Source organism: Aotus nancymaae, unplaced genomic scaffold, assembly GCF_030222135.1.
Source record: "Aotus nancymaae isolate 86718 unplaced genomic scaffold, 86718_ANA_hifiasm-v0.15.2.pri h1tg000043l, whole genome shotgun sequence".
Classification (NCBI taxonomy): Eukaryota; Metazoa; Chordata; class Mammalia; order Primates; family Aotidae; genus Aotus; species Aotus nancymaae.
Genome location: NW_026988457.1, coordinates 6496943 through 6641121, shown reverse-complemented (window position 1 = coordinate 6641121; position 144179 = coordinate 6496943). Strand labels below are relative to the sequence as shown.

The 144179-nt window shown below is 39.2% G+C and overlaps 1 long non-coding RNA gene and 1 other non-coding gene across 4 annotated transcripts; one reads left to right on the top strand and one right to left on the bottom strand.

Annotated features, from left to right (window-relative positions):
• Positions 1-31341: 31341 nt before the first annotated feature.
• On the top strand, positions 31342-110145 carry LOC105726204 (uncharacterized). 3 transcript variants are annotated; one of them, XR_001109465.2, is made up of 7 exons: positions 31342-35463; positions 35782-35987; positions 43323-43424; positions 43648-43711; positions 48620-48773; positions 95163-95353; positions 108584-110145. It is a non-coding gene; the product is annotated as an uncharacterized LOC105726204 (long non-coding RNA). The 3 variants fall into 3 exon arrangements; XR_001109467.2 differs by lacking the exon at positions 43323-43424; XR_001109466.2 differs by lacking the exons at positions 43323-43424; positions 43648-43711.
• LOC135268815 (U6 spliceosomal RNA) lies at positions 81112-81219 on the bottom strand. Its single transcript, XR_010337152.1, has one exon. It is a non-coding gene; the product is annotated as a U6 spliceosomal RNA (small nuclear RNA).
• Positions 110146-144179: the final 34034 nt, after the last annotated feature.

Genomic DNA, 144179 nt, shown 5'->3' with positions numbered 1-144179 from the left:
TTACTACTTCCCTTCTCTCAGTTCCCTTGCAATAAATGTGCTGTCTTTTTAAACTTCATTAACAAGAGATTACAAATTTTAATGGTGTACAATAATTCTACCTTAATTTTAGAGCAATGTAATGCAGGTATCTGTTCTCTCTGAGTAATTTTCCCTGAATTATTTCCAGTGATTTAGAAAAGTTCTAGGAGGATTGAAATAATATATAGTGTTGGTACCAAATGCATTTTATATTTTAATTTTAGTGTTGGATATTATTAAACCTTTAGTATTGCAAGTGAAACAACAGCTAATTGTGCTCTTGTGCAAAAACTAAATCTTTTTTTTACCAAGTTTTAACATTTTAATAGGAATTAAGGTTTTCTTAGCAACAGTTATGGCTTAGTGGATAATGTACTAAGAAAATCTGGCAACCAGCGCTTAACCAGATCTAAATGCCTATAAACGCACTGGGCTAAAACTCAAGCAAAACCATTTTAACATTTCTTGAAATGTCATGTCGACAATCAGTAGGCCTCAACACTGAAAATGGCAATCGTGCAATTCAGGGAACACTGGGGACATAATCTTGACCCCGCTTTTTATTTTTTTAAGTTTTTCTCACTGGACTGGCATCTAGTCTTTGTAACACTGATTTTTTCCCCCCCGAATGTGCTTCTTATCCGGTGATTTTTCTACCACAAAGAAATGACTAAATTTGAGAAGGGATAATCTACTGAAGCAACTAAATACACAGATTATGAAAATTTGTGGAAAATTAATTTCCAAAGTTCATGAAAGAGCCAAAAAGCTTTCCTGAAATGGTCTTGGGTTTAGAAGAAACTTTTAATTTGAAAACAGAAATTTTCCCCCAAGAGAAATTGTTCTTTAAAACTGTCAAGAATAAACAAACAACAACAATTACTCTCTGGTTCTTGCTTTCTGAAACACTAATGGTTCTTGAGATTGGTCCTGTGGGAGAAAAGAAGCCTTTGCATTTTCTCTAAGTAAGAAGTTTTGGATTTAATGTCACACTTATAATTTTTTCCCTGTCTGATCATGTTATCAATTATGTCCTGAGGCATGTTTTAGCTTCTGTTTTAATTCATTTCCATACTGTTCTGTAGAGACTGTCACTAGTCATCAATTCCTTGAGAGTTTAATTTTTTTTTTCTGGCAAGGGGGAGATAGAAGGACAGGATAGCAATTTACATGTTTCATTATGAGTCCCTGCTTTAATTTTACTTTATATCAAGCTGATCAAGTGTCATATGATATTTCCATTTGTGTGTGTACAAAAAAGCTCAGGGATAGGACACGATTAAGAGAATTTTTTGTTGTTGTTTAAATGAGAAGATCCATTTTTCTCCCTGTCAGCCAATTTTTTGACTCTGAGGGATTTTCTCCGTGGAGACATTATTCGAAAGCAATGTGGTAAATTAAAGCAATGTGGCAAATTGCTTTAGAATAATCCTGCCAGAGTCAGAGGCATCCTGGTTTTCCACCCCTTTCCTCCCATCCAGCCTCTGGTAAACTTGGTCTCATGTGACTTCAGGGGCATCCATTCTCTGAAACCATTTCTCACTTCTGCAAAAAAGTGTAATCTAGAGGGAGCTTCATTGAAAGGACAAGAAACCTGAAGTCAGGTAAATTGGGTTTTCCTTGATTTTCTCATGGTTAAAATGAATGTTGGGGAAGAAAAAACTTTTGTCAACTTGCTTATGCTAAGTGCTTGGGGGCATGCAAATTAAACTAAGGAGAAAAGGCACACAAGTTTTGTTAATAGGTATAGGTGCAGAGTTCACAGAAAATATTAGGTTAGTGCAAAAATAATTGTGGGTTGTGGGTTTTGCCATTATTTTCTTTTTTTCTTTTCTTTTCTTTTTTTTTTTGAGAGGGAGTCTCATTGTGTTTCCCAGGCTGGAGCGCAATGGTGCGATCTCGGCTCACTGCAGACTTTGCCTCCTGGGTTCAAGTGATTCTCCTGTCTCAACCTCCTGAGTAGCTGGGATTACAGGCATGCGCCACCATATCTGGCTAATGTTTGAATTTTTAGTGGAGATGGGGTTTTACCATGTTGGCCAAGCTGGTCTTGAACTCCTGTCCCAGGTAATCAGCCCGCCTCGGCCTCCCAAAGTGCTGTATTACAGGCATGAGCCACCGTGCGCGGTTGGTTTTTGCCATTACTTTCAATGGCAAAAATTTGCAATTACTTTTGCACCAACCTAAGAAGTGAAACAAAGAAATGATTAGATTTAGGAAATAGTATTTGGGCTTACAAGGATCATAAGTTATGGGGGAAGTGACTGGGAAAAATGTGGGGATCCAATGGAAACGAAAGACTGTTGTAGAAGACAGGAGTTCTTTAGACTCTTCATATGTCATGACTTTTTTGCATTTTGCTATTTGACTCAAACTATTAGTGATTCGTCTTGGTCTGAGAGACAAAACCAACTTGCCAATTGGCATTTAAGAATCCTTTAACAAGGACTGCTCAGGCTTCTCTAACCACAGTTTATAAAAATGCCTAGCGGACCCTGGCCTTTGCATCTCATGATGATCCTGCAATCTAAGTTCCAGTCTGTCTTCAATGATGAAGTCAAGGTTTGCTGACCATGCTCTCTGATTGGCCCAGAACATGCACAGTTTATACCTGTTGTCTCAGCATACTTATTGAGTATCCTGTCTCTCATTCAAAAGTATCTCAGCTTGGAAGAGATGATATGTCATCCTGCTTATGAATCTTTCCCGTCCATCCCAAACTGCAATGACTATTTCCTTCTCCTGAAATCCTTAGAGATGTCTGTCTACAGTGCTGCTTTAGCATGTAGCACAGACTGTGATTACAATGTGCCCACCACGTGCCAGGTACCTTAATACACTATCTATATAATCTATTCAACCTATTTTTTCAGATAAGCAATAAAAGACACAAAGAGCAATTTAGAATCACTTTTTGTCCATTGCCTCAGAGACAGTAACAGCAGAACTTTGATTTAAATATAGAGCCATCTGTCTCCAAAGCTATGCTTGCTTCATCACGTTGAATGACCAACTTGTCTCAGTTTTCCTGGGACTGTCTCAGTTCTAACACTGAAAATCTCTCATTCCAGGAACCCCCTGGTCCCCTGCAAATGGGGAGGAAGGGTCGTTCTCCCTACCATGACATCAGCAAGGCCTCAGCTGACTTGAACATAAAATAGATATTCCTATTGTACAGCCTAGTTGTGTCATAAATAAGCTCTTGGCAAGAGGGCTCTAGACCTTTCTTCCATTTAACCCTCAGGATCTAGCACAGTGGCCTACTAAAATGTCACTTTGCTTTCTCTCTCACTTTATTTCATGAGTAGGTTTTGCTTCTACAGTTAACTTGTAATCCTATTTGGGAAATAAATTATGTTTTTTCTCCTTTTCCTCTTGTGCTGCCCAGCCCTGTGTTTGACCTGCAGGGATTCAATCAATGTGTGGTTGCTGAGTAAGCAAGCTGCATCCTCTTTTTCTAAACATATGGTTTTTAATGGTTGCCTGTTAAAGCCTGCTTCAGTGCTGTAAAAAATCCTTTCACTGAACCACTCTTGATCTCTTCAAAAACATCTTTCAGCACAAATGGGGTACCACATTCAGCACAGCTACTGAGGACACATATCCGTCTTTGAGGAGTGCCCCTTTCCGATACACTTCTGGTTTAAATGCCCATAATCATTCTGTTTCCCTCAGCCTTCTGGTATTTCACCCAAGAGAAATCACCTTTTAGGTTTCATTCTAACTTAAACAAACGTGAGAATGTAAAGAGAGACCGAATTACTTTCGAGGCTTAAATTTCAGAATTCATGAAGAGTTTGAGGCTTAAAGAAGTACTTAATTAACATTCATGTTTTCTTTTTTTTTTGCAAGCTGCCACATCCAAAATCCCAAAAACATCTTTTGATGGTACTTGTTTTCTATGCTAAGACTGAAGGCTGCTCTAGAACAAATGCTTTTCTTCTAAAATGATACATACTAGCTAACATAGTTTTTTCCTTTCTCCACAAGTCACATCCAGGGATAAGTACAATCCTTGTCTCTCATAAAGTCTCAGGCCTGGGTGCCAGGGAGCTTCTAATGTACGGTTGTGGAATTACAATAGATGCCTCTATTTTTTACTCTATCTGTTGCAGTCCCCTATTGCATCAGTTACTGCAGGGCAGGAGGTCAAGAGGTAGCCTCGGTCAACATCTGTAGGGTCATTTGCTTTTTGGGAACTTTATTTTTCTTTTTACATTTCACTCCCCAGGGGTTTTGAATTTATAATACAAGCCCATCTACACCTCATCAGAAATTACTGATTTCAGAGATTACTGAAGAACATAACCATATCAATGAAAGAACCTGTATTTTGTAAGCTAATCTTTAAAATATTGCTGAAAGGCGGGGTGTGGTGACTCATGCCTGTAATCCCAGTGTGAGAGGCTGAAGTGGGAGGATCACTTGAGCCTAGAAGTTTGAAACCAGCCTGGGCAATATGGCAAGACCCCATCTCTACAAAAAAATCTTTAAAAGTTATCTGGGCATGGTGCTGCACACCTGTAGTCCCATCTTCTTAGAAGGCTGAGGCGGGAAGATAACTTGAGCCCAGGAGGTCAAGGTTGCAGTGATCTGTGATTGCACCACTGCACTGTAGCCTGGGTGATAGAGAGAGACTTTGTCTGTCAAAAAAAACTGCTGAAAGATGGTGAGATCAGCAATTGTCTAACTATACAAACTCTGCCTATGAGTTGAAATAATCCTCTTGTTCCCTTCAAATGGAGGTGGACAAAACTATTAGCTTTCTCTTGTCCTTATGTCCCTTCACCTATCTTTCTAAAATTTTTATTAGGTGCTTTAATGTGTGGGCTGGAATCAATAGAAGACAAGCTATTAAAAATTATTGGTCGTCTGTGGCTCCTCACTAAATATTAAAGCAGCTTGGCAAATTAGCACATACCTCCAGGCACTAGGCCTGAGAGAAATAATGGTCTAGGCAAATAGACACTGTAATACAAGTAGAAAATACTGCCAGTGTGTTGCTCTGGGTTTCTTTTGGCTGCTGTTGTTCGCCATTAATATTATTCTGCTTTTTGCTTTTGTTAGTGTGAGGAGATGGAGGCCGCGCGTTAACTGTTGGAAGGATTTCTTTTAAGGATGCATTATATCAAGAGCTAGATATCAGAGCCACTTGGGAGAAATAGGAAACAGGTGTAGAAACAGGTGAGTGGAATGTTGCTTACTCACCTCTGGATTAAGTGCCCGGGAGGAGTGGGCAACTTTTCAGGGTGCTGTGTGCCTTGTATTCTTGGAGGATTATAGACAACATGTTCATGCAAATTATATGAAGAAGACTAGCACCTGTAAAACCAAGGCAGAGGTGGGCCACGTAGGCAGAGACTTAATTTTCTCAAGTGAATGAAGAGAAAAGCACTCAGTGAGGTTGATTCTGTGGTTATATATTTGAGCTAGAAGATTCAGGAGGGAAAATCAGTTCTAAGACAGAGATGGAGACATCAGTAAGATCGGGAAATACTCAGACATCAGAAGAATTTGGGTTTGAATCAGAATGCCTTTACATACCATTTCTGCTCTTTCTAAGTTTCAAGTTAAGCAACAAGTCAGTGTTTCAAACCTTATTATTGATAAACAAAAAAATTCAACAATTTATTCCTTATACTCTTCTGATTATGAAAAGTTAAGAATGAAATAGTATCTCTTGGGTTCCCCATGTGTACAATGAGGAGTTTATAGTTTGTCATTCTGTCTGCAATCCAGCAACTCCCAAGTTTTGTTAACCTAATCTGGGGTGCAGAAGCAAAGAATACATTTTGTACCATGTACCGTATTCAAGAAGAATTTTTCACATTTGCATTTGTATAACCTGTAACCATATATATATATATACACACATATATATATACACACACACACATATATATATATATATATATTTTTTTTTTTTTTTTTTTTTTGAGACAGAGTCTCACTTTGTCGCCAGGCGCCAGGCTGGAGTGCACTGGCGCAGTCTCAGCTCACTGCAACCTCCGCCTCCCGTGTTCAAGCAATTCTCCCGCCTCAGCCTCCCGAGTAGCTGGGACTACAGGCGTGCACCACCGTGCCCAGCTAATTTTTTTTGTATTTTTAGTAGAGACGGGGTTTCACTATGTTGGCCAGGATGGTCTTGATCTCTTGACCTTGTGATCCTCCCGTCTCGGACTCCCAAAGTGCTGGGATTACAGGGTGAGCCACCGAGCCCGGCTTTTTTATTTGTTTTTGAGACAGAGTCTCGCTCTTGTTACCCAGGCTGGAGTACAATGGCGCAATCTCAGCTCACCGCAACCTCTGCCTCCTGGGTTCAGGCAATTCTCCTGCCTCAGCCTCCCGAGTAGCTGGGACTACAGGCGTGCACCACCACCCCCAGCTAATTTTTGCATTTTTAGTATAGATGGGGTTTCACCATGTTGACCAGGACGGTCTCGATCTCTTGACCTCGTGATCCACCCGCCTCGGCCGCCCAAAGTGCTGGGATTATAGGCGTGAGCCACCGTGCCCGGCCGCACCTGTAACCATATTTATAAAAACTATGGAGATTAACCCTGTTCAACTCATTCACCATTTAGATACTGTTCCCCACTTGGAGGTTCTAAACTTTGTTCACTTTCATGTCAAATGAATTACGTTAAGTTTTTCTTATGAAGTTGTGTGACAGAGACTGTCTTTATTTACTTTTGCGCATGAACAATAATTTGGCAGAGCAAATCGGCTCATGGCATTTCCTCTCAGCAGCTTCATATGCATTGCTTTGTTATCATCAGGCCTTACATATGGCAGATGAGTGCTCTTAGAACAACCTAACTTTTTCCTGTTCGTATTTTGGGTTCTGTTTTATCTTTGAAGCAAAACTTTCCTATAGAGTATAGATACTTTTCTCTTATAGTATAAGCAACAAACAATGGGTACCAGAATGTCCCAGAAAAGCATACATACTTTATCATGAAAAGGAAGGATGATGAAGACGATGGTCACACATACAACCGGGTAGAAGGAAGTCTAGCGTTTAGTTGCACAATGGTGGACTCACCAAGTATCCCCAAAAGGAAGCTGAGAACCCAGATTAGCCCCCCTATCTCCTGATAGATAAATCTTCTGGATGATTCTGTTGATTATAGTGAGAAGGTAATGATACACAGTGAAAAATAATGATGCACAATAAAGTAATTATAAAACCAAGGTCAGACATCCTGTAACAGGATAATATGGGCATTTGGGCATAAAGGGGAAGTGCTAGGACTGGAGTTTAAGGTGGAAAAGGGGTAGGAGGAAGGAGGAACTGTATTGCTTTTGTTACATTAGCCAGATTCTCTACCTTGACATTATATCTCCCAGATCTATTGAGAGGTAAGAGCTTTCAGCTGGAAGTTCTTCTTCTTCTTCTTTTTTTAATGGACTCTGATATTTTTGCACTGGGGACATATAATAGTCTCAAGATTGGATTTTGTTTTCTTAATAAATTATTCCCAAATGTGTATTGTTTCACTGAGTCTTCTTATTGCTATGTTAATCAGACTAGACGATTGTAACAAATTATAATTATTGTTTCTGCAGTAACAAATGACTCTCAAATCTTAGTGGCTTATAACAAACAAGGTTTGCTTCTTCTGCCTATCACAGTCAAATGGGAGCCCTGCATCTTTTCTCCTTCTCTGTAACGTATGTGGGAAGAGCAATTCCCACGCCTGTACCCGTGGCAGAGGCGAAGAGAGGCTCTGGCAAACCATGCACTGCCTCTTAGAGTCGTCACTCAAAAGTGACTTGAGCCACTCATCCCATTTCATTGTTTGAAGTGAGTCACATGACCCAAACTAATTTTAATTTCAAGGGTGCAGTGTGGTGTGATCCTATTAAGGTGTCTGAAGGGAGCAGAAACAGAAATATTGGTGAACTAAGCAAATGACTACCATTGTGTTGTTTCTTGTTCTTTCTCTTGTTGTTCAAAATATTTTTCAGACTTTACATTTATTTTGTTGTTGTTTGAGACAGAGTCTTGCTCTGTCGCCCAGGATGGAGTGCAGTGATACGACCTCAGCTCACTGCAACCTCCGCTTTCCAGGTTCAAGTGACTCTCCTGCCTCATACTCTTGAGTAGCTAGTATTACAGGTGCACACATCATGCCTGGCTAATTTTTTTTTTTTTTTTGTATTTTTAGTAGAGATAGTTTTTCACCATATTGGCCAGGCTGGTCTCAAACTCCTGGCCTCAAGCAATCCACCTGCCTCAGCCTCCCAAAGTGCTGGGATTACAGGTGTGAGCCACTGTGCCCAGCCTCTATGTCATTTTTTTTTTAATAACTTTTTCTCCCCTAAACACAGAAAGGCTCTAACCAGGCCTAGTTCTAACAATGTCAAGTTATCAGAGTATATTCTTTTATAACACTATTGATCCGTGTCACAAAAATGTTATTGAGCACTGATTCTAGGCACTGGAAAAAAAGACATTAAAATGAATTTAGCAAGGATAAATGTAAATCACTGCATACCTTGTACAAATATAGAAGGGGTTATAGTTTTATGGGTTGTTTTGATGATGAGCTCATTGGGAGCTAATAAAGTGTTAGTGCTGCTAAATTAAAAAAAAAAGTAAATATAATGTCAGGTTGTATTAACAGCAGCATTGTCCAGGTCAAGTGTACAGTGGCACTTCTGCAGAGCCCACAGGTCTGACCACTTGTGGAATATTATGGATTTTTATAGCATGTGAGAATTCTGGGAGATACAATTCAAGTTGAGGTTTGGGTGGGGACACAGCCAAACCATATCAAATAACTAAAGGATACTAGGCATAATCCCTGGGTAATGAAATAATCTATACAACAGACCTCCAAGGCAGACATGAAATATGACTGATCCAGATTGAGGTGTGCAGTAGCTATGAAACGCGCATTGGGTTTTGAGGACTTCCTATGAAAAAAATTGTAAAATATTTTCATAATCAAAACACAATGACATTTTTTATATTTTGCATTCTATTTGTTATTAAAATTAATTTTACCTCTTTTTTTACTTGTAAAAATATGGTTACTAGAACATTTTAAATTATGTGTGCAGCTTGCATTGTATTTCCACTGGACAGTGTTGGTGTAATTTTTCATTATTCATATCTTTCTAGAAGCTTCAAAAATTAAATTTCATATGTGTGCATTTGTTTTAGCTTAAAAGTTAGTTACTAAGAGGGAGTCAATTAAGAATTATTCTTGAATCAGGCACGGTGGCTCACGCCTGTAATCCCAGCACTTTGGGAGGCCAAGGCAGGCAGATCATCTGAGGTCAGGAGTACAAGACCAGCCTGGCCAACATGGTGAAACCCCATCTTTACTAAAAATACAAAAGATTAGCTGGGTGTGGTGGCAGGCACCTGTAATCTCAGCTACTCGGGAGGCTGAGGCAGGAGAATCGCTTGAACCCAGGAGGTGCAGGTTGCAATGAGCCGAGATCACACCAACTCTGTCTAAAAAAAAAAAAAAATGATTAAATACTGGGGTTGACTTCCAAGGAAAATATAGCCCATTTGTGTTGAATTAAAGGAAAAGCAAGCTCTGGAAAACAGGAGGCTGTTCTGCACAACTGGAAAAGGAGTATATGCAGAAACCCAGAGGAGGGTGGGGTAAAAAGCAAGTCTGTTGAAAGGGTGCTTTTATCCCTCAGCATGTTAGAGGAGTATAGTCCTCAACCCTGTGAATGTGCCAGCCAGCCCTGGTCCTGGTAAGGCGGAATGAAGACAAGATCCACCTCTCTTACTTCATCCTTTTCGGTCTCTACTTGGTAAAGTGTCTATACTTCTTGTAATTCTTATGATGATACTATTGAAGCTTTTAGGGGAGCTGTGGAACTGAGAAAAAGCAAATGAATTGTCTGTGAGCGAAAGGAAGTAAAATAAATAAATAAGAGTCTAAGCTGAGACTGCTGAAAAAGGACCGTAACCCTATACATATGTAATTGTTTTCCACGATGAACTCAAGAATTGCTCTCAGGTTTATATACGAACATGTTGTAGTAGTACATCTCCTACAAATACATATGAAAGTGACTCTTTCTCTTTTCATTAGAAGCCCAAACATCTTTCTAGTTGATCTCTTTGTATCTGGTCTCTCTCTCTTCCCAACCAGCCTGAACACCACTCCCATATTAAACGTTCTAACATTTCATGTTTACGCCTTCACGTTCTTGCTCAGTCTTCATTGCTTCCCTTTGCCTAGATTAGAAGAATTTCAAATGTTTCAGCTTGGTACCAAACAGCCTTTCATAACTGAACCTTTTTAACTATCAGCCTTGATATTTCCCCATCTGGCTGACCTTTCTAGTGACCTGTTTTCCTCTCTTACTGCTCCTTCCCACAGGATCCCCGGCTTGTTCCCTTTATTCTTCAGATCCTGTCTCCATTCCTCTCAGTTGCATCTCCATGCATGCAGCTCCATCCCATGAAATCTCTGCCCACTCCAGCCCATGAACAGCAGCTCACATGGATAGCCATGTCTTCCTCCAAGCTGTATGCAAGTGTGGATCACAAGATACCAGTCATAAAGCAATTGAATAAAAATGGTCCTCAGCTGCTGCCAGCTGAAAGATTATCTTTCGCAGGAAGTGTCTAGATGACATTGTTTTATGCAAAGGAAGAAGCTGATTTTATTGCAAGTTCAAACAGAAAGGGAGTCTTCCACTATCAGTGAGTATAAAATGCACTCCCCTCCCCCAGGAGCGTGGGAGGAAAGCATGGATTCAGTTAGATGCTGAAAGCACCAAATGCAGGCTGGAGCACTCAGCTTCCAGAGAAAGGAGCTGCGGTGTTAGATATTTTCATGAACAAGATATCAGGCAGTCAGCATTTCTGAAACACACTCAAGAGGGAAAAGCTCTTCTACAGTTATGTGTACGTATATTTTAATAATCCTATATTTGGCCAAGTCAAAGACAAAAAAGGTACCTTTGATTACTAAGAATCCTAAATGAAGAAATAGATAAACCAAGGTAGAATTATAGAAGTTGAACAGAACATAGAATAAAAGCTCCAGATGGGGCCCTCACATTTTCCTGTGGCTGCACCCAAACAAGATTATCCATGGAAAATTCCTGACTAAGAAGAAACTGGAAATTGGTACCAGAATCTCTGGTAAATCATTTTAATTTTTCCTATTTAAATAGAGGGTAAGTTGCACCTACTTCTAGTAAATGTGTGTTCAGTCTCCTGTCTTTCACATTAAGGGTCAGCAAACAAAGCTGTTTGCCCACAGGTCTAACTTCTGATTTTGTAATTAAAGTTTTATTGGAACTCAGTCACATCCATTTATTTGCATGGTGGCTTTCACACTACAACCGCAAAGTACATTATTTGCAACAGAGACCGTACGGCTCATAAGACCTAAAAAGTATTCACTATCTGGCCCTTTATAGAAAAAGTAGGCAGACAGCTGTTGTACCTAAAGAACCCCTCCTGTCATTGTTTTTCATTAGCCATTATCAAAGTGGGTTCCATGTAATGACATTATTAGGTGTTGCTGGGTAAGAATAGTCTAGGCTTATGCTGCAGTAATGAACAACCTCAGAATCTCAGGGGCTTAACACACAGAGCTTACCTTTCACTCATGCAAAGTTTGCTGCAGACAGTCTCCAGGGTGCTTGTCCTCCATGGGGTGACTCAGTGATCCAGGCTGCTTTCTTCCTGTGGCTCGACTGTGTCAATGTTCTACCTTCACAGCTTCCGCTCGCTAAGGAAAGGGAGGTCCGGCCCATAGACAACACACATCTGTTCTCATGTCACTTCTGCTCACAGCCCCATTGGGCAGAGCCAGTCACGGGCCGCTTCCTACTGCAAGACGCCTGGCAACTGTGCTCTTCCTGTGAGCCTAGGAAGAGAACTGGAGATTGGTGATCATGAATAATGTTTATCACAATGATAACAAAAGGATGACTGTGGTCAAATAAGTTTGAAAACATTGGGTTGACCAAAATTCTATAATTCTCCTCATGTTTTAAATTCTCAGAGGCTTTGCTCCACTTACATTGTTATGAATGACCAAAATACAAATACTATAGGCTATCTGTCTTTCCTGTACTGTATAAATCTTTCTCATGCAGGAATTACAGCTTTGCAGAGCACACTTGGGCGATGCTCTCTCTCTCTCTCTGTGAGGACCAGATGCTCCCTGCCTAGTATGAAGGATTTGGGTACCTTAGTGTGGGCAAAACAAACAGGAATTTCTTTCTAAAGAGGTTTCTGTCTGGGTGCATCTTAGGTTAAATTACTACTGCATAATGCCCAAAACCAGGCTGCGTGGTTATGCACAGCTGGATGGAGAACAGGTGGGTGCTGCACTCAGAATAAAGTACAAGAAAGTTGTCTTAAAAACCCCTAGCCTATCCTTTTTGTATCCTTTGTGACCTCATGGTATCTCTTTCTGTTCAGCTGTCCCAAGTTGTGCTTTATTCTTTCCTTCTCTAGTAAAACCTGCGATAGTTTGACTTCAATTCGATCCTATTGATTTGTTATTTTGACCACGTTTAGCTTCCAAGCAAGGAGTTGCAGTTACCCAGAAGGGTTTGTAGGAGTGGGGTGAGGACAGGTGTGGAGAGGAGTGATGGAAGAAAAGGAAAAGGACCGTATATTTTCTTTGAAATGTAAAACCAAGGCTTGCTTGGAGGTTGCTATGACTGAAGTATATCTTTCAAAATTCAGACATTGAAGCCCTAGCCCTTGACTGTATTTGGAGACAGGGCCTTTAGGGGGTAATTAAAGTTAAATGAGGTCATAAGCATGGGACTTTAATCTGATAGAGACTTTATAAGAAGAGGAAGAGAGAGAGAACTTGCTTTCTCTCTCTCTCTCTCTTTTTGCATGTGCTCAGAGGAGAGCTATATGTGAACTGCAGCAAGAAGGTGGCTCTCTGCAAGCCAGGGAGAGATCCCTCATTGGAACTTAGACCCTGCAGGACCTTGATCTCGAACTCTCCAGCCTCCAGAACTGTTGGGAAAGAAATTTCTGTTGTTTAAGCCACCCAGTCTGTGCAATTTTGTTATAGTATCCTGAGCAGACTAATGCAGAGGTAAAAACCTGTCTTCCCCTCTCTCCAAAGTTGGGGAATTTGGTTCTGTGGAATTGTTGGAGGTGACGCGCTTCAGCTGCTGAAGACTAAATTATTTGGGATCTAGTGACCCTGGCCTTGAAGTTCAGCTGCACGATGGAGCCAACATCACCCAAGCTCAAGTCCACCCTGCTTCTGCTTCCCCAACGCAGTGAGGTTCCTACCACTTCCACAGCAGGGGAAGAGGCAAAGAGGATCTGAGGCTGGGGCTGGAGCTACAGCTGGAGGAAATTCACAGCAAGGTTATGTGAAGAAAGAAGAAGCAAGAAGAAGGGAGTTCCTTAATGTTGGAGAATAACATCCAAACCTTGTTATAAAGCACATGAGGTTTTTGGGGTGCCCGCATAATCGAGCTTATACTTTATCAGGGGAATTGTTGACCCTGATTATAGATGTCGAAAAACTCAATATTTAGAGGAGAAAATTGATAAAAGTTTTATTTGGTTATGTAAAAATAATACTGAGAACAGTCATTTAGGTGGTTAATAGTCATTTATGTGGTTATTTATGCCTTTTGCTGTGCAGCAAAATGAATACTACGCAGCATTTAAAATTTGTGTAGAATCAACTGTGTAAACTGCCTTTGATTAAGCTTCACAGCTAGTGACTCGTGGTTCACAATTAAAAAGATTTCGGTGAACATTGATGTGTCTCACTCCTTTTGTCACTGACTCAGACGATGTTGTCTTACAAACTTTTGCAGGTGCACTGTTTATTTTGTCTTCTCAGGTACACCAGAAGCAAATTAAAGTTATATTTTTACAATTTTCTTAAAATTGTAACACATAGCAGATTCTGAATAGATATCCAAAAAAATAGTATCCGTAACAAAAATTAATTTTATTGTTTGTACTTTCTTTTATACATGAGATTTTTAAACCCTTCTTCAAATGTCAAAATAGAGCTCTTAAAAATAGAAATACTTTTTGAATTAAAGCATTAAAAGGGACTTCAGATGTTATTCGATTCAGTCCCTCCAATTTGGATTGAATTGGACTTTTAAACCAATTGGTTAATTAAGCTAAAAAATAAACAATTTAGAGATATTATTTTCAGGTCTCTTAATTTCTTGCCAGAACAACAGATGTGCAATTCTCAAAGAGATCATTTACCATGGACTTTAAATATTACCACAGTAAATATCTTTTCTTAATGACTTCGTCTATTCTTTTGCAATAAATCACTGTATTCTGATGCTTTCAGGAAACATTTATGCATCTCTGTGGCTGTTGTATCTTGCCTTTAATGGTGTTGGTTTTGTGATACCGTGAACAAAAATGTGAACTCCTTAAGGACAAAGGTGTGTTTACTCTTGTGCCTTCATAAAATATCTGTTGACTTCTGGAATTCCCTAGGCTTTTAAAATAATATATTTTTTGAATAGATGAAAATTGTATCTACTTATGGTATATAACTTGATGTTTTAATTTATGTATACATTGTGGCATGGCTAAATCAAGCTAATTAACATATCTTCACCTCATATACTTATTAGTTTTTCATAAGAATGTGGCACATATATACCATGGAATATTATGCAGCCATAAAATGATGAGTTCGTGTCCTTTGTAGGGACATGGATGAATCTGAAAGCCATCATTCTCAGCAAACTGATACAAGAACAGAAAACCAAATACTGCATGTTCTCACTCAAGGGTGTTGAACAATAAGAACACATGAGCACAGGGAGGGGAGCATCACACACTGGGGTCTGTTTGCGGGGGCTGCTAAGGGAGGGATAGCTGAGAGTGGGGAGGTTGGGGAGGGATAACATTGGGAGAAATGCCAGATATAGGTGACAGGGGGATGGAGGCAGCAAACCACCTTGCCATGTATGTACCTGTGTAACAACCCTGCATGATCTACACATGTACCCCACAACCTAAAGTACAATTAAAAAGGAAAAAAAAAAGAACACTTAAAATACACTCTCGTAGGCAGGGCACGGTGGCTCATGCCTGTAATCCCAGCATTTTGGGAGGCCGAGGCAGGCAGATCATGAGGTCAAGAGATCGAGACCATCCTGGCCAACATGGTGAAACCTCTTCTCTACTAAAAATACAAAAAAAATTAGCTGGGCGTGGTGATGCGTGCCTGTAGTCCCAGCTACTCGGGAGGCTGAGACGGGAGAATTGCTTGAAACTGGAAAACGGAAGTTGCAGTGAGCCGGGATTGCACCACTGCACTCCCATCTGGCGATAGAGCAAGACCCCATCTCGAAACAAACAACAACAACAAATGTATATATATACTTTCGTAGCAATTTTTAAGTATGCAATATATTGTTGTTCACAATAGCCACCAGGATGTCTGCTTGATTGATATCTTGAACTTTTTCCTCCTGCCTAATGGACATTTTGAATCCTTTACCAATATCTCCCCTATTCCCTGGGAGTTTAGTCCTGTAGGCCATATTCTGGCATGAGCAAGGAGATGTTAAGGCTTCTGATTTACTGACAAGTGTCTCTTTATGACATTGTTAAGTAAAAAGGCTAAGGAAAGTGAACTATGGAACAACATTTATTTTATCTGAAAAATGTGTACACATGATATTTTGGTAAAGTGTATTTTCCTCTGATGTACATATATAATATTTTTATGTCTGTATTTTGCTCATATTTTAATTTCAAGTTTTAGTTCCATTTTGGATATTCTGCTTTGTGTAGCCTCCATCATAGCCCTTGCTCCCATATCTGTTGACTTTGATCATTGACATCCAAGTTCAGTGGTCATCTCCTCAGCACTACTGGTTCTAAAAACAAAGCAACTCATCCTTATTCTAGTCAATCTGTGGCATAATTGTGTGTTATTTTCTTTGTTGAAGACAAAAAATAAGAAATTACCTTATAACACTAACCCAGCCAAACTCACTATTACACAGTATACCCATGTAATAAACCTGCACATGTATCCTCTGATTCTGAAATGAAAATAAAAATAAAAATAAGAATAACCTGAGCTCTTAAAAAATTACCTCATTCCTTTTTTTCTTTGTTCATTTTCTATGTCCTTTTCCCACTCTTCCACCACCCGTAACAAACCCACACGCTAGTGCGTAAAGCTCCGTGGGAGACAGGTCCTTGTCTTTCTGGTTTTGAAGCCAAAGCTCAGCATCTGTAATAGTGCCTGTCACATTGTAAGCATCAAAAAGTGTGTGTTAAGTGAAGGGAGGATAAAATCGCACTCCCCTAATATCAGTGAATCTGAAGGGATGTGTTTGTGTTTATGGTGAAGGATGGGTTATCATAAATAATAAACCAACTCAAGACTAAGGCAAGCCACTAAAATCCTATTAAAGTAAATGAAGGCCTGAGGGCTTCCGTGGAATGGCAGCTGCTCTCATTTCAGAATGGGCCTAGTTTCTCATTCAGCCAAAAGTCCTGTGCACAATCTCTCCCCCATAGCTCATTTCTTCCGTGATCCTTTTTGATGGAGTTCCTTGCTTCGGCCCAGTACAATGACATTTCTTTCATGGCTGGGCTGATTGCCAAGGGCCCAGACAAAGCAGAAACTGGAGTGGAATATTCTTTTCTGGAATAGCTGTAACCTTCCAGCTGCTCGGAGTTGTGTTACCTTCCGGGAGAATGACAGTCTGTTTCTGTCTTAGAAATGGAGAGGCTTTTCCACATTCCAATAGCATGTCTCCAAAGGAGCAGGGAACAGATCCTTGAGTACCTTGGGAAGGAACTGGTCTTCCTGGAATTTTGGATACTCTAAAGTTCCCCAGAGAGTGCCATTCATCCTTCAGCTACTCAGTGCAAAGTTATCTTACTCATGCTCAAATTTCTTTTCCTGGCCAGGAAGCGACTTCCAGGATTCTCTGAGAAATCATAATAGAAAGGGAATTTTCTTCCACCTTTTACTTAGGCATCTCAGTAAAGCAATGGTCAGGGGCAACTAATTCCTGACTTCAGCAAAGCTGAAATAAAGGCCATTTGAAGTCACTCTATTGGAAAATAACATTAGGGCTCTAGAGAGGGTACATGAGAATTATGAATGGTGCAATCCTCGGACTGGGATTTTTGCCAGCAGCCAGGTCAATTTAAGGTAGATTCTCTCTGGGGCCCCTTTTTCAGGCACCTGGGCATGGGGCTGGATGAGGCAAGAGAGTGGAGGTGTGGCATGGGGAAGAGGAGGAGAGGAGAGGACCGTACAGGGCATATGGACGTGGTTTCTATTGCCTGAAGAGTATGTTCAATGTTGAGTCCTTTGATTCGATAATTCAGCATCTTTTCATCTTTGTGATATTTTAGAACCAAATATTCGAAAGGAAATATGCTATGAGCATTAAAGGTTCTATTTTGTAGAAACAAAACCAACCACCTCTTTCTCAACCTGATTTTTCTTTTTAGGAGTAAGCATTTTATGATTTCAGATTTTCCTGTGTTCTGTTTCATACATTTACATTTTGGTCAAGCTTTCTGACATTCTCAAACTACTATTCTGGAGGGGATAAAAAGCTAATTTGAGTTTTCTGCTATTCAACGCATTTTCTTTTCCCTTACAAAATTACCTTGTATCTCCTCTTCTCACACAAAATGCTAGCAATCCAGATATTGTTGAGAATATTTTAGAGAATTGACCTTTCAGGTTGTTAAACTCTTTCAGCTCCTGGAAAAATAGATTACTTTAGAGGGGGGCTAAAGGGCTAAAGGAAGTCTTACACCTACTACAATTCCCACTGCTAATGATTTTTATAGACGTGTTTCTCTGGATTCATTGTTGGAATGAATAACGAAGAGGGAGAAGAATAGACTCACTTGGTTGTTTGTCCTCATGCATATTGATTCATAAAACTAAAGACCTCAAGGGAACATTGTGAGCTAAATCCCTTCATCCCCCTGTCTCCAGGGCAGAATTTATTTGGATACCTCAAGACAGGAAGTCGACTGCACTTAACAGCCACCATAAGAAACTCTGCCACTTTCTTTAGCCATGTGCCTCAGCGTCTTATCAATTCTTGCAGACAGGTAATTATTCATAAACTCTAACTTAAATAATTCCAAAACTCGGTAAAAATGTGTTTGTCTGTTTTATTTACTCATGTATCTGCAATTTCTTGAGAGAATGATTGGCATCTAGTAGGCACTAACTAAGTGCCTTTTTGAATAAATGAATAAATAACTGAATGAATAAATAAGAATTAAGTTATATAACAGAGAATGTGGCATAATCATTCAAGTTACCAAGTATTACTGAGAATTATTCGAGGCATACTGCTGTTTCGGCACTGTGTGGAATTTGCAGATATAAAAGGGAAGAGTTTGTTAACCCTGGGTTTTGATTGTTTCTCACAATCTAATAAGGGTGTGTCTCTAAACACAAGTAACCACAATCCAAAGAAGATTATGAAAGGCATAATCTAAAGCATAGAGAGCGTGAAATAAATACATGTGTTTGTGTTAGGATGAATAAAGATGGCATAGAGATAAGATGATGACAGGTTTGGAATTACTGTGGGACTTGGAGGTTGAAGGCCTTTCCAGGTAGAGGTGAGACACACAGTAAAGGAGGGGCAGGAAACCGCAGGGTTGGATCCACAGCCACGTAATCTGGTGAGTCTTGAGGGCCGTGCATGGCTGTGTATGTATGTGATGCTGTTGGTGATGTGATGTATATGATGGAGCAGGTGGAAAAAAGCAGGAAAGGTTTGCTGGGTCTTCTAAAGACAGCTACTAGTAAGTTCAGAGAAAGGAAAGAATTATTCATGTCATGCAATCCCATATTGTAGATTTTTTTTGTCTGTTTTGTTTACAATTGTATCTGTGGCTGTAACAGTGCCCAAAACATGGTTAATGCTGGATAAATATTCAGTGAATATGAAATACTAGTACTTTGAGGATGGCAAACACAGTTCATGCCTTTGTAAAACTGTTCAACTCCTTTTTGGTTTACATTCTCCCTGCCAAAGAACCTGCTTTCAAACTAGAAAAATATCAAATGGTTATCAATAAAGGATATCTGGCTGAGTGTAGTGGCTCATGCCTGCAATCCTAGCACTTTGGGAGGCCAAGGCTAGCCTGCGCAACATGGCAAGACATCTTCTCTACAAAAAATGCAAAAATTAGCCAAGAATGGTGGTGTACACCTTGTAGTCCCACCTACTCTGAAGGCTGAGCAGTGATTGTGCCACTGCCCTCCAGCCTGAGAGAGAGTGAGGACCCATCTTAAAAATAAGTAATTAAATAAATATAGGATATTTAAGGCTAAGACAGTAAAATAACATCTGTATTCTTGGAATAATTTCAATATTTTGGGCTTTGGAGACATAATATATTTGGATACTGAAATAATTTCAGTTATAATTTTACAACTACTATCAATATGTTTTTGAGAACTCATGGAAAATAGCAAAGGTGACAGGAAAATGTATTGGTTAACATTGGCCCAACTTTTGAAAAGCAAATTCTATGGAGCAATATACTAGATATTGCTTGCTGGGTAGATCCTCTATAATTCTAAATTATTATTAATTGGATTATTTATAAGCACTTGATGGGTGTTAGTTTTAGTTGGACTGCACCACTCCTAGCTGGAAGGTGGCTGGGGAAAGCCGCCTTGGAGAAGAGTTGGATCATAGATGTAAGTATGTTCCAGCTATGCATTTTAAGAACAGCATAGCAGCAGTAAAATCAGCATGGTGTGTAGTCATTGGAATGGATTAAGCCTTCTTGACTAATAGTAATAGACCAATCGGTAAGACAGTGGTCAGGTTATAAATGACCTAAGTTCTGCAATCATAGATGATGGCTGTAAAAACAGAGGATAATGTGTAGTTGAAAATTACCTTGGAACTGTAGTCTGGCAGATGGATATATACATAGTAGCAAATAACAGAAGCTCTAGTCAGATTAATTTAAATGAGTTCCTAATATGTCTTCTAATACATAACCCAAGCTTGCCCACAAAAGTCTCCATTGTAGAGGGTTATTGTGAATTTCAAGTCAGTTAATGCTTGGAGAGCTCTGAGAGCAATGCATGATATGAAGTAAGGATTTAATTTTTTTTTCTATTATTATAGTACTATAAACATCTTTAAATAAAATCTTTATAAAAATTCAGTTGTAATTAGAAAACAACAGCCTTCTTACATTTTATGAATAAAAAGTGAGAATGAGCAATAGTGCAAATATATTTGTTGATTTCTATAATCATTTCATACATTCAGGCAACAAACATTTAGTGAATACCTTCTATCTGCTAGCACTACCCTAGATGCTAGAGATGGAAAGATAATTATGGCAATGTATTTATTCTTAAAAAGCTTAGTCTAGGGTAGGATCTGATAATCATAGCATGTATAACACCTAAAAAACTTTAATACGTATGTCTGATTTATAACTATCTCTGTTAGATCATAAGTTTCTGGAGGGACAAACTGCTTCATTTCCATGTTTACATCTCTAATAGCTGGAACACGGAATGTTTCCTAATATATGCTCCGTATATGAATGCTGACATCTGATCACCTCAAAATGGACTCCTTGAAATTCAAAATGTGATACAGCAAACTTTTTTTTTTTTAATGCAAACTAAGCTTGCAAGAGAGACAGAAATGCTCCAGTTGCCAAGATGGAAGATGGACTGAAAACCATAGTTGTGAACTCATGAGTTGATGCTGCAGCTACTCTGACTGATGGTCCCAACCACAGAGGATTTGTGCTTTAATGCCATGAGGCCCAGGAGTGAACTACTAAAGGATGGACTTCATAAAAAAGAAAACTGAATCCAAAGAAATGATTCCTAGACAAGAGACATTTTTGAGCCAAGAAATTGGCAAAGATAGGTAAATAGAAATAAGCATTGACTATATAAAATATTATTTATAAAGATTATTTTAGTGACAGGAAAGCAAAGTGAATTAAAATATGGACACAAAGAATGTGTAAGATTGTAGGAATGGTGTTCCGGAGGGAGAGGGAGATAATCATCAAATTAAGACTTTGTTAGGTCAAGTGTGCAAACTAAAAGTTTAAAGGTAACTTTTACTAAATAGATTATATGATTTCCAAGCCAGTAAAGGGCAAAACAATGATTAAAGAAAATCCAATAATTAATAGAAGGCAGGAAAAAAGAAAAAATATATGGTAAATTGCAAACACTAAATAAGATGATAGAAATAAATCTCAATCACAATTTTTAAATAAAATGAGTACAGATGGCTTACATTTGCAATTAAAAGTAGAGATTTTCAGATTGGATTTCAAAAATCTAGGGTAAGTTTATTTAAAGACACATAATTATTTTAAAAAAACAACTCAGAGAAGTGGGAAAAAATTGGGAAAAGATACACCAAGCAAATACTAAATTAAAAGGAAGTTGATAAATCTATATTAATATCAAAAAACCCTATGTACCAACAACATTTATGTAATTAGGTTGGTGCAAAAGTAATTACTGTTTATGTCATTATCTTCAATGGCAAAGTTGCAATTACTTTTGCACTAACCTATTTATACAATAAACAGATAAATTTTATTGTGAGCCTATGAAAGTTATTGTTAGAATATAAATATATATTCACTATAAAGGAATTACCATTTTTCAGAGCAAAGATTGTGAACTTTATTGGATTTAGAGTCTGAGTATGAATTTTAGTTGATTGTACTAATACTTATAATAATAGTAACCAGACAATAATAATAATTTATATCATCTTTCAGCTACTCTATAAGTACATTTTAAAATTTAACTTTATCTTCTGAGTCACTCGTACTACTCCTATTTGAAAGATGAAGAAATTGAAGCTGATGGAAATTAAGAGATTTGCTCAATGACATGAGCCAACGTGGGACTCAGATCTATGCCTGTGTGACTTCCCAGTAGTGCTTTTAATCATGACGCTCCTGGGGCCTTGGTTTGCATAGAAACTTCTTGATAGATGTGAGAAGAACCTTGGGGACAGTTGAGAGCAACCCAGAGTGGAAGTAAAGATCTCAAGCACTGGGCAGTTTGACTAAGTGTCCACCGACGAGCCACCCAAGTGATGTGGAAGGAATTGGGGAAGAAGGACCTGTCCATCTTAGAGGTCTTTATTACGGTTGGGGAACTCAGATAGCTGGAGCCTTGGAGGCAGTGGGTACTTCCATGAGTTATGGAAATAGACAGTGCCAGCAGTAAATTCAATTTGTTCTGAAACATCCCTGCTATTCCTAGGGCCACCACCCATAATTGCCCTTTATGTAAGGGTGAGTGGACAAGGGACCAAGTGAGTACCTGGACACAGTACTCCAACTTCCCAGGAGAAACAGATGCATTTTTCTGATTCCCCACAGAAGCTGAATGGGTTAGTGGCATTTCTGCTGCTTCTTTCACCCTAGAGGGCTATCTGAGTCCTAGTCTTTCCACACGTTGAGGTTTTAGGGTTCTATAAAGGCCATTTGGAAGATTTTTCTCAGCGGGATGCCTAGAGAAGTCTCCTTCAGTTGTAATATCTTAAAAATGATTGTCTTTTGATTGGCGTAAATTCATTCAGGCCCTTCTGGAATTTCCATTGCAAATGTCTAACATGCTTGAAATTATGGCTGCCTCAGACAGCAGCGAGTGCTGCTGCAAGCATCTTGACCGTCAGTCACTGGACAGTGGGAGGGAGTTTTAAGGGCTTTGTGCATCTGGCCTCCTCCCCTGACCCCATTTTCCAGGCAGGAATCTAACATCAACCACATCACTGACACATGGAGCTCTTTCAGCATTTCAATTGCTAACATTGAGCTTGTCTAGTTTCACACTGAGCCCACACCCAATACCTCTCTGTCATCCCACTTCACTTGGTATAATGCTTGTTTTAATTATATGTAGTTGACTTCATAATTTATTTGACTTGGTGGATGATATGGTTTGGCTGTGTCCCCACTCAAATATCATCTTCAATTGTAGCTTCTATAATTTCCATGTTTTGTGGGAGGGACCCAGTGGGAGACAATTGAATCATGGGGGCTGTTTTCCTCATCCTGTTCTCATGGTGGTGAATAAGTCTCACAAGATCTGATGGTTTTATAAGGGGAAACTCCTTTCACTTGGCTCTCATTCTCTTCTCTTGTCTGCTGCCATGTGAGACGTGCCTTCAACCTTCCACCATGATTGTGAGGCCTCCCCAGCCACAAGGAACTGTGAGTCCATTAAACCTCTCTCTTTTGTAAATTGCCCAGTCTCGGGTATGTCTTTATCTGCAGTGCAAAAGCAGAGTAATACAATGGGGCAGGGAGGATAATTGCATTTATGAATTTAGCAAATATTTCTTGGGCACTTTTTTTTTATGCCTGGCACTCATCAGGGTTCTGGGGATACAATGGCAAGTCCAGCAGTCAAGTTCTCACTGAGCTAACCTTCCAGTGGATAGCTGCAGAAGGCAAATATGTGCTGTATGAGTTAGTGATAAATGCTGTTAGGGAAAAAGGGTAGGGTAAAGCAGACAGGGAACTGCTGGGATGGGGGATGCTATTTCATATTGTCATTCAGGGATGCTCTTCCTGGCATTTGGAGGAGAGAGATAGATATAGGAGATCAAGCCTTGTGGAATCTGGGAAAACAGCATTTCAAGCAGAGACAAAATAAATACCAAGGTGCTAAGACAGGAGCCTGCATGACATTTCTGAAGAAAGACAGGGAGGCTGGCATGGCTGAAAGATGAAGTCTGGAATAGCAGAGACTGAGGTTTAAGAGGAAGTCAAGACATGTAAGTCCTATACGACCACGGGAGGAGACCTGGTGTAACAGAGCCATTTCAGCATGTTGGTTTCCAACTTTGACCTTGTTTTCAAGGTCGGTTTCTATAAATCTTAGTTTCTTCATCTTTGATTTTCATCCTTTAATGAAATTCAAAGCCACCAGAGTATTTGAGAAGCGGGGTAACAAGACTTGACTTCGTTCTAGAAGATACCTCTGGCAAATGTTTCTATCCACCACTGGATGAAGCAGACTGTTTTTCATAGAGGAGGTTGATTAAATAAATACATTAAATTAAATGGGAAGACTAATTTTCTAGGATCATTTCTATGCACGCTTATCCTGGATTTAGCAGAAACATGTGCACTGATATTTCAAATGGCTCCAAATACTTACTATTGACATAAAATAAGTAGTAAACACCTAAACCAAAATAACGCAGTCTGAGCCTTTCAACTTTTGATCTTTCATTCCTTATTTTAATGCGAACTGTCCTGGAAGAGGGTACTATGTATTTCAGCTGCATAAAATGTATGGCATCGTATTATGAGGGCTTATGCTCAGTTATTTTTAGAGGAAGACACTGTTAAAATCTGGGGTAAGTCATACTTAAGTCAAAGACTAAAAGATGAAACTTCAACATATACCTGAAAACAAAATCTTAGCTATGAGTTACCATCAGTTTTAGAAATAGTGATTGTTCATAGTCATATCCAATTTGAAATATAAATAGAAAATGATTTCTTTTCCTATTTGCTTGAATCAGAATGAAATATCTGAACACCATAACATTTCCTGTCTTTTGTTTTTGACTTTTTGATTTTTTTTGTTCCTATATACTTAGGAAGTTTATTGGAATAAAAAGTGAAATATATGTGCCCCCCAAAATTTGTTAGAAAAATTATGATGATGCTTTTGTTGCCTGAAGTTGAAAGGTGTTATCTTTTGGTGGCAGAAAATTTTCCTCCACATGTTCCTATTTTCTGAAAATATTTTCTTTCAATTAATTTAGTTCCACACATTTTGGTTGGCACGTTTGAATATATAACTATATTATGGTATAGATGCAGGTAGAAGACTAATAAAAAGGGGCAGTTGTAGAGATCCAGCTATCTAGTGTTCCTCTGAGAAGTAAATTTTGAAACAAGCAACATTCAATTAGATTTCAAGATTGTCAAAAAACCACGCTGCCAATAAACTGTGGAAGTGCAAACAACAGACTGTTGGAGCAGAGAGGAAAGAGAGAAGGTTGCAAAATTGCTGACTGTGCTAAAAAGAGCCAGAGGGATTTAAAGGCAGAAAAAAAAGTTTTTTCAAATATATTGAAAAAAGAAATCCAGAAAGTACGACTGAAATAAATAGGGAGGGAAAAATCCATGTTACTGACAGTGGCTTAAGACTGAACTGGTTTTAAAAATCTGTGTCTGACAAGGCAAACATATTTTGGGCAACTGGGACATAATAAAGACCTGGTTTATTAGAAAATGATTTCAGCCGCTGATGGCATTTCTGCATACTAATAGGCAACACTTAGAATTTTCGAACATGCCTGCTGCTACCTGTACTAAAATGTCTGTAAAGTAATTTGCCATCTAAGCTACTAACTACCTTTACCCAGGAGTGAAGCCTGATTTTGCCTTCAGCTCCCGATCACTCTCATGAAACTGAAAAATCAGGTAGAATGTGTGAAGTCTCAAAGGACTGATAAAAAGACTGGCAACCAAAGCTGTGAGTTTTAACCCTATTCTTGCCGTTGGCTTCCTCAGTGTCACCATAGCCTTTGCACACTTGTGTTTCTAATGTGTGGTGATTACACTCCCCTAGCAAAAATATGTGGCTCAAGAGAGTTTAGCATGTGCCATAAACATAAAGTGTTTGTGAAATATACAATTAGGAAGAGAATGGGGTGAAGTCAGTAAGAATTAAGTTACTGAGTTCAATCAACCCAGAGGCAATGTGACTAAGTAACTAGGTGCAGTCTATGTAGACGAACTACCTTGATTTCAACCCCTGTCTTATTGTTTTCTAGCTGTGTAATCCAGGGCAAATGACTTAACTGCTCTGGCTCCTCATCCGTAAAACTAGACTTAACTATTGTAAGGGATACATAAGATAAGACACACAGTGCTCCATATGCCAATTATAATTATGAGAGAAAAATCTTCTTAGACTCAAAGAGAAAATGAGAAATCCTGAGACTACATTTGCACATGTGAGAAGAAAGTGAGCTTACAAAAGTTGGGCTCTAAATCATATTTTAAGAATACAGTAACTGTCAATGGAAGTTGAATCAATGTCATATAAATAATGAGTGTTGCACAGCCTGCCATATGTCTACAGCCCTCAAAGGTAAAGATTAAATGCTGAACTCTGCCTTACCATTCAGAAGGACAACTGGAAAGAGTAATGAGACTGAAAAGTTGAAATCCTGTTTGGTGACTACAAGATGGACTGTGAACTCATAAACCTCACAGAGATCTTGAGAAGCGATCTAGTTGAGTTTTAATGTAATCCATATTGAAGGTACTAAAGGCTGTGTATCTCTCTTCTCCACACTTTACACTCAGGAAGATAGTATTGAATGCTTCCACAATGGTCAATTTACTTACTCAAGGGCACCCACAGTTAGAAATGGAGTGAGGGCACTGGGCCCAGGTCCCCAGCTCTCCATTGGTCATGGCTTACATATTCTGTGATTGAGGAATCCCTTAAGAGATGCAAAAAAAAAAAAAAAAAAAGGAGTCCTTGCCACTGAGAACAGAAGCCTTTGGTAGCCCAAGAACTTAAGGGGCTACCCTGAGAGCTCTAGTGACCAGCAAAACTTAAACAACATGCAGTAGACTAATTCACAAAAATCAGACCAAACAATTACTGAGCTTTTAACCAAATGCCAGATGGTGAGAGAGGGTCTAGGGATATGATGAAGAGGGGGTACGAAAATTTCTGCCCCAGGGGAATCTCAAGGTCTGAAATGATATTGTGCCAGAATTGAGACTAGGAATGCTTCCTCATTCATTCAACATGTGTTTATTAAAGTTCTATGTACCAGACACTGCTGTAGGCACCCAGAGATGGAATAAAACAAAATATGGGTCTCTGTCCTTATGAAGTTTGCTTTCCATTGATGGTGGATGGATGGGAAGACATCAGGGGATAAACAATGATGTGATTGCCTCAATTGTACCTGTAGGATTTTATGAAATTTTCATATATGGAGGTGACTGAGTGATGATGTGGAGAGGCTAATGCCATTGAAATAAGAGTTTATGGCCAGGTATGGCTGGCACCTATAATCCTAGCACTTTTGGAGGCCAAGACAGGAGGATTGCTTGAGCCCAGAAGTTTGAGACCGGCCTGGACAAGATCCCCATCTCTACAAAAAAGATTTTAAAAACAAAACAAAAATTTAGTTTGGTAGGATGATGCATGCCTGTAGCTCCAGCACGCAGGAGGCTGAGGCAGGACAATCACTTGAACCCAAGAGGTTGAGGTTACAGTGAGCCGTGATCATACCACTACACTCCAGCTTGGCTGACAGAGGGTGACTCTGTCTCCAAAAAGAAGAAAAATGTATTACTTACATTTTCCAAGAGGAGGGTGCATGTCACACCATGGAGGGCCACATCAGGATTCACTATTGTTGAGCAGGAGTGACTGTTTTATTGTGTGTTTTTTTTTTTTGTTTTTTTTTTTTTTTGAGAAAGGCAAGACATTCTGGAATCTAACATTGCTTTAGGATTGGTTAGTTTGAATAATTCTGATGAGTTTGGGGGCAAAAGATCTTTTCCTTATTGTCTGGTATGTGGCTACAGGTTGATTTAGAGCAAGCAGAATTTTGGATTGGAATGTGAGTTTGATGAAGGAGATAGTTGGGAATTTGGAATGGCTGGTTTGCATATGAAGACGGGATCTGGAGAGCCCTTTGCTATTTTTAAAAATTGATTAGCCCTGGTAGTCACCATCTTTCTCCAATTAGTGAGACCATAAATGCCACAGGATCAAGAATATGAAAAATAAGAAAATATGGTTAATACAATTGGCCCTGTGAATAATGGAAGTCAAATAGACAACTATGGAAACTAAGAAAGCATAGTTAGAACAATGATAAATAAGCAATTCTCTAGTATGAGGTGGGGTAAATGAGAAAAATAGAGTTAGACGTGGGTCTTAGGGAGTGCTGGTGGGTGAGGTATGAAGAGATCGTAGCATTCAAAGTATGGTTAGGGGTAGGTCTCAATGAGAAGATGAATGTTAAGGCAAGACTTGAGCTAAGACTTGCCTCCAAATAGAGATTCTAATACTTTAGAATTCTAGCAAGACACAGAAAATGAACACATCAATGAACAGGATGCTCTCATTCATTCATTCATTCATTCACTCACTCATTCAGTTGGTTGGTTGATCAGTCAGTTAGATATTAAAGAAATATTTATCAGGCACCCACTAGGCCATGGACCAAATAGACTTTGGGGTTACAATGGTGAACATTGTAGAAACAGACTCTACCATCACGTAGCTTATCAGTTGAGGAGACAGATATTGACCTAATGGACACACAAATACATACAAGCACACCTTGTTTTGTTATGCTTCATTTTGTTGTACTTTGCAGATATGAAATCTTTTACAAATTGAAGGTTGGTGGCAATTGGGCATTGAGCAAGTTGATTAGTGGCATTTTTCCACAGCGTGTACCTACTTCATGTCTCTGCGTCACATTTTGGTAATTATCACAATATTTCTAACTTTCTCAATATTATTGTATTTGTTATGGGGATCTGTGTGTAGTGCTCTTTGATGTGATTATTGTAATTGTTTTGGGGAGCCAGAAACTGCACTCATCTAAGATAGTGAACTTAATAAATGTGTATGTTCAGACTAGTCCACTGACCAGCCATTCTCTCATCTCTCTTTCTCACCTCAGACCTCCTATTCCCTGAGACACAATCATATTAAAATTTAGGTCAATTAATAACCTTACAATGATCTCTAAGTCTTCAAGTGAAAGGAAGAGTTTCAAATATCTCACCTTAAATCAAAAGTGAAAACTTATTAATCTTAATGAGAAAGGCATGTTGAACCCAAGACAGACCAGAAGCTAGGACAACTGCACCAAACAGCCAAGTTGTGAACGCAAAGGAAATTAAAAGAGCTACTCTCATGAATATATGGATTACAAAGAAAGTGAAGCAGCTTTATTGCTGACGTGAAGAAAGTTTTAGTGGTCTAGATAGACGATCAAACCAGCCACAACATTCATTTAAGCCAAAGCCTAATCTAGAGCAAAACTTTAGCTCTCTTCAATTCTTTGAAGGCTGATAAAGGTGAGGAGGCTACAAAAGAAAAGTCTGAAACCAGCAGAGGTTGGTTCATGAGGTTTAAGGAAAGAGGCCCTCTTCAAACCACAGAAGTGCAAGGTGGAACAGCAAGTGCTGACGGAGAAGCTGCAGCACATTATCCAGAGCATTTAGCTAAGACAGTTGATGAAGATGGCTACACTACACAACAGATTTTCAGTGTAGATGAAACGGCCTTCTGCTGGAAGAATTATGGAGTAAGTAACTACAGATGTATTGGAAATTGCAAGAGAAATAGAATTAGAAGTGGAACTTGAAGATGTGACTGGATTGCTGCAATCACACAATAAAACTGTAATGGATGAGGAGTTGTCTCTATGGAAGAGCAAAGACAGTGATTTCTTAAAAAGAAATCTACTCCGGGTGATGATGCCATGAACATTGTTGAAATGACAATAAAGGATTTTGAATATGATTATAAATTTAATTGATAAAGCAGCAGCAGGATTGGAAAAGACTGACTCTAACCTTGAAAGAAGTTCTACTGTGGGTAAAATGCTATCAAACAGCATCATATACTTTAAAGAAATGAAAGGAAGAGTCAATTGATGTAGCAAACTTCATTTTTGCCTTTTTCTTTAGAAATAGCCACAGCTATTTCTTAAGGCTGCAGGAAGGCTACAATGCTGCAGTGAAATTTGTGTTTGATAACCCCAAGTGAGATCAGTCTTAAGCTAATCTCTAACAGGGATCACATCCTTGGTTAGCTTTATTTCCCACCCTCATCTTACCTTGTTTCTCTTCATTTTTCCTCCTAGAAAAATTTTCTCAATAAATCATATTTGAGAATCCTTTTCACTGACTCTGTTTCTAGAACCCAATGTAAGATAATAAATGTCTACTGTTGTTGTTGTTGTTTAAAAAAAAAAAGAAAAAAAGAAAGAAATAGCCACAGCTGCCTCAACCTTCGGCACTCACCACCTTGATCCATCAGCAGCCATCAAAATTGAGGCAAGAACCTCTACCAGCAAAAAACAAAACAGAACAAAACAAAAACCCCTCACTAAAGGCTTGGATCATTGTTAGCATTTTTTAAGCAATGAAGGCTTTTAAAATTATACGTATATGATTTTTGTTAGTCATAATGCTATTGCACACTTTGTAGACTACAGAATTGTGTAAACATAACTGTTATATGCACTAGAAAACCAAAAAATGTGTGTGACTCACCTTATTATGATACTTGCTTTATTGCAGTTGTCTGGAACTGGACTGCAATATCCCAGAGGTATTCCTGTATTTAATTGGGACTGGAAAATAGCTACACAGTGTTAGGAAAGCCTGTAATAAGGCTATTTGATTTAGCTAAGGAAGTCAGGAAAGGGGCCGTTGAGATCTGAAGAATAACTAGATATTGACCAGTCAAAAAAGGGGGAGAAGATTATCTTTGTAGAAAAAACAGCTTGTGCAAAATCTCTGAGATAGAAGTTTAAGGGGTAGGAGGCAAATGGAGAGACGAACGTAGTCCATGGTGCAGATGAGGCTGAAGGTGTGTGTTGGGGGAAGGTAGTGACCAAGTAGAGCCTTTCACACCTCATGATGCAGTTATCAATTTTACAGAGAGCAATGGACAGTGGAGGAAGAACTTTAAGCTGAGGTATCACTTGACCTTCCCTGGCTTTGAGAATGGATATAGGTAGAATGTTGAGAAGGCCAGAGTCTAGGTGGGAGATGAAGATTGCTTGGATCAAGAGAGTTGCGGTGCAGACAAAGAAGAAGAAAATGGTCTTGATGATGCATTTGACATGAGTGAGGAAACGTGAGTTACCAGTTATGAATTCTGGGTCTCTGGCTTGTGAGTGTGGGTTGATGTGGTTCCATTCATTGAGATGGGAAGCACTGGAAGGGGATCAGATCTTTGGGGAAGGTCATGGAATTGATTTTGGACATAACCTTATTGAGATTCCTTTGATACACGTGTGTGAAGAGTTCAGGGAGGCAGTTAGTTATATGAGTCAGATCTTCTGAGGAGAGATGTAGCCTCAAGAGGCATGGATCCCCCGAGAGTATCTGTTCTCTGTAGAAATGAATGAAAACTCCTTTTCCAGATCCAGACTCTGAGCCAGCCATGCCAACACAGGAAACCCCACGGAAGCCCTGGCTTTTTGTCTACTACCAGAAATATCCCATTGTTTGTAAGTTGGCCATTGAAAACACCCCTCTCTACCAATGCAGGCAGGGACAAAGGCTGGGGGCCTTCATTACTCTCATCTGAAGGCCATTCTGGAATGAGGAATGTTTTTTCTTCCCCACTATGAAGTCATAATGTGCTCCTTGACCTGTTAGATGCTCATTGTTTGCCTCTCTGCTTCCTACTAGGGGATGATATAGGTTGGATGTTAAAATAACTAAAACATAGGCTTTGTAGGCAGACAATATCTGGTTGAAATCTCAAACTGTGACAAATTTAACTACTTGAAGCTTCAAATTCTTCATTAATAAGATGGAAGTGATCATATTCACCTAATAGTTTTGTTTTGAGGATTAAAGAAGATAATATGGGCAAAATGCTTTAGTACAGTGATACAGTGCTGAAACATGATATGTTTTCTTTTTTGTATCTTTCTTTCTTTTTTGAGGTGAAGTCATGCCCTGTTGCTCAGGCTGGAGTACAGTGGTGTGATCTTGACTTACTGCAGTCTCTGCCTCCTGGGTTCAGGGCTTTCTCCTACCTCAGCCTCCCAAGTAGCTGGAATTACAAGCATGCACCACCTTGTACAGGTAATTTTGGTATTTTTAGTAGAGATGGGGTTTTACCATGTTGGCCAGGCTGGTCTCAATTCCTGACCTCCAGTGATCTACCTACTGCAGCCTCCCAAAGCACTGGAATTTCAGGCATGAGCCACCACGCCTGGCCAAAAACGTGATATGATTTCAATGAATGAAAATCATGGCTTTATTTATTCTTAACCATGCATTCTGATTTTGTGTCATGGTGACTCAATCTGAAAATTGCCATCATTAGAACTGAGGAGATGATATAAAACAAAAAGTCAATATTGTGTCTAACTGTAAATTTTTATGAAAAGGAGAAAGCATATTTTAAAGACTAAATTTTTATTTGTGGAAGATTTATTAATTTCAGAATTTCATCTACAGGCTCACATGCATACAAACCTGCAGGTGCACATACAGGTGTCCTCCTGCACAGGAAGTTGATGGTTACAGGATCCGCCTGAAGATACCAACTCCAACACAGGTCATTGGGCCAAACCTTCAGTGGGAATTTGATAGCAGGACCTCCAAGCCCTAAATGCTTTTGATGTCTCTGTTACAAGACCTAAGAAGCTTACACAAATCTTTCCATTTAACTTTTTTTTTTCATTTTATAGGTGATAATTTTACTAACCAACCTCAGAATCTGTTCAGTCTTGGTTAGCTCTATTAACCAATGCGCAGCCAGTGCTGGGATAAGATTGATCTTTGGGAATCTCCGGAGTCTGGTACAAGATGGTCCTAGTGTTTGTCATCCATTCTTTCCTAGTTAGGTTTCAACTTCAAATATTCGTATATGTTTCTAGGCAGTTTTAGAAAAAGAATTCAATTCTTTTTCCAATCCTTCATGATTGATTATTAATATTGGCACAACTGTTAAATCATTATTCCCTAATCAGTCTAATATTTGGGAACATGCTTTATAAGGGTAATTGTTATTCTTAACTTTATTCTGATGATCACCAGTGATCACTGCAATAATCATTTATGTAAAATTAAATTAAAATGGCCTCCTAACAATTTAGTGTGGACAGCATTCACAGTGGCACATAGTTATTTCTTCTTTAGTCTCTTTTGCAGAAACTCTCACTAATTAGGTATGATCTTTTCAGGTAGTAGGAGACACACATGGTATTGCTCCTTTGATTCAATTATCATTTCAAGCCAAAAAGCCACTCAGCTACTCCTATTGCCTGGTTATAAAATAGCTATTTTATTTCATTTCTTGTATCTGCCCATTCTTCATGAAACAGCCTTCAGGTAAGTGACAGAGTCTTAACTGCAGCCTATAAAAAAGAAGCAAAGCATAGCCTTCTCTAAAATTTCTAGGCCCTGAATTTGGAATCAGAGCCCTCTGGCATTTTACTTTGTACAAATTACCTGACTAGTCCAAGGCTCACCAATAAATAGGAATGAGAACACCTGTTCCCACCTCTGAGCCATGTGGAGAGTATTCATCGGGAAAATGTAAGCTTTGTAACCTGTGAGGTCCTGAATACCTGTAAGCTGTTATTAGTCAACTTCCTTTTAAATAAATATATCAGGAATTTAAATCACACACACACATACACACAAATCAATATAATCACCATACATACTGCATTAGGTTCATCCCTAATTACCTGTATTGTTCTCCCTTTGGTCATTTTCTTCCATCGCCTCTGCTGCAGACAAATGAACTGAAAGAACACGAGGATCTTCTTGGCACATACACACATGGACTCTCTCCAGCCAGAGTTTCCCATGTAGGTTTAAATACAAAGAAATTCAGAGAAGGAAGAGAATCTGAGCTGTAATACCCTGTGGCTAGTCTAGGTTTCTGATTAGCCATTGCCTTATGCTGGTTATTTTCATCCTCATTTCTGGAGGCCTTGAGCTTATTCATTGGAATTTTCTCTAGTTATTCATTTTCTAAATGCAGTCATTTTTCTGGTATGATATTGCCTGTCAATCAAAAGCAAGATAATGTTCACTATTATCAATACATTTTTTATTTCTTTTTTGCCATTCATCTTTTCCCATGGGCTTTTTAAAAAGCCTTTCCTGTAAATAATGCTTTATATTTGGATAATACTTAACACACTCTCTCAGGTACAGCATATTGGTTAATTTGAACCTCAAAACAACAACCTACTTAATGTGGCATGGAAACCAGGAATGGCCATTAGCTACTTTGTTCTGTGAATGAAGAATCTCTAATTTACTTCTTTGCTAGGTACTACTAGCAGAAAAGAGCTTGAGATCCTCTTTGCTGACCTCAAAATAATGTTTTTAACTGGATGTAACACTGGGCAGGATACTTTAACTCTCCTTGTTTCTTTTTCCTCATTTACAACAAATGGGGTAGATTTGATCATCTTCAAAGTCCGTTTATCTTTAAATTGGGGTTCCATGTCATAAAATATTTATTGTGACCCCGTGTGGGGTGCTGCTAATTCTAGAGCTATGAAGAGTCGTAAGGCACCCTCACTGTCTTCTAATAGTTATGATACAGCTGGAGGGTAGCAGATGCCAATGAGAAGATAAATGAAGATCCAAGTTTAATTTTCTAGGTCCTGTATGACTGACATGCAAAAATAAGTGCTATAAGGGAGGAGGGAATGTCATTATTTCTCCAAACTATTGGCAAATGGATTGACAGCTGGATCTTGAAGTTTCAAAGTAAGGGAGAAACCTTCCCCTTAACATTGGCTATAGACTGATGTAAAGAGGATTAAGAATAAAAATTGTGTGTATAGATAAAAGGAGAATGTTTACATTTAAAAAGTCAGTATAAAGGAAAATACATTTGTTGGGTAGGGAGCAATGTTCATCAGTTTAAAAGCTAGTATAAAACTTATCATGGAAATTTTATAATAAAGGACCTCAAGCAATTTTTTCACTTGTTTCAATATTCTGCGTTTCTTGAGCATTGGATGAAAATAAAAATTAAAGCAAGGCTCTAAGCAGAAAAAGATATGCAAGGATAATGGACAATTTGGGGAAATAGCTTTTAGGGCTGAAATTTCTGTGTGCATTTTTCCTGAGTTTAATGCTTTTAAAGATGGCGCCCTGTGAGTTACCATGACAACCTACACGTATCATCTTTAGAAGGCTAAGGCTACAGATCTCAACTCAAAGTATTTTGTCCATACACTTTAGGAAAAAGCCTGTTGATGTACTGTAGAGGGAATGCACAAAACATGGAGCAGTCAATGCTATTATGGCCCATTTCTTTGAAATAGTATTAGTCTGGTTGAAGTTGCTTTTATAGTTTTGAAGGACCTCTTCTTTCCATTTCATCATTGCCTTTAAAGTTTGAAGCATACTTCATTTTCAGCTCCTTATTGAATGTCTCTTAAGACAAGGCAAAAATAAAGGCTAAAGCTCATTTCCTGTGTTCATGATTCTTTTAAAAAGGAAAAAAGATTCAAGTGTTTTTGGTCATACTTTAATTCTGAAGTTGATCTTTGTCCTTGAGCTGTGTTTTCTCAGGATACAATTTTTCGAAATAAATCCAGACAAAGAATTGACAACTAACTTGCAGTTATGAAGAAAAAAACTGGAAGATACAGATGACATAAAAGACCCTCAGAACATAGTTGTTTTCTGTCAAGGTTGTAATGAAGGTAGGTACCTGGGGTGACAATACTTTTGGAAGCTGCTACACAGTCACTCACATAGCCATTCAAGTTTGGCGAATTCCTCAGACAGAGTGGGAAACTGAGATTCTTTGTTGAGTCATTGGAAATAAATATCTTCAACTGGTTCAGGCTAATGAAACCTTTAAAAGACCCTATTTCTAAAGGCACTCGTGATATTAATTGCTTAGCGTGATTTATCATATAAACAATCTAAAACTCGGATTGAGGAATTGGGTATGTGACATCAAGTAGAATGACATGAATTTGATTTTTTTCAAAGTTTTGTTCTATACCCCAACTTAGGCTGGTTGAGACACTTCTTAGCATTTATGAGGACGGATTTGGATTCCGGATTTCACACTGGCAGCTGAACCTAGACAGACCAGCAGCACTGTGCAGCCGTGCTCACGGTTGCTGATGGATCTCGATGCATTACTTGCCTCAGTGGTGTGGCGTTTTGTAGTTTACAGCAGTGATAATCTGATGCCCTGTGGATGTCAAGTTATTTGGTGAGTTTGAAATAATTTGTTCTTGTTTTCAGTCAGGTTTCTGGTCTTCCAGTTTGGTTGTTTTGCAATAAAAACTGAACCATATAAACACGTTTTATTTGTAAGAATCATCTTAAGTATATATTGCATAATAGCGCCACAAGAACTTGATGAGAGTAGGTGAATAGCCATATTATGGCATAATTAATGAAGAGAAAAGGCTTCGCTAGGTTGTTTAACTAATGTGTCTGTTGAAGTAATTGAGCCAACTTTAATGGGCTTTGGTGTTGTCTTAGCATAAAGCGATGTCCATAAAAGTTAATGGTAATGATGTTTTTTACTTATGAGAATTCACTTAACAAGTGGTTTTTCAAGAATAAATTACCTGCATGGGGCAGACTAAGCTTGTACTCATCAAAATCACTCACCCAGATAAGTGAAGGAAGGTTTAAACATTCACATTCCATTTCAAAAGTTCTTACTACTGAAAAATGTACAGACATTGCATAAGTTAGGAGAATATATTTGAAATAATTTCCAAAATTCAACCTGGTAAAAGTTACAATACCAAATTGTCACAGAGCTGAGTAGTATTAGGCAAAATAAAACTAGCAACCTGGAGTCATTCTCCCTCTCTTTTTCTCTCTCTCTCTGTCTCTCTACTGATACTTCATAACAATAATTCGATATAATAGAATCATTTTGTATAAGTGACCTGACCTATCAGTTGAAGAAAAAGAAATGGAATGAGGTATTGACAAAAGCAGTTTTTAATTCAGTCAAAGTTTTACTTTGAATTCCAACATGAAACATGATTTTTACCTTGTCTCTCTTTCTAAATATTCATGAGACATATCACTTGCAATCCTGAAGTGTGTGAGCCATTTCCATTTGCCATTGGAAAACTGAGCAGTTCTATCCATGTAAGGATGTTGACAGATGAACAAATGTCACTGGTGAGAAAGAAGAATGGATTAGGGGTTAATGGGAAAGAGTAGGAGCACTGGTTTTGAAAAGAGTTAAGTTAAATCTATTTCTTTCATTTTATTGTTTGGAATGCAGGGATGCCATGCTAACTCACTGCAGCCTCAAACTCCTGGGTTCAAGGGATCCCCCCACCTTAGCCTCTGAGCCTCAGCCTCAGCTGGGACTACTGGTGTACCTCCATGCCTGGCTAATTGTTTTAATTAATTTATTTTTTGTAGAGGTGGAGTCTATCTTTCTATGTTGCCCAGGCTGGTCTGAAACTCCTGGCCTCAACTCATTCATCTACCTGCCTTACAAAGTGCAGGGAACACAGGTGTGAGCCACCACTCCCGGCCGAAATCGATTTCTTAATTAAAGAAAGTGTGTATTTGTATGGAGCATGTGTGTTTACAGCTCTCCTTGAAAATAGCTTGGATTTCCTGACCAACGTGGAGAAACCCCATCTCTACTAAAAATACAGAATTAGCCGGGTGTGATGGTGCATGCCTGTAATCCCAGCTACTCGGGAGGCTGAGGCAGGAGAATCGTTTGAACCCAGGAGGAGGAGGTTGTGGTGAGCCAAGATCACGCCACTGCACTCCAGCCTGGCAACGAAAGCAAGACTGTCAAAAAAAAAAAAAAAAAAAAAAGAAAGAAAGAAAGAAAGAAAAGAAAATAGCTTAGATTTTTATTTGTAAATCTGTCTCTCCCTAATGTTTATTTGGAAATCTGGTGGAGGTGCACGGGGGAGAGCAGAACGTTTGATGGAAGTCAATGAATGCTTAGCATTTCCCGCCATGCACTTGGTTTATTTTGAGCCCATGATTCAGGGCAGACCCCTCAGAATGTATCTCAGGAAGTTTGCTGTGCATGTGGCCTTGATTCTGGAAATATATAGCCCCTAGAACTGCGACTCCCAATGGAGAGCTTTTGCGAGGAGTCAACACAGGAAGTGGAACTTAGGAGAAGAGAAACAGAATTCTGATAAACATTACTGAGCCTCTGTTTTTAGCCGCTCTTGAGGCAATGCTTATTCCAGAAATTGGGATATAAAAACCAATATAATTTCTTTGTTTTAAAGCTAGTTGAATTGAGCAACAGCCAAATAAATATTAATAGATAACGTTGCTCACTACGGCAAAATTGGAAAACAGAGAAAGGTGCAAAAATGAGTTACGATAACCTTTGATTTAATTTTGATGTATTTATTTCTGATTCTTTTTTGTTTATCTCTACAGAAAGAGGGAACTATGATTACAATTCTAATGTATTTTTCCATTATTTTTCTTATCTCTGCAAATACATAATAATTTTAATTTGTGTTAACCTAGGATTGTATATATATATATATATAGGAATATGTCCTTCTTTTTACAAAATAAGAATCAGATTATATTAATTTTATATCCTTGCTATTCATATCAAATTTCTTTCCAAAAAGTTTGTAATAATTCTACATTCCCAACCACCTTGTCAAAACCAGACATTATCATTTCTTGCCATATCTACTAATCTAAAAGGCAAAAATGCACAAAATGCTATCATATTATTATATTAGAATATATTTATGACTGAGAAGCTGAATGTTTGCTTATATGCTTATTGACCATTTACATTTCTCCTGCTAGTCGTTATTCACATCAGTTTTCCATTTTCTTATTGCCATTTTACTGCTTTTTTTTTTTTTTAATTTGACTTTAGGCTTTTCTTTTTCAAAGTCAGTGATTATACTAAGTAGTGCTGCCCTGGTGGTTATTTTAGCACTTACTGGTACATCACAAACAGGGTCTTGGGACTGCCACCTGTCCTAATTCCCAACTAACCATGTAATAGATTTTTCTTTCTTAAAATTAGCAGCTAGGCCAGGAGCGGTGGCTCATACCTGTAATCCCAGCACTTTGGGAGGTCAATATGGGCGGATCACTTGAGGTCAGGAGTTCAAGACCAGCCTGGCCAACATGGTGAAACCCCATCTCTACTAAAAATACAAAAATTAGCTGGGCATGCTGGCCTGTGCCTGTCATCCTAGCTACTTGGGAGCCTGAGGCAGGAGGATTGCGTGAATCCTGGAGGTGGAAGTTGCAGTGAGCTTACATCGCGCCAGCCATTGCACTCCAGCCTGGGCAAAGAGGCGAGACTCCGTCAAAAAAAAAAAGAAAAAAAAAAAAAGGTAGCAACTGAATTGGCTTCTGAAAACAAAAAACCCAAATCAACTTTTGGTAAAACCAAGGATAAAGCAGAGAGAAGTTTGTCACCAAAGGCTAAATAAAACATACAACTTCAGCATTTCCTATAATTGTTGATTTAACTGCACGGAAAAAAAAAAAAAAAAACTTGTCTATTGTTCATTATGTGACATTGTATCTCACAGATGTGATTTTATTTAAGGCACTTAGTGTAAAATCCTGCTGGAGGGTGTGACATAACCCTTTCTTCCCATAAACTGTCATCTACCAGCCTGCAACTTTATTTACTAGAAAGAATACATTCTGGTTTCTGAGAGCAGTATTTATTTTTTACAGAATCACAGCATAACACCTTGTCAATTCTTACTCAAAATGTTGTTTCCTTATACTTGGATGCTAGATCATTTCCCAGGGATAAGAGTTAGGGAAACAACTTGTAAGTTCAAGTCTACAAAAGCTCTACTTTCAAAACTTGCTTTTTATTGACGAGTAAGTAAAGTTGGCAGTGTATTTTACTGCTGTGTAGTAAAGATAGATCAATATAAAAAAAAGAAGAAGAAAGAGAAAGCTTGCTCAGTTAAAATCTTTATGATAAACCAAAATTATTAGTTGTACTTTTCTTCTGATGATGAAATTTTAATTGCCAACAAAGACTTGGTGATTTCATGATGATAATAAAATATTTCCTAATAATAAACGATTTCTCCTTTGTGACTTTCTTGACCCCACCTAATAATTAGTAATAAAAAGGGTTTAAAACGTGACATAGAGTCATTTTAGTATATATTTAGTGCTGTTTCCCCGTATCTAGATGCATTAATGGGGTTGTAACACTGTTTCTTAGTGTTAATTACTACAAAACCTGAGCCATCCGCATTACACTTTTCTCACTATTTATTTTATGTGTCTGATTTCTTGGTCATATTTATTATAATACTTGCTAAAAGTTGCCTTTGGAAAATTAAAAGGCACTTGTTAGAAGTACAAAATCTTTTCTGTCTCATAGTTTAAGTATAAATTTTGGCCCTGACTGGGTTAGTCTGAATTTGATCATTCTTTGGCATGTAGACACACACACACACACACACACACACACACACACACACACAGCAAATATATAATATGTACATTATATATGAAAATATATATGTGCCATTTAAAGCTTTTTGAGAAATAGATAAGTAAGCCAACAATTACAATAATGTCTGAGAAATGTTTATTAATTCATTGAAGGAGGAGGCATTGAGCTACATGAAGTCAAAGGAAAGAGACCCAAATGCCCATTTTCCCATCTTCTAATTGTGGCCTCAGGCCTGTGGGTTTTCTTCTGCTTTCTCCACTTCTTCGTCTAGAACCACATTAGGGCCTGATTTTCCTTGAACAATCAGCAAAGAGGTAATAATAGGTTGGGAGGGCTATGGGATGGTGATACAGGCAGGGGTATCCAGAAACGGCAGAGCTGTGGCCAGATGAGTACATGAATTCATGACCAGGTAAAGAGAAAGAAGGAAGGGAAAACAGTTGGGAAATCTGCTAGGAATGAAAGGGAGGAAAACTTTAGAATACCAGGGGTAGAAGAAGGGGAAGACTGGAGAGCTCTGACTCGGCGCCACACAGAAGGGGACAAAGTTTGTGCAGAGACAGCACCCCTGCCTGCTGCCTGGAGACCAGCACTGGCACGGCAGAGCCTTCACCTTCCTCCACTTCCCACATTCCCAAGCTTGTGAATCCTGCCCCTCCACACATCCCACCTGCACCCTCTCCTCACCATCCTGACTACCAGTGAGACTCTAGGTTCCTCATGTCCATCTGGGGAACTTCTGAACCACAATCCTTTCTGCACTTCTCTTTCTGAAACACAAATCAGATTATATTGCCCTTATTTAAAATCACTTTGGATGGGCAAAAGACTTGAATAGATATTTCTCCAAAGAAGATGCACAAATGGCAAATAAACACATGAAAAGATGCTCATCACTTACCATTAGGGAAATGCTAATTAAAACTACAATGAGATATCACCTTATACCCGTAAGGGTGGCTCCTATCAAAAAAACAGAAAATAACAAGTATTGACAAGGATATGGAGAATTTGGAACCTTTGTTCATTGGTGTTGGGAATGTGAAATGATGCAGCTGCCGTGGAAAACAGGATGGTATTCCTCAAAAAAATTAACACAATTACCATGTAATTCAGCAATTTTACTTCTGGGTATACATCCAAAAGAATTGAAAGTAGGGACTCAAATTGGTATTTGTACAGCCATGTTCATAGAGGCATCACTCACAGTAGTTAACAGCTGGAAGCAACCCAAGCATCCATTGACAAATGAATGGAGGAAGAAATTGTAGTGTGTACTTGCAACAGAATATTATTCAGCCTTCATGCCTGTAATCCTAGCACTTTGGGAGGCCAAGGTGGATTGATCACTTGAGGTCAGGAGTTTGAGACCAGCCTGGTCAACACGGTAAAACTCTGCCTCTACCAAAAATACAAAAATAAATTAGCAGGGCGTGGTGGTGCATGCTTGTAATCCCAGTTACTCTGGAGGCTGAGGCAGGGAGAATTGCTTGAACCTGGGAGATGGAAGTTACAGTGAGCCAAAAAAGTGCCACTGCATTCCAGCCTGGGTGACACAGTGAGACTCTGTCTGTCTCAAAAAAAAAAAAAAAATATATATATATATATATATATATATACACACACACACACACACACACGAGTCTCACTGTGTCACTCAGGCTGGAGTGCAGTGACACTTTTTTGGCTCACTCAGGTATATATATATATCTCATTCAACCTTAAAAAGGAAGGAAATCCAGACACATGCTGCAATAGGGATGAAGCTTGAGGGCATTATGCTAAGTGAAATAAGCCAGTCACAAAAGGACAAATACTTTATCACTTCAGTTACGTGCGGTACCTAGAGTGGTCAAATTTATAAAGACAGAGAGTAGAATGTTGTTTGTCAGGAGCTGAGAAGCAGGAGAACAGGGAGTTATTTTTTAATGCACAGAGTTTCACTGGGGAAGGTGAAAAAGTTCTGGAGCTGGATAGTGATGTTGGTTGCACAATAATGTGAATGTACTTAATACCACTGAACTGTGTGTTTAAAAGTGGTTAAAATGGTACAGTTTACATTATATATCTTTTAGAATAAAAAATCACTTTGCATCTTACCATTAATATTAGGATAAAACCTCAGTTTCTCAGCATGACAACACCTGTCTCTCATGATGTGGTTCCCAGTGCATCTCTTCAGCTTGTCATTTGTCCCTTGGCCCAGATTCCCAATGCCTGGCTCTTCGCTGTTTTGTAAGACTCAGCTCAGCCTTCGTCACCTTCCCTGAGAAACCATCCTTGACTCCCCCCCACCTCCCTTCCCACCCCCGATACTAGGTTCTACGTTCTTCTTGTCTGGGTGTGCCTCCTTCTTCTTATCATAGCACCTTATGCACACTTCCATCTATCTCATGGAATTCAACATTGTAAAGTTGATTTTTTTGGTGAACTCCCATTAGACTGCAAGCTACCTACAGGTGGAGGCTGTCTTTTATCTCTGTTGCTCTACTGTTTAGGACGTGGCCTTATACATTGTAGAGACTTAATATGTGTTTGATATCTGAACAAAGGAATGGAAGTAATGAGGAGGGGAGGAACTTTCCTCATCTCATCTATGAATTCCCAGCTCATTTCATCTACAAAAATTGTAATAATAATAGCAACTACCTCTTAGGGATTTTTGAGAATGATGTGACATAATAATATTTGTAAAACAAATAATAGCACCTGACATATAGTAGTTGCCCAATAAATGTTAGATGTTATTCATCGTTTATTTTTTTTGAGACAGAGTCTCACTCTGTTGCCCAGGCTGGAGTGCAATGGCACGATCTCAGCTCACTGCAACTTCTGCCTCCTGGGTTCAAGCTATTCTCCTGCCTCAGCCTCCTGAGTAGTTGGGATTACAGGCACATGCTATCATGCTCAGCTAATTTTTGCATTTTTGTAGAGATGGGGTTTCACCATGTTGGCAAGGCTAGTCTTGAACTCCTGACCTCAGGTGATCCACTCACCTTGCCCTCTCAAAGTGCTGGGATTACGGGCGTGAGCCACTGCACCCAGCTGGATGTCATTCACTTTTATTATTAAATGACCCATAAAACTTTTAAAATGAAGTCTTTATATGTTCTTCATAATAAGGATTGAATAAGGAAAAGATGGCATAAATGGCAAGGAACTGCCAAAGACAGACATCAGTTCTTCCGGGTTCCCAGGATGCCCTGCAGTCTGTCCTCAAAGTTGGTGAGAGACACGTCTCCTTGACATAAATAGATGGGTGGTGGGATGGGGAGGAAGCTTTCTATTCTAAACCAGCCTCAAGTGGTTAGACTATGGATCTAACCACTCCCCAACATATCAGCCTCAATAACTTCCAACCTCCCCTGGAGATGGCTCCTCCCTTGGGTAAGGGGTACCTCCCTTAGGATGATCTTGGAGGCAAATCACCCTTTTTGTCTGCTTGCAGCTGTGCCAAAAAGCCTGAGCTCCCTGCCCAACTCTACTCCCATGGTCTGAACACATCAGAAACTGTGAGTGTTACCTTCAAGTCTCCTTTACCCGGTTGAGGTAGTTTCCTGGCTCCAATTATGAACAAAGAACATGCTTAGGAATGTGCCTTCTCTCAGGACAATCCTGAATTTCCCAAGGTGATTTTTCTCTTTTCTCCAGAATATGCAGCTATCAAAGAAAAATTTTTAAAAAATTATACCATAATGTAATCTGGTGGCCCTTTCTCCTTGCCAAGTTAGAACAAGGAAAGTATAAGACATCCAAAAGTTTGTTTCCTGCATGGGTGTTATTTGACCTAAAAAAAATAAAGGAAGCTCTTGGGAGAAAATCTTGGAAGCAGGGATACCTTTACCTAAAAGAAGGCTACATTGGAAAGAGAGAACTATTTAGATGGAATTGACCTGGCCTTCCGGGTCTTGCTACGAAACAGAGATAGGATCGACAGCCTGGGGACTAAGACGATAAACATTTTGTACAAGTCTGTGGCATTATGGATTTCTCAATGATTTGTTTTTCCAAAGTGATCAGAGTAAAAGTTTGGAAACAGAAAGGGCTCCTGTGCTCATCTTTGACACTGTAAAGAGAGAGGAAGCTGCAGAAACTTTAGCTCTTCACATAACCTGGTGTGTGTGTATGTGTGTGTGTGTGTGTATTTAGTGGTGCCCAGTGTCAGTTAAAAAGTGAAAAGAAAAGCAGACTGAGTTCTGCAGCCATGACAAGGGGGAAAAGTGGATCTAAGTGGCCTCAGGTCTTAACCCCAGAAACACTTGAGGGGTTCCAGGGTAGGCAGTAATAGACAGTGAACTCAAATGCAGTCCACAGTCCCAGAAGGCAAGACTATGTCTGTGTGCATTTAGACAACCTCTGGCCCTAACCATTTTTTCACAGTTTTCCTTGTAAACTGGGATTGGAAGGAAATGTAATCATCTTTTCCCCATAATTTTTCATGCATACTTTTTATAAGAGCAAAAGCTACAGTTCACCCTGCCTTTCCCCTAATAGGACACCCTTGCGTGGTGTGAGGTTATGATGTCCCTTTAGCAGACAATCAAAAGTTTTTGGGAACGGCAGGGGGCAACTCTCTCTCTCTCTCTCTCTCTCTCTCTCTCTCTCTCTCTCTCTGTGCAGGGTATGTGGAAGACAGAGTTGAAAAGAAAATGAAACAGAAAGAGCAACAGTGTAGAAATTTAAACTTGGACATGTCCAAAAGCCATTCAAGAGGAGGATATTCAGCCCAGAGCAAGGACCACAGGGCTGGCACCCGTCCTACCCACTCACCTATTTCATTCTGACAGCTGTCATCTCCATTCAACCTGACACAATTGAGGGCATTACATGCTTTATTATCCAGGCCATTGTTCCCTTCTCTTGCTAAGGACATTGACCATAGTTACATCCTGCTTTATCTATTCTGATGTAGACTCTGCCTTCGTGAATAGAGGAATTGGGTCAGGTTGAAATTTTCTTAAGTCCTACCACCAAAATTTTAGCACAGTCGTGTGTATATGTGTGTGTATTAAAGGTAAAAAGGTAGGTCAGTGAAAATTAAAACAATAGGAGTTGCCCAATTTCTGATATTCTTACATTATTTGAATGAGTAAATAAGAATGATAAATTTTATAATTGTATTTTTTATGATTGTAATTCTGTACCATCAATATTTATAAGAAAATTTCAGGTTCATATTGAAGTACTCATTTTAATACTGCCAATACAATCAACCTTATCTACATCATTCAGAGAGTAGTAACTACGGGACCGAAAGCTGAGGAATTTTTACTGTTGTTACTCATGTGATTAAAAAAGCTTTTCCTTCCTGTTTTCCCAGATATTAATGTTATTTTTAACCTACTTATAACAGTACAAATAGACAATTTAATCTCTTAAAAAGCATGAGTTTTGATATATCATTATATATTTGTCTTGAAATGGAACACATTCTTATTCTTATATGCAAGATTTCATTGTGATTAATCCCTGTCATTCAATGTGTATGGAAGCAGAATGAAGTGGACAGATCAAGAATTTCTTACTCTTTATCTTCCTTTTCTGGCAAATAAAATAGTTTTGCATCCCGGAGGGTCCAAACAATTAACCAGACAAATGGAAAGAATTAAATGTGTACTTAAACGTGACTCTAAACCATCTGAGGTGGAGAAAAAGGATCATACTTTGCGATGTCAGATTAGATTCTGGATTTCTAACACTTGTATCTGTAACTTAAATGATGGAAAAGATATTCAAAAGTATTAAAGACTATTCAGATTTTTCTAACACTTTGATTTTAGAAAGTCTTTTCTAAGCACGATGAGGAAAAACTCAAAAGACATTTAATGACATAATGTCTTTAGTTTTTAATACTTGATAGAAACCACCATGAATTCAAAGGACACACAATAGACCGGGGAATGCATTTGAAACAGATATAGATATGGCAGATAAAAGTATATCCAATCTATTTCCTACCCAGCAGCAGAGAGATCTTTGTAAATGAAATCATGTCACTCTTTGGATGGAAACGTCACCTGCTCATAATTTCGCTCAGCTAACAGCTGCATCGTTCCTGTGACACAGCCCAGCAGAACCTGGGGGGCAGCTACTTCCTGACCTCACCTCCCTCCCTGCCGCACATCTGCCTGGGTCCACTGGCCTCCTGGCCAAGCCTGCTGCCACCTCAGGGCTCCTTGCCCTCGACGACTCCCCTCTTGGGATGATCTTCCCACAGATTCTTGGCTTGACCCAAACATGTTCTCAGTGAGACCTGCTCTGGGAAACCTACACAGAAGAGCAGCTCTTTCCCGCCTGGGCTGTCCCTTTTCCCTGCTTTATTTTCTCTGTATCACTTTGACATATTCCTCTTGTTCTTGTTGATTTGATTTTAGAGTGTCTCCCTCAGTTGGGAAGAAAACCTCATGTAATCAAGGATTATGTTCACTGCTCTATTCCCCAGCCCACAGAAGTGCCCTGAATGTAGTAGATGCTCGATATTTGTTGAATGAATGAACCAAAACATAAAAAGCTTCTATAAACTGAAGAGAAAAATTGCATGGTGATGCAATTCATGGAAGAAATATAAATGGTCAATAAACATATGGCAAATGATTAAACTTACAGAAATAAATAAAATATACATAAATGAATAAGATACCATATGTTTACCCATCAAATTGGCAGGAAGGCAGAAATGCAGTGACAGCCAATGCTGTGAAGGATGGGGGCCCCTGGGCTGTCCCCTGTCTTGCTAGTAAAAGCATAAATTTCTACCACATTTTAGGACAATAATTTGACAGTATCTTTTAAAACTAAATACACATATACTCAGGGAGATTCTAGGTTTCACAGGGGCTCAAAGCTTAAATTTTATTAGCTTCATTAATGCTTCTTTAAGAAAATTAATGCAAAATTACAGATATAAAATGAAGTCTAGGACCCTTTAAAGGGCTTGTGTAACCAGGGCTTTAAAGCTCCAGCTTCGTTAGCTTCCTGGCAAATCCTGCCCTATTACACAGACCCTTTCACCTGCAGCCTTGCTTCTGGGGACATACACTATACACAGCAGAGTCCCAGGGCATAAAAGATGTATGTGCATTGCTATCTACTGCAGCATTGTGAATACTGGAATAGCAATTGGTGACAATCTTAATGTCTGTCAATAATGAGAGGGTGAATGTATATAGTACATCCATTCTGTGATTATTATTCAACTATTAAAATAATATCTATGCAGCATCATATAAGAAAATAAAGCTATACAATAATATAACTAGTATGATATATTTTTAATAAAAGCAAGAGAATAAGCAAGAACAAAAGCAGGAGTGAAGCCATGTCTGTTTGAGTATATGTTTACAGATGTGTGTGTGTGTGTGTATATTTGTGTGAGCCATAGAAAGACAGGGAAAGATACGTGTTATTAACACTGGATACCTCAGGTTGAGGGTGGGATGGAAGCAAATGGGGGGGATGAAGAGAAAATTTTTCTTTATATATCCTTGAATTATTTGACTGGTTTCAATGAATACATTCTTGCTTTCATAATTTTAAAAAGAAGTAAAAATGTTAAAAGGAAAAAGAAAAGGTATTCCTCTCATGAAATGTGTTGATTTTATGGTGAAGATGATGATACTAATCAAACATTTTGGATTTGCTGCTCATTGGCATGGTGCTAGGCAGGGAGCAAACAAACCGAGGCAGGAGAAGTGATAAGAAAGGAAACGTTTAGTGTACCAAAGAAACAATGCAAGCTATGCCTAAAAAGAAGGGATGATGGAGTCAAGTTACTTAAGTGTGACCTTCCAGCAGGGAATGGGCATCATCATCAAAAGCAAACAAGCTGAAGTTTGAGAAGCAACCTGCGTCCAGGGACAGTGTCCTCAAAAAGGACAAGTACTCAAAGAGTATAGGGTCAAGACAGAGGCTGACCAGCTCTGATAATGATGAACAGTACCAGTATCAACGAAGGCGTACCACACGCCCATGTTACTGTGACCTAGCTCTTCCCATTTTCTCATGGTCTATGAAGCGGGAGCTTTTAGGATGCCCATTCTACAGAGAAGGCAATGAGTTCAGAGGTTCATGTGACTAGCAACTGGTGGAGCAAAGACTGGAGTCTAGGTCTCTCTGATCCTAAGCCCTCATGCTTCGTTACTATGATACTCAGCCTCTCAGGTGTGTGGTGCTAATGAGCATAGGCATTTTAGCCTACACAGGTCAGGGCATCTTTCAGGCAGGGGGTATTAAGCAGAATTAATGAGAGGCTAAGATATGTAGGAAAACATTTGCCAGGAAGAACTTGCAGCGTTAGAAATATCACATGCGTAGTTTTGTTGTAGAAAGTAGGTTTTGCCTGGTTCATCATTTGTCCTGTGCCAGCCATCTGATGAATTCCACCACAACACACGATACTGATTAAATAATTGGTTTTTTAGGACAAGGGGAAACTTACCCAAGCCAAGGACCAGTAAAAGAAGGGAAGGATCATCTTGTTTCCTGAGAGGCGCGTCAGGGTCTACATGCTCTGCAGCGTGGTCCACCTGTGCCTGAAGGGAGGACACCCTGTGGTCTCCGTTGTTCAAGGATAAGGTAGGAAGGCAGCTGTTTCCATTCGTGTGCGTATATGTGTGTGCTGTGTGTGTGGGAGGGTGTAGGCTGGGTTGCCACATAAAACACAGGATCCTCCGTTAAATTTGAACTTCAGATACATGATGAATACTTTTTTAGTATATGTGTCCCAAATAGGATGAATAATTATCGACTGTTCTAAGAGCCCTGTTTTATTTTGTTTATTTTCTCCTTTAAGCATGAGCCCTCATGGGGAGATTCACAGGCAGTTTGGTACCAGGTTATCCGGATTGGGGGATACAAACTATACGTAGGAGTTATCTGGAAATCCCAGCTGCCGAAGGGCTGATGAGGAAGCCATGGATCCTATGGGAAGCTGAATCAGCTATAGTTCCTTTCTCTGGTAGCTATCCTGTCCCAATGATCCAGGGCCCCTTTCAGACAATTCCTGCTCATGACACTACGTTTGTTCTAGGACTTAGAAATCATCTAAATCATTTGGGGCTGAGGTGTCTCACTTGTACAAATCATTCATTGCATATTTACTGACAGTTGCAATGAGCCGAGCACACAACACGGGTACAAAGAAGACTGTGAAACTTCTGATTTCAAAGAACTTAAAGATTGCTTGAAGAGTCAGATAAGGAGGTAGATGTTACAGCTGGGATGTAAATACCAGGACAAAGGAAGGCATTGGGACTTCAGGTGAAAAAGAAAGGCATTGGTCCAGTTTTGTGCAGTTCTGGGTAGGCTTCCTGAAAGAGATCTCTTTTGAAGCAAATCTTGACCCGACCTATTTAAAGTCAGGAGACTGGACCAAATGACTTCTTTAGTCCTTCCACAAAGTTCTGTGCCACAGAGCATGGTGAATGAATCTCACAGAAAGGAGGACTTCAACTCAGATGCCAGGTTTACCTGCCAAAGATATTAAGAAGGGCTTCAAAGAGCCACTAGAGAGATTTAGCTAGGGTGATGAAGTCTTCGAGTTTGTTGAGGAACATTCTTAAAACCCTAGATTAGGCAGTTCTGAGGGAATTGTTAACTGCAGCGGTAACTAACCACGAGAGGCTATGGGATCTCTGAACTCTCATAAGGTCAGATATTCTAGAATTGAGGCGGTGAATCTCTGCAGGTCTGCTTAAGTGACCTCTGATCCAGAGAAGGATAAAGAAAATGAGATCCTCGCTCAGTCCTCCCTGAGGTGCTAATTTTCTATTCCAACTGCCACCGGGTTCTTTCTAGAGAATAAAAATGAGCAGCCTTCTGGACCACCAGAATGAGCTAGTGGTTGTCGCAAAGCCACCCGCCATGAAAATAAAATTGTTTACACATCCTTTCTGGGTGTTTGTTTGAAATCTGTTGATTAGAAAAGAAAAAAAAAATCATGACCTAAGTGAACACCAGAGGCGGACAGGAGGAACAGAACAGATGATATCTGTGATTGACTCAGAATTTCAATCTCAGCAGCTACAATGATGAACTTGGGATCACTGGAAATGGAAATAGTTGACTTCACAGATGGTAGGCAGCTCTTGTCAGAGAAGACTGTTCTGAGCATAAGCCTAATTGAGTAGCTCCTATCTGTATAAATTAACATTTTTTAAAACTATAATATTCTCCAGAGAATTTTCAGAGTAAACATTTAGAGTGTTCCAGATCTCTTCAGTGGAAAACTTATCACTGGACAAAGGTTAATTTTACTGATTCAAAAATGATATATTGGAAATTCAAATAGACAATAAGCCAGCTTGAAAATGATGCAAAAATTTGATAGCTGAAGATGGACTCTCTTTCTGGCTCTCGTGATGTTCTTCTTCATGTTCTGTTGTTTGAACAGCTCCTTGGGGAAAACATCTGCCTCCTTGAAATCTTACTAGAAAAATAACTTCATTTAAATCTTTCCTCATAGCCTTCTCGTGCAAATTTCAGTGTACAGTAAAACAGGCTAAGGAAAATTAAAGCAATAAGGATATTTAAATTAACCCGATAACATTTTTTAAAAATCTATAGTAATTTTTATATGCAGCTACATGTTTAACACTGAATAGCTGCCATGTTCTTCTTCAGACTCTTTTGAACTGGACCAAAATACCTGGAGCTCATGTGATGCTGTTGGACCCGATTGCTCCTGGAAACGATAAAACTAGATACTGCTAATTAAATTGACGTGCGGATGCCCAAGCCTAGGACTTGGCAGTAGAAAAAAAAACAAAAACACTTCTTTATTTCTAAGGGAAGAAAACTCTGTCAGGCAAGGGAACCAAAAGTATCTGCTGGGGCTGAGCCATAGCATGAGAAAGAAGGCTGGGTTGGAAATCCATAGTAGACCCGTGATACTTGTAATTTTCTTTTTTTTTTTTTTTTTATTGCATTTTAGGTTTTGGGGTACATGTGAAAAACATGCAAGGTTGTTGCATAGGTGCATACGTGGCAGTATGATTTGCTGCCTCCCTCCCCTTCACCTATATCTGGCATTTCTCCCCATGCTATCCCTCCCCAACTCCCCACCCCCCCGCTATCCCCCCTCCCCCCAACAGACCCCCGTGTATAGTGCTCCCCTCCCTGTGTCCATGTGTTCTCCTTGTTCAACACCCGCCTATGAGTGAGAACATGTGGTGTTTGATTTTGTGTTCTTGTGTCAGTTTGCTGAGAATGATGTTTTCCAGGTTCATCCATGTCCCTACGAAGGATGTGAACTCCTCGTTTTTAATGGCTGCATAATATTCCATGGTGTATATGTGCCACATTTTTCCTGTCCAGTCTATCACATGTGATTTTCTTAAGAACTCTTGGGGTCAACAAAGACCTCATGAATAATGCTGTCATGTGGGCATGGAAGTGAAATTCAAATGCTCATTCTTCCTGTTCTCAAATTTCAACAGTAAATATTTAACTATTAAAAAAATTCAAACGGAATAGGATACAATAAAATAAAAATATTTTCTCTCAACTTCTACAGTCCCTTACTCCACTCAAGCTTTATTCTCCAGAAGCCACCGTTTTTAATCTTATCTGGTTTTAGTCTTCTAGTGGCTACCTCCATATATCTAAATTATATGATTACAGCAATACTTCTTGTACTTTAAAAAATGTAAATATATTCCATAACTTCTTATTATGAAAGATGAGGAATTCAGCATACTTAATCTTCTCTTCATTTCATTTCCACTTCTCACTTTTTCTTAGTTGTGCGATAAAGTTTGGCTCTTATTTTGGTTATCTGTGTACATCTGTATAGCATACTCCAACCTGTCTTAATCTGTCAACTTTAGACAGTATCTGCAGATACCACTTAGGAGAGGAAATTATGGTTCCATTCATTCCTCCTGATAGCAGTTTCATTACTTTCACACTGTTAAAGTTTCCGGTGTAGTTATCCTTTGATATCCCTGGGGTTTAGTTCCAGTACCTCCCTGGGTTTCCAAAAATCCATGGATACTCAAGTACCTGATAAAAAATGGTATCGTATTTGCTTATAACCTATGCAAATCTTCCCTTATACTCTTAATCATCTCTAAATTATTATAATACCATATACAATGTAAATGCTTCGTAAATTGTTGTTAGACTGTATTGTTGAGGGGATAATGGCAAGAAAAAGGACTTTTTTTATGTTCAGTAAAGATGAAACCATCCATTTTTTTCAAATATTTTTCGTCAGGGTTGGTTGAAGCCACAGATGTGCAACCTGGGGATACAGAGCACTAATTGTATTTACATATTCACCGAAAATGAAAAGGGTCTTAGCAACCCCCACCCTTCCTTGATTGATAATAACCTTTTTTATAGATCAGTTCCCAGTCTTGTCCTGTTGATAAATTTCACTGCCATTAGAGGCTTGAGAAAGCAGGGGTGGGGGTGGGATATTGTTTCAGAGGCAGACCTTCAGTTACTCCTATACTCCTGCCTGGCTGCCCCCTGCCATCCTCACTCACCAGTTTGTAGCTTCAAAAATATGCTGAGCTGACCAGGGAGAGTGGCTACTACTTCTGATGCTGAGTGAAGACTTTTTTCATGCTTTGTTATACTCCTCTTTTCTTTTTCTTTTCTTTCTTTCTTTCTTTTTTTTTTTTTTTGAGACCAAGTCTCATCCTGTCACCCAGGCTGGAGTACAATGCTTCAGTCTCAGCTCACTGCAACCTCTGCCTCTTAGGCTCAAGTGATCCTCCCACCTCAGCCTCCCAAGTAGCTGGGAGTAGCTGGGACCACAGGTGCATGCCACCATGCTCTGCTAATTATTGTATTCTTGATAGAGATGGGGTTTCACCATATTGCGCAGACTGGTCTCCAACTCCTGAGCTCAAGTGATCCACCCACCTGGGTCTCCCAAGGCGCTGGGTTACAGGTGTGATCCACCCTGCCCAGCCTCTTGTACTTCTTTACTGCTGACATTTTAGTGGAATTTGGAGGAAAAGAGGGAGTAAAACATAGGGGCTTGGGCCATCATCTTGACTAGATCTTCTAATCCTTGCTCTTTAGCCAAGGCGTTCGATTCTCTTGTTTAACTAGAACTTGGAATGAATGCAGTTCAGGTGAGTCAAGGACACAGAATCGCTTCCCAGGAAGTCTTTGCCCCTTCCCTGCCTTAGCATTAACACAGTCAAGTCATAATTTTGCTTCCCACTCCTTCCTCATGAACCCTCTGCCTGATCAAACAGTTGCTCAGCATTTCCTGAAAATAACTTCAATTTTTCTATGTTTATACTTTTATTCTGCTGTTCTCTTCCCTGGGAATTCTCCTCCACCCCAATACCTGATAACTGAAGTGCTATCTAGCCTGCAGAAGTATGTATTAGGTATATCAGAACCAAGCTATCCTTGGTTCTGCTGCAGTTACAAACAACTCTTAGTGACTTACAATACAGGTTTTTGTTCTAACTTGTTTTCCATGTCAGGTGTAGGTCAACCATGGCTCTGTTCTGTGTGTACCCTTCATTCCGGTATTCAGATCAAAAGAACCTCCCATCTCGGATATGCTGGTTTGTGGTAGCAGAAAGAGTCATGGCAGCACCGCGGCATGACCTCAGAGCTTCTACTCTAAAGGGACACACATCACTTTCAGTTACATTTCATTGGCTCAAAGAAGTCACATGGCCAAGCCTAATGCCAGATGGGTCAGGGAAATATAACCTTTCTTTGGAAAAAAATAATATAAAAGACTTTAACCCTCAAAATAAGTGGGAGTGGCAATAACAACAACAATAGTAAATTGTAAGTAAAGAAAAAAGCTACAAACCAGCACCTCCATGGTCCAAACACTGTGTAACATTGTACCTTATCCTTAAAACAGCGCTCTCTGGGAAGTGGTAGGAAGCATACTCAAGTCAACTTCTTGGCCAAAGATCACCTAGCTAGTTAGGTAGAAAATTAGTATTCTGAACCAGGTCCCCGATACCTAGTAAAATGTAAATAAGTTTCCTAGTGGTAAAGCCATCAGGACTATGCACAAACATGTAAAGCACGCCAGCAGCATGTGAAAACGTGTTCTTAAAGCACAGCATTATTTATACTTTTAGTTCAACTCTTTATCTGAAGCTGCCTTGTCAGTGCCTGGTCTAGCTTCCCTCACCCAGCAAACCTAGGGGTCATCATCACTTGACTTGACATTGTTTTGCGGGGAGCGGTCACTTTTTTGGCTCTACTCTGTTCTGCTGTGCAGAGCAAATCCTCCAGGGCCTAACGAGACATCTCAAAATCTTCCTTCCATAAACAGTGATGACACCAGCAAAAAACAAATGCTATCAAATTTTGAGGGGTGGCTCCTTTTAAAACAGGTTTGGTAAAGTCAAGCTACTCTTAGTGACCCTCTATAAATATTCATGGGCAGGGATTCTTATGATAATTTATTACAAATAGAAATTGTTCCCCCTTAGTTTCAAGCTGTCATCTGTTAGGCAGTCCTGGTATTTCATTTTAATGTATAAAAGATCACTTAGTGATATACTCTGATAAATCCTGAAATCTGTCACCTATCACAGGGAGAACAATATTGGCGGTACTCCATCTCTTACTGGAGGCGAAGCACAGTGAGGCAAGAAGGTAAATATTCAAAGTAAGGAAGCTTGGTTTTTACAGTGAAGAACACTGAATCATACATTGCAAAATGTTAATAAAATTAGCAGCCTATTTATCAGCTTATCTGTGTCATGGGGGTGTGGAGGGATATTGAAAATGAAAAGCCTCGTTTATCTTCTTGAGTTAAATTTCGTGTATAATTCATGAACCAAAAGCAAAGCAAAAACCAGAGCTGAGACCCAAGTTGGTTATATAGGTCAGCTCTAATGAGTTTAGATGTGTTCTTTCTTCTAGCCTCTGGCCTGCCTCTGTGTCAGGCATTTACTTAGAGTTCACTTTAACTCTGATTTTACATCAAAAGTGGAGCATCACTTTGTAATCACTAAGTATTTTGCTTAGATATTAAATATTAAAGTTCCTCTGATTGCTGGCCCCACAATTAAGAGAGGAAGGAAACCTGTTATGTTACAGATGTTTTCCCATTTGGTAATCATGTGTTGAAAGTAATCATGAATATAGATATAGTCACTGTTCTGCGTAAAAGGGAATTACTGGGGAGACTCTGAGACAATGAAGAAAGGCAATTGAGACATGTGATGGTAATGCCAAAGGAAAGGGGAGAGGCCCACGTGTGAACAGGAGTTTTGGATGGTGGGGTGCAGGCAGCACCTGGTCCCCTGCTTAGATCTTGATAACTAGCAACAGTGAGTGGGTCCAAATTCAGTTGCAGATTTTATCCTGATTGCTGGGGTCCTTTGGGTATGCTGTTTAGAGCTTCACTTTTCTCACCTGTAAAATAAGGATATTAATGCTTCTCTCATAAGACTATGTGAGAATTAAAGGAAGTAATGAGTGTAAGGTCTTTAGCACTTGATGATTCGAGCTGTTATTATCCCCTAGTCTGTAAACTGTTTGAGAATAGGGATCTTGTCTGTCTTTTTCACTACCATATCTTTGGCCCAAGAATGGTTTCTGGCTTCTAGCAGACCCTCAGCAAACACTTATTGAAAGAATGAATAAACAAATGAAAGTAGTAACTGAATAAAAATGAGAAGCTTGAAAGAAAACCGTGTGTCAAAAAACTTGTTCTTCAAAGAAAAGAAAGAGAATTTTGGTTCGGTACGGGAAACATGGATGTGAAGAGGTAAACTCCAGAGCAGGGCAAACCTGTTTCAAATGATCTTTTAGAATCAGCAGAAATAAGTGTCTCATAGAAAAATAAAATGTCTGTATTATTTCATAAAGTGGTTTGTTTTGACGTTTTTTTCAGACAGGGTCTTGCTCTGTCACTCAGGCTGGGGTACAGTGGAGTGATCACGGCTCACAGCAGCCTTGACTTCCCAGGCTCAAGCAATCCTCCCACCTCAGCCTCCTGAGAAGCGGGGACCACAGGCCTGTGCTGCCCCACCCAGCTAATTTTTATTTCTTTATTTATTTAGTAGAGGTGGGGTCTCACATATAGCCCAGGCTGGTGTCTAACTCTTAGGTTCAAGAGATCCTCCTGCCTTGGCCTCTGAAAGCGCTGGAATTATAGGCATGAGCCACTGCACCCAGCAGAAATGATTTCGAACATTACACTTTATAACTCAATAGAGGGATGTACTACAATGAAGGTAAGGGCCCCTTGTCATAAGGGAATGGAAAAAGTCATAGGATCTTGTAACAAGGCAACAGTGCACTGGGCTAGGCATGCCCAGAGACAAACTATGTCATTTTGTGCTTTTGACTCCAGTTTCCTGACAACATATAGGCAGAAAAAGAAAAGAAGCCTTTTTCCAAGAGCCCCAGGGACAGAGAATCTCACGTTTTTCAGTTCTATACCTTCATATACTTGTTTGAAAGCGTGACACAGTCAAGTTTCATTACGATGTGTTTGTACAGCTATGGCTGGCTGCTACTGGAAAAATCCCCAAGGTTTTGCTGAAAGCTCTGTACTCTGACCATTTAAGGTGCCCTGAATAATCAGCCTTTATGATTTAACTCTTCTAAGGCTTTCAAGATAATGAGTTAGGCGTTAGAGGAAAGGAGAGCAGTTAAACAACTCTAAAACCAACCTGAAGTGAAGCTATGGCATTTTCAGCTATTGAAAGCCAAATATAAAATATAGAAAGCACTGTTGAGGGTATTCAGGTCAACTCTGTAGCTTTGAACAGGGTTCTAGAATACAAGTTTTCACAAAACTGAGATTTCAATAAGAAGGTTAATAGGTGATTACGATCCAAGTCAAAGTGACGTGATATTCTGGGATGTTTGCCGACTGCTTTTTATTGGCGTGCAGTAGTATTACTCAGTGCACATTATTAGGTTATATAAAGCTCAAGGCAAAGGAAAGTGAAGTCATCTGCATTTTGTTGAAAAACGTGTTGCTAAAGGCTCTGGAAATTAAAGCCTAGATGGGGTGAGTGAATAGACCAGGCAACAGCAGAACCCGTAGCTGCAGTTGAGCCCAACAGCTTTGACCATGTCAATCTGCACTGCTCAGTGCAGCCATCTAAAAGACTAGCTCAGAAGGACAGATTTCCTTCTTCCTTCAGATGGCTCCTCAAGCTCATTCACCTTCAGTAAAATCACCAAAAGCAAATGGAGCATACAAAGTGTCACAGCCACTTGCATGGTGATGTTACTGGGAGGAGGAATAAGGTGCAGATGTCAGTTGACTCCAGAATTTCTGTTTGGTGCTTTGTATGCAATTGATCTTCCCACAGACCAACTGGCAATTATCCATTTCACACTTACCCCAAACTCACTGGAGACCTCACAGTTTCTCTTCTAGTGTAAATTTGAGCTCCTCTCCTGAGCAAATTATGAAGCATCTCATAGGAAACACAATGTCTTTATCAGGAATATCATATTCCCTTCCAGGGTCCAAGGGAAGAGAGATCCCCAGGTTCTTACCAATCAGGAGGCATTTTCTTAGAATTGGGAGGCAAAGACCGTGTCTAGTTTTACTCACTATCTACCCATGCCCGGTACAGAGCCCTGCACATAACAGGCACCCAGTAATGTTTGCTGAATGAATCATGCTGAAACTCGTGGGATAAGTGATACTTAATTTCTCCAACAGGTATTTTCTAGAGAAGGTGGGATCTTGAATGAAGCAAAGTTTTGTTTAAAGCTACTTCATGAGACCCTTCTTTAGGAGCAAATGCCAAATTCTGTGCTTTTCCTGGCTTGACTTTATCAAGTTTATTTTCTTATGCGTGAGATTCCTCATCAATAAAAATAGATAAGCACTATTTATCCCAATCATTTGATCATGTATCAGAAACACAAGAAGGCAGATATCCACACTAGACCAATAACCAGTCAGGAGAAGACTCTAAGGAAAGATATCTCCTTTGTAAAACAAATTCCAGGGTTGGGACTCATATTAGTCAGGGTTTTGTAGAAGGACAGAATAATAGGGTAGATGTTTATATGAAGGGGAGCTTATTAAGGAAGATTGACTCACACGGTCACAAGGTAAGGTCCCACAATAGGCCGTCTGCAAGCTGAGGAGCAAGGAAGCCAGTCCAAGTCCCAAAAGTAGGGACTCAAAAGTAGGGAAGCTGACAGTGCAGCCTTCAGTCTGTGGCTGAAGGCCCGAGAGCTTCTGGCAAACCACTAGTGTAAGTCCAAGAGTCCAAAGCTCAAGACTTTGGAGTCTGATGTTCAAGAGCAAGAAGAATACAGCACGAAAAGAAAGAGGAAGGCCAGAAGACTCAGTGCATCTGCTCTTCCATCTTCTGCCTGCTTTGTTCTGGCCATGCTGGCAGCTGATTAGATGGTGCCCATCCAGATTGAAGGTGGGTCTGCCTCTCCCAGTCCACTGACTCAAATGTTAATCTCCTTTGGCAACACCCTCACAGAAACACTGAGGAATTATACTTTGCATCCTTCGATCCAACCAAGTTGACAATATTAACAATCACAGGGCTGATAGGAGAGCTGCAGATGAGCGGTGATGCTGATGTAGTCTAGAGTCCTGGGTTCCACTTTCCTCTTGGAGCATCTTGCCGCTGCATGGCTGTGGCAGACCAGGCTTTTGTTTGAGATCTCCCACCTCTTATCTTACCCTTCTTCTCTCAGAGAGACAGGTTGGAGCTCTTCTCATCTTTCATAAATAATGAAAGAAGGACAAGGCAGGAACATGACTGCCCAATGCACATCTAATAACAGTACTTTCATTTTATGCTGAGTTTATCACCCACACAAATAACAGAGAGAGGCTTGAGACTTGGGGAGAGTGTGGAGGTGGGTGGGTGGTGTCTTTCATCTTAGAGAGAAGGATACTTCTGGAATGTTCTAAGGAAATGCAGTTGCTGATTCAACACTGAGGGCTCCTGGTGACTTGGTGGCCTCCTCTCTAGGGCCTTGCCTGCTGTCTCCTGGGTCTGTCTTGTGCCTCAGCAGCTCAGTCCTCCTTCAGGGTGCTCCCTGACTGCCAAGCACAGTCTATTCTGCAGGCACCCAGAGTGCTCTCAGGCCCATCCTGAACTGCTGATCCGGGCGGGGGAGTGGCGGGGGGGGGGGGGGCGGCGAGTTCTTTGCCCCATATGGTCCCTTGTATTCTTTTTTGTCCCTTCCGTTTATGTAGGGATTTGCAGCCTTCTAAGATGCTGGATTGCAGTATTCTAACAGGCTCGTTGGAGTAACAGGCTCCGATGACAATGCCGGGATTTGACCCTTCCCACCTGCTCCCAGCTGACATTCTCTACCTCATCCGTGGTGGGAGTTAGAAACATGCTGGGTTTTGATTCACAATTGGTTTTGGTCCAAGGACTGCCAGGTTGAACAGCTGGTGGGCTAGAGGCATGGTGCTTGGTTCTGTTTCTCTTCCTTTCCATGACCAAGCTTAAGGGCGGTGGGGGGGGCGGTGGGGGAAGGTCTCATCATTGGTTACCTGCAGTTTCTTTCCACCTTTGGATATATTTAGTAGCTTTTAGAGGAGAAAGTAGGAGTTTTGGTAAACTGACTTTTAATAGGACCACCTTTTGAACACCTTTTGTCCTCAGAGCACTGCTGTAGGTCCTAGAGGTGGGGAAGCAGGAGATGGCAGTCAACAGGACTGGGAGGCACCTACATTCCAGAAGCAAAGGTCGTTGTTCATTGTGCTGACTTAGAGAAGGACTGAACAGTCATCTTTGCATTTCATGCAAAAGGTCTGGCGTTTTTCATGACAAACATTTTGGTAAATAAAGAAGTTCATATTTTTGTCTAAAACAGAAGTCATACTCAGTTAGCCAGATTTTTATTTTATATATTCAATAATCGGTCCCCAGTGAACAGTCATCCACGTGTCCAGGTGACAACTGCTGTCCAGGCCTGCTCTGTCTTCTCTTCCTTCCAGCAGAGGCCCTGGAACAACCGTAGGAGGCAGAGAAAACACACCCAAACTTTGTTTCTTTTAAAAAAGTCGTGTAATTTCAGAAGTAAAGAAATCATGGAGCGTAGAGTCATCTCAGGGAAGTTGATACAGAAGACAGAGTCCTGGAAAACAAATCTGTCCTAAACAGTCTGCCATTTGATAGGGAATTAGGAGCTGAAAGAAAGACTCTTATTGATCTCTGTCTCTCGGTGTTTGGAAATCTCTACATCACTGCAGTACAATATATCTACAATATGGTCCGGTCTTAGGGGTGTCAGGCTCTCGGATACTTTCTCAGGTTATGTAATATGTTGACAAATTCTCTTATGTTAACAACGTTCTGTGCAAAACCAACCTGTTTCAACGGTCTAAGCTCCTGGCAGGGTGATGGTGTGTGATGGGGTAGTCCCACACTCATGTGAAGTAGTTGGGCAGATGGTGCCCATCCTGAGCATCTGTGAGGGGCAGCTTTGAGCAGGGGAAGGTCCTGTGATCACAGAAAGACCTCAGGGCAGGCCCTGATGGAGCAGTGGGTGGTGGGTGTGGAGTAAGTGCGGGCTCCCTGCTTTGAAAGGTAGGTCTTCAAGAGGAAATCTGAAAAGTAGGAAAGAGCTGAAGGGAGGAAGGTGAGATGAGGCTGAAGCCAAATTTGTCTTTCCTTCCTTCCTTCCTCTTTCTTTTCTTTTCTTTCTTTTTTTCTCTTTCTTTCCCTTTCCTTCTTTCTTGTTCTTCTTTCTTCTTTCCTTTCTCTCTCCCTCCCTCCCTTCCTTCCTTCCTTTTCTTTCTTTCTTTCTTTCTTTTTCTCTTTCTCTCTTGTTTTTGACAGTGTCTCACTCTGTCACCCAGGCTGGAGTGCAGAGATACAATGTCGACTCACTGCAACCTCCCAGGCTTAAGCCATCCTCCCACCTCAGACTCCCAAGTAGCGGGGACCATAGATGTGTGCCATTATGCCCAGTTAAGTTTCTGTCTTTTTGGTAAAGACAGGGTTTTACTATGTTTCTCAGGCTGGTCTCCAGCTCCTGAGCTCAAGCTATCCATCTGCCTCTGCCTTCCGAAGTACTGGGATTACAGGCGTGAGCCACCTTGCCTGGCCTATTTTGTCCTTTTCCAAAAGTTGTAAGATAGCTCTGAGCCAGGAAAACCAGAGGAAGTTCATTTGCTTTGTTCCCATGTCTTCCTTTTACCCAAATAACCTTCAGAGATGGGATTCAAGTACATTTTGGCTTAAATAAGCATTGAGGAATTGGCATGGGGACTTAATCGCTATGTGGGATATTGTTTCCGTGGGAAATATGTTCCAACTTCCAAATGACTGACTCACAGATGCTGCTCTCCAAAGGTTTCCGGCCCCAGTACTGATTTGTATAGGAATTCGCAACTAACTATTCAGAATTCAAATCTGGAAGGTTTCTGCCCTGCCAGGCACAAAGCCCAGGTATGCTTGGGATCATACCTAGACTCTACTTTGTTAAGCACACTGTTTTACCTCTTTTGACTTGGTGGCACTATATATGCTGTTTATACTCAAATTTCTAAGTTGGCTTTTAAGAAAAACTATTTTACTAACATCATGGGTATTTATATTTCATAAAAACAAATCTGAATAATATAATTATAGAGAACCCACAGCAATGTGAATTAACTTTATTAGAGCTAGAAATACGCTTAAGCCAAAATACTGTCAATGTAATCTGTTTTAAGGCGCCCACAGTACTTTGTTGGACCACAAATCTCTGCCTTCTCTATCACACAGACTGAAATTACCATCATTATTATTTCATTCTTAGGTGAGGAGTGCTTTATCTTCAAAGGATTCTTAGCCAGTATGGGAGTAGGAACTGAACTCACTCTTTAACACGTCCAGCAGTGCCTGTCCTCCTAATTATTGATGAGATGAAACAAAGTATATGAATACACATTGTGTATTCTAAAGCACATTTAAAACCTACATATTAGTGGGATCAAAATCATTATCCAGCAAAATCAAGCCACTCTGCTTAGGAAAAATTTCCTCTTGTATGACATAGGAAATAAAAGCAATAACAACTTTTAGGCAAAGGAACAATTTTAATTACTGTTTTGTTTTATTGTTTTGTCTTTGCTTTTATTTTATCTTATATTTTTGTTTTTTTCTGAAAGTTATTTTATTTCTTCTAAAAGCTCAGTGTGTGTGTATACAAATATATATATTTTTTATTTATATAAATATTTATATATTTATATAAATATATTTATATAAATAAAATATATATTTGTATAAAATATTTATATAAATATTTCTATTTATATAAATAAATATATATATTTATATACACACACTGAGCTTTTAGAAGAAATAAAATTATATATATAAACCATATATATATGGTTTATATATATATGGTTTATATATTATTTTGTTTATATATTATATATATTATATTTTTATATATTTATGTATATTATTTTTGTTTTTATATATAAAATAATATATATATAAAACAATATATAGTTTTATATATATATTATTTTATATATATATATATATATATAAAATCTTAGCCTGAATTCTCTAGAAATGGAGCCTGAAATAAGGCGTTTGTACCAACATGTTATTGAGGCGTGAATCCCAGGAAAGAGGAGTGAGAAAGAGGTGGAGTGAGGCAGGGAAGGAGGGTGAGCAAATAGGAGGGTCTCCAAACGGCTGCACTTCATGATTAAAGGGCTGCCTGGTGTCCTGGGAAGCTTTGGAGAGGATGCATGATGCTGCTGTGTCTTTCAGTCATCTCTCCAGAGGGAAAAAGGAAGAAGAATTATTTTACCGGCTTTCATCTCGTATTGATTAAAATTTGTCTGTGCGGTTTTTGGTACCCTCCACTTCTCAGTTACACACTTCTCATGTACGCACTGAGCAGAGACAGGGAAGCGCTAGGGTGTTTGCATGGCCTGGGTGGAAGAGGAAGCACCCAAGCAACAAAAGGGAAGAAATCAGAGCCCTGGATTTGTAGCAGAAGTAGTAGCAGCAACCAAGCGCCATGGCTTTAAGCAACACCAAGGCAAGTATGTGGGTCTGGGGTCTGGGTGATGCCTAAACCCACGTTCTACATAGCAGAACCTAGAAGGAAGCCACTTTAGACTTTTCTTCCACCACTTGTGTGGAGTACACTTGAGAAAGGAGAGCATTTTTTATTCTAACTCTGCAGAGAGCTGCACAGAAGCTAACCGTGATGGAGATAATTAGAGGTATAGAGTTGATCAAAACTTGATGTGCAATGAATGCTTTGAGTAGTTGCAGACAGTGAGAATTTTCTGCGAATCAGTAAATCGGATATAATACAAGGGAGCAACTTGATATAGATCAATGTGACAGGCACAAGAATATGGCAAAAAGATGAGCTGATGTGGTAGAGAAAGATCCCAAGTAGCCAAAGTAAGACAGCTTTTGTGCCAACTAAGCTTCATCAGGCCTTAGAACCATGATTTACCGAAATTTTGTTTTTTTGGTATGCATACATATATATACCAAAAAACAAATTTTATATATATATATAATTTTGATGTGTATGTGTGTGTGTGTGTATATATATATATCAAAATTATATATATACACACCAAATATATAGAAACTTTTGGAGGGCAGCATCTGTGAGTCAGTCATTTGGAAGTTGGAACATATTTCCCACGGAAACAATATCCCACATAGCGATTAAGTCCCCATGCCAATTCCTCAATGCTTATTTAAGCCAAAATGTACTTGAATCCCATCTCTGAAGGTTATTTGGGTAAAAGGAAGACATGGGAACAAAGCAAATGAACTTCCTCTGGTTTTCCTGGCTCAGAGCTATCTTACAACTTTTGGAAAAGGACAAAATAGGCCAGGCAAGGTGGCTCACGCCTGTAATCCCAGTACTTCGGAAGGCAGAGGCAGATGGATAGCTTGAGCTCAGGAGCTGGAGACCAGCCTGAGAAACATAGTAAAACCCTGTCTTCACCAAAAAGACAGAAACCTAACTGGGCCTGATGGCACACATCTATGGTCCCCGCTACTTGGGAGTCTGAGGTGGGAGGATGGCTTAAGCCTGGGAGGTTGCAGTGAGCCGACATTGTACCACTGCACTCCAGCCTGGGTGACAGAGTGAGACACCGTCAAAAACAAGAAAGAGAGAAAGAGAGAAATAAAGATTGTATGTATGTATAAATATATAGGAATACATACAATCATTTATATATATAAGAATTTATATATATATAAATACATATATAATGATGATATGTATTCCTACCACCAATGTTTATTGAGACCCTCCTGAATGTTAGGTTGTGTTCCAAGCTCTGGCCACACAGCAGTTTGTGCTCTCATAATTCTTAGGTCCTAGTGAAGGAAGATGAACAATAATGTGTTATAGAAGCATAGAGAGGGATAAAGCAGGATAAGAAAGACAGAGTATGTGGCAGAGGGGTAAGGATTGCTATTTGATAGAGGACAGTGAAGGAAAGCCTCTACAATGAGGCAATGTCTGAGCAGAGACCTGATAAAGAGGAAGGAGTGATCTGAGTATCTGAGGGGAAGAGGCCTCCAAGCTGAGGGAGAAGAAAATGCCTATTTGGTATTGTAGGGGTTGGGGGGCGGTGATACACATTCATGAGCTGAGGATATGCACAGGCACATGTTCTCCAAAGTAAAAAAATTAGCAAACTACATATAGTTCATTTAATATTCTTATACAGATGCTCTTAATTTTATTGTCATCATAAATGTCAAGACTGACAACAACTCTTCATGCTATTATTCAAGAGATACCTCCTTATGCTATTATTCAGTTGTCAGTGGTAGACCAGTTGAGAATTGCAGCCAAGATCCTGGCTCCCATGGCCTGCTAATAGTGACTGTGACTATGCAAATTTGATCAACTGGGCAGGTAGAAAGGACCTGCCCATGGATGGATATGATCAACTAAGCATAGCAGGCAGATGGGGCCTGGAGGGACAGAACACTAACCAGTTATAGTTTAAGGCTGAATTCGGCTGGAAGAAAAGTCTAACCAGTGACTGACAACTGTAGCCCTGAGAACTTGTTTTGAGGATGAATTGAATAATAACGATTTATAAACTACTGAAAAAGAAATAAAATGGGTTGGAATGCCTTCTATGTCAGATGTTTAATGTTGTTGCAGCCAGCTACGGTGGAGTTACAGACTCGTGGCATAACAGCATGGCAGAGTCAGCAGTAGGCAAGAAGAGGGTACCCTTATGGATGAAGAAGGCTGTTAGTGTCACATGCACCTGAGAAAAACACTCCAAAACCTGACCACAACAAGCTTACTCAACCTCTCTTAACACGCTCTCTCACTCTAATGTGTGACACTTTGCTCATTTCCTCTTGCCTGTGACATAGCTCTCAGTAAGGGGAAATGGGGTGCTCACCGTGGCTGAGGAGCCTGGGGACAGGGGGAAGTAGGGGAGCTCCAGTGATAAACAGTTTTGCATCATGCCAAACATGTTCCTTCAACATAAGAATGAATGTTAAACGTGGAAAAAAGGCAAAAATCCAGATAACACACATGCATGTGGATATACACATGAAGAGACCCCAGGGGGGTGTCCTGACAGCACTGAAGAACCATTGCAGAGCATCTGTATTTGCTTGGACGTCTAGGCTATTTTTCAAAGTTTATTACTTAGCTGTAAAAATGTATTTGTGACATTTTAAGACCCAGCCTGATAGCAAATTTTGATTTTTAAGTTCAGACTTATCATCATTCCAAAACTCATTCTGGCACCTTTTTAGGGCTTGATGAATTGTTTCAAAGATGTTTATTGCTTTTAAGTCTCTGTTTTATTGCCAAGCCTGTAAGATGTAAACTGCTTTGGATTTTGTTAAGATGGCGAGTGATTAGGCAGTGACCTGACTTAAACAGAAAACAGCAAAGAGATCTAACTGGATTAAGAGAGAATAGTACATTTTATGTAGTTAGGCTGCTTCTAAGAATTAAAATATGCCTCCTCTGGATATGTATTTCCATCATGTAACATAATAAGGGAGTTCCAAAAATATCACTGTGTTTTTTAGAAGAAAGGGTAACAATTTGTTCTGTGTCAACAGCAATATTGTATATTTCAAACAGCTTTCAGCTGGGATCTCTTAAGTTCTGAACAAATGTTATCCAAACCACCTAATATGGAATAGATCTTGCCATGGTTGATCATTGATTAGAGCAGTAGGTTGAGAACTAGATACTCTTGAAATTGGCTCGCTTTCTTCTGACCTGAAGTTAAGTGGCTCAGAACATCTGGGTGCTTCTGAAGCCAAGAGCCTCTTTAAACTGCCAAATTCATTGTTAAGAGTCTGGCTGCCTTCAAAAATCACAGCTGTGCAACTTGGTACATCCTAGGTTTTCAGGATTCTGATTGCAAGTTATAGAAACCAACTGAGATAAAGAAAATAAAGACAATTTATTATAAAGTACCAGATATTTCACAGAACACAAAGACAGGAGTGCAGCCTTGGGAAGAACTGGAATGGGGAACTGGCAAGCCACTGGGAACCACTCTGTGTTCTGACTCACACTCTGTATCTGCTTTTCACATGTCTATTCCTAAAGGCTTTTTTTGTTTGAAGACCCAGTTCTCTTCACCCTCATCTACATGCCATAGTGTGGTCATCCTCAACTGCTGTGTTTATATATTTTAAACATCATTTCCAAAAGGGTCACTGCCTCTGTTTCTCTGTGTTACCTATTGTTGTGTAACAAATGACACTAAAACTTGGTGGCTTAAAACAACAAACTTGTATCATCTCACAGTCTCTTTGGAAGCAAGAATCTAGGTGTGTCTTAGCTGGTGCCTCTTCCTCAAGGTCTCACTTGAGGCTGTGGCTGCAATTAAGGTGTTGGCCAGGGCTGCAGTCTCATCTGAAGGCTTCACTGATGGAGGATGTGTTGCCAAACTCACTCACCTGACTGTTGGCAGTATTCAATTCCTTGAAGATTGTTGGATTCATTGACTGTTAAGCTCTCTTAATTCCTTGCAACATGAGCCTCTTTCTAGGGCAGTTCACAACATGACTGCTGGTTCCCATCAGGTTGAGCAAGTGAGTGAGAGAGATTAGAGATGAAAAGCAAGATGGAAGTCTGTCTTCCTGAATCCTAATCATGGAAATGACATTCCCTCACTTTTACCTTTCCTATTTGTCAGAAATGAGGCACTAGGTTCAGCCCACACTGAACTGATGGGAGAAGCATCCACTCCAGTGGATAGAGATCACTGGGAGCCCTTTCAGAAGCTGTCTATCACATCTTCACTGTCTTTGTTTTCTCCTGCCATCATTTTGTTTTCTTCCCAATTCCAAATTTATTGGCAAAGGTCTCTGACTGACTGACCCATCTTGAGTCAGGTGCCTGTTGTTGTCCCAATCAGCTGTAGGAAAACCCAGAATCACATTATCCCTGGTATCCGTGGTGGTAGTATTAGGGCAAGACGCAAAGGACAACTGTGGATGAAGAAGACAGTCACAGAGCATGGATCAGAGTAAAACACTCCAAAACATGACCACAATAAGCTCGTTCAAACTCTTTTACTTAATGGGAATAAAATTTCCCAGCAGATTATTCACCTCCACAAAAGACTGGTTCGATGAACGTAAATTTTCTGGGTAATTCAAGTCCTTGAAGTCTTTAATTCTAATATACATATGTAACTAAGGTTAAAGTGTTTTTTTTTCCTTAGGGCAGAGTCTCGCACCATTGCCCAGGATGGAGTGCAGTGGTACAATCTTGGCTCACTGCAACCTCTACCTCCTGAGTTCAAACGATTCTCCCACCTCAGCCTCCCTCGTAGCTGAAATTACAGGCGCATGCCACCATGTCCAGCTAATTTTTGTATTTTTAGTAGAGATGGGGTTTCACCATGTTGGCCAGCCTGGTCTTGAACTCTTGACCTCAAGTGATTTGCCTGTCTTGGCCTCCCAAAGTGCTGGGATTACAAGTGTGAGCCACTGTCCCTAGCCAAAGTGGGTTTTTCAGAATTAATTATATGTACAATTACCTTTTTTCTTAAAAAAAAAGCATTAAAAGTGTATATTATTTTAAAAATTGTAGTAAAATATGCATAACATAAAATTTACCATTTTAACCACTTTTAAGTATAGAGTTTGGTGGCATTAAGTACATTCTCATTGTTGTGCCACTGTCACCACAATTCATTCCCAGGATTTCTTTTCATCTTCCAGAATTGAAACTCTGTATTCACTAAACACTAACTCCCTACTTTCCTATCCGCCAGCCCTGGAAACCACCATTCTACATTGTCTCTGTATATGTGACTACTCCAGGTACCTCACGTAAGGGGAGGAGCCACAGCATTTGTCCTTTTGTGACTGACTAACTTCTGTTAACACCGTGTCCTCAGGGTTCGTCTCAATTGTAGTGTATGTCAGAATGTACTTCGTTTCTATGGCTGAATAATATTCTGCTTGTTTGTATATGCCACATTTTGTCTATACATTCTTCCGTGGATGCACATGGGTTACTTTCATCTTTTGGCTGTTGTTAATAATGCTGCTATGAACATTGGTATAAAAGTACTTGTTTGAGCTCCTGCTTTTCATTCTTTTGGTTATATACTCAGAAGTGGAATGCTGGATCATATGATAATTCACTATTGAAATTTTTGAGGAACTGCCATACTGTATTCCAAAGTGGCTGCACCATTTTACATCCCCACTAGCAGTGCACAAGGATTCTGATACCTCTACATTCTCACCAATGTGTATTTTCTCTCTGTGTGCATGTGATAGTAACCATCTAATCAGGTATAAGGTGGCATATCATTGTGGTTTTGATATGCATTTCCATAATTGTATTAGTCCATTTTCACTCTGCTATAAAGAATACCTGAGACTGAGTAAAATTTATAAAGACAAGAGGTTTAGTTGACTCATCGTTCTGCATGGCTGGAAAGGCCTCAGGAAACTTACAATCATGGTGGAAGGCAAAGGGGAAGCAAGGCATGTCTTACATAGTGGCAGGAGAGAGTGGAGGAAGTGCCACATTTTTAAACCATCGGGTCTCATGAGAACTCATTCACTATCGTGAGAACAGCATGGGGGAACCTCCCGCATGATCCAATCGCCTCCCACCAGGTTCCTCCCTTGACACACGGGGATTACAATTTGAAATGGGATTTGAGTGGGGACACAGAATCGAACCATAGCACTAATTATTAGTGATATTGAACATTTTTTCATGTGCTTATTGGAAGTTTGTATGTCTTCTATAGATAAATTTCTATTCACGTCCTTTGTCCATGTTTTTAACTTGGTTGCTTATTTTTTGCTGTTGGGTTGTAGGAGTCCTTTATATATTCTTTATATTAACCCCTTATCAGATATATTGCTTGCAAATATTTTCTCCTATCCTGTGGAGCACCTTTTCAGTCTGTTGATAGTGTCTTTTGATACAGTCAACAAATGTTCACTGTAATAATTTATCTATTTAAAACAAACATAAAATTTATCATTTTAACCACTTTTAAGTATACAGTTCAGTAGCATTAAGTACATTCACACTGTTGTGCCACTGTCACCACTATTCATCCCAGGACCTCTTTAATCTTCCAGAATTGAAACTCTGTATCTATTAAACACTAACTCCCCACTTTCTCATCCTTCAGCCCCCACACTCCCATTCTACTTTGTCTCTATAATTTTAAATAGAGAAATTTTTAATTGCCTCCACTTGTGGTAAGACATCCGAGAAGTAATTGCCAAAGCTATGTCATGAAGATTTCCCCCTATTTTTCTCCTAACAGTTTTATAGTTTTTGCTCGAACATTTAGGTCTTTGAGCCATTTTCCTTTGTAGGCATAATCAGAGGACCCTAGATAGTTGGTATTAAATGTGGTCACCTTTCCCTTTTGTCATTAAGAGCACATTCTAGGCTGTGTGTGGTGGCTCACGCCTGTAATCCCAGCACTTTGGGAGGCGGAGGCAGGTGGATCAGGGGGTCAGGAGATTGAGACCATCCTGGCTAACACGGTGACACCCATCTCTACTAAAAATACACAAAAAAAATTAGCCAAGCTTGGTGGCACATGCCTATAGTCCTAGCTACTCAGGAGTCTGAGGCAGGAGAATTGCTTGAACCCAGGAGACAGAGGTTGCAGCGAGCTGAGATCGTGCCACTACACTCCAGCCTGGGCAAGAGAGTGTGACTCCATCTCAAAAAGAAAAAAAAAAATCATCATTTATATTCTAAGATATGAAAAAGAGAAAGCATCGTCCACATTTCTATCATCAGTAAGATATTTGAGAATTCCAAACATTTGTAAAAACTTAACATCTTTCAATTCTCCAATTATCTTCCAAGGATTTCCAGACAGTTCTTAGGGGTCTGTTAGCTTATTTCAGAAAGTTTGAACTTTGATGTGATCTAGCAGGTACTTTAAAAGTTTTTGGAAAGGCTGATTAAAATAAGTATTGTTTATAAGGTAGGAGTCCACTGATGTTTGTGGTATTTAACTGTGTTTAGTGGATTTGATTTACCATGATAGTTTCATCATTCTATCTGACACCCAGTGTGTATGTGAAATTTTTGGATCCTTGTCGATATCTTTTGTCTTCCCTTTGCTAACTCTAGATTTGTTTTCAGGATGTAGATATTCTCATCCGCACTGTAGGTGTTCATCACACACCGAAATATCACATAGGAATTTCTCTGTCCTCCTCTGTTTATCCACCAGTAGGAAAAGTCAAACATTTTCTCATGAAACAAAGTGCTTGCTGCACACATTAATCAGAGAAGTTCCTGATGAAAACTTTATATTTAAACATCCCCTCTATAAGGACCTGGTGGCTCTGTCACTAGAAGGAATTACTAGAAACCCCATGGGTGAGTGAGTGAGTAGATGAGTTATGAAACTGCTGGCTTTTATGATACGATTGAGGCACTGGACAATCGCAGGCAAGTCCAAACCATTTCAGTTTATTTGGCTTCAAATATTTGGGAAAGTCTCCAGAATGGCTGTAGGGTCCTTCCCCTCTAGCAGTTCTGCCAGGGCTGGAGTAACAGATGGTCCCTTGGGTCCATTTTCCAAGTGCAGCTGGGCCTGGGAAGGGGCAAGGTGTGAAGGTACCTGGAGGAGCGGGGACATGCTATGTGGCAGAATCCAGTGGCTGCCTGGGCTATTGTGACTGATCCAGTGCACCATCCTACCTCCCCTGCTCCCAAAACATGCTATTCTCCTATGTGTTAGATAGGGTAGGCTAACCTCCCATGACAAACAGGCTCAAAATATAACAGCTCAACAGAATAGAAGCTTTATTTTTATTTTTACTTTTTTGAGATAGGGTTTCATTCTGTCACTCAGGTACAATTCCAGCATTGGCACGATTCTGGCTCACTGCAACCTCCACCTCCAAGGTTCAAGCAATTCTCCTGCCTCAGCCTACTGAGTAGCTCGAATTATGGGCATATGCCACCATGCAGACTAATTTTTGTTTTGTTTTGTTTTGTATTTTTAGTAGAGGCAGGGTTTCACCATGTTGTCCAGCTGGTCTCAAACTCCTGACCTCAAGTGATCCGCCCACCTTGGCCTTCCAAAGTGCTGGGATTACAGTGATGAGCCACCTCATCTGGACCTATTTTTCTTACAAACTCAGATATATGCCACATGAAACTATCTCCTGTGTTCCAGAATATTTTAATGAAAATGTAGCGGTCACTTGAAATGGAATCAATAGAAGCAAATATTCTTAGAAATGGGCCAAAGTTATTTCTTCATTCTGGGATATGGAATGAGGGTTTGGGCCTGGGTATGACAACTCAGGACTACACATGGAAGAGAAAGATTCACCTAATATTCCTGTTACCATTTTCTGATTTTATATTACACTTACATACGTAGGTTTATTTGTATAAGCTCCTACTATAGAAATAGAAATACTTAAGCTTTTCAGCCTAAAGAGCTCATTAGGATTTCAGCCTACAACATTTTCACAGACAACTCATTATTTCTCATGATTTCACACTGTTCTGTACAGCTGCATCATGATGATGTGGGGGTAGTGAAATATTAGGGTTCAGCTGGGCCATCCATTATAAATTCCTGCTTTAGCTGCTTATTAATGAAATGAACGAATAACCCCCTGACATTCCATTGTTTGAGAACATACTCAAAATTATTCTTTAGAGAAACTGAAAATGCTGCTCCATTATGATTTTTCCTCCTAAGAGTGGTGAGTTGGTTCAACTGAGTGCAACTGTGATACACCTGGAGTCCTAGGGCATAGTCAGCTGTGAGTTTGAATTAATAAAAAGCCTGAAATACAGGTCACTGAGTAGTCCTTCTGTGGCCAACATTTAGGTTTTGACTGAGATCATTCTGGTTCCAGAGGCAGAATGGGGAAGTTATGCTGCATATAGCATGGGACATGGAACATTGGAATTAGAAGTGCTTTTTTTTTCTTTTGGCTGCTGGGCAACTATCCCCTCCATCTTCTCTCATGTCCTAGAACTGACTGGCCTGAATGATCTTGAGCAAATCTCTGAAATTCAGTTTCCTCTTGGGTAAATGAGATAATCCTGTCTATCTCACCAATATTTTGAGGATTAATTAAAATAGTCCTTTTTTTATTGATACGGAGTCTCATTCTGTTACCAGGCTGGAATTCAGTGGCATGATCTCATCTCACTTCAACCTCCACCTCCCATGTTCAAGCAATTCTCCTGCCTCAGCCTCCCAAGCAGCTGGGACTATAGGTGTACACCATCACACCCAGATAATTATTGTATTTTTAGTAGAGGCAAGGTTTCATCATATTGAACAGGATGGTCTCAATCTCTTGTCCTCGTGATCCACCCACCTTAGCCTCCCAACGTGCTACAAGCCTTCACATTATGCCCAAAATATACTAAGCACTCAATAAAAGTTTATTGGTTAATTATTATCATTGTTTCAAACTAGGGTAAATTGGATATGTGAAGTCATAAGAAGCCACTCATAGTATTATTAAATAGCATTTTCAGAAGAGATGGATTTATGCCTTTATAAATAGGTGACTGGCAGAGAAGATCTGCCCAGATCACTCACATTGTCTTGAGATAGAACCTGAAAATGCCACCACTGTAGCCATTAGTAGGCTGTAAATGGGAAGTATTGCTTGAAACCAAAAGGCCCATTTTAGGAAGAATGAGAGAAGAATATTGTCCTGACCCACTGAAAAATCCAGGCAGCATCTACACCAGTTCTGAGTGCCTTTGAAGGGAAATCTTGAGGGTGATGTTGAATAGGGAGTGGAGTTTGTTGTTCAAAGGTCTTGATCTTTCCTTTACCTTAGATAGGCCACATAACTCCTGCTATTAAAAGGGTCACCTTATCTGGGGGAAGATGTACAGCCTTTAGTAGCCATGTGGTAGCTGCCCTGGACCTACCTGCTGGCAGACTGTCACTAGACTACCTCCTTGCTGGGCAGGGCATCTCTGAAAAAAGGCAGCAGCACATCAGGAACTTATAAATAAAGCCCCACCTTCCCAGGGCAGAGCACCTGGGAAAAGAGGCAGTGAAGAGTTCCACTGCAGCAGACTTAAACAGCTCTGAATGGAACCATGGAGCTCCTAGCACAGCACTTGAGCTCCTATAAGGGACAGACTGTCTCCTCAAGCAGCTCCCCAACCCTCGTATATCCAAAGAGACACCTCATAAAGGAGAGCTCAGACTAACATCTGGCAGGTTCCCTTCTTGGATGAAGATAACTGAAGAAAAATCCGGCAGCAACCCTTACTGTTCTGCAACCCCCGCAGGTGATCCCCAGGCAAGCAGGGTCTGGAGTGGACCTCCAGCAGTCCTGCAGCAAAGGGGCCTGACTGTTAGAAGGAAAACTAAAGAACAGAAATAAATAGCTTCAAAATGAACAAAAACGACATCCACTCAGAGAGCCCATCTGAAAATCACCAACTAGAAAGACCACAGGTAGATAAATCCACAAAGATGGGAAGAAACCAGTGCAAAAAGGATGAAAACAACAAAAACCTCTCCTCCTCCAAGGGATCACAACTCCTCACCAGCACGGGAACAAAGTTGGACGGAGAATGAGTCTGATGAATTGACAGAAACAGACTTCAGAAAGTGGATAACAACAAACTTACCTGAGCTAAAAGAACATGTTCTAACCCAATGCAAAGAAACTAAGAACCATGAAAAAAGGTTTGACGAAATGCTAACGAGAATAAACAGCTTAGAGAACAATATAAATGACTTGATAGAGCTGAAAAACACAGCACGAGAATTTTGTGAAGCATACACAAGTTCCAATAGCTGAATCCACCAAGCAGAAGAAAGGATTCAGAGATTGAAGATAAACTCAGTGAAATGAAATAAGAAGGCAAGATTAGAGAAAAAATAGTGAAAAGAAATGAACGAAGCCTCCAAGAAATACCGGATTATGTGAAAAGACCTAATCTACATTTGATAGGTGTACCTGAATGTGACGGAGAGAATGAATCCAAGCTGGAAAACACTGTTCAGGATATTATCCAGCAGAACTTCCCCAACCTAGCAAGGCAGGCCAATATTCAAGTCCAGGAAATACAGAGAACACCACAAAGATATTCCTCAAGAAGAGCAACCCCAAGGCACGTAATCGTCAGATTCACCAGGGTTGAAATGAAAGAAAAAAATGCTAAGGGCAGCCAGAGAGAAAGGTCGAGTTACCCACAAAGGGAAGCCCATCAGACTCACAGCGGATCTCTAGGCAGAAACCCTACAAGCCAGAAGAGAGTGGGGCCAATATTCAACGTTCTTAAAGAAAGGAACTTTCAACCTAGAATTTCATATCCAATGAAACTAGGCTTCATAAGTGAAGAAGAAATAAATCCTTATGGACAAGTAATTGCTGAGAGATTTCATCATCATCAGGCCTGCCTTACAAGAGCTCCTGAAAGAAGCAGTAAATATAGAAAGGAACAACCAGTACCAGCTACTCCAAAAATGTACCAAATGGTAAAGAGCATCAACACAATGAAGAAACTGCATCAACTAATGGGCAAAACATCCAGCTAGCATCAAAATGGCAGGATCAAATTCACACATAACAATATTAACCTTAAATGTAACTGGGCTAAATGCCGCAGTCAAAAGACACAGACTGGCAAATTGGATAAAAAGTCAAGACTCATTGGTGTGCTGTATTCTGGAAACCCATCTCATGTGCAAGGACACACATAGGCTCAAAATAAAGGGATGGAGAAAGATTTACCAGCAAATGGAGAGCAAAAAAAAGCAGAAGTGCAATCCTAGTCTCTAATAAAATGGACTTTAAACCAATAAAGATCAAAAGAGACAAAGAAGGGCATTATATAACGGTAAAAGGATCTATGCAACAAGAAGAGCTAACAATCCTAAATATATATCTGCCCAATACAGGAGCACCCAGATACATAAAGCAAGTTCTAACGACCAACAAAGAGACTTAGACTCCCACACAGTAAAAGTGGGAGACTTTAACACTCCACTGTCAATATTAGACAGATCAACAAGACAGAAAATTAACAAGGATATCCAGGACTTGAACTCAGATCTGGACCAAGTGGATGTAATAGACATTTACAGAACTCTCCACCCCAAATCCACAGAATATACATTCTTCTCAGCACCATATTGCACCTACTCTAAAATCGACCACATAATTGGAAGTAAACCTCTCCTCAGCAAATACAAAAAAAAAAAAACCAGAAATCATAACAAACAGTCTCTTAGCCCACAGGCAATCAAATTAGAACTCAGGATTAAAAAACTAACTCAGAACTACACAACTTCATGGAAACTGAACAACAGGCTCCTGAATGTCAACTGGATAAACAATGAAATGAAGGCAGAAATAAAGATGTTCTTCGAAACCAATGAGAATGAAAACACAATGTACCAGAATCTCTGGGACACATTTAAAGCAGTGTCTAGCAGGAAATTTATAGCAATAAATGCCCACATGAGAATTGAGGAAAGATCTGAAATTGACACCTTATCATCACAGTTAACAAAACTAGAGGAGCAAGATAAAAAAAAACTCAAAAGCTAGCAGAAGACAAGAAATATTTAAGATCAGAGCAGAACTGAAGAGACAGAGACACAAAAATCCCTTCAAGAAAATCAATGAATTCAGGAGCTGGTTTTTTGAAAAGATCAACAAAATAGATAGACCACTAGCCAGACTAATAAAAAAGAAAAGAGATAAGAATCGAATAGATGCAATTAAAAATCATAAAGGGGATATCACCACCCATTCCACAGAAACACAAACCACCATCGGAGATTACTACAAACACCTCTATGCACATAAACCAGTAAATCTAGAAGAAATGGATAAATTCCTAGACACTTATACCCTCCCAAGACTAAACCAGGAAGAAGCTGAATCCCTGAATAGACCAATAACAAGGGCTGAAGTTGAGGCAGCAATTAATAGCCTACCAACCAAAAAAAGTCCAGGTCCAGTTGGGTTCACAGCTGAATTCTACTAGACGTACAAAGAGGAGCTGGTACCATTTTTTCTGAAAGTATCCGAACAATATAAAAAGAGGGAATACTCCCTAACTCATTTTATGAGACCAACATCATCATCCTGATACCAAAACCTGGCAGAGCCACAACTAAGAAAGAAAATTTCAGGCCATTATCCATGATGAATATTGATGCAAAAATCTTCAATAATATACTGGCAAACTGAATGCAACAGCACATTAAAAAGCTTATCCATCACGACCAAGTAGACTTCACCTTGGGGATGCAAAACTGGTTCAACATATGCAAATCTATAAACGTAATCCACCACATAAACAGAACCAAAGACAAAAACCACATGTTTATCTCAACAGATGCAGAGAAGGCCTTTGACAAAATTCAATAGCGCTTTATACTAAAAACTCTCAATAAACCAGGTATCAATGGAACGTATATCAAAATAATAATGGCAGTACCTCTTTCTTAAGGTTAATTTAAGAATAAATAAGATAATACATGGAAAGGATTTTGTAGAGGACTAGGCATGGTATGGGTTCAATAAATGTTGGCATACACTCAACGAAAGTAAGTAAATATTCCTGAGGACATAAATTTTCCTTTTCCATAGCTAGGAAACTTGGCATGGGAATAGATGAATCTATGTGAGCTACAGCAAGCAGTAAGAATTGGTCCAGTGTTGTGATCACTGGCCTACGATCCCAAAGGAAGAATTTTGCCGGAACTCAAATGGAAATTGAAAAATGCCAAAGAGGCCAAGAAGAGAGTAAAGAAAAGATTTTAGAAGCAGCTGATCACCTTGTCAATACATGGGGTTTGGAAAGCTCTCCCAAGGGTCTAGGCACACACAAAATTAATATGGAGACTACTAGAATATTTAGCAATGGAAACATTATCTTGAAAACCACATTAAAAGCAGAATGTTGAGATGAAAAGAAAATGGGAACATGTCTACTTTGGTTTCTCATCAAGCCACAGGAAAACACGACCCTCATGAAACCAGAGTGTATGTTTACAAGAAACCATCTAGAGGAGACAAAATGACAGGTACACCAGATTCAGGAAGAGGTTCCTGAATGCCAGGCCAGAGTGGAAGGGAGGGAGGCAAAATTAAGTGTTTCAGCCACAGAGCAGGAGTTGATGGAAGTCCAATAAGAGCTGAGTAAACCATCCAAAAAAGTTAGCCCGGATAGGCTGGGCAGAAGGGTAGACTCTAGGACCAAGAGCTTGGACAGAACACAGGCAGAGCATCAGCTGAAGTGCTGAGTGCTGATATTTCCCAAGGCACTCAGTGGAAGCCTCTCTGACCTCGCCCACTGTCTACGAAGCCTGTGCAGCTCTGAGCTGGTTCAGAGGAGGACTGAAGTGCAGAATGAGATGAAAAGTAAAGAATATAAGGATCTTACTAAGTGTAAACATAGACTTATAAGTAAATCCACTTTAGGTACAGCAAAAAGTCAATTTTTAGCTCTGCCATTACCTAGCTATAGCCTTTGGAGAAATCACATACCCTTTCTGATTCTCATTTTCCTCGTATGTCAAATGGAGCTTAGAATTCAGTGGAAACCCTCATGTCTGACACAATCAGGGCCACTAGTTGGTTAGTCAATCAAAAAACCAGTTCAATTGGGAACAAGTAATAGTATATATTATACTTGAAATCCTTTCTTGAGCACATAAAATGTATTTATTACTCAATATTTTCATGTAAGACTAGGACTTTTCTTGAAATACAGTCCACTGGTTAGAGTCCTTCCTTTTTTATGTTTTCAAAACCAATATCCATGATGAATTGCCAAAGATTCCTTATTTTCCTTCTTGTTTTTAAATGGACTGAAATAAGTTTAAGCATAGAATCATCCTAGACCTTTATTCCCACTTCCATTATCCCCACACCTGTTCTTTTATACGTGTATAGATCATGAGTAATTTGACTACAGTTTGTTTTTTAATTTTAATGACACGCCTTTAAAATGAGTCCTTTCAGATTACTCAATTTAGTTTTTATAGAAACATTTCTTTATTTTTCACTCTATTTCATTGATGCATTCATTACTACTCTATGAAATTATCTAATTATAATTGCAACTGGTTTGTGAGCAAATACAACTGGTTTGTGAGCAAATGCAACTGGTGTTTGGTAAGCAAAGACCTCAAATGGAGAGAGCAAAAACTGGTGAACATTCAGGAAAACAGCCTCCCTGCTGGCTGTGAACATCCAAACACATACAAGGAGAATGAAGAACATCAGTTATTTTACTAAGTCTATTCATGTGAAGATATGTTAAGAATCCTCCTTAGGAACCTCATAAAATTATCATGAGAATTGAAGGAAAAGGAAAAGTCGAAGGCTTGTCAAACGGCTCATTCTTCTTAGAAGTTGCTTTGTTTCTTTTTCTCTTTCTTTCTTTCTTCTTCTTCTTTTTTTTTTTTTTTTTGAGACAAGGTCGGGTTTGGCTCTGTCACCCAGGCTGGAGTGGTGCAGTGGTGCGATCTTGGCTCACTACAACCTCTGCCTCCTGGATTTAAGCTGTTTTCCCACCTCAGCCTTCCAAATAGCTGGGACTATAGGCATGTGCCACTGTGCTCAGTTAATTTTTGTAGAAATGGGGTTTTGTCATGTTGGCCTGGCTGGTTTTGAACTTCTGACCTCAAGTGATTCACCCCAGCTTCCCAAAATACTGAGATTACAGGTATGAGCCACTACACCCAGCTGGAAGTTACTTTCTTTCTTTGCCTTCAGAAGCCTCCCAGGCTAGCACAGTGCCTCGCAGAATGATGACCTCTGTCCAAAAATGTCATCTTGATAATTAACACTCAAGGCTGTGATTTACATGTTCAGTTCCTTTGTGGATCCTACCTTATTGCTTTAAGACTGACCTTTCCCATGTCAATCTCCCTCACAGGTCTGGACAATCAGTCTTTTCTTCCCATGCTCCAGGGCCACCTTGTTCAAGCTTGACACCCATGACTTTGGCAATGCAGGACTTTCTGTGCAGGATTAACTGAGGGACAACTAATATCAGGCTTCCAGAGAAAATTGCTGGGTAGTTTGCTTTTCTGAAGCCAGTGGCATTTGGAGCTCTGGATGATTTTATTCCATGCCTATGGTGATATTTATAACTGATCTTGATGTTCTATGATATTATACAGAATTTTCAAAAAGTCAAATGGGATAAGTGTCCATTCATGTGTTGGGTGCACAAAGAGAACATTGGGGGAGAAGTCATGCTCTTCGTTTATAATTTACTTTGATTTAAAAGCACCTCATACTGGTACAACAAAAGAAAAAAATGTGAGGTAGCAAGTGTGTCTTTTTTTCTGGTGAGTCTAATTTTATTTTTTTCTGGCTCAGCAGAATAGGAACTGCACACAATCCTGAATGCTGCCTTCCATTCTTCTAGGGAACCTCGTCTCTGATACATTTATTCTGGACAGAGGGAAGAAATATTGAGAGCCCCATGCAATTGCCCACCACATGTCTAGATGCTTAGAGAAAGGGTAAAATTTTGTTCTACCAGCCAAGTGAATTGTATTGGAGAACTTGGTGTTATTAGACTTATTTTTTTCAGTATCTGTTTTTTTTTTCTTCTTATTTTGTCATCATCCTTTTCTTGTTATATATTTGAGGGCTACTGCTTCTCTGGTTCTTTGTGCAAGAGGTCTGGCTGTGCCACAAAAGGCCCAATACTCTGTGTAAGACCCTTCCATTTGCCTACCAAAGCCATAGAGAAATTCATTACACATAGCAAAGGAGCAGCCAATGCCTGTTCTTCCTCTTCTAAGCTGTCGAAGGAAACTGGAAACAAGCTCAGAGGTGGTCACCATATCTTCTGGAGTGAGAAATAACCTCCTCCGTCCAGAGTTTCTTGGGATGTTCTTGAGCATGAATAAAGAATAGAGGAGTTTCTCACAAATGTGTGGCCTGCATGTGTGTCAGCAGAAGAATGTGGTATGTCACCACTCTGGGCATAAACAAGCCCTCAATGCAGGAGACTTCAGAGATTTTTATGGAAAAAGCAATAAGATATCTGAGAGAGGAAAGGGAAGAAGAGGAAATAGGCCATCTAGGCCCCGGATGCAAACTTCATTTCTAACATCATTTGCATGCATTTGGCTGGTGTCAAACTATGGAACCCGGAGGCTGAGGCCACACATTGACTCCCCCATTCTTTCCATAGATCTGACTGTGAGCTCACAGAATGAAGCTATTAGTCACAGGATGAAACTCTTGGAGTAACACACATCACTACATATTATCTATATTTAAAACACATAAACAAAACACCTTATAGTTTTAAAAAGAGTGTGGCTTCTGAGTAAGAAAACATAATCTTCTGAGTAATCCTTAACTTCATGAGGAGAACTCATCATGTTGGACCCAAGTTTATCTCTTTTTCTGATGATATGACATAGCTCTTGGGAACTATATCATCTTAACTCAAAGAGAACACTTTTTTTCCCTGTATGTTCATGACAGTTCACATAAATCAAGGACTAGTACATAAAAATGTGGAATGCTTCACAAATTTGTGTGTCATCCTTGCGTAGGGGCCATGCTAATCTCCTCTGTATTGTTCCAATTTTAGTATATGTGCTGCCAAAACCAAGCAGTTATCAAGGATTGCCTAGAAAGAAATAGAATTTTTGTGGATCTGGAAAATAACTATTATGGTCTCTGCTTTATGTGGCATGACTGTCTTCTCTCCAGACTTTTCCCAAAAAAGGCCACCTTTTATTTTAAAGCACTTCAGGAACTTATGGATATGTATCATTCTCTAAAGTCCATGGAAAAAAAGCCATACAAGAACAAATTTGATGATCTCAGAATGGTCTGAGTTCAAAATTTATAAACTGTTTAAGTCAGTAAGCTCGCCTTTATTCCCTTTTACCATTAGTTAATAAACAGATTTTATAATTGTAATAACGGCACAGTTCTATACTGCATACCTATTTACTATGTTGAATTAGAAATTTGAAGTGTAGGATTATGATGTTTTAGATCACAGAAGCTGCCAGTTAACTACGATTCTAACTTCCTTGAGAAGAACTGGCAGAAGGGACCTTTGCACTGCAGATTTCTCAGCATGAACTCCGAGTTACACAAAAAATTTCCAGTCCCGTTTGTAACAAAACATGTAGCCAATGTAGGACATATCTAATTTTGGATGACCTAAAATTGCTAGATGGTTAATACTTCTGTGCTCAACCTGCTATCCTAAAACAGGGGTTCTTTCATTTCAAAAGGTTATTTTTAAATTAGTCTTTGGAACTGTGAGATTTGCAGTTTTCGAGTTTGTAGTTTTTAAGTGACTGATTATGTTTATTTTAGATACTTTTCCTGAAATAAGATCTAGCTAGGGGACAGCTGGGACCTGGTCATAATCTCATCTTCTAACTGCAACAGGAAGGATTGACTATATAAATATTTTTCTTGTTTAATAACATGTTGAAACTTTAAGCCTCTTCGGTATCTTTATTATTATGTTTATTATAATAAACTTTAAATTTAGAGTTAACAGATGTCCTATAATCACTGATTTAAACTATTGCCCTGGCATCCTGTTTAATACCCATTATGAATTTATTATTTTTAAATAAAGTATTATAATTTATAATTATATTAAAATAAAACTGGATGGATTAGATAGACCCTCACCTTGTCTTTCCAACTGGTATCATCTTTCAGTGTGTAAACTGTATGTACAATGAATGGAATTTTCACTTTAACCTGTGACCAAATGGGAAATAGGATCCATGATGCCCTGTTGTTTCCCACACTTGCCAGATGCACTTGGCTAATTCCTCCATTTTATAGACAGCAAGCAGGGCCCTTATCAACCAAATGCTTGGATGGTAGTAGAAGCAGCAAGTTGTGCTGTGGTCTGTGCAATGCCCTGTGAAAAACACTGAAGCCAGCAGATTATGAGTTGGTAGAGTTAGTTAAAATAGACTGGAAACAAGGAAAATTATAATTAAGATGTCCATGAAATATGCCTGGGAAATAGAGGTTGAGAAGTTCTGTAGTCAAGTGTTATCAGCAACCATCTGGAAACACTTGCTTACTGGTTTTGTCAATAATTTTAAGGTAGAATCCTCTTATTGCTTCTTATTGTTTGGTAGTGATTTTTCACTAGTAAGGCCTTTTGACAACAAAGAGCTAAAAATATTGAAAGTACACATTTAGTTAAAATTAAGGACTGATTTTCTATTTCCCAAAAAATTTGATAATAACTGTGTGACTTGCACAGCTTAGTTATGAAATCTATACCATCCATTATGGGTGCTGCCATGTTGTCACTAATCACATAAAAACTAGAAGATACAAAGTTGCTCAATAAGCAATAATATATACTTCAAAAACTGCCAACTATTAAAAAATGCCCATGGATGCAATTTAACAGGAGTGGAAGCAGGAAGTGTGTTAAATTTTCATTACATGACTTTTCATTTAGATCAAATGATTGTGCCTCTAAATTTATTCTACACATTTTAGATTCTGTGGTTTCCTGCAAATGTATGAAAAGTGAAAGACAGCCGTTAGTAAGTTGGTCCTATCATTGAAAGAACAACTTGGCAAACAATTGAAGAATGCCAGTTTTTAAAATCAGTGTTATTGGGGTGATTCTAACAGAAAATCAGTCAAATTACTTCCAATAATAGCTTAATATTTTCAACCAATTTATGAAATCAAAATAAAGCTTTGAGTGCTTTTTCAGAGACAATATACCTGTCATTACTGTAAATTTTATTGTAAACTTACTTGAGTTATTTGTTTATTTTTTATTTACTTTGAAACAGGGCCTCACTCTGTCACCCAAGCTGGAGAACAGTGATATAATTATAACTCGCTGCAGCCTAGAACTCTTGGGCAAATGTCATTCTCCTGCCTTAGCTTTCCAAATAGCTGGGACTATAGGTGCACGCTGACACACCCAGCTACTTCTTAAATGTTTTTTGTAGAGATAAGGTCTGTGTGGCCCAGGCTGGTCTCAAACACCTGGGCTCAAGTGATCCTCCTGCTTTGGCCTTCGAAAGTGTTGGGATCATAGGAGTGAGGCTAGTACTCCTGTTTTTATTTTTATTATTTTAAAATTTACTTTAAAAATTCAATATTAAGATAAAATTATTTTAACATAAATTTTGGTGGAGTATAGTATCATGGTAAAAAATTTCTGCCTCAAGTTCTAGCAAGCTGAATCATATTTGAATCTGGTTGTAATATACACAAAACTCATGGCTATCAGTCTGAACATCTTTGATTCTCTAGTGATTGAAGTAGAAATCAAGAGTTGTTAAGGTTTACAAATATGTCTTACATAAGCTGAGTAAATGAATTATCTCATATTTGTGAAGAAGCTAATGTTGAATTTTAAAAGAGAAATACTTCATCAAGACAGTACATGTTTTATTTATGGGCCATCATCAGTTTGATTTTAGAAATACTGGGCTTGAAGAGCTACTTTGTAAAATTCTTACAATCTTAGTGTCCCACAAAAATGTAAACTTTTTTTTTTTTTGGTAAACAAGTTCACTAAATTTTGGTTGTTTTTTGTTTAAAATTACTTGGATATCTTTAATCAAATTATTCACTGTATCAACTAATACAAAACTTTGTCTTTCAAAGCTTTTAGTCGATTACAGTTGTTAAAAATAGATCACAAATGAGAGGACACTAAAATTTATTACTATAGGAGCAGGGAAAGAGCTGCACAAATTAAACATTGAGGGAATGAAAGGTTAAAGATTTAATTTTCAAAACCAGCAATGGCTATTTGAGTTTATTGACTTCTGGGAAGAATTTTTGTCAGTATCACTATTGTTAATGGAATTAATTTCTATCATTGACCACAATGGAATTAAATTAGAATGTCTATAATTTTTCAGAATTTCTGTCTGATGAAACATTCAACAGAATCAAGTTTTATCTTATAAAATATTTGCCAAAAAGTTATTTAAATGGAGGAAAAGGAATGTGTAAAAATGCTTAAGCTAAATAATTAATTTTAAATAGTATTTAAAACAGAGAAAATCTAATTCAGAAATGGAGGTTTTATGTCCATCATCCTTATCAATTCTTTCTTTCTCTCTAGAAGGTTTTTGAATGTTCTTTTTGTCTTTGATATTCTTAAACTTCAGCATAATGTGTTTGGATGTTGTTTCTTCATATTGGAACTATATAAGCCCTTTCAACCTGAGGTGTTCCATCTTCTTTTAATTCTAGAAATGTATTTTCATTATTTCTTCAAATATTTTCTCCTCTTGTTTTTATTTCCCTTTCCTTTAAAGACTTCTATCTTCTGGATGGTGGCTTTCTGTTTCTATCTTCTATATATGTTAGCCTTTCTTTTCTATTTTCTATCAGCTTATTCTTTTCTGGTGATTTCTGAGATTGTGTGGTCTTTCCAAATAATAAATTCTTATTTTCACAGGATTTATATGACTACTTAACCCATCTATTGTATTCTTTATGTCAGCTATTATTTGGTTTACATTTAATATTTTCTCTTAATCTTTATTTTATGTGGTTATAAAAATGAACAATATGTAGTATTTTTCTAAAAGATTATTAGATACTGTGATATAAAAAGAAATGTATATTTGGTCTCTGCCCTGGTTTCTGGCACAGAGCTTCTAAAACCGTTGTAATTTTCTGAGCGATAAGGATATTAAGTGCTTTTTTCTCCCTTATATTTGGTGTTTGATGATGGTTCCTGACACAGATCCTAATCCTTTTGAATTTCCTGGGTGATAGGAATGTCTTTTTATGAATATGGCAACTCTTGGTGGGCTTCTGGATGGGAACTGATCACCAGAAAGAGGCCATGATGAGAAGCTTAGAACCTTTAGTCTCCTCTCCTAGTTCTGCAGGAAGGGAAGAGGGACTGAGAATTTAGTTAATAATTGCTCAGGCCTATATGATGAAACCTTCCTGAAGATCCCTGAACTACAGTGTTCAGAGAGTTTCCAGGTTGGTGACCATGTGGAGGATATGGGAAGGTGGTGCACCCTAAGAGGGCATGAAAGCTATGGAACTTTCCACATATCTTGCCCTGTGCATCTCTTCCATCTGGCTGTTCATTTGTGTCCTTTTATAATAAACAGGTAAATGTAAGTAAAGTGTTTCCCTGAGTTATGTGAGACATTTTAGCAAATAATTGAACCCAAGAAGAGGGTTGAGGGAACCTCTGATTTATAGCTGGTGGGTCAGAAGCATAGGTAGGACATTCTTGGATCTGCAATTGACATCTGAAGTAGGGAGCAGTCTTGTGGGACCGAGTCCTTAATCTGTGGAGCTTGCACTAATTCTAGTTAGTGTCAGGATTGAATTGAATTGTAGGATGCTCTGCTGGTATTGGAGAATTGGTTAGTGGGGGGGGGGGGGGGAAGAAAACCCACACATGTGGTCACAGCAGTGCTCTGTGTTTTCCACGGAATACTATTCTGCCATAAAAAGGCATGAAATAATGTGTTTTGCAGCAACTTGAATGGAGCTGGGGGCCATTACTCTAAGTGAAGTAACTCAGGAATGGAAAACCAAACATCGAATATCATATATGTCCTCACTTACAAGTGTTGTGTGTTGGGGGCTAAGCTATGAGGATGCAAAGGCATAAGAAAGATATAATGGACTTTGGGGACACAGGGTGGGGTGGATGGTTAGGAGGGAATGAAGGATAAAAGACTACTTATTGGGTGCAGTGTATGCTGCTTGGCTGATGGGTTCACTGAAACCTCAGAAATCACCAGTAAAGAACTTACCCATGTACCCCAAAAACTATTGAAATAAAAAAAGAAGTGTTCTGTGTTGAAAGAATAGTATATGAAAACAGTTTTTCCCCCTCCTATTTACAGATTGTATACATGTAGTTAGTTTTCAGGAAACACATATAGATCTAATTTAATACTTCAATTACTCCTTTTAAATTCATATTGTGTTATCGATCTTTGCGCCCTATTATGTAATTTAGGCTTGAAGAGAATAATTCTTTTGTGTGGATAGTGGGTTGAGAGTTATGTGCCCTGAAAAGATATCTACAAGTCCTTGTGCCTGGCACCAGTGAATGTGACCTGGTTTGGAAATAGCGTCTTTGCAGATATAATCAAGTTAGGGTGTTACTGGATTAGTGTGGCTCCTAAGTTTAAAAGCTGGTGTTTCTCTAGGAGAAAGAAGGGGGTTATTTGCATACAAAGACACGGGGAGACAAAGAAAGAAGGCCATATGAAGACTAAGTCAGAGATTGGAGTGATGCATTTAAAAGCCAAGCAATGTCAGCAATTTCCAGGAACTACCCAAAAGAAGCAAGAAAGAATTCCTCCATACAGCCCTCAGTGGAAGCATGGCTTGGCATGACTGTGAGCTTCCAGAACACAGAAACAATACATTTTTTTTTAAGCCACTTAATTTGATTTGTTGTGGCAGCCTTCGGAAACACCATGGAAGGAGTTTTTAATAGTCAAAAGCCCTTCCAAGCCATACACAGATTGGCTGGGAAGGGCTTGAGTTTCAGCAAGTTTGCATATAACAGAACTCCCTCAGGTTCTGTTCATCTTTTATTTCTCTGTGGAGAGAAACTTCATTACTTACTTAAATCTTATCAAAATACAGGCTTTGGTTTTTTATTAAAGTTCCTTTCATACCTCCAGTATTTTTCTAGTTATTTTTTGTTTGCTTTGTTTTTAGTGTTCTCTTGTCTTTCATCATTTTTCTGACACTTTATCTAAAGGAAAAAGTAGAAAATTATAAGCACTGTGTCAGAACATAGGCAGCGGTAAAAATCGGCCTCTGACTGTCTGATTTATCTGCATAGTGCCTGTCACAGACAGGGTAGTAAAAAAGAGACAAACAAATGAAAAAAAAACTCTCATTGTATTGAATTTCAAGTTAGTAGGGTGTCTGTATACTCACAAAAGTATAAAACTACATGAAAACTACATGATATTGTCTTTTTGTAATTACCAGGACATGATTTTCCTTGTTTCAACTTACGTCTGTAATTGAATTTGTGTTCTTCAAAACACATACCACATAGCCCCTTAGCGGTCCTCAGATAGGATTAGATACAAGTTTGTTTTTGCTGCAGTGTGTAGTTAGTCACACAATCATCATCATTAATAATAGTACTTTCAGCATTACTTTGATAATTTTATAATTTGTTAACATTTTTACACATATATTATTAACCCTGTGGATTATTTATCATATTTGATTTAACTTACCTCTCATCTAGGTATAGAAACCAAGACCCAAAAGTATTTAGAAACTTAAATCTAATTCACAGAGTCCACATTCAAGGACCTGTACAACACAGTACTTCAACAAAATGTTGAGAACTTAAGAGATATCAAGAAAGTCATATATGTCTTTTTGCCACATTTCTGGTATATATCATGTACTATTGTTAATGTAGAAAAGATTTTATTTTTCATGCCCCGGAAGTCTGTCCTATTTGTTTTGCATTATATAAAAAAGTGTACTACTGCCAGTAGACTAATTGGGAGAACTCTAATTGGGTGATGAGGTATAGCACTTTTTGCAGAAAATAAGAAATACTCTGCTCAAATTTCTCTGGCAGGGTAGCCAAAATGAGACAATCACTTTGGCAGTGATGAAAAAAAAAAAGGAAAATTAAAAGAGACTTTAAAAAGGTCTTATTTTTAGTGACATTATTGATAATGTAGATAAGTTGCATTTGTAACTTTAAAGAAATTGAAGAGATAGAAAACTATAGTGGAAGAAATGTTGGGTCAGTCCTTATTTTGAAAAATGCTTCCAAGAAATATGCTCACATAATTAACACATTGACAATCATCATTTGTTGGACACCAATTGTTTGTACTATATTAGATTATGACATGAATTTGAAATATTTTATTACACCTTGGAAATTATTGAATCAATAAATTGGTTTTCCATTTGAATTTTGTATAGATTAAAAGTACTTTCATGCTTTTAATTTTTAAAATTTTATATTCCAAATTTTTTTATGCTAAAACAGCACCTACATCCTTACTGTTGATTGCCTTCTTTCTTAGTGATGACTAGACCAGTAAAGAGGAAAAATAATAAAAATGGTATCAATACAACATGAACTGATGCAGTGAAAATGCACATGATAAGATGAGCTGTATGAGAGGAGTATCAAACAAGTTTATTTTTTGTGGCTCCAGCCTACCTTGCATTCCAGTAGCCCAGAACTTGCCCATTGGACTATTTGTATTTTGCCCATTATGTACAATTTTTCATAAATCTAAATTTTTACTATATTCTTTATACAATAACTTTCAATGAAACTGAATTTGCTAAGGCCTACTATGAATTTTCCTGAAGACATATATATTTGGAGCTGTGAAAGTTTAACTGAACCTTTCCTTTTATGACATATTGCCATCATATACCTGTATAATGCTGAGATGTTAGCCAGAATTGCCATCATGAAGTATTTTCTAGGATTATGCCATAGTGAAAAGGAAGAATAAGCTCTTATGTATGAGATTTTTCTATATTACACTGATGACTGCCTTCAAGGAAAAGTCCAAACTCATCCCATTCAGGATTCTAGAAAGATCAGTGTTACAATTATATTATAACATCAAACATACTAACTTGCTACTTACAAGAAGTTTGAAAAAGAGAAAAATGCAACAAAAATTTTTTGTGAAAAATTATTGCACATGTCATTGATAAATTAAACCAAACTATAAACAAAGTGTTTATCTTTAATCGGTATAATTTGCCAGAGAAGTGATGTTACCCTGATTTAAAAAATTAAATTTCTTTTCAACTTAACTACTTTTATTTAGTTGCAAGTTTAGTGTAATGATTGCTTTTATTTGTATACATTGTACTGAAAACTAAGAAAATGAGCCATACTTTTCATAGGTACTGCTACTTGAATTCCTTGTAAATCACTGAGGAAAATGTATCTTAAACCATTCTCTCTCATCACTTCTTCATGGTTAAATGTATAAGCATTGTAAATTGGTAATACAAATCTTTTGGGGTTTGATTTAGTAAATGTAGAGAATTCTTATTCATGAAATAATGTCTTTCTGAAATTGGTAAACAAATAATGTATCATCACATAAAAAATGCTAAGAATATTTGTTTAATAAATAACATTTATAGGTAGATTTTCAAAGAGTATTTTAAGAATAATTTCTTTGTAAATTTAACCTTATTTTTGCTGATGCAGAATTTTATAATTGGATTAGCATAATAAATATTTTATTATGTAAATTTATATTATAGACCATGATTCTGTCTACTTCTACCTGAAAGAAAAAGTGCTCTATAGATTTTATTTATTTTTCTCAATCCCACTGTCCAAACCATCCTGAAATTTCTTCAGTCCCAGGCTTGCATGAGCCCTGGAGAAAAGGTCTGGATTCTGGGTTGCTGTGTCACACACAGTCCACTTGCAGGTTGACAGAGGAAGAATGAGTCATGATCTCTGCATGTGCCCATCAGGAACTACCTGACAGGTCTGGAAAGCATTCACCCTAGGACCTTTCATGTCCTTATTAAAATTGGATGCAGAGAAAATGAGTCATAGTGAAGAACAGGCTCTATAAAAAGCTTTTCTTGCCTTGGTATCAGACATAACATTTTATCTCAAGGAAGAGGAATATAATAACATAGTGGTTAAGAGCATGGGCTTTGGGATCACATAGCTCAAAGTGCAGATCTGACACAGCCATTTAACTTTGGGCTATTTGCTTAACCTTTCTTTAGCCTTCATTTCCTTATCTGTAGTAGAGCTCTGAAATAATACCAACCTCCTAGGGTTGTTCTGAAAATTAATGAGATAATGCACAAAACAACTTAAAATATCTAGTACCATATAGTAAGAACTGAATAAAGAGTGTTGGTTTATTGTTGCTCTGATATCATTATCATTCGTATACAGAGGAAAATACAGGAGAAATAGAGTCCCTCACGTTCTATGATTAGAAGCATATCACTGACAAGAAGTGCAATTCAATATTTATTATGAATTATAGTACTAAAATTAAGGTACGATCTAGGCACTTTTCTCCTAGTAAAGCTCCTTGATACTCAAATATATGCTACTAATATAATTCATATTGTAGAGTAAAAGCAACAATTTTTATTGGGATAATAAAAATACCACTATTCTAGAGCCTGACTGACTTGACTGAAATACACAGTTTGCAAATTTTCACATCAGCTCAAAGTAGTATTTCTCAGAGTAAGCAATGTTCAGATGCGTGGAAGTGGTTATTGGCTTCTGAGCAGTGAATGTCTTGAGCATCTTATTTCCTTAGGTTTCCATATGATGAAGTATCTCTAAGGAGACACCTTTACCACTTAACGTAGTCTTTCACTGGCCTAAATTTCATCTGTAAATGACATATTTTTGATAACAGAGGCAGCTCTTCCTTTTATTTTTGTTTCTTATTGCATTTTAGAGAATGTTGAGGAAAATAGTGAGGTATCTGTGAAAATTTTTTACATATTCATAATGTCTAATCACTCAATATCCCCTTTCTATTATGATTTGAGCATCTCTGCAGGAGGTCATTTTGGCTAATAATTTTATGTTCTAAGGTTCATCATCTCTGCTCTCAGAATGTGATGAAAATGGCTAGGAAAGAATGTAAAATTCTTTTGAGTAATAGAGGATTTAGGATAAAGTATCTCTATTAAATTTTGACTGTTAAAAATATGGCTCAGGCAAAAATAGACCTGTTCTTTCTGTTCAGCAATTCCAATTTCATTTTTAAAAAACTAAGAAAGGCTATTGGAAAGTACCATACATAGTTTTACATTTTTGTGTAATATGTACTATCGCAATGCATTACTATTAGGCAATTTATATTTCTTAGAAAATCTATCTGGCCTTGTCTAATATTCATTGATGAAATTAATTTAATATAAAAGTCCTGAATTTTAAAGTCCTTTCCAGAATTATTTTTGCAGAAATCATCTTCAGGACTGCTGTTGTTACATCTATCACAAGATCATATGATATAGTTCAGAGTAAAAAGCATCAGCCTTCGAGATTAAACTGCTTGGTCAATGAGAAGGTCTTATGTATTTGGAAATCTGGCTGAAAGCTTAATGCAGAATTTGAACTGTTTCTGATGAGTTTCACCTGGCCCTTTTGGCTGACAATTCATCTTGTCTACTACCTGCATCATTCAAATTTCTTTTGAAGGAGGACATTGATAAATGTTTTTATAACTTAATATCTTTGTCATAGCAGTGGTAGCCAAAAATCATTGACCTGGTTAATGGAAATAAATGACTTTAGAAATATGTTCATGTCTGATAAAGGTTTCAACATTGGGCCATCGGCATTGAATAGTCTAATAATAACAGTGTTTACAGAAATATGTATGTGCATGTGTGTATATATATGTACATATATGTACAGGTGTGTTTTCTACATAACATATATAGACATATATATCTGAATTTCAATTGTTTTTTAAACTTTAATACCCCTCACATAATTATTTTGGCCTATATATCTGTCTCCTAGATCAGCAGTCTTTAAATTTGACTTTGATTATGCATTTCATCAACAAATATTTTAAAACAAATTTCCTTTCTCTTTCCATTTATTTTACAAATGATTTGTATGACACTAAGATGTTTATTATAGAACAGAGGAAGATCAATTACAAAGGATATTTCACTTTTCCTATTAGCACTGTAGAAAAGCTTATACATTTTTTTCTATGTGATTCAAAAATTTTGAAAATTTTCATTTTATATTTCATAATAAATTATTTCAACGCTCTGGTCTCAGCTCCTTTTATTTTGTGGCTTGGCTTTAATGGTGATTGCAATGGATGTAGCTGATGGTCTGCATTTATTCTCCGTTCCTTCAAATCTTATATAGGTACTTCAAGTCAGCACAAATGTGTTTAATTAACAAACAAAACCTTAGCCTCAAGGAAATTTGGGAAATTAAAATTTCAGTTTATTAGGTTTTGCAGTACAATAAAATACGCTTGAGATGAAACTGTAATGATGAAATAGGTTTGTTGACACTGAGCCCATTGTGCGACAGACACAGATCAAAACTCCATCTTCTTATGTTTTCTGCTGGTTTCAATGATGTCGACACTAAATGGTGTTAGAATATTAGAAATTCCTTACATTATGTAGAGGAGGAATCCAAAGACATAAGAAGGTAAGACTTTTTTTTTTTTTTTGACAGAGTCTTGCCCTGTTGCCCAGCTGGAGTGCAGTGGCATGATCTTGGTTCACTGCAACCTCCGCCTCCAGATTCAAATGATACTCTGACCTCAGCTTCCCAAGTAGTTGGGATTACAGGTGCCCATCACCACACCCAGCTAATTTTTGTATTCTTAGTAGAGACGGGATTTCACCATATTGGCCAGACTGATCTCAAACTCCTGACCTCGTGATCCTCCCAAATGCTGGGATTACAGGCATGAGACACCACACCTGGCCGGAGATAAGACTTTTTAATTGATCATTGCTGCCAGACTCTTTTATCTTCACCTTTGCCATGTAACCGGAATAGGGCCCAAGGACACTTCCTTAACCAAAGGCTGGAAAATATATTGGCTATGTAAGTGCGCGTTCTTTTGAAAATTGCTTGAGAAGAAATATTATCTTTGGTAGGTCTATGATGAAGACTTTGAAAAATTCTGGTTTTGGAACAAGCTCCCCAGTTTGGGGTATGATGAAATCTCCAGTGTCAGTAATTAATCACCAGAAAAAGGTGATCTTTTGCTGAAAAAAATAATAGGCTAGAGTTATAATCACAAGTCTGACCCATAGGAATCTTTGTTAGTGCTTAATTGAGCATGAGACTCCCTTGGACTCTAGCAAATGGATACTTGTAAACTCTTGCTTAAGCTATATAGCCCCAAACAAACAAGCACATCTAGATCTAGAAATGAAGCTATGGGTTAAGTCACTTGATTGAGAGTCATTGTCAGTCTTTCAATTCCAAGACATGAACCAGTCATAAATCCTTGCAGAACAACAGTAAGACATTGAAACAAGTACATACACATTGTACAAGTTTTCCTCTTTGCTTTCTCAAAGACATCTGCAGCCATTTATTAGAACAATTGGGGAAAAAATACCAAGTAATTGTAGGAATTACTGACCGCTGGCATTGAACTATGTAAATCTCTGAGGACATAAAACATAACTGTGGGGGCTTTTAGAGATCAAGGGTTAAGTGGAGTTGGGGCCCAAGTCTGTCTGACAGTGGGTCCCAGTGTCTTCAAATATACCCAGAAATGTCCAGCCAAGCCCTTCCCACTTGACTTGCAGAAACTATGAGAGGTAATAAAATGATTATTGTTCTTTTAAGCCACTGAAATTTAGAGTGATTTGTCACACAACAAGACAATCCAAACACCTGGTGAGATACGTGCCTGTCAAAGGTGGAATACAAACACAATGAAAATGATTATGCCTGGTTTCTGAAAGTCTGGCTATAACAGGAAAACTTGGCTGCTGGCAGATTTCCTACAATAATTCTTCTAACAAAAGAAGTGAAGACTATGATAGTAGGAAGAGTCAAACATACAAGTTTGGAATTACACTTCTAATGAGAAAAGTTAAATTTAAGCAATACTGAACCCAAGGTAAATTTTAGCCAACATCCAAAAATATAAATGCATCAGAAATATAGATTTTGTTCCTGTCTAGGAGAATAATAGGAAACTATTGTAAAGCAATCAGGTGGTGATTTAAATTATGTCTCTTGTTCCAGATGCAATCTCTTTTCTAAAGCAAAAAACTCTGCTCTGTCCTTGCTATGTACCAGTTATTTTTCCAGAAAAAAATATATAATTATGCTAATAAATAGGGTACTAGAAACAATCTACTTTCACCTGAAAGGCATAGCAGTATTCTTTTGCAATATCACCTCAGGGCAAGGCCAACTATCCTACAGAATGTCATAATCTAAACCACTCTGACCCTCTATATTAATTTCATGCTACAGCACCTCTTCAGCAGACATTAGTAGATACCCTTGATACTTGGTTTGGAAGATTGTATTTTCCCCAAATGGCTCAGCTATTGGGTCAGCTTTTCTAACTGCTTCAACTAGAAGAGCACATCAGAAGGGGTTCTGAGTCCTACAAGGTTAGGTTATTGTATTAGTCTGTTCTCACGCTGCTAATAAAGACATACCCAAGACTGGGTAATTTATAAAGGAAAGAGATTTAATTGACTCACAGTTCTACATGGCTGGGGAGGCCTCAAAATCATGGCAAAGGCAAAAGAGGAGCAAAGTCACATCTTACATGGTGGCAGGCAAGAGAGAGCTTGTGCAGGGGAACTCTTCTTTACCAACATCAGATCCTGAGACTCATTCACCATCACAAGAACAACATGGGAAAGACCCATCCCCATAGTCCAATTACTTCCCACTGGGTCCCTCCCATGAAATGTGGGAATTACGGGAGTCACAATTCAAGATGAGATTTGGGTGGGGACACAGTCAAACCATATTAGTTATGCAAGAGCAAATGGCTTTCATTTTATTCAGTAGAATCTTTGTGCTTGATACTTCCACCTGTCATATAAACAGAAAGATTGTCCTGCTGGGGGGAAGTGGAAGGATCATACAGAGTGTCCTGAGATTCTATGAAGAGAGAAATGCCCGGCCTTCCTCCAGATGCCTCAGCTCCTCATCTTTCTCTGACCACAGCTACAGCAGAAGCCCTGAGTCACAAGTACCCAGCCAAGACCTTCTCATCTGACGTGCAGAAAATGTGAGAGGTAATACAATGATTGTTGGTCTCTTAAGCCACCACAATTTAGTGATTTGTTATAGACCAATAGACGACCCAAACACCTGTTGAGATACATGCCTGTCAAAGATGGAATACAAACACAACAAAAATTTATGTGCCTGTTATCCCTGAGAAATCTCTGTCACTCCTATAGTTCGGGGCATGTCAGAATATTGCATCTAAAGGGAAAGACAAGTTTCTAAATTTTACACAACTCTTATCACATAAAAAGGAACTCTGAGACTTTTCAAGGAAACAATTTATCACATTTGGGAGCAGCTAAACCAGGCTCCATTTTAAGCACCTCTATTTACTTCTTGGACTTTATGTCACAGCTGACCCACAGTTTTCAAATTCTCTATGGTAAATCAAGATACTCTAAGGATATTGTGGAAAGTCCCATTAAGATAAATTAAGATAATCATGGTGCAGACCTTTTGGGTTTTGGAACAGAGTTGTACCTTCTTCCAAAAATACTTATTTTTTTCTTCAGAAATAGCCCGTGGCTTGTTATTAAGTCCTAGGGATATCAATGTCCATGCAAATTGAGCTTTCATCATAAACAGGGTATCCTGTGACCCACTGAGCCATATATTTGAGAAGTTGATCATCATAAACTATAAAATTAGATTTCAGCAGGTACTGAAAGCACCAGAATATTGCATGGTCATTTGGAACATACTTTTAATGCAGCTACTTTTGCTGCACTGTGTACAACTCCCTCACCTTACAACTATGTCCTCATGGGGATTGAGAAAAATAGTCCAGCCTGACTTAAAGACATGTCTGTACAATGAGCTGGAACCAGTCTGAAGTGGGAGGTTGCAGGTTTATACCTTACCTGAGGGGTATCCCTGAAGTGCAGCGATGAAGGGAAATTCTCACAGTAGTCAGAAAATCAAGTGATACATCTGGGTCGCCCACTTTGCCTAGAAGGAGACACAAGCACGGGTGTGGCCTGAAAGCTATAAAAAAGAAGGTTCAAGGACTAGCGTCAATGGAAAAGAAGCAGAAAAGAAATATGTTAATGGAAGTGTAAAAAGTGACCCAGAGCATGGGAATATTTAAACTCCATGTACATTTTCTCCAAGGGAATTCCTGGATGTTCTTGAGACCATTTCAGATGGTCCACAAGGTAAAATTTTGTAATAATATCAGGATGCTATTTGTAGTTTTCACTCACATGATTTCACAAGTGTAGAGTTTTCCAGAGGGCACATGATATGTGGTATATTAACATACTGAACGTAGAATCAGATATGAGACTCCAGCCGCCTTCTAGTGAGTCAGACATTAAGGAGATTTGCAGAAATGTAAAATAATGCCAGGCTTGTCAGCCACTATTTTATTTTTCATAAAAATATATTACTTATGTTAATATAAAATGGAATTCATATTGCTATATTTAAATGAATTAAAAATACATTTCAAAAAGTTTCAATTTTAGTTTATAATCTATTAAATACCAATAGACATAATTCATACAAATTATAGTGTTGTATATCCACAGTACTTTTTAAGAGAATGAAGGAGTCCTGATACCAAAAGTTCAAGAACCACTGAACTAGTCTATCCCTTGCTTTGTTGTATTTCTTTATGCTTTCTGGTCCTTTTTCCTAAGGGTTTGTCCGTTAAATTACACTCTATTAAATTTTAACCACTTCTTCAACTTATCAAGGCCATTTGATCTAGATCTTGATGATTAGAGTTCCACCAATTCTCTTTTCCCCCATTTTGATGATTCTGTAAGTTAAAAGAGCTGCTCCCTATTCACCAGAGAGCATTTTGATGAAAATGCTTTATCACCTGACACAGAGGAATCATGGCTGAGATAATTATTTTTCATCATCATTCACCAAATTGTGATGCATCAATCCTACACTTAAGCAACGTATATGCCTTATTCAGGCCACGTTTGCCAACATTATTACTCATCAGTTTTCTTGGGACAAGAACAAAAGCTACAACAAAGTCACACTGGCTATACCAGATTGTAAACTTTAAATATCTCAGGTTTCTCTTTCTGTTAAACTAGGTCATTGGCAGGACTCAAACTCCAAATTCTTTCTGTGCCAGGCAGCAACGGGAAACTGTGCTCAGATTTTTTTAGCCTTCCAGCTGTTGCCTTCTGCTGGATTGTGTCATTTTCTTTGGGTGTACACAGTTCAGGGTTCAGACAAGGATTTGAAGGTCATTATTTGTAATTTGGAAGCTCCCCACCAATATGCCTACAGTGACATTCTTCACAGGATTTTTCTCCCTTAATTTCCAGGTTCTCTGAAAGCCTCAAACAGCCTTCTCTAACACCATAAGCCATAAGGATTTTGCTTTCTGTGAGTTCTAAGCATTCTGTGCTACAGACAAAGAAAGGTCCTAAGAGAAAAGCTGTATACATGTGGATCTCAGCCACTACAGTTCCTTCCTTCATGTGCCACCTCCTCCCCAGCCCCAGTGCTTGTCTGTTTTTAGGTGCTCTTGATGCCTTGAAATAGATTTACGTTTTGAACAGAATTTATATTAATTACCTGTGCAGAGGTTGATTCAGTATGAGATAATCCACGATTATCAGACCACCACTTGATTTGTAAAAAATAATTTATTTTATTTATATGTCAAGTCCCTGGGCTAATAAGTGCATATGAATAAGATATTTCCTTTAAAATTTATAACCAAATTTTACGATTAAATCAAAATTATAAGTTAAAGTCATTATTAATTATAGCTTAATTTTGTTAACTCTCTTACAAAAACACACATACATTCTTGAAGACAGAAATCTGTTTCTATGAGGACTAAATAATAATGTTTCTCGTGGGAAAATAATAGTTGAGGGAATTCCAACTCTCAACTTTACTCTTAGCATTCTTTTTTATTTTTGAGACGGAGTTTCACTCTTGTCACCCAGGCTGGAGTGCAATGGCGCAATCTCAGCTCACTGCAATCTCCGCCTCCCAGGTTCAAGTGATTCTCCTGCCTTAGCCTCCCGAGTAGCTGGAATTACAGGTGCCCGGCACCACGCCTGGCTAATTTTCATATTTTTAGTAGAGACAGGGTTTTACCATGTTGACTAGGCTGGTCTTGAACTCCTGATCTCAGGTGATCCACCTGCCTCCGCCTCCCAAAGTGCTGGGATTACAGGCGTGAGGCACTGCATACAGCCAGCACACTTTCTACTTTTAGGAGCATGATGGTTAATTCTACATATCAATTTGGCTGTGCTATGGTGCCTGGTTGTTTGGTGAAACACCATTCTAGATATTGCTGTGAAGATATTTTTCAGATGTGATTAATATTTACAGTCTTTAAATAGATTGCCCTTCACAATATGAGCAGACTTCATCCAGTCAACTGGAGGCCTTAAGAGCAAACACAGGTTTTGGGAAGAAGAAGGAATTTTGTCTCTAGCCTGCCTCTGACTAAGTTCCAGCCTAAGGGCCTGCCAGCCAGACTTTAGACTTGACAGTTCCTACAACTGACATCTCTCTCTATCTATATGTATGTCATATCAGTTCTTTTTCTCTGGACAACTTTGACTAATACAAGGATAATCCTTAGCAACTCACATTTTTCAGAAATTGAGAGGCTGATGTTTATTTTTGACAGTTTTTAAACTCTTTCACCATTATTCCATCAATGTCCTCCCAAGTTTTTCATGGACTTAGTGATTACTCTTAGTGAACATTTGTCTAACTATAAGCAAAGAAATTACATTTAAAAATTAACTTTTATTGGCACCATTGTTTTTTAAACAAATGGAAGGATTTAGAGAACACAGTAATTATTTATTACTTTGTATTTAATTTATATTAAAAGGAAATGTTCAAGATATAAAAGAAATTAATGGATTAAACCTTTCTTTCTGTGGAATTTAAAGAATTAGAAGGAAACATGTCAACCTCACACTTTAACAAAACTTTCCAAATTTTCCACAATTTTTGTTTTGTTTGTAGTTAGTTTTAATCCCAAACCTCCTGTCTTCCATAATCCCAGTCAGTTTGCTTCTAAATACCAAATGAAACAGAAATCAAAGATAATGACATTGATTTAATGTTCTGCAATTTCCTTTGCATGTTTTATCTTTTAAAAAATAAGTTACAAGATGCAAGACTGTAAAATTGTTTGCGAGCAACAACATCAAGATTTCGAATTTAGATCTGGAGTTAAGTAACACCAGTGGCATTGTGTCTCCTTAGGAGTATGGTAGAAGGAAAAACCTCCCATTAGCTCAAAACAACTGTTCCAACTCTATCAACTCATATGGCTCTGCAGTGCGTGGCTGGATTTCATACCCTCTTCCAGGCAGGGTTGATAACACATGGTCAGTGTTTGAGCATTGCACAGATTATAACTTACAGGCAAATTTATCATTTGTGTGTGTATGAATACCAACAAAAAGAGGAAAGGCTTGTCACTGTTTAGGGGAGAGGTTCTACAGCATTTGAATGTGTGGCTACCTGCAATGAGTTAATTGAGAGGAGACTACCCATTTATTAGAATGTGAACCACCCCACAGCCATGTATACACAACCCCCCAAGACTCCCTGTGCTTGAGCATGGGGTGAGGGCATCACAACGTGTGCGGCAGAGTAGCGGGGCGGTGGCAGCAGCTCCTCTTGGGAGCACAGCCACAAAGGCTGTTACCTGTGATGTTCCTCCATTGTGTTGCTCTGGAAGGCAGGGCGACCTCATCTGTTATTTCCCATCAAAAGCGAAAAGGTTGAGAGTCATTCTTTACAGCTTGAATGGAGAATTGCACAAATGTCCCCTTGCCAGAAAAAAGCAACTAGGAAATTAGCACAGCAGGGATGAACTTTCTATGAGCACAGAGCGGGCTACGGGGGAGGCCAGGAGTGCTCTGGAAATGGCTGGGTATGCGGATCACTAGACTAGCCAAGGGTAGTTGTGGTTAGTCTCATTGGAGCTGGAGACTATATCTTACCTCTTTTCTGTTTTTCGATACCTTGCCTGTTTTCTTTAAAAAGTCCGTTTACCAGAGTCACCACTAGAAGTCCAATAAAGCTTTCAAGATACCTGAGATCAAGAGATAATGTTTGTAAAACAGTAAGGATTGTTCTATGGTGGCATGAAGGTATGTTTTCTGGTAATGGCCATTTTATGAGAGTTGCCTTAATCTAAATAACATGAAGCAAGAGAAAAGCCTGTTGGCTTTTTGTTGGTCATTCCCCAGCCCATCCCCAGGATCCAGCTGCAAGAACCAAGGATAAGGGCCAGCCCCCTCATTCCGGAATCTGACACTGTAGGATTTCCATTTAGGTAGGATCTACAGGCTTTTCAGAGGTTATGTAATTTTGCAACCCTGCAAAAAATGGTTTTCAAGATGCTAAAGACATATTCTCTAAGAAGGTACATTTTTGTGAAGCTTGTGGGTGGTGGACATCAACAAAAACTGGAAATAATCATGAACAGATGTAAAATACCCCAGGGATTCTTAGACTAATTGGCGAAGTCTTTGCAGATTGTCTGTAGTTATACAGAGGGCCTGTTACCATGTCTGCCAGCCAAATCTATGAATGCATGTCAGTGTGATCTCAGTGGAACCCATAGTTTGAGGAGGCCTGGAGACTTTTAAATTACATATATTAATAAAACAGATGAATATTTGCTTTTTCCAATTACTTTACTGAGATGATATTAAGTGAACATTCCCAGAATAGCCATGTAACTTAATGTCACTCATCATCGTTTATACATTAACTAAACACACTCGACTGAATAATCTTACACTTGACTTATTTCTATTTATTTTCCTCACTGTTAACAGCTTTCACATTTCTTTCTATTCCTCTAACACATACGAAGAGTTATTTATGAACACACAGTGAAACAAAGAAAACTGCCTATTAGAGTATTCTTGAAAAAAATTACTGGTCCTAGTAACAATTTCTTTGAATATATATGTTATATTCTTTTGGGGGAATTGGAAGATCTTTATAAATAATAACTTGCATTTGTATTACAGTTATTGTTTTACAGCCCTTCTGTAATGTGAATCTCAGTTTATCCTCCTCCTGCAAACTTTAACATCTGGGTGAGGCAGATCGTACTCTTCAATTGTAATAATCCCTCTGTGCTAAGGGTGGGGCCAGGTGGAGATCATTGAATCATGGGGAGGGTTTCCCCCATACTGTTCTTGTGATAGTGAGTGAGTGCTCACGAGATCTGATGGTTTTATAAGGGGTTTCTCCATTTGCATGACACTCATTCTCTCCTGCGGTTCTGTGAAGAGGTGCCTTCCGCTATGACTGCAAGTTTCCTGAGGCCTCTCCAGCCTCGAGGAACTGAGAGTCAGTTAAACATACATTCTTTATAAAGTATGCAGTCTTGGGTATTTCTTCACGGCAGTGTGAGAACAGATTCATACAGTGGTCCTAGGAGGAGTGGCCTCAGAGTCACCTGGGAATGTTAGAAATGTAAATTCTCAGGTCCCACCCTAGATTACTGAATCAAAAACTCTGGGGGTGAGGCCTAGAAAACTGTGCTTTATCAAGCTGGCAGTTGATTCAAGAAGGCTAAAGTTTCAGGAACATTGGCCTACAGGAGAAAATGCAAAGGGCTTTCTCAGCGGGCATTTGCAGACCTGCTCACCGGGCCTTTGTGGGTCTAAAGCCATGTCCTATCATTCTCCTTCTGGCAGCCTATACCTTCAGGTCACTCAGGTTCACATGTATTCTATCATCTTTTGTTCTTATCTGTAATGCTTTGCCATGTGTCTCTTGGCGCAACCTGACCCAGTCATCCAGACCCAGCCAATATGTCTCCACCTTGGTGTTCCCACTGCACATCATCCATAGACATCAGCCCAGTTCAAAAGCACTTTCTTAGAGCATGAGAGTTCATTGTTTTCATGTCTTCCTTCCTTTTTTTTTTTTTTTTTTTTTGAGACGGAGTTTTGCTCTTGTTACCCAGGCTGGTGTGCAATGGCGCGATCTCGGTTCACCGCAACCTCCGCCTCCTGGGTTCAGGCAATTCTCCTGCCTCAGCCTCCCGAGTAGCTGGGATTACAGGCACGCGCCACCGCGCCCAGCTAATTTTTTGTATTTTTAGTAGAGACGAGGTTTCACCACGTTGACCAGGATGGTCTCGATCTCTTGACCTCGTGACTGCCCGCCTTGGTCTCCCAAAGTGCTGGGATTACAGGCATGAGCCACCGTGCCCGGCCCCGTCTTCCTTCCTTTCTAGACCTTGAATCCTCTGAGAAGCAGGACCATGTTTTATAAGCTTGGGTTGCACCAGCAGTGCCTCTCACTGCCTGGCCGTGGTGGCTTGCAATACTGTCCTTCGTGCTGTTGTTGAATTATTGAAGGGGAAGGAATTAAACCACCATCAGCTGTTGATATTTTCTCAAACCTGCGTGGCCACCGTCACATCAGAAAGCCAAGGGCAGCGCTGACAGAAGGGATCTTGAGGAAAGCATCTTGATGAGAGAAGAGGTTTGGTCGGAGGTGCCCTCTGGGGAGGATGGGTTCCAAAGGGGAGCCCTCAGCTTTGGGCTGAGGAGAGCCCGTGAGAGTACTGGACTGCCAGGAGGAAACTGAAAGGCAGGAGCCTGAACTGAAATGGAGGTCAGGAAGCCCCAAAGGCAGTGTTGGCCCAGATCGTCAAGGAGGCAGTCATGCATAATAGTCAACACTGAGGGAGACAGAGCTTGCAGTCGGACAATCTCAGGTTGAATCCCGTCCGGCACATTACGTTTATGACCAGAGAATGTTAGTTAGCCTTTCTGAATCTCAGAAATCTTTGTAGAGAATAAGAATACCATACTCACAGTACGCAATAATAGGAGCCATTGTTTCTTGAGCACTTCAACAGGTTCTCTCTTTTAATCGTCACAACCATGCTATGAAATTGGAATTTGGGTCTCCCGTTCTACAGCACCAAGAACTTGCCTGGAGTCACATACGGAGGTAGAATGTGGGAGAATGGACTTAAGTGGAACCATCAGACTCCAGAGCCTTGGCTATCTGGTGCTATGCTGCATTACCTCCTTAGGGGTCTGTGAAGACTAAGTGAGATATTTATGTAAAGCATCCAGCAAGTGACTACATGAAAATCAAAATTTTCGTAAGACCAAGTTCGCTTCAGGATGTGGAAAATATAATCCCTAAACATGGCAAAAACTCTTTGGGAGGGACATCAAATCTCCACTTTTATCTGCTTACTTCCTTTGCTGTGGGAATCACGTTCTCCTATTTCATTGTTCATTAATACCTTCTCACCTGAAGTTAAGCGTATCCTTATTTCCAGAAAGAAAACTGCTATTTCAGAGTCCGTGGTCTTCATCCCATTGCTAAGGGTGATGTTTCAAAGAGCACAGTATTAGCTTCTGGCAGAAATCTTCGGAGCCTCCTGTCTGCACTCCTGAGAAAAAGGGCACGAGAGGAGAGACACAGCCTTTAGGTCTTTTACGCTTCTGGGAGTGGAATTCTCCACCTTGTTCCTTTGATTCACAAGAAGAATATGTTTCCAAAGAATTCTGGCAGGCTCCTGATATTAAGATGATGTGAAAGTTCTGTGCTAACCTCACAGGGACAGCATTGATTCAGAGAGAGCAAAGTAGGCACATCTCACAGGAGCGTTTCCTCCGGAGCTGCTCCGGCTGAAGGATTCACAGAACTCATAAATCTTTGCCAAGCCTAGAGGTCTTGGAGAGGAATACTGAACAGAAAACCAGGATATTATTCTGTATATTTGCCTGATGACTATGGTGTAGAGGAGAAAAAAAAAATCTTCTTCTTCTACCCATCTTGGGTTCTTCAGTGAAGACCCTGTAAATAAGCCTGGTGAAAGACAGCTTAACAAGAGAAAAGCAAACATGAGTTTATGGGCATGTGCATCGTGCATTCACATTAGCACACAGAGATGAGTAACTCTAAGGCTGGTTTGAATTTGAGCTTATGTAGCACCTTTGCAAAAGGACAATAATTTTTTTTTTTTTAGAGAAGCAGTGACACTAAGGAAAAGGACTTTGAGCTTCCAGGGGATACAGATTATGGGAATGTAAATATATAGGAGAAACTATTGGTAGACAAGGGTTGATTATGTAAGGTTTGTTATGCAGATTCCTCTGTACAGTCTAGATAAGGATCCAGCATTGTCTCTGGTGATTAATAATCATCCTGCTCTTTCTGATAGAAAAAGGGAGGGCTGAGAATTTTTCTTGTGTCTGTTTCTTTTCAATTGCCTTTAGCTCAAATTAATTCTTATGGCACCGGTTAGGGTGGTACATTCTACTCCCTTTGACAGAAAGTGCAGCCCTGTCCAGTCGGCTTTACTGATGAGCTCCTTGTTCCAAAGACTTTCTTTTAGTCACGGAAAAGGAGACAGGAGCAGTGGTGTTAGCTGTTGGCAGGCTCGGAGTCACCAAGTGGACTTGATTCCAAGGCCATGGGTGGGTTGCTCTGCATTTCATCAACGTTTCTACTCCCACGGCATGGCTTCAGCTTGTTTTTCTTCTTGTCTTCAGCTCACTCAGGGCCTGTCTTGCTGCAGTCCTGGACAAGTCCTATGTGCACTTTTCTTTGTGCAGAATGAAGATGGGCCTGTTGCGGGTTGAATTTTGTCCTCCCAAAGAAATGCCTTGAAGTCCTAACCCCCAGAACCTGTAAATGGGACCTTATTTGGAAAGAGGGTCTTTGCAGATGAAATCAAATCTTTGGAAAGATGAAGTCATTGGGTGGGCCCAGATCTAATATGAGTAGTGTTCTTATAAGAAGAAGGAAATTTGCACAGGGACACACACAGAGAAGAATGCCATGTGGAGCCACAGATACATGAAGGTGGAGGCTGCTGCAAACCAAGAAATTGTCGGTGCTAGGAGAATCCTCCCCTAGAGGCTTTGGAGGGAGCATGGCCTAGCCAATACCTTAATCTTGGACTTCTGGCCTCCAGAACAGTGAAAGACTAAATTTCTGTAGTGTAAAGCCACTCAGTTTGCGGTGCTTTGGGATTTGTTTGTTTGTTTGTTCAATTTGAGCTGGAGTCTTACAACCTCTGACTCTGGAGTTCAAGTGATTCTTCTGCCTCAATCTCTCGAGTAGCTGGGACTACAGACACATGCCGCCATGCCGGGCTAATTTTTTTGTATTTTTTAGTAGAGATGGGTTTCGTCATGTTGGCCAGGCAGGTCTCAAACTCCTGACCTCAAGTGATGGCTTGTGTCAGTCTCTCAAAGTGCTGGGATTACAGGCATGAGCCACCATGCGTGGCCCAGTTTGTGGTGCTTTGTGACATAGCCCTGGGAAATTAATAGGGTTCCGTTGTAGGATGAACAAGCATGCCGCTGCCTGGTGCTCTCAGAGAGTAAAAAGGATTCTGAGTTTGGCAGCCTCTTTCAGAGTCCGGGTGAGGGCAGGGAAGGGAGCATTCTTCTGGAACTCTTGGCAGTTGATAATACCAGAGAGAGTCGTTCCCATCTCACAGTGGTCAGTCAGGGTTGTTGCACTGCTGTTGATCACTGTGTGATCCAGTCCAGCAACACAATCCCAGCGTGGGCACCACTTGCCTGAGTGTAGAGGCTGCCAGCAGTCGTACCTCAGGCTGCAGGCCACTCCTCTGCATGTCCCTTCCTGTGGCACAGTTTTCATTTAAAGATCCTGTCATTATGGACCACAGGAGTCCAGAGAGGTAGCCTGGCCAGTTACCTTGACAACCTCATGATGTCATGCTGTAAACTGCTTCCTGGCTGCAGATCTAATGCGATTCTCAATACTGTCGGCTCCTCCCAGCCTGGATGACAGCAGCTAAAGTGAGAGCTTACAGCTCACTTTTAACGATCCCCTTCATGGCATCTTTAGGGTGTATTTGCATTAGCAATGGAAGGTGAGTCTGACTGCTGCTAAGCTGCATGGAATTTTTGCCCACGGGACCCAAGCCTACTGCTGGCAGATCTGGCTCAGCTGCTGGGAGGCTTTTCTCATCCTCCTTGTGCTGTATTTAGGATTCCCTGAGGCAGTTTAGCGACAAAGAATGAACGTGACCCTCAGTCAAATGGATTCCTGAGAACTTCCCCTTCCTGAGCTGGACCCTGAGTATATCAGAGAATTTTATCCCAATGGGTTTCTTAACAAAGCATTTTCTGTCTTCAGTCATTCCCCACCACCACCACACCCTTTTAAGATTTTTATCTTTAGGGTTTTGAAAGTATGTTTTTAAAAAGCAAAGGCTCTGCAGTAAAGCCAGCGTCAGCACAGGCACACGTGCACACCTCGCTTCCCAGCTTCCCGGTGTTTTCTCTCCAGTCCTGGTGAAAAGCACCCCCAGGCAACGTCCTGATGAGTAAGAGAACAGAGCAGGCAGGCGGCTTTCTCCATGGAGAAAAGGCAGCTGCAGTTACTCTTTGACAGAGGCCTAAAGTGGGTGCATGCTCGACTGTGTGTGAGAGATTTAACTTGCCTGTCTCTTTCAATGAGGACGTGGACTCTCATCTCCTAGCAGCAGGCAAGAGGGAGGAAAATCAGGAAGACCCCACACGTGGTGACTCTCCAGTACAGGCATTGGAGCCAGCCGCAGTAAGCCCAACAGACAGAGCTAGAGAGCTGAAACTACAACCTCCTCCTGCAGGATTTCTGTGAGCTGGTACCAAGGGGCCTTCTGCACTGTGGGGGAAGAAGCTACTTCGTGAGGATTCTTTTATCTGTTCATATGGGCAAAAACTTTTGATACACCCTTAGAAACATAACAGCTGCTGGCTAACAGTCTAGATTTCTAGGGTCAGAGGCTCCCCATCATCTTTGAAAACCATGCTCAATGTCAAAGCCAGAGAATTTTTTGTTAAGAAGCACTCAGGGCCAGAGAGTATCTTCTGGAAGGTAGAGGAAAGTGAAGGGCAAAGGGGTTCAGAAAGCCCCTCCAACGTGTGGATGCTGTTTTCTAATACCATGCCAACTCCATGGCAGCAACTGCTTCCTGATGCCCACTGCAGTTCTGGCCTGTTTGTTATGCCTTTGAAGTGGTGATATCTGGCTAGAAATGGGAGTCTCACAATCTAGAAGACAGGAAAAATATGAGAGAGAATCAGAAGAGGAAGGCTCAGATCTAGGCATGATGCCCACACTTGCAGCACACATGGAGACAGGTGTTAGTGGTGTAGGCAATAGCTGTGCCCTCCAGTGATCCCCTTACCCCCTTCTCTCTTTGGGTAACATGCTGATGTGCCTGTAGATGAATATGGATCCCTTTGCATCTGATTGAGGGTGTCAGCTTAAACTGTGGCCTCAGGACAGAGTTACATGTTAGAATAACATTTATCTCAGTACACCAGAAGTTGTGATCACTTTTCAATTTCTGTGACAATAATTAGTATAAGCATGTTGTTTGTCACTTAGAGATTGGCCTTACAACTGAGCATTGTTGCATGATTTAAGTAACTGCTTTGAATTTTCTTTCATGATCTCTTGTGCCAAGTAAAGGCAAATGATATCATAGCATTTGAAAAGGAAAATGACACGGAGGTTCAAATTGGAAAGGGGGTAGGAGAAATGAATCATTTTGGGGCCTACAGAATATAGGCATGCTGAAATCCAGAGAAATTGTGCTGTAGCAGCCAGTACCATATTTTTGCTGGGAGCAGATGTATTATGCAGATTCCATTTTTTTGCACAGACAATCTTGCAACCATTCATCAGCAGAAAGTGCAGCAGTAAAAAAGCAGTGCAGAATTTTCTGTTGATTCTAGCAGTAAGTGGATTAGATACCTACTTAATTCAGGTTTCAATAACCCTGCAACGTGAAACTTATCTTCATGTGAACAAACAAGACAGTTGTAGAGTTATCAAGGGAAATCATATTAAAATTTGCATCCAAGAATTGACAAAGTTTTGGATTTTATGAGGCCTGATGCTTCTGAACTAGCAAACAAAGAAAAAGGTATAGTGTATTTTTTGTGCAACTTATTTATATCAAAAAGGTTTATATTTAGTTTCATGTTTTTTTTTTTTTTTTTCAAAATAAAATAGTACAAGTAATGTACACCAACACTAAAGGTCTGTTGACTTTATTTTTCTTTCAAAAGAAATTGTGGAAGATAGCTGTAAAGATGCTTCCCAATAATTTCCACCTTCTGGTATTCATGCCCTGAGTGCTTTGTTCCCACAAGGTATAAATGTTGGTCTGTGTGGCCAATGGAATACTGCAGAAGTGGTCATTTGAAATGAAGTCATAAAATACAGTGTGACTCTCTCTCTCTCCTTCTCTCCAGTCACTCAATCTGGGAAAGCCAGATGCCATGTTATGAAAACCCTTTGGTGTTCTGTGAAGAAGCTCATGTGATGAGGAGCTGAGGGCTCCTGTCAACAGCCATGCGAGTGAGCCATCTTGGAATCGGATCTGCAAGCCCCAGCCTTCTGATGACTGCAGCCTGCTGGCTACAGCTTCACTGTAATGCCATGAGAGGCTCTGAGCCAGAATCTCCCAGCTAAGCCACTCCTGGTTTCCTGACCATCAGAGACTGTGAGATAAATGTTTGCTTTTTTAAGCATCCTGTTTTGGAGTAGTTGTGTAGCAACAGGTTATCTGATGTGGGAGCCTATACATAACCAATGACTGAGAAACGCTATCAAATGTCACTTCCTGAATGGAACCAGTGAGTCAAGTACTGGACGTATTCATTACTTAGTCATGGATTTGGATTTGAATGTATGCTGTAAAAGAAAAAAAAAAGCTATTTATTGGTCTTGCTTCTTAGCATCAGTTAATTAGCGACATTCACTCCATTTTGATGTATTGTTTAAAATATACATATCTATATATAAATATATAGGAGCAGATTCAACATCTAACCTTGCCATTTCTTCTTTCTCTTTCTTTCTTTCTTTCCCTCCCTCCCTCCCTCTCTATTTCTCTGTCTTTCTTTCTTTCTATCTTTCTTTTCTTTCAACAGAATCTCACTCTGTCACCCAGGCTGCAGTGCAGTCGCATGATCTCAGCTCACTGCAGCCTCTACCTCCCGGGTTCAAGTGATTCTCCTGCCTCAGCCTCCTGAGTAGCTGGGATTACAGGTGCATGCCACCATGCCCAGCTAACTTTTGTCTTTTTAGTGGAGACTGGGTTTCACCATTTTGTCCAGGCTGGTCTCAAACTCCTGAGCTCAATTGATCCACCCACCTCAGTCTCTCAAAGTGCTGGGATTACAGGCATGAGCCACTGCTCCTGGCCATCAATTCTTATTATTGTAATAAATCCCTTCATTCAGGGAGTTCATTTTGGCAAGGTGCAAATACCCAGTACTTCTATTTGACCATCTATCCTTTCCTAGCTCTCATATGATGTAATTACAAAGGAGAATGGCAAATTCCACTTTCACTTGAGCTGAAATGAACAGAGTGTATGTAGCCCTGTTATGTTTGCTATAATGAATCTGGTTTCCTGCTACTGTTTACCTGGGAGCAAACAAACAAGCTGAAACAATACACAACTGACATTCATACTTGGGTTAAAATGTAATTTGATTTGCAATTTAAAAAAGATGTTCGCCTCAGTCTTTTAGGAAAAAAACAGACATTGTTTATCTGATTGCTTATTTGTCCGTCTTCTGCTTAGCGCCTGGACTCATTTCAAGAAGTCATCTTGGTATGTGTCAGGAATGGTGAGACTTACAAGATCTCACAACAGAAGCAAAACCAGGGTCCTCACACGTGCTCTCCTGGGGTTCCTTGGCTTCTGGAGTGAAGTCCCTTGTCCCTTGTGGTTCCACAGCTGCATTCCAGCTGCCATGTCTCCTCCCTTGCTTTGGTCAGTGCCTGTGATGCATCGCAGGTTACTTTGTCTGCAACTCCTCTCCTATGGTTGGGATGAAGCCCTCTGAGTCCTGAGGGCAACCCCCAGTTGCTGCTCGTCTGGATCGTGTCCTGGATGCAGAGCTGCCTCACTGTAGTGACAACACGGCTCTCAAACATGGCCCCAGCCAGATTCTCAGGCGTCCTTGGGTCCTGTCTATGTTACTTGAAAGCCTAGATGACCCAGTAAAGCTAAAACACAGGCCTGACTTTGCCAATCAACCAGGTTGACTAGAATAAGGATATGAATAGCGTGGATATGGAACAACTGCAATTCAGTATTCTTCTCTAATTCCAGAAGGCCCCAACTGACTTCAATCCCCGAATGTCAATTACTTAATATGCACACCCCCTTTAGACAAAGCTTAGAGGGGAACAAATCAGGTCACACATGTCATGGCCTTCCCTCCTCCCTTTCTTCTCTCTGGTTTTTATCCCTTGTATTCCCGTACCCTTCTAGTATACAATGCTTTTAGTTGATCCCAACACTGCACGTCATATTGACTTGCTCCTCTAGCCAGAACTTATCTAGAAAGACACACACACATACACAGCGGAGTAAGAAAATGAGTAGAATCCTTCAGCAGAGACAATAAAGAAACTTAGAGTATTAGTAAGAAGCCATGTTGCTAAAAGTTCCTGTTTTCAGTGTCAGAAGCTAAGTATTATCTCAGTCTTTGCTTGCTCATTCTTTCTGGAACAAATCCCAACTTGCCAGGCAGATGGTTGCCTTGGGCCAAGTTGGGTAGAGATCATGAACGTAGAAAGTCAAATGAAAAATTCACATTCATGGTTTTCAAAATATTCCCCATAATTTTATCTGTCTGTATTATTTTTCATCATTGGATTTCTGGTTATAGATGTAGATGATGATCTGTGAAATGGAGACAGTCACACATGATTTTAATTCAGCTCTATTCAGTTTGCCTTGTAACTCTCAGAAAACGCTTTGTGCAGCTTCTCTCTGTGACCCACTTTTCACTCACACAAGGAATCCAGTTTCTGCAGGTGCTAGTGTGTCAGTGCATAAAGTTCAGTTGAGCTGATGAGTAACCAAGCAGACTTTGGTGTTCCTGGGCAGCTGGGAGCACCTGCATAATGCATATGGTGCCTTTAGGAGTACAAGATGTATTTCATAGGGCTGCTCCTTCGGGACACTCAATGAGACTGTAGAGTCTGTGTCTGTGTGTGTTCTGCGTCCCTGCTCATGTCTCCGTAATTATCTTCAGGGGATGAAGTGGGCCCCATCAGGCCAATAAGTTGTATCTCAAAGAGTTCCTGTAGTGTCAGTGGATTGGTTTTTCCCTCCAGGCACACTCCCATAGAGCCACCTGCCACTGCATGCTCCATGGTGAGCGCCATGATCAACAGCTTCCCCTGCGAGAACGTGATTCTATTACATTTCTTAACTTAAAGTCAGACCTGCCTATGCCTTCCAAATAGAACCAGACTTTTTCCTCTTGATTTCGTGTGAAGTCAAACTTTATGAAATACTGTTTGGAAGACAGCCACAGTGCATTTCTGTGTCCCTCTTTAATTTCTTCCCTATCAGTTGCTCCAGCTGTAGTCCAGGTCAAGCTCCTAAAGGCTTTGTTCTGTCAAAACCCCCAGCAACGTGCTGCCATGCCTGCAGCATCTATCTCTCCCTCTTTGTAGATGACAATATTTAGAGTCTGATCTAACTTTTATTTAAAGGCAACTGTTAGGAAATGAATTCTCTAAAGGAGACTTAATATGTATGTTAGGCAGCTGCAGACTTGCCTGTGTTTAAGTCTACTGTATTGGTAATGGTAGCCAACAGTTCTTGACCACTTCCTCTCTCTGAGACAAACCCTTGATTGGCATTATTTCATTGAGTCTTAAATGACAACTGCAGTTATTATTTTCCCTCCGTTGTGTACATGAAGAAACCAAAGCTTGAATAGGCTTATTAAGCAAATTAGCCAGTATCGCCTAGTTAATGAATGGCAGGCCAAACAGGACTCTCGGTCTCCAGAACTCCTGCTCTTTCCTGGTCTGCTTAGTTCACATGGGAAACTTAAGATTTTATCGGATATGGGCAAACGAAAGGAGCCAGCTTCCTGGAGCCCTCCCATTGGATGCTTTCCAGGCTCTTCTGAATCAGCAACTGAAGGTGAACCCACCACTGTCCATCCTTAGCCCACCCTCCACCTTGGCAGTGAGTAAAAGGTGATACCTCCTATTCCCCTCTGAAAGCTTTTGTCCTGTGGCAAGAGCCCAGAGAAACTTCTAGAAACCAATGATTGCCTTATGCTTTGTTACAGATGAGGACTTGGACTTCCTAGGACTGATACCCAATAGGAGTCATCTTTTTGAGGGCAATTTCTTTATAGCACTACAATATAACAACAATAGAGTAAGCCACTGGATATGCCAGCCAGTGCCCATCATTCCTTGTTATGGATTTTCATTGCTGTGCTTGATAGCTTTTTCTGGCTTGATTTACTTCAGCTAAAAGGGGCATTTTGGGGATAAGGGTGAGGGCTGAAGGAGATCTGAGTATTGAGCAGAAAGAGATGATGACTGGGGATACGAGGGCAGGGCCATTTCTGTTTTGACTCCTGAGAAACAGGGACTGTTTAACAAGAGTTCTTGGTGACTCATGGCACCCACAGTACTGCATTAAGACCCAGATGACAACATCGTGCAGAGTTTGGGAGAAGGGCATTCTTTCTCTTTCTGTGCAGAATGCAGTGGTTGCAACCACAGGGCCCTGGAAATTTTTAGAGGTGGAGGTGCTGGCTGTGCCTGCTGGAGTGATAGGGAAACAGAGCTCGTTTTATAGAATAGCAGCAGTGGCAGAGGCGAGGTGACTACCTCAGAAAACCTGTGGGTGGCAACTTAAATGATGATGAATCCAAAAGTAAGAATTCTCTGCTTGAGAATTCCTAAAACCAATTGAAGACATGATGAGAGACGGGGATTGACATAGTAATTATGCTGGTGAGGACTTTCAGGGGCTAAAGTTCAGTACAATTTTTTGCTGAGACTAATTTTGCCAGCAAACTGGAGAGGCATGTGGACGTTCAAGATTACACATATTTACAGCAATTATAAATATCATGCAGATAAAACTGCAATGTTAATGGCCTTTTCTCAATTGGGTATTGCTAAATCCTGCATTCCTAATGGCTTGATTAGCATCTCTCCCCAGATCCCTCTGTTCCTTGGTAGCTCCTGGTTCTGTTTCAGCTTTTTCTGCTAATTCGCACACTGTGTTGACCAAAAGACTTAGAGCTTATACACTAGAGGTTTCTGCACATCGCTTTCTTTGTTTGCTTAAACTGAATTCCTCCATATAGAACCTTCCATCTTGTATTGCCTCACACAAATCTTATCATCTGCATTTTTGCTTGCATTGCTCATGTTTTTAATTCCTAATCTCTAAGATCTAAATACACGGTAGAAAGACTGGGGGTGTGGCTCTGCTTCTCTCTAAAACAAGCAGACTGATGCTTTCAGCTAAAATATAGTCATGCATTGCATATCCAATGGGGTCCCATAAGATTATAATACCATATTTTTACTATACCTTTTCTATGTTTAGATAGGTTTAGATGCACACATGCTTACCATTGTGTTACAATTGCCTATGATATTCCGTATAGTAACATGCTATACAGGTTAGCTTTGGAGCAATAGGCTGTACCATATAGCCTAGGTATGTTGCAGGCTATCCAATCTAGATTTGTGTGAGTATCATCTATGATGTTTGCACAATGACAGAATCACCTAGCGATGCATTTCTCAGAATATATCTCTGTTGTTAAGTGACGAATGACTGTATCTGTGAATATGTTTCACGGATGCTGGGAAAGATTCTCCTAGACGCCTCTGCTTTTTACGGGGGAAGGATGAACAGCCAGGTTATGAATTAGCTGTAAACATCTACTCTTTTTCAGAAGCCCGTTCATTTGTGGTTGATTCCACATCCCATAAACACTCTCTCCTCCTCCACACTCCCAGGTTATATGAAATGTGTATGCTCCATTAAAGTGAGGTGGTACAACTTGATTATTTCATCACACTTTTATATGGATTATGCTACAAATGTTCATGGAAAATAAAGTACCAATTCCAAGTAGTAGTCAGCTTTACAACTGTCATCTGAGGTTACAGTTTCTCCACAATAGCACTTTAAAACAGAAGTTGGCATTATTGGTTTATTAATGTGATTTGTATGCACTCTAGATAAACTTGATAGGAAAAGGGTTTACATTAAACAAGAGCAACAACAAATATTTTCCACTTATCTTAATCATAGAAGTTTTGATTATAGAAATGGCTTATCGGCAAGTGCAGTTTGGTTATCATTTTTGCCTCTGTCTTGAAAATTGGATCACATAAACCATGAAGGTCTCAGATTGATTTTGCAGCTATTGGATTATTTTAAACAAAAAAGGAAACAGCTACAGAATAACTGAATCAGTCTTGCTATATACACATAGCTCCAGGCCAAAGCCCTAGGCGTTTCCTTCATTCTACATTCTTGTTCTAGAAAGACTCCTTGGTTTTTCCAGGCACTATTTCAGGGTTTTCCCCTGTTTCCAAAGTCATTGTGTATTCAAGAGAGGCTTCCTTATCTTTACATTTTATATTCTGAGACTTCATGTATAAGCAACATTCTGCCTTTAGAAAAAAATCAGAATGCATTAAGCTTCACTATGTCTCTTTTACAAAGATTCCTTTAAGCTTTGAGATTGTTATTCAGTGAAGTCAAGTGGTAAATCTGCCCTCATCTGTGGTATGTTCAGACTACTGACTGGAACGCTTTTGGCTGACATGATTAAAAAAAGAGCTCCAAATCCAATCTATTCAGTTTTATATTCCTTTATTTCAGTATATTACAATTTTTTTTCTAATTCTTTCTTCCCTTGTCAACCGAAGGACACTTCTTTACATCACTCTTTCTGCTGGGGCCAGATCATGATGTGTAGCTTTGTTGAACAAATGCCTAAAAACATGTGTCTGACATCTGTCTTTGAAACCTGCAGCAGCCAGGTTTAAAGCTGCCCTCTGAAGAAGGCAGGACAGAAATAGAGCATTTTTTTGTTGTCACATTAATCTTGAGTAACATCACTTTGTTAGTAAGAAAAAAAATCCTTCTAAAAACCCTATGTTGAATTTATGTCATAAGTTTTAACATAGCTGTTACTTTCTAATCACATTTTGAAAAATAATCTCATCAAAACACACTTTAGAAGGATTATTTTTTTACTTATAATTTCATTTTGTGGAATCTGTAAGTCATTTTACAAGACAGACAGAACAAAGTCAATTCTTTTTTACTTATGACTTTTTATTTATGAAATACTTATTAATTAAGAAGCATTTGTGAAATTTGTGAAATTTGAGAAAGAAAATGAGACGATGTCCAATAGTAATAAAAAAGACAGTTGTCCTTCTATTTCCAGGAAGTTTTCTACACTTTACTTTTTGAAATCTTCAGTTCACAGAGAGCTGCTCACAGTTGGAAATTCCAAATGTACCTGATACTTCCTCTTTTTTTGAAGGGGGAAGATTTTCTCACTTTTGTAAATGTGACTTTATCCTGCTTCTGGACAGAAAGGCCATAACCAGAATAAGAGAGCTGTTTTGAGACCTAAAGCAGAGATTCTAAGCTCAAAATTTGCAAAACTAAAGGAGCCTGTACCTAAATATGGGAATTGCTTTCTAGCTGGTACCGAATTTCACACTATGCTATTTATGTTTCCATTTATTATTATGATTTTTCTTTTTGAGATAAAGGCTCTGAGTTGTGGCTGTCAGAGCAGACAGATAATGGTGCTATATGAACAGGACTGGGAACATATTTTGGCCAATACTCCAGGCTACTCATCCAAATTCTATCTAAGGCACTTGAACAGCTATAGATTTTGCACAACAGGACTTGAAATATCAGCTATTCTCTTTCCATCCCAGAGGCAATCAGACTCAGGCCTGGGCAGACACCCCAAAAGAATGCATTAAACATGGGGTTTCAGTACAGCCTAAAATCATGCACGAAAAAAAAAATAGACATTTAAGAGGCTTAGCGATTCTAAGAATGTTGTGATTCAAAAAAAGAGTCCTTGTCTTTGATTACTATATAGCATGCAGAAATAACTCATTATTTTGAGATTATATAGAGTGTGGTGGGAGAAATGAGTCAATTTTCTGAATGACACAAATAAAAACCAAACTACTTATAATTTACTGTGTGATTTTTTCTGAGGGTGGGTTGCTCCTAGGACATTTAGGTAGAATTATTCAGAATAGTGGCTTCCATTCTTTACAAGACATCTTTGGAGTAAATTTACATAACACATATATTTGTATATAAAATACATATATACTTGTCTTATATTTATATTTGTCTTATATTACAAAAATACTTGTCTTATATTTATGACTAAGTTAATTATTACAAAGTGCACATACCTATGTGACCATTTTCTAGGCCAGTACGTAGAATATCTCAAGTACTTCAATGCCCTATTTATTCATATCCCTTTAAGAATATCTGTTACTTATGAGACACCTTTCAGGACCCTCCAGAGTATACACGCCAACATAACTCTCTCCCTGAGCTGCTCCCAGCCAATGACCACACATGGCCTGGACTCTAAAGCATCCCAATTCTGCTCACCGCAAAGTCCTGTAATGAACAGTCTGTGCTCTGGGCTCCCTACAGGTCTGGCCAAGATCTTTTCAGAGATGCACTGTAGACTGGGGGGGCTTCTGACCAAATTCTCATTCTGTGCCTCTTTTTCATCATGGCGTCAAACCTGCATTGTGGTTTGAGGCTCACCTACCTGTTCTCGCTCCCCTTTAGCCTTCATGGGCATTTTCCCTAATAAATCTCATGCATTTCTAATTCTGTTGTGGTGTCTGCTTCTCGGAGGACCTAAGTAAAACAGTTGGTGCCAGAAAAGCAGTTGGTAAGATGGAGTTGGGGGACCAGGTTGCTTGCCAACTGGCTGGCACGAAAGGCCCTGAGTGGTATGTGGGGCACAGATGGTTCCTGGCACAGAGCAGTGGCCCAACTGCTAAAACTTTCACTGATGGTAACCTGGGAAAACATCCTGGTGGGAGGGAACTCTCTTACTGCTGCAATGATTCTGGCATTTAAAAGGCATTGAGAGAACAGTGCTAAAGGAGAGTGGAATCAGCTACTTGCCCCGAAATTGTATTGATCACCTGCAGACGGATAATGAGGAATCAAAGGTGGTTTATGAAGAGTTAAAGGATGTGTGAGGACCTGAGGGCCTTTTGTAAGCTACCAAAGCTTGTCTTGCAGTAGAAAAGCAGACACAGCTGAACAGCAAGCATAAGACTAAGTGAGAGTTGTAGAGCTGCAGACATTTAAATGCTGAGCCCGGGAAGGTCTGTTACACAAAGGTCAGGGCCCTGAATTTAAACAAACAAACAAACATATGTGGGTTAGATCACTGAAGATTGTGTCTCTGCAGACTTTCCCACAGCCAACGTGACTGCAGAGATGGCCCCCATTCCCACTATGGAAAGACTGCAGAGGCTTCTCCCTTGCAAGGCAGCAGATGCGCTTTTCAGGAATTGTCCCCCCACTTCTGAATGCCAAACCACTCAGTAGAGTTAAATCCCAGTATAATCTGCTGGGATGTGTTGGACATGATAAAGAAAGAAGATACTACATTCCAAAGAAGCCATAAGAATTAGCTAGCATATACTATCAGTAGCTAAGAAAGTACCTTTGGGACTCGATTTTGAGTATACTGGATCAAGGGAGGTAGAAAAATTTCCATAAGCAAGAATTTAGAGACTAGGGGCATTGTTTTGAAATAGAGAATTTAATACCTGGCAAGGTCCCCAGAGATGGGAAAGTCTCAATGTTAGGGTAAGTCCAAGAAGGTTAAAGTGAGTGGTGCCTTTTGCTAATGAAGATGAAATACCTGAGTGCCATTGGCAGATGACAGAGAAAGGGATAAAAAAGCCCAGTGTGCTTGAACATACATTCAAGGTATGTGTGAGGTAGAACGACTCACCCCAGGATTATTTGCATGAAAAGAACCAGAGGCCATCAGCAATGCAGGAATAAGAGGAACGCTAGCATCATTAAAGCTCGGTGGAGGCTCTCCTCTGCAGGCAGGTAGGAGAGGTGGTCACAGAATCAGACTTGTTACCATTGATGGGATGATCAGACCCTGAAGAAATAGAGACCACCATAGGCCAGAGAGCCACAATGACCATAATGACTAGAAGATCAGAGGGTCTGCCTAGGGAGCACTAATTGCAGGAAGTTGTGAAGATGCTTAAAGGAACATAATATCCCTAGAGGCAAAGAAGATAGGCAGCCATTATGAAATTTGCTTTACATCTTCAATCAGAAGAGGAAATAATGAAGAGGTGGAAGGCTGAGGGTTGTCATCCTAATAGAAAATCAAGGTCATTTCCGTAGGTTTTTGAAGCCAAACTAATTTCTAATTCTGGAACCCACTGATTTAGGAGAAGGCCAGGTCCCTACGGAGGACACTGCAGTACTGCAGTGAGGATGTACTTCAAGAATTCCTGCAGTTGTTTCCCAAAGGCAATGTATTAGTCAGGGTCCTCTAGAGGGACAAAGCTAATAGGATAGATGTATATATAAAGGAGAGTTTATTAAGGAGTATTGAGTCACACAATCACAAAGTGAGGTCCCACAATAGGCTGTCTACAACCCGAGGAGGAAGGAAGTCAGTCTGAGTTCCCAAAACTCAAAAGTAGGAAAGCCAGCAGTGCGCCTCCAGTCTGCAGTTGAAGGTCCAAGAGTAGAACGTGGAGTTCGATGTTTGGGGGCAGGAAGCATCCAGCATGAGAGAAAGATGTAGGCTGGAGACTAAGCCAGTCTAGTCCTTCCACATTCTTCTGGCTGTTTCTATTCCGGCCATGCTGGAAGCTGATTAGGTGGTGCCCACCCGAACTGAGGGTGGGTCTTCCTTTCCCAGTCCACTGACCCAAATATGAATCTCCTTTGGCAACACCCTCAAAGACACACCCAGGAACAATACTTCACAACCTATGATCGTATCAAGTTGACAGTCAATATTAACCATCACAGGCACATATGAACATTTTTTTTGAGGATAGTATATGTGGAAATTTTATATGTGGGAATTATCCAGATATTTTAAGGATTACTGAACAAAAGGTAAAAATGGACATTGTTAACCCAGAGATGCAAAGTGTCATTATGTCTCCTTGTTAGAAAGAACGCATATGCTGGCAGGGTAAAAAGAGAAACTCTGGCTAAAGTCTCACTTGCAATGGGACTGTGAGGTCCGTAAACTCACTGACAGTGATTTCCCTAATTCCCAAATATACAATTGGTATGATATACTTGGCAGAGAACAATGCTGATATTGGGTGACTTGGTCCTGTGGGGTATGATCTATCATATTGGTGAAAGTAAAATGGAAGCCTCTGAAACTGCTCCTTGCTCTAGTCAAAATAGCAAATAAAAATCACTATTGCATTCCATGGTGAATGGTAGAGATCAGTATTCCCATTAAAATCCAAGAGATGCAAGGTTGGTGGTCTCTACCATATCTCCATTTAATTCACCTAGTCTACCCTTCTACAGAAACTACATCGATCTCAGAGAATTGCAGGCTCAGTCAGCTAGCAGTCCTGACTGCTGTTGCCATGCTAGATGATATTGTTGCTAGAGTAGAATAATAATAATGGAATGTGTTTAGGTACCATTGATTTAGTGAATATATTCTTCAGCTAATGTGTTCATTAGTGAATGTACATAGGCTAAAATGCCTTCTCCTTCAGAAACAAGTGCTTACTCACATTGATCATTAGACTTATGACATCATGCTGATTAGGCAGAAAAAGCAAGAGAAGACTTGGAACCATGGAAGGACATATGAACTCAAGACGGTGGAAAATAAATTCTGAGGAGATTTATGAACATATTATTTTAGCAAAGCTGGTATGGATCCAAAGTAAAAGTCAAATTGCTACATCTTGTTTCCCCTACTATAAAAAAAGAACATCTGAAAGAACTGCTCAGGTTTTTGAGACAACACATTTCATACCAAGAAATATTGGTCAGGCCCAGATACCAGGTAATATCTTACGCTATCACCTAAAGGACTTTGACTTTGGGACTCAGAGCAGCTTTGATGGGGACTCAGAGCAGGAAAAGACTATACAGCAGATCCAGACTTTGCAGACTGTGCTGCCAATTGTGCCTTGTGATCCAACAGACACTATAGTATTGGAGGTGTCAGTGGTAGAAGAAGATAAATTGTGGAGTTTATGGAAAATTTCCATAGGAACATCACAGTGTAGGCCACTGGGGTTCTGAAGCAATGCTATGCCAACTGAAGTCCATTGCAGGCATCATATGCTTTTCCAGAAATAGCTCCTGGTGTGTTACTGGGCTGTGGTGATGATGTTCTGCTTGAACATAGCACGATGAGTCACAATGCACCTAGAAATACCCATTTTTGAGCTGGGTTATGATTTACTAAATCATAAAGATCTACCAAGTTATAAAGTTGGATGTGCTGAGCAGCATTTCATTAGAAGATGGAAAAGGTACTTATGGGTGAGCCTGAGAAGGACCAGGAGGTATGAGTAAGCTTCATGGACTGGTAACCCAAACATTCCCATGTCTCAAATAGAGTATTCTATTCTAGAGTATTCCGAATTCATCTATACTCTTATTTTTACCAGTAAGTTTTATACCTTCTGCTATTTTTGTGTTACACACTAGCATTCTTTTCTTTTAGTTTGAAGATCATCCTTTAGCATTTCTTGTAATACAGCTCTGGTGGTGATGAATTCTCTCAACTTATGTGTCTGGGAGTTTTTAATTTTCCTTCATGTCTGAGGATGATTGTTCTGGTTGTAATATTCTTGTTGTTTGTTTGTTTTTCTTCCTTGAACACATTGAAAAATATAATCCCTTTCTCTCCAGAACTGTGAAGTTCTTCTCTGCTGTGAAGTCTGCTGTCATGTGTATTGGAATTCCCTTATATGTTATTTGCTTTTTTTGTCCCTTTCTTTCAGGACACTCTATTTGTCTTTGACCTTTGAGGATTTGATTATAGTGTGTTTGGAGAAGTCTTATTTGAGCCCAATTGGTGGTCTTTGATCTTTCTGTAGTTGGATATTTATGACTTTCTCCAGGTTGGGAAAGTTTTATGCTATTATTTTCTTAAATAAGCTATCTACCCCTTTACCATTCTTTATTCCCATTTGAATGTTAATGACATACATTTGCTCTTTTGATGCCACTGCATAGACCCCATATAATTTTTGTCATTCATTTTCATTTTTTCCTCTTCTGACTGTGTATTTTCAAATATTTTCTCTCTAAGCTTACTAATTCTTACTTCTCCTTGATCAATTCTACTGTTAACTTTCTCTATTTCAGTTTTCACATCATTGTATTTTATTTTAATAATTATTTATTCTTTGTTAAATTTCTCTGATAAATTTCTAAATTGTTTCTCTATGTTCTGTTGGTATTTGCTGAATTCCTTAAAGTACATATTTTGAATTCTTGATCTAAGATCTCACATATCTCCATTTCTTTAGGGTCAATCACTGGCAATTTGTTTCGTCTATTTTGTGAGGTCATAGTTCTCTGATTACTCTTCATTTTTATGAACATATGTTGATGTCTCCACATTGAAGAAAGGAGTATTTATTTCAGTATTTACTGTCTGTATTTGTTTATATAGATCTTTTTTATAGTGTCTCTGTCTAGAAATCTGGTGTAGATTGACTATTGTGTCCCCTTAGTCTGAGATAACTCTCTCCTTTTCAGTACTAGATGATGCCTTAAACTCAGGTTCACTGCTAATCTTGTGAGAGCTTCAAGGTTGATGTGGCCCCCAACTCAGATGGGCCTGAGGAAACCTAAAGGAGTGCCTAGACTTTGTGGGAAAGCCAGCTAGGGATTTATGATCAAAGCACTTGTGGATCATACTACCTGTAGAGTGGTGCTGCTGAATAGCTTCTCTGATTTGATGTCTCCTCTGGCTGGCATGAATAGAAGGCTTTGAGATCCAAGTGGTGCCCACTTCTAGCCCCATCTCTGCTCTTTGCCTCTAGCTGGCCTCAGGTGTTCTAGCTCTGCAGGCATTTGTAATGCTTTCTGTGGGCTAAGGCAGAAACAATCTTCCAGGAGGATAGAGAAGCTGGAGATCCATCTTCAATTCACATTTTTCAGTGTAAAAATGGAATCCAAGGGAATTTTCTAATGTGTTAACTTGCAAGCTTGGAGGAGGAGTATCCTGGCTAAGAAAAACAATTTATCTTACTGTCTGCTTGCTGTTTTTCCTCTGGTCTGCAGCCTAAGGGATTGTCACAACCTCAGTTTTGTATTACGGTATATTCTGAATAATAATCTCCCATTGGATGGTTATTAATTGGTTTTACATGGGGACGAGTGAAGCCAGATAGCTCCTACTCTGCCATTTTTCTGACTGATTAGTTTGCATAATATATCTTCCTCCATTTTTTCAGTTTTATCCTTTATATGTCCTTATATTTAAGGTGTGTTTCTTGCAAGCAACATATCAGTTTTTTTTTAATTACTTTTACAATCTTTTTCTAATAATTTAGAGAAAATAGTTTAGATTTGATATAATTACTGATATACTTAACTTTAAATTTGACATTATTCATTTTATTTTTGTTGCACATGCTTTTTTTCTTAATTAGGCATTTTTTATTTTTCAGTCTCTGTGCTCAATTAGTTTTTCAGTCATATGATTTGTTTTCATTTTTCTTTCATTATTTGATACTCAAATATTTGTACTTAATTTTTAAAGCTTGTATAAATTTATACTTGTTCATTTTCTTGGACAATACAAGGCACTTAAAACACTTTAACTCCATTCATTTCATTCCATATTTAGCATTATTGCTGTGCATTTTAATTTTGCTTATATTAAAGCTTATAATATTCTATTATGTGGTATTATCAATGCTCATTTAGGTTTATCTACATAATTACATTTTTAATGCTCTTCATTCCATCCTGCAGGCCTGTTCTTCTGTGTGAGGTCACTTGACCTAAATAACCTAAATAGTAAACTCCATTTAATATTTCCAATTGCACTACTTAGAACTGAGTAAATTTGGATCCACTATTTAGCTTCTTTAAGACTACAAAATAGGGATCAACTGGTACCTAATTTATGAATATGGGTGGTCTGGATGAGATAATACACATACAGTGCTTAGGCAATTACAAGACACATAGTAACCATCCAATAAATGGTAACCAAACCCATAATTGCTTTCATTTTCATTGTTTTTATTATTTTAGGTTAATTATATGCATTTGCTTATTTATTACACACTATTCAAGCTAAAACCATAGATAATATGCCCATTTAACATTGTGCTGCTCACTATTTTCATTCAAACTTTTATCTCAAACACTAAATCAATTTAAGTTATACTTTGAGACTATTTAATGAGAAAACAAATTGGCTTATGTCACATTTCTCCTTCCAACTAATTCTAGAAGAGAAAAATCACAAGGTTAAGTTGAAACACAGACATTCTTTGCATAATCAACAAGGTGGTTTCAAATTTGTTGGAAAATATTTCACTTTGTGGTCCCTAGATTTCTGTATTCAAAATAAGATAATACAATATAATAAATACATCCAAAGTAGAGAAAAATTATTCTGATATTTCAGGTCACTAGTAGCAGTTTAGATTTCTGTATGGTTGATTGGAAAATGTGATTATCATTTAGAATGTCAAAACAACTGTTAATTTGATGTCAAATGTGGATGTAACAATAATAATTATTATTATTTGCAATCTAAAGTTCAACACTCAGTTACTCCAGTTTAATTCAATTAACCTTGAAAGAGCTAAATGCTATAGGTGTGAGGATGAATTATTGTTTTGTTTTGACAGCTTGAATTTGACTATATATTTGGGTACCAATGCTAAATAATTGTTTGTATTAAGTTTCCAATGTAATAGACTGATACATATTTTTAGAAAAATAGTAATTATGCATTCAATTGCCAAATGTGCCAGACACTTCATTAATTTCTTGGAGGGACAAGGATAAGATATGGCTCTTGTTCTCAAATATCTCAGTGTAGCAGGTGTGCTGGACATTTCATTTTAGACATGCAAAGAAGTATTCATATTTTAACTTATAAAAAATAATGGTGGATTATTTAGCTAAATATGAAACAATCAAAATTTAAATTGAGGATGGGCCTGATACTAATACTTCGGCATAGAAGTTTATGTAGTAATATCTTAAAGCCAAAACAAATGCATCAAACTACAAATTTCCCTTTTAAGCATTTAGGAACTTTAATATGTCCATGTGCAATGGATATATCTACCATTGTTGGAGCCAAAAGGACACAGACAGAGGCCATTGACATTGTTAATATTTTCATACTTAACAGCACTTTTTGAAAACCTTATAATTATCACATTGTGGTATAATTTTATATCCCTATCTCTATCTATCTATCTATCTATCTATCTATCATCTATCATCTATCAATCTATCTTTGTCCTTGGCTCCTGGTTCAAAGCTTAGAATCTCTTGGAATTCCCCAAGTAATAGAAATGTCTTTCATTATTCATAACAAACTCCTTTCAACCATACCCAAGTTTATGCTGATCAAAGGATCCCAGATAGCTTGAAAATGGGCACTGGTTGCCAGAGAAGCCAATCACATGATTACAAGGTTGGAATTTTCAGACCCCACCCCACTCTACCTGGGGAAGGGAGAGGGGCTAGAGACTGAGTTCAATCACATGGTCAGTGATTTATCAATAATGCCTAAGTCATGAAATCTTGATTAAAAACTCAGTGAGGCTTAGGGGCTTCCTGATTGCTGCACATTTTGATGTACCATTCGCTGGCTCTACTGGGACAGAAGCTCTTGCATTCCACTCAAAATCTTGCCCTATATCTCTTCTTCCTTAATCTGCAATTAAAACTGCAATTGTAAGTTTATCACTTTCTTCAGTTCTGTGAATCATCCTAGCAAATTATCAAATCTGGCAGAGAGGGTGGGGTTGTGGGAAGCCCCCAAATTGTAGTCAACTGGGTAGGAAGTGCAGGTGGCTTGGCATCACCCAGAACTTGTGGCTGGCATCTGAAATGGGGGTGATTCTGTGGGACAGAGCCCCTTCACCTGCAGGGTCTGTGCTAAATTTGCATAGTTACTGTCAGAATTAAATTGAATCATATGACACCCAGAAGATTGTTGTAAAAGAATTGATGTTGGATTATACACATTAAAAAAACTATTTGGGGAGCCAGTGGTAGCGGCTCATGCCTGTAATGCCAGCACTTTGAGAAGTCAAAGTGAGAGCCCAGGAGTTTGAGACCAGCTTAAACACCCCAGTGAGACTGTCTTTATAAAAAGAAATTAAAAATTAGCCAGGCATGGTGGCTTGTGTCTGTAGTCCCAGCTATAAGGGAGTCTGAGGTAGGAGGATCACTTGGGCCCAGGAGTTCAAGGCTACATTGAGCTAAAATCATCACACCATTGCCTTACAGCCTTGGGGACAGAGTGAGATGCTGTCTCAAAAAATAAAAATAAAACCACATTGAAGGTCAATTTATGTAAAAAGAGTAAGTTACTTAAATTACTTTAAAGAAAAAACATTAAGTCAACTGTAATGCAAGAACTCAGCAGAGGTCATGAGTGTTACGACAGTGACTTATTGAGGAATTTCTATTGAGGAAGTTGAGGTAGAAATGACACCAAAACACTTGTAAGGCAGAGGCAGCCGGAACACTACGCTCTGACTGGAAGCTGACATTTCACAATTCAACTTCAGATTTCTTGAAAGTCTTGGTTTAATTTTAAAAGTTTATGCAGGTATTTCTTAGCACTAACTCTTTATGGGCAATGTGTGCTTTAATACAAAATAAAATTTCTCCCAAATGTTCAAATAATATGGATCCTGGAGGTTGATATTTCTTGTTTATTCCATGGCGTTTGTCCCCTTGTCCCTTATCACCGTGTAAATCCATGGATATCTTCTTCCCACCCCAACCCAGTCCCTAGACTCATGGGAAGCATAGATGGAGGGGAGAATACCAAACTACAGAAAATGGTTCTGAAATATCAAAGTGGGCAAGACTTACCTATCATAAGTAACACTTCTTAAAAATGCATATTTCTGGATGCTATCCTCCAAATCCTTATAAAAATTTCTGCATTTTATAGTGATAGTGGACGCTGCAAATTTGTATTTCTATTTTATTAAGTTCACAAAGCATGCCTGATATAAATAAACTGTGAACTGGACTTTCAGCAAAGCTGTTCTAGGTTTTGGTCTCAGCGTTCAAAAGTGCATGACCCAAGTCAAGCAATTGACCTCCCTATTCCTCCCTTTCTTTATTGAGAATTGTTTAAGTGTACTTGTTTATTTTTTCCAGCCCCCAAAAGTTGTGATATTCCTTGATCTGCCATATCTGATGGCAAATAAATCACAAGAATAGAAAATAAAAAGTCATGTCCTCTGTTCTCTGATCACTAGACACAATCAAGGAAAGATAACCCTGCTTTATTCATAAATAATACTCCAACCTCCTTAGTAAAATCCTTTTTCTTTGTAAAAACTGTAATTGTTTATACAAGTGCATTATATTTTCTACTTTTGTGGCTATGAGTCATTTAAATTAAATCTAAGATACTGCAAGAGTATAGCAGGATAATTGGTCTCATGTATTTCATTATTGTGACTGTCAGGGCTGTACCCTGAAATTTTCATCAGCATACCAAGAAATGCCTTAAGGAAATATAATTTATTTATTCATTAGCTGAGAAACCTATGAAAATGTTTTATACTAATTACATTTTTATAATTCTCATTACAGCATTTATATTGTTCTGAAGGAGTTGTTTTATTCTTCTCCCGAACAAGCAAACCTATATGCCATTATATCTAGGATAATCACAAAGACACAGATATTTTTGCATTAAAATCTAAAACTTTGGCCAGAGCAAGGGAAGCCTATGAGGAACAGATAGGAGCTGGTGGCATAGCAGCCACATGATGAGGTATTCAAGTTCCAAAATTTACTTGTTATTTTTTCCTATTAAGTGCAGTTGTTAATAATAATATACAAAGTGTAGGAAGGAAAAGAAAACAGAAAACGTAGATGCAGTTAATAGCTGGCAGTAGTAGCAGCTACAAAAATCAGTGCTAGGCAATTGGATCAATATCCCTGATCTCCCATGTTTCCAGCACATTCAGATCTGGACTTGAATCACCCCCTACTTCTTTTGCCCCAACGAGACTGCTAAGAGATACAAATAAGAAAGAAGCCATGTTGGGGACAAACCTACTGGGAGAAGCGGGGTAGAGAGAAGTAGAAACAGGTGTCATAATGACCAGGAAATTTTGAAAAGCCTGTGTTTAAAGGAACACTGTATCGCTTCAGAGGAGCAGGAAGGAGAGTTCTTTCCTCTGTGCACACATATTCAAGGAGTCTATTTGGTCTTCAGAAAGAAATGGCGGGCTGCAGGAGTGAAGACTTTCTGCCAATCCCTGGCTGCATCTTGCAGCGACACTCACTATCTTAAGTCCCTTACTCTCCTTCCACTTCCATCCGCAAAGGATTGAGGGAGTAGGATGACATCCTCCCTTTTATTTAAAGAAGAGTGTTGATGACTGAGTAATGATAACTCCAACATCTAGAGATTTCACAGAAGAAAAGAAGCCCTCAAATGCAGAAATAGGAAAAAGCCAGATGAAGACCTGGAGAGGAAATATTTTGAGAAAGGAATGGGAGATACTTTTTTTGTGCCATGGAGATGTAAATTAAGTTGTTGGTCACTGACCTTTAGAAGGAAAAACAAGCTCGTGGTGACTGACTTGCTATTTAAAAAAATATGCCTGCTGCAAAGAAATGCCAGGTCAGCAGACTGCCCATGCCTGTTTAGTGTGGGAACTGTACCCCATCTCAGTGGTTATTGGCCCAATTTATCTCAGGTGCTGGGTCGATGAGTCAGAAAAGTTGATAGGTACAGTTTTTAAATTAAAGAATAATTACTGATAGGAAGTGTTGTCTGCCAATTCAATGATGAATTGCTTAGTAGGAGGAAAGGGCACTTCAAAGGCATTTCGTTGGGTTCATACCCTTGCTGCACCCACCTCGCTACAGAGGGGATGACTCCCTTTCCTAGATTCCCTTTCCCACACTCGCATATAGCCAGATTTCTCCTGCCATTCTGTATGGGATGTGGAGTTATCCTTAATAATATGAATAATAAGATGCTACAATATTGATTACGTTGGCAGGAATCAGACGGCACACTCAAAAGGGATGATTGCAGGTTGTTTAAAGAAGGGGCTGTTTATAAAGACGTGGGTACTGCTAAGGGAAAGTCATATGGGGTGCCAAAATGGACTGCCAAACTGGACCACGAGCCAGAAACAGGGCAGGGTGTGTCCTCACCACATTTTGGCCTGAGGAGCAAGGAGGGAGAACAGCTACCAACACTCAAAGAGAGCTTAGCTGTAGGAGATGGCCGTCTGACAGAAACAGCAGAGAAAACAATGGTTGTTAGCCCAGGTCCACTGTGGAGGGAGCTGGGAAGTAAATGCCCAGACCTCTCCTGCTTGCTGCTCTCAGAATCTTACTGGCTCCTCTCTCCCTCCTCCTGCACCCACCACGGATCCCAGTGGTCAGACTCCAAGGGTATATAATGGGGTGAGAAGAGCAGAGAGTAGATCTGGAAGATAAATAAGTGGAGGACGCCCTGCACGGCTGGACAGTAGGTAAAACCTGACCTTCCAAAAGAAAAAGTAGACAAAGCTTTTTGTCTGTAGAGATCTGATACAGACCTGGCATCTGCCTGACGCTTATCCACCTATGCTCTAGGTTGGCTGACCGTGCATTCTTCTTCATTGCCTGTTTGTGGCTCCCTTGCAGCTGTGAGAGAAGGAGAGAGCAATAAGTTCCAGTTCAGGGAACACAGGCAAAAATGTTCTGTGGAAATTCTGAAAAAAATTTGCTTTCCTGATCAAACTTACAGAGAAGCTAGTGATGTTTTTCCACTTATTCCTGCTTGTAAAAGGTATATGATGTCAGCAGTAGAGAAATCAGCTTGCAAAAAAGGTAACAAGAATGAGGGATGCTGGTCCTGATATTGTCAAGCCAATGATCTGATGCCAACTGTGCCCACCTCCAGATATTTTAAATGTGAAACAACAACAAACAAGCAAATAAACAAACCTAACTCTGACTGGCTTCTAAGTCTTGGTAAATTGGAACTTGGTGCTTGATCAGACATGGACTAGAGTGAAGTACGTGTAATCCTTACACTGCCGTCAGGAGCAATAGGATGAAAGATGCCATTTACTGACGTAACAAGGAAGTTATTCCTTGTTCATTGAAGAAATAAGGAAGCTGAAGCAGATTTGGGGACGAAAGTCCAACATTAAGATTCATTAAGTAAGACTGGCGTACTTGTGAGTCATCTATGAGGAAACATAGAATAGTAAGTCGCATTTTTGTGTCTAAAATAAAAACCCAACCTAGGAATGCAAATTTAGAAATGTGATAATTCAAGCCCTCGGAGTCAGGTGAGATCTTCTATTTTGCTTAAAGAATAGCATCAAAGACCCAGTTATGTCAACTCCAACATTTAGAGATTACAAAGAAGAGAGGCCCCCAAAGGTAGAGATGGCAAGAAGAAAGAAAGAAAAAGAAAGAAAGAAAGAAAGAAAGAGAAAGAAAGAAAGAAAGAAAGAAAGAAAGAAAGAAAGAAAGAAAGAAAGAAGGAAGGAAGGAAGGAAGGAAGGAAGGAGAAAGAAAGAAAGGAAGAAAGAAAAGAAAGAAAGAAAGAAAATAGAGCTTAAAAGAGGAAATATTTTGGGAAAGGAATGGGCAACAGGTTTTGATGTTACGGAGTTGTAAAGTAAGACATTGATGTTCACTGATCTTTAGATGAAAAATCTAATTCATGGTGGCTGACCTGATAGTTCCAGGAAGTGTGCCTATTACAGAGAAAATACCATACCCAGCACAGGTCTTTTCTGTGAGAAATGTGCCCCAACACTATTTGTTACTGGCACAATTTAAATATTAACTAAGAGTAAAAGATAAGGATATTAACTAAAAATAAAGATAAGGAATATTTCTTTTTCCTCCTTGTTCCATCTGCTAATGTTCTTATTATTCTTGTTTTTACAGCCTTCTGGAACATCCAGTCATGAAAAAGTTATGAAAAAGAAAGTAACAGAGAAAGAGACAAAAAAAGGAAAAAAGAAAGAGAAAATGTGTAAGGAAAAGAAAAAGAAATGAGGGAATCAATGTCAATTTCTTATTACCAGAATGTTATAACTGAGTTAAAAGCATGGCTTTAAATGTTGAGATAGAAACTACAATTTTTAATTAAAACTCAAATGCTTTCTCTGCTCTTTTCCATTAGAAAGACTGACCAAGAACTAGAAAACATGGTGAAAGTGGATGAGGAATGAAGGCTCTGACAGACGATCATTAAGATGACTGAAGCTTATAGGCAAAGAGCTGAAGTTACATCTGCCTGCTACTTATTTAACAGTAATTTGGGGCAAGTTAGTTAATTCTTCTGAGCCTTGAAGGCTCATTTGTAAGATGGAGACAAGAATGACTGCCTTGGAGATGACATGTGAAGATAAACTGCAAACTGAAGGTCTTGAACTCATTCCTAAGACTCTCCCCAGACTGGCCTCCTCAAGTCTAGGGCCTTCAGTACAGGGTCTTCTGTCACTTCGGCATTCTTTACCTCTTGATTTCCCAGTTCATGGTGTTCAGGCATTCCTCAGGATGTGCCCCTCATTGTTTTGAATTTGGCTGTGTTTTACTTCATTTACATGGCTAGTAAGATCTTGATTTCCTGGTATGGGCTGGGTGAACTAAAATTTAAAAGTATTAAAAAAAATCCTATAAGGGAAGAATATACCTCTGGCATAAAGTCCTCTTACCTGTGATACATTAGGACTTAATGTGTTTAGCATCTTCTGCTGACATCAGGTCTAACTTTCATTGTTACCTGCTACTTATGTCAGCATGACATAAAGTCAGCAGTAATATTATTCTATTGTTGATTTAGTGCTCTTTCTGCCCGTGTATCAGCAAACCACACTTAGGTTTAGTTATGGTTATATTTAACCTTATTCTAAGTAAATCTTTTAAAGCATAACAAGAAAGAATCCTTTTACTCAGTGAGATGAATTTTTTTTTTTTTTTTTTTTTTTTTTTTTGAGACAGCATTTCACTCTGTCACCCAGGCTGGAGTTCAGTGGCACAATCTTGGCTCACTGCAACCTCCGCTTCCCAGGCTCAAGCAATTCTCCTGCCTCAACCTGCCAAGTAGCTGGGATTACAGGCATGCGCCACTACTGCCTGGCTAATTTTTGTATTTCTAGTAGAGATGGGGTTTCACCATGTTGGCCAGGCTGGTCTTGAACTTCTGACCTCAGATGATCCATCCACCTCAGTCTCCCAAAGTGCTGGGATTACAGGTGTGAGCCACTGCACCCAGCCAGTGAGATGAATTTTTATGACTTCTGGATGCTTCAGGTTTGTATCAAGATTCAGTAGGAAGACAGTGTGCTTGATAACGCTAACCCTAGGTGGGCATTTTGAAACATGGCTCCCATTCTTCTTAGGTCTTCGATGGCAGCATCATCTTGAAGCAATTAGATGAAACGTTCTTATTTTCATTAGGAGAAACATTGAGAGTCACATGCATTTTAATGAAGTTATCGAGAGCATTATCTCTATAATCCAGAAGGAAGAAACACCATTTATTTGACATACATAATTTTTTACTGCCTACTATATTTATAGCCCTGGCTTAACTATAATGTGACACAGAAAATAATCAGAAGATTCTGCCTTTATGTGTTTATATTCTTTAGAATAGATAAGACATGCGAATGATTTTACACCAGCAATATAGCAAATAACATATAATCTGCTAAGGGGAGGTAGAGAAAGAAAAGGTCATTTTTAGAAAGATTGCAGCTACAAGATGAAATCTAGATTCATTAGAATCTAAACTACATTGCAGTCTTCATCACTCCTTGCCTCTCTATTTCCCTGTGTACTGGTGTTTAGGTATTCCTCTAATATAGGCTCTCTTCCCAAATAACCATATGCTTTTGTATCTCTGAGTTCTTGCTCATTCTGATTCCTTTCCCTGAAATGCCCTTATCCACCTGGTAAAAGGTATCCATTCTTTAAAGGTCAATTATTTTGTTTCCTCCCCTGTGACGATTTCACTAACAACTCCCTTAATCATTCTGACCTATGGATTCCCAGGACACCTCATCAATAACTGTTAGAGCACTTATCTTTCATGATGATTCACTTCGCATGATGGATGATAGAGTTATTATTTTAATGTGTGGATCTCCTCCCCCTACAATGAGAGCTCTGATAAGGAAAGGATCTTGACCTGTTTATCATTGTATCCCCAACAACTAGCAAAATCCCTGCAATATAATAAATGTCCATAGTAAATGTTTGTGGAACAACAGATCATTTATATTAGGCTTTGACAGATAGTATATTGGCCAGATACATGTATATCAAATAACCAGGCTAGTCACTGTCTACTCAGAGCAAGAGTTTGTGGCTTTGGAATGCATTCCAAGTACTTACATACTTCTTCCTCCCTTTAAGAATTGAGGGATGGTGTAGTAAAAAGAGACAGATAACATAAGCTGTAGGACTAAAATTTAGAAAATCTCTTCACCTCTCCTGGCTTAATTTCTTTCTTTTCCTTTTTATTTTTTCTTGAAGCGAGAAGGGACTGAAGATGGGGAACTTCACAGTATTTTTCTTAATCTCTGGAAGAATTCTATTCCAGAAATTGAACTTGCCTCTGTGCGTGCACAGGGCTGTATCCTTACGTGTGATTGAGTTTGCTGTGCAGAAAGGTGAAACCAAGTGGGACTGGATAAAAGAAAGACAAATTAATGAGTGGCGTCAAGGGGTGGGATACAAATTTCATGGGTATTTTTATGCTGGACTTTCTGTCTCTTACACGTCAGGAGATCACACAAGGTAATAAAGTAGTAATAATCAACGACCAATTTACATCGTAATAATGAAATGTGCAGGGAATGGAAAATGAGGGCTATGTCTCCACTGATGACGTTTATCAATGCTGTGTAACTGTACATTTAAAAAGCTATAAAATCTTTGTTGAATTTAGGTTGTCAGAAGGCTGAAGAATCTTTTATTTTTGCATATTTTCTAGATGAAGTAAGTCCCAAGTATTTATTTTACCCCAAAATGTAAAGGAAGAAGTCCTCAGTTATTCTTTACAGGAATCTTAGAAGCCCTGAAATGGACAGCCTAACATGGGAGCTGGTGGAATTGTACAGTTAGTTAGGTGATATAGTACAAGTTTGGGATAAGAATAGGATCACTATAAAAGAAACAGAAACCTAGACACCTGCCGCTTCAGCTGGTGGAGGTAGCTTTCTGATGATGCTTAAGAGATGTATGTCTCTGACAGATTCCACTGGGAAGAAAGGGTCTGCCTGTTAGCGTGTTCAAGAAGCACAGACCAGCACTGTATGTGAGACTCAGAGCTTGACATTGTAGAAAGATTCCCCTCTGAAGAACCATTAATAAAGGCCTACCGCATGGTTTAGGAGTTGTAAAGGGGGAGAGAAAAGAATAGAGGCGCTGGAAGACTTTTGTGCATTCTAATAGATGACAATTACCAATTGATAAAAAAGAAGCCCAAAGAAATTGGGGCCAAAGTTTAAGTGCTGTAAGAAGTAGAATATATTAAAGATTATATACGTTTCATAGATTTAAGGTAGAAATTCAAATAATATACTATTGTGCTGTATGGTAAGATTTATTCATGTGCATTCTCATTTTAACAGAGTAAAAATAACTTTCTAATGGAATTGCAGAGCAAAGATTTAAGCATAAAACTATTTGAGTGGTGTCTGCTGTCGTATCAGTTAGACAGATACCAGGAAGTGGTGGAAAGTGCTACCGAAGTGTTACTCTTTAGATGAGGTTAACACCTTCCAACACAAACCTCTACTATTGACTAAATTTAAAAAACCGTAATGAATGAATACATGATCTGAGAATAGGAGCCACAAAAGTAGCCCAATTCTGTGACAACCTGTTATTTTGCTTTGCCCAGCCTGGGTCTTCATTGCTCCTCTGGACTTTGTAAATATGGTCCTAAGAGCTCCTGGGCCTGCTGTCTTCACCTACCACGTGGTGACCCAAATCATCACACCTGACTTTATTCCTAGTTCATTCTCACAAGAGCCCTTGGAGGAAGGTAGGAAAGGAATGATTATCTCATTTTGAGCCCCGGAGAGATTCAAGCCAGAGTCACAGAAAGAATGCAAGAACTAAGGCCAGAACTCAGATCTTCTGACTCTTATTTTGATCTCCTTTGCTACATGCCGTGTTTGAGTTATACATCCACAAACATATCTGATTATACCACGGTTCTGATGAAACACCTTCAATGATTCTCTCCTTCATTCATTTTGCATCACATCAGCCCTCCTGAGTTGCTTACATAAAGCTGTTTGCAGTGGCTTTGCCTATTTTTTTTTTTTTTTTTTTTTTTGAGATGGAGTCTCACTCTGTCACCCAGTCTGGAATGCAGTGGCACAATCTCTGCTCCCTGAAACTCCGCCTCCCAGGTTTAAGCAATTCTCCCACCTCAGCCACCCAAGTAGCTGGGTCTACAGGAGTGAGCTACCAAGCCTAGCTAATTTTTGTATTTTTAGTAGAGACGGGGTCTCATTTTATTGGCCAGGCTGGTCTCGAACTCTTAACTGTAAATAATCCACCCACCTCAGCCTCCCAAAATGTGGGATTACAGGTGTGAGCCACCGTGCCCAGCCATGGCTGTGTTTTTGCCATCATTTCCCTTTATGCACTTCCCACACAGAGAAGACCATGCCTACCTGGGACATCCCTCTTCCTGTGCTCCTGTATAGTCTTCTCTCTTCCTGAAATACTCCTCTCTCTTCCACATCTCTTCCTCATATTCTGAAGCAAGACTCTTACTATTCCTATTGCTTCCATTGCACGTTGCAACAGCTTTTATTTTAGCATTGGCCTGAGTCTTTCTTGAAATTAGAAGTACTTGTTTTTATTTTTGTTTTTGTTTTTGTTTTTTGAGACAGTCTCAGTCTGTTGTCAGGCACCAGGCTGGAGTACAATGGCGCAGTCTTGGCTCACTGCAATCTCTGCCTCCTGGGTTCAAGCAATTCTCCTGCCTCAGCCTCCTGAGTAGCTGGGATTACAGGTTTCACCATGTTGGCCAGGATGGTCTCGATCTCTTGACCTCGTGATCTGCCCGCCTTGGCCTCCCAAAGTACTGGGATTACAGGGGTGAACCACCACACCCGGCGAGAAGTATTTGTATACATGCCTTTGTACTTCACCAGACTGTGAGCCCTCGGAGCACAGATTCTCCTATTTATTTTCTCAGTTTTGTGTCTCCATAGCTCCTACAAATTGTGCCTTACAGATAGATGCTCACTGAATATTTCTTGAAATCTAACGTCTGTTGAACTGTTGTCTTGTATTATTAACTTTCAGTCATACATACCTTTTCCATCCACTTAAATTACAAATGTTTTGAATACTGTTCTTTTACATTGTAGGACAATACTGGAATGAATATGATTGAAATTTGATTGATATAATGAGAAGTAATATATAAAGGATAGTTTTTTTAAATTTTTGCACCAGAACTTGGTGTATGCCACTTATGTAATGACAATTATTAAGTTGTTTCTACTACTACTGGGTTAGTAATATAGAGAACTATTTATTTTACGTATCTTCATTATCAAATTCCAAATGATAATAAATATTTTAAGGACAGAATAACAAATATTTTACTTGACAATGACATTAAGATTTCACCAAGATTCTTGTATATTTTGGAAAATCGCATCTGGAATATACTAAGAGAATATGAGATTCTTCATGCTACCAGACAATGTGTAGAATATTGCAACTTTTAGAGGAAACATTCTGTAAAGTCTGCACATATTAATCACAGACATATTTTGAGGACTTATGCATTAGTCACAGTCTTCTAAAGCTTACCACATGTTACTTAATTTTTATGACAACTTTTAAGTTTATTATTATCTTCCCCATTGTTCTACAGATGAAGAAACTAAAACAGTGTTTATATAACTTGCTCAAAGTCACACAGCCTTTAAATGGCAGAGGTGGGCTTTGAGTCCAGCCAGCCTGACTCCTGGTGCTGCACGTCAGTCCACTAGTTGATATTATGGGAGGGAAGAAAGTTTTCCTTCTATGTGTGCAGGGAAGGCCAACCTTCCATAGAGATCATTGCTGCCACGTATCAGCAACTTTGGGGTGGTGCCCAGCAGCAAGGAGGCCATGGGGTACACCTCGTGGAACTTTCTCCTACTTCTACACTGTCTGTAGAGACTGGGGTGTGGGAATCACTGCTGGGAAGCCAAGCAGTTCCTAGAGAGCGAATAAATTTAGTAGGAGAGTGATTCAATCTTCAAGTGAAGTCCTGAGTTGACTAGAGTTGATTCAACTTAACGAGGTGTCAAGGTGTCAACGAGGATATTAATCACACTTTGTCCCTCCAGCCATGACTGCCACTTCTTTGTGGGAGCTGGGACCTGAAGGCCCGGGGAGGTGTGCTCCTGCTCCTGAGAGCTGCTCTGCTGGGTTTCCAGTGCACTCCCTGTTCTCACTGATTTCTTGCATTTGTCCCTAGTCTATAACCCCTTCGGCTCTCTTTAGCCCCAAACCATGTGCTGGCTGCAGTCAAAATAGTGCCCACGAACATACAGCCTTAAGGTGAAATTATACTCCTATTTCAAATCTAGTCGGCTAACGTTGAATGATTGCAGCTCATGTCGTTTTTGTTGTTGCCAATTTTTAAAGTTGATGGTTTTCCATATGATTTTATTTTATATAAGGCTATATAATATGAAAAAAACTATATGGTGTATGTGTAATGCAGATGACTTGTTATTATGTTGATATTTATACGTGATTGAGATAAAGGCTGAATAATAGATATCAGATAAACGGATTGCCTTAACTGATTATTCACATCCATTACACCACAGCTAGAATCTCAACTCTGCCATTTACTAGCTATTATTAACTATTTAAAGCACTTGAAAGTCTTTAAATCTAAAATGAAGGTAATGAACCTATCTCGTAAAATTATTGCATCTATAATTTAGAATTTTATTCTTTCCTGAGTATTGAGTTTCCTGGCTCTAAGAAGATTTGATTTAAGGAAATCAAGTATCTTTCATCTTGAAATCAAAAGCCTTACTAGGGAAAGGCACAGATGTCAACAGAAGAGGCAACCATTCACCAGAAATTCCCCCATGACTTCTATGACAAATTTCCAATGTTGATTTGGAATCTGCATAACAGATCGTCGGTGCCAAAGGCTAACAAACTCCATCTACATGAAGTATGGTCCTTTTGGAAAACGAGTGAATCCAATTAAAGAAAAAACCCAGAAGAAGGAATACAAGGGGTTTTGATTCTTTGTGTTTATTTTGTCAACCCAATTGGAATGCAAGAATCAGAAACTAGATCTAGATAAGACAGTAAAAAAGACACATGTAAATAAATCTCAAAGTTTTGCTCTTTTACTGACCTCCATGCCCAATTATATCCCTTCCCTAAAGTTAATGGATTCTTTTTTTCTTAGCCCTTAGAAACACAATCTAAAACAACAAGACCATAATTATAATATATTTCCATTTCAGACTTTTATACATGTAATTATGTTTGTGTTAAATTAGATTAAATGTCAAACCACCAATTTGCTTCTTCCTTTGTAACCTTCTGCATACAAAGTTTATCATCCTGACAAATAAAAGGCCCCTCCAACCTTGACACCTAAGAAGAGCAAGTTGTATTTTTCCAAATTAGAAAACAACCATCAATCATGTCATTAAAAATGAGGTTAGATAGCCGATGTAGCTTTAATTCTGTAGTGGTTTGGAGTTTATAAGATTAAAATATGACTTAATTTAACATTAACAGAGGAAAGTTACTGTGAGTAGATATTACAGTTTTGGATCTATGGATTCAAGTTAAGCAGATACGATTTGAACCCCTTTTGTTTCTCTGACAATGTGATTAAGTGAAATACGCTAAATTTAAAAGGGAATAATTTGCTATCCTTCCAGGGGGAAGGATACATTCTTCCCTCTTCTGAAACACTCACCTCTCTTTCATATCTCTTCCTCATGTCCTGAAATGAGACACTTATTACTCCCATTGTTTTCACTGCACTTCGCAATAGTTTTTATTTTAGCACTTACCAGAGTCTCTGTTGAAACTCGAAGTATTTGTATACATGTTTATACTCTTCACCAGAGTCTGTCCTTGGAGCACAGATTCTGCTTTTCATTTTCTCAGCATTGTGTCCCTGTAGTTCCTGTAAATTGTACCTTGTAGATAGTTGCCCACTAAATATTTCCTATTTGCATTTGAACACAGATATGCTGAAGATAAAACTTAATGCAAAGGCACTGTGTGGGGACTGGAAGAGAGCTAAGCTGACAGATGGGGAGGGTCCTTTCAAATCTAGGTCTCAACATGACCTACACGTTCAAGAAAGACCTGGTGCAGGGGGCAGTTTATAGGAACTGCACAAGGCAGCACAAACAAACAGCTCCTGCCCTTTAGAAATGGAGGCCGGGTGCGGTGGCTCAAGCCTGTAATCCCAGCACTTTGGGAGGCTGAGGCGGGTGGATCATGAGATCAAGAGATCGAGACCATCCTGGTCAACATGGTGAAACTCCGTCTCTACTAATACAAAAAAATTAGCTGGGCATGGTGGCGCGTGCCTGTAATCCCAGCTACTCAGGAGGCTGAGGCAGGAGAATTGCCTGAACCCAGGAGGCGGAGGTTGCGGTGAGCCGAGATCGCGCCATTGCACTCCAGCCTGGGTAACGAGAGCGAAACTCCGTCTTAAAAAAAAAAAAAAGAAAAAAAAAAGAAATGGAAAACTCGAATTCCTGCCATCAGTCGGAATATGTACTTTCTAGGCTTGCTTCTGTCTCTACTTCTCCATTATGATCTTTGCTCTGTTGTTTGAGCTCTCTGTATTTTAGTTTTAGGACTTGTACAACAGAATCATATTTGCCTATAGGGAGTTCAAGAGAAATGGTAATCTTGGAGATATTGGTGTTAATTCCAATCAAGGTGGCCCATACAAGCCATCTTTTCTTTCCGAAAGTCTGGGAGAGCACAGGAGCAGGGAGAGGTAAAGAAAGGCCTCTGATAGAAACAAAGTCATGGAAAATCTCTGGAGTATTATGTTCAACTATGGAGAGGAGTAATGATCTCCTCTTCCCTGGGACTTACATTACCAGGGCCTGAGACTTCAGAGGATATACTCTTCTTAGGAATGAGTTTTATTCATTACATAGTTTAGATGTCCTAAGGCATGAGGCCTGACTTCTCTCAGGGAACCCTGACTGAGGGAGTCTACACCAATGATTGCAGTTCTCAGTAATTCTATTTCACGCATCTCATCTCTGATGACATTCTATTCTCCGGCACATTTCTGCTAGTAGCCTTCCTATCTTAAGATCCTTAATCACATCTGCGAAGTCTCTATTGTCACAAACAGGTAACACATCCACAGGTTCTGGGAGTTAGGACGTAAACATTTTTGCAGACCTTAATTTTGTCTACAACATAGCCCAGTGTCAACAATCACTGTCAAAATGATAGACGATGTTGTTGCTTTCATCCTGAGGCACGAAGTGTCTATTTATCTCTCTTTTGACGATGTTCAATGCCTAGACACATTAGTTCATTGCAGGTGGCAAAATAGTGATTTTCAAATTCTTTTATTGTATTTAATTAGTTGGAATAATTCCACAAGGAGACATTTTTCTTCATCTACTATTTGGTTACCCATTAGTAGAGTTTGTCTACAAAAGGGACTATATGGTTGATACTATCCATTTATTTACCAGGAAATAAATAAGCTTAGTAGCTAACATTCTCCAAAGGTAACAATTTTTTTTTATGATAATGGACTGAGGAATATAAATAGATTTGGTGGGTTTAATCAATACCAACCATTGGCTTTTTTGGAGCACAAGTCATTTCTTCTTTGTGAAGCGTAACCCTCTTCAAGTTGGCTCCCAGGTCCTAATAGTTTTTGTTAGCTTCCTTGCTATCTTCTGTGAAAAGGTATTTTAGGACCATTCCCCCAAATCAATTATCCAAAAAGTATTGGTTACTTTTAATGAGAATCACAGGATCATAGTCTGTGCACTAAGAGATGTTTATTGCTACTGGGTTTGTCATTTCTTAAGGTTTTTTTAAGTGGGTGGAGCTGAAAAATAGAAACTTTTGAAAAGATAAAATGCTTCGCCAGTCCATTCTGACATGTCCAATTAAAATTTAAGACTGGGGTTTTTACTCTTCAATACAGAAAATTCTGCTTCCTGAGTATGAGAGAATACTAGAATCAAAATATCCTGTAAATACTCATTTGCTCTACCTCATGCTCCCCACTTACAATCCAGAATATCGACACAAATATCATCACTATTGATACAATTACGGAAAACACTTAAACATTTTGCATTTGTTCTTTCAATTCTCCTCTTATATTTTTATAGTAGTAGTTGTCAAAACATAGAGACATTAGACAATCTTCTTTTACATAATTATTTTACTTCTTGGCTCTCATTTATTTATTTATTTTCTGAGACGTAGTCTTGCCCTGTCACCCAGACTGGAATGCAGTGGTGCAATCTCAGCTCACGGCAACCTCTGCCTCCTAGGTTCAAGCGATTCTTGTGTCTCAGCCTTCTGAAATCACAGGCACACACCACCATGCCCAGCTAATTTCTGTGTTTTTAGTAGAGATAGGCTTTCACCATGGTGCCCAGGCTGGTCTTGAACTGCTGACCTCAAGTGATCCACCTGCCTCAGCCTCTCAAAGTGCTGGGATTACAGGTGTGAGCCACTGCACCCAGTCTCATTTAATCTTAATTCTTCAGGTAACTATACGATGTCTCCAGTCATTTTTATTATCTTAAACTTGCTTTCTAAAGTTTCTTCAGGAAGATTGCACGGAAGCAATATTGTGCATATTTATAATACACTATAAACAATCTATACCAGAAAGTCAGTTCAGCTGTTTAGAAAACATGTGTTCATATTTTCCTTTTTGGAGTGTAAATATGTCACTCTATCATCTGGTAACACACAGCAGTGTTAAAGTCTGATGATAATCAAATTTCCTTTGTAAGCCACTTTCTCCATCTGACTAGATAGCCAAAGGACTTTTTATTTTTAATCCCTAAGGTCTGGTAATTTTACTAGAATGTGCCTTGCTGTTGGTCATCCTGAGTTGATATTATCCATTACATGGTGTGCCCTTCTAACATGTATCTTCACATATTTTTAAATTTTTATTTTATTTTTATTTTTTTGAGACAGAGTCTTGCTCTGTTGCCCAGGCTGGAGTACAGTGGCGAGATCTCAGCTCACTGCAACCTCTGCCCCCCAGGTTCAAGCGATTATTTTGTCTCAGCCTCCCAAGTATCTGGGACTATAGGTGGGCACCACCACGCCTGGCTGATTTTTGGTTTTTTAGTAGAGACGGAGTTTCGCCATGTTGGTCAGGCTGGTCTCGAACTCCTGGCCTCAGATTATCCACCCACCTTGGCCTCCCATCTTCATATATTTTAATTTTAGTTTTCTTGAATTGTAGTTTTACTATTTGTTATATTTCTTTGTTTTGTTTTTCTTCTTCAGGGATTTCTATTATCTGTATTTTGGATTTTCTTTGCTTATCTTCAATATTTGTCACTTTCTATTAAAATCTTTTCATGTCTTTTTTCACTTATTTTTTGATTTGTAAATATTTTTCTTTCCCCCTTCTATTTCTCTTACTGAATTATTTATTGTGCTTATTTTCTTCTTATATTTCTTCTAATAGTCTTTATTTATGCAATGTTTTTTCTTTTATTTCTAATTATTAGTTCTGTCACTTAATTTCTGAATTTTTGTAAGTGTGAGTTTTGCTGTTCTTTTCTCTTATGTCAGTTAATCAAAGTCTTTTAACTCATTTTGAAATAGTTATAAAGTTGATCTGCTTGGTCAGCCTGACTTTCTGGTATACTTTTATTGTCTGTGTGGATGTTATTCTATTCCTTATTCTTATTTATCTCACAGTATCTTTGCTTGGGATTTGTCTATGCTGGTTTTGAGAATGTATTTTCTTTTGAAATTATAGAAAAATTTTTGGAACAGCCTAGTTTTTTTTTTTTTAACTTCATAGGGCATCCACTTCTGTTTTTGATTTTTTTTGTGTTTTTCAAATAGTATTAGCAAATAGGGTAGCTCACTGAGATTTTCTGACTCTATTCTTTTGTCCTACTTTGATCTGGATGTTCTCTCTGGTGCGCATCTTAATCGTCCTTGCCTTGGTCAATTTTAATTTCGCTCCTAGCGGTTTTTTCCCAGCAGATGGCTTTGTTATGGAGGGGAGCTCTGGTGGGTGCGTCAGTCTCGGGAGTTCATATGTCTGACTGCTCCCAACTCTTCAGACACTACTCAGGGCTCCTGGTACAAACGCACCCACTATCAGATTAGGAAAACCTCTGCCAGTTTCAGTTGCTTTCATGTTAGTTGGTCATGCTTTACAGTAAACACCTGTTAGCCCTTTTGGGGTTTTCCTATCCACAGATCCATCAGTCGCTTGCCTCTGCTTCATCTTGCACAGATTCTGGTGGCCTGCAGATCTGCTGGCTGTTGGTGATTCATCTCCACCTCTAGCATTTTGGGGTTGCTAAAGATAATGTGTCACCTAGATTTATTATAAATTGTATCCATTGGTTTTACTAATGAGTTGCTTTGTCACCACTACTTTCCAGAATGTTAGATTCTTCTACATGTATGAGAGAAATGTATTTATTGAAAATATATATTTATTTAAATGTATTTTAAGGTATTGCTAAAACAGTTTTATTTATAAAATTATTTGAAAATTTATTAAAATATTATTTTATTCTATGTATGTAATAAAATTGTATATACTTTTATATAAACACAATTTTGAATAACTTAGATTTACTGAGAAATTACAAAGCGCTTCCACATGCCTCTGCCTCAGTCTTAGTCTCTCCTGATGTTACCATCTTACTCTGCCACGGTACATTTGTCAAAATGAAGATGCCATCATCACACATTCCTCTTGGCCAGACTTTAGACTGTATTTGCATTTTGCCAGTTTTTCCACCAATGACGTTGTTCTACTTCCAGATCCAGTGTAGGACACCACATTGCATTGGTTGTCACATTTTCTCCGTCTCTTCTGGCCTATGAGTTTCTCCATCTTTCCATGTCTTTCATGGTCAGTAACAGTTTCGAAAGGTGCTGGGCTGGGCATTTTGCAGAACACTCCTCATTTTGAATTTGTCTCATTCCTGACACATCATGAGATGAGGGGGTTGGGTTTTGAAAAATACCACAGTGGTGCAGTGCCTTCTCATCACATCAAGCGTAGGGGGCATGAGATCCACATGACATCAGTTGTGATGTCAACCTTGATCACTTGGTTAAGATTCCATATATTTTTGTTGAATTATTAACTGAAAGTGTTGTCCTTTCACTCTCCTTCACACAGCAAAAATACCACCCACTGAACAGTTTCCTCAATCCCTGTTGACACACAAGGGGGTCTCTTAGGGACTGCGGCTTTCTTATTTCAGGCCCAGGCCTACTATTCTGAGTTTTAACCTTCCATCTGAGAAGAACAGGCCCCTCTGTGTGTGACATGGTGTGGCTGAGGAACATAACAAACACTATGCCAGGAATAGCGTGACTTCTTGATAACCTTAAATTCACAATCATAAAGTTCACATGAGGAGTATTCAGAGGTTCTAAATTGTAAAATTAAGAGAATATTTTGAAAAGTTTCAAGTGGATCATAGAGTCACTGCAAACGTGGTTAAACTGACATCGACTAGGAT